This window comes from Vigna unguiculata, chromosome 5 (assembly GCF_004118075.2).
Source record: "Vigna unguiculata cultivar IT97K-499-35 chromosome 5, ASM411807v1, whole genome shotgun sequence".
NCBI lineage: Eukaryota > Viridiplantae > Streptophyta > Magnoliopsida > Fabales > Fabaceae > Vigna > Vigna unguiculata.
In genome coordinates this window covers 40643824-40788002 of record NC_040283.1, presented here as the reverse complement: position 1 = coordinate 40788002, position 144179 = coordinate 40643824, and the positions used below count along the sequence as shown (strand labels likewise).

The 144179-nt window shown below is 30.0% G+C and overlaps 14 protein-coding genes and 4 non-coding genes across 21 annotated transcripts; 12 read left to right on the top strand and 6 right to left on the bottom strand.

The window, feature by feature from the left end:
• Positions 1-9133: 9133 nt before the first annotated feature.
• TRNAV-UAC lies at positions 9134-9206 on the top strand. The gene has a single exon. It is a non-coding gene; the product is annotated as a tRNA-Val (tRNA).
• A 309-nt stretch (positions 9207-9515) lies between these two features.
• Positions 9516-9588, top strand: TRNAV-UAC. The gene has a single exon. It is a non-coding gene; the product is annotated as a tRNA-Val (tRNA).
• Positions 9589-10324: 736 nt separating this feature from the next.
• LOC114185193 lies at positions 10325-13448 on the top strand. Its single transcript, XM_028072772.1, has 4 exons — positions 10325-12102; positions 12248-12502; positions 12669-12788; positions 12882-13448. The coding sequence occupies exons 1-4, from the start codon at positions 11032-11034 to the stop codon at positions 12930-12932; spliced, it is 1497 nt and encodes a 498-aa protein (XP_027928573.1). The 5' UTR covers positions 10325-11031; the 3' UTR covers positions 12933-13448.
• Positions 13449-19421: 5973 nt separating this feature from the next.
• On the top strand, positions 19422-22146 carry LOC114185514 (pentatricopeptide repeat-containing protein At2g20710, mitochondrial). Its single transcript, XM_028073273.1, has 2 exons — positions 19422-19887; positions 20628-22146. The coding sequence occupies exons 1-2, from the start codon at positions 19627-19629 to the stop codon at positions 21852-21854; spliced, it is 1488 nt and encodes a 495-aa protein (XP_027929074.1). The 5' UTR covers positions 19422-19626; the 3' UTR covers positions 21855-22146.
• Positions 22147-28246: 6100 nt separating this feature from the next.
• On the bottom strand, positions 28247-30777 carry LOC114185679 (E3 ubiquitin-protein ligase RMA1H1-like). Its single transcript, XM_028073547.1, has 2 exons — positions 30690-30777; positions 28247-29250 (listed from the first exon to the last, which is right to left on the bottom strand). The coding sequence occupies exon 2, from the start codon at positions 29204-29206 to the stop codon at positions 28436-28438; it is 771 nt and encodes a 256-aa protein (XP_027929348.1). The 5' UTR covers positions 29207-29250; positions 30690-30777; the 3' UTR covers positions 28247-28435.
• A 5630-nt stretch (positions 30778-36407) lies between these two features.
• Positions 36408-40279, top strand: LOC114186287. The gene is made up of 8 exons (XM_028074345.1): positions 36408-36742; positions 36816-36956; positions 37315-37407; positions 37500-37626; positions 38023-38132; positions 38700-38780; positions 39507-39589; positions 39673-40279. Exons 1-8 carry the CDS (start codon positions 36416-36418, stop codon positions 39887-39889), a joined length of 1179 nt encoding a protein of 392 aa, XP_027930146.1. The 5' UTR covers positions 36408-36415; the 3' UTR covers positions 39890-40279.
• A 3364-nt stretch (positions 40280-43643) lies between these two features.
• On the bottom strand, positions 43644-44464 carry LOC114183916. 2 transcript variants are annotated; one of them, XM_028071097.1, is made up of 2 exons: positions 44254-44441; positions 43644-44128 (listed from the first exon to the last, which is right to left on the bottom strand). In XM_028071097.1, exons 1-2 carry the CDS (start codon positions 44332-44334, stop codon positions 44006-44008), a joined length of 204 nt encoding a protein of 67 aa, XP_027926898.1. In that variant the 5' UTR covers positions 44335-44441; the 3' UTR covers positions 43644-44005. The 2 variants fall into 2 exon arrangements, 1 of the variants encoding a protein (XP_027926898.1); XR_003604525.1 differs by having other exon boundaries at positions 44013-44128; positions 44209-44464.
• An 8169-nt stretch (positions 44465-52633) lies between these two features.
• Positions 52634-53005, bottom strand: LOC114184718 (non-specific lipid-transfer protein 13-like). Its single transcript, XM_028072028.1, has one exon. It carries the CDS (start codon positions 53003-53005, stop codon positions 52634-52636), a length of 372 nt encoding a protein of 123 aa, XP_027927829.1.
• Positions 53006-64137: 11132 nt separating this feature from the next.
• LOC114186219 (ataxin-2-like) lies at positions 64138-66891 on the top strand. The gene is made up of 3 exons (XM_028074258.1): positions 64138-64393; positions 64912-65199; positions 65547-66891. Exons 1-3 carry the CDS (start codon positions 64256-64258, stop codon positions 66678-66680), a joined length of 1560 nt encoding a protein of 519 aa, XP_027930059.1. The 5' UTR covers positions 64138-64255; the 3' UTR covers positions 66681-66891.
• A 1015-nt stretch (positions 66892-67906) lies between these two features.
• Positions 67907-73313, top strand: LOC114184717 (callose synthase 12-like). The gene is made up of 2 exons (XM_028072027.1): positions 67907-68978; positions 69098-73313. The coding sequence occupies exons 1-2, from the start codon at positions 67933-67935 to the stop codon at positions 73311-73313; spliced, it is 5262 nt and encodes a 1753-aa protein (XP_027927828.1). The 5' UTR covers positions 67907-67932.
• On the top strand, positions 70957-71037 carry LOC114186373. The gene has a single exon (XR_003605033.1). It is a non-coding gene; the product is annotated as a small nucleolar RNA J33 (small nucleolar RNA).
• A 1230-nt stretch (positions 73314-74543) lies between the features above and the next one.
• Positions 74544-75503, bottom strand: LOC114184068. Its single transcript, XM_028071304.1, has one exon. The coding sequence runs from the start codon at positions 75251-75253 to the stop codon at positions 74717-74719; it is 537 nt and encodes a 178-aa protein (XP_027927105.1). The 5' UTR covers positions 75254-75503; the 3' UTR covers positions 74544-74716.
• An 11266-nt stretch (positions 75504-86769) lies between these two features.
• Positions 86770-89338, top strand: LOC114186120 (pectinesterase-like). Of its 2 annotated transcripts, none has more exons than XM_028074149.1 (3): positions 86770-86843; positions 87206-88257; positions 88390-89338. In XM_028074149.1, exons 2-3 carry the CDS (start codon positions 87222-87224, stop codon positions 89124-89126), a joined length of 1773 nt encoding a protein of 590 aa, XP_027929950.1. In that variant the 5' UTR covers positions 86770-86843; positions 87206-87221; the 3' UTR covers positions 89127-89338. The 2 variants fall into 2 exon arrangements, with proteins under 2 accessions (XP_027929950.1, XP_027929949.1); XM_028074148.1 differs by having other exon boundaries at positions 86772-86864.
• A 1378-nt stretch (positions 89339-90716) lies between these two features.
• On the top strand, positions 90717-96102 carry LOC114185117 (probable serine/threonine-protein kinase At1g54610). Its single transcript, XM_028072644.1, has 8 exons — positions 90717-91733; positions 92279-92563; positions 92988-93305; positions 93470-93697; positions 93966-94063; positions 94399-94513; positions 94792-95259; positions 95697-96102. Exons 1-8 carry the CDS (start codon positions 91314-91316, stop codon positions 95865-95867), a joined length of 2103 nt encoding a protein of 700 aa, XP_027928445.1. The 5' UTR covers positions 90717-91313; the 3' UTR covers positions 95868-96102.
• Positions 96103-98933: 2831 nt separating this feature from the next.
• On the bottom strand, positions 98934-101702 carry LOC114184168 (probable L-type lectin-domain containing receptor kinase VII.2). 2 transcript variants are annotated; one of them, XM_028071432.1, is made up of 2 exons: positions 100409-101702; positions 98934-100327 (listed from the first exon to the last, which is right to left on the bottom strand). In XM_028071432.1, exons 1-2 carry the CDS (start codon positions 101259-101261, stop codon positions 99138-99140), a joined length of 2043 nt encoding a protein of 680 aa, XP_027927233.1. In that variant the 5' UTR covers positions 101262-101702; the 3' UTR covers positions 98934-99137. The 2 variants fall into 2 exon arrangements, with proteins under 2 accessions (XP_027927233.1, XP_027927232.1); XM_028071431.1 differs by having other exon boundaries at positions 98934-101701.
• Positions 101703-102125: 423 nt separating this feature from the next.
• Positions 102126-104775, bottom strand: LOC114185606 (probable L-type lectin-domain containing receptor kinase VII.2). The gene has a single exon (XM_028073440.1). The coding sequence runs from the start codon at positions 104392-104394 to the stop codon at positions 102319-102321; it is 2076 nt and encodes a 691-aa protein (XP_027929241.1). The 5' UTR covers positions 104395-104775; the 3' UTR covers positions 102126-102318.
• A 5076-nt stretch (positions 104776-109851) lies between these two features.
• On the top strand, positions 109852-109922 carry TRNAG-GCC. The gene has a single exon. It is a non-coding gene; the product is annotated as a tRNA-Gly (tRNA).
• A 12001-nt stretch (positions 109923-121923) lies between these two features.
• Positions 121924-124801, top strand: LOC114185837. Its single transcript, XM_028073770.1, has 3 exons — positions 121924-122221; positions 123097-123328; positions 124182-124801. Exons 1-3 carry the CDS (start codon positions 122027-122029, stop codon positions 124586-124588), a joined length of 834 nt encoding a protein of 277 aa, XP_027929571.1. The 5' UTR covers positions 121924-122026; the 3' UTR covers positions 124589-124801.
• Positions 124802-144179: the final 19378 nt, after the last annotated feature.

The window sequence follows — 144179 nt, the reverse complement described above, 5'->3', positions numbered from 1 at the left end:
CCCAATTTCAACTGCACTATCATCACCACTTTGCACATCCACATCTGCAGCTACATTTGCCTCATGCACAACATCACCCACATTTGCATCATTCACAGCAGAAGCCACATTTCCATCATCCACAGCAGCAGCCACATTTGCCTCATGCACAGCAGCAGCAGCCACATTTCCATCATCCACAGCAGCAGCCACATTTGCCTCATGCACAGCAGCAACAGCCACATTTACATCTTCCACAGCAGCAACATTTGACTCAGCCTGTCCGTCAGCATCAACAGCAGCTCCACCATGCCCACCATTATCATTAACACCAGCAACAACTTCATCCTGACCACCATTATCATCAACAACAATAGCTTCAATAAACTCAATTGGCTCAGCAGTACTAACAACATGTTCTACATAAATCTGGACCTCTTCTTTTCTGTTTTCAGCATAGCCAGACAATTCTAATGCATCTTTATCTGTTACCAAAGGCCTCAAATCTCTGTCCATCCTACCTCTTTTAGGCTTCCACCACAATTTCACCATTCCGTCATATTTAAATTCATCATTTAAGATGGACAGTGCCTCGAAATATGACCACCTATCAGCATCCAGACCATGGACCACATGTTCTTCCCCTCCCTTGTATCTCAGACACCTTCCTTTAAAGGCCTCGAATTTCCCCATGTGGTAAAACGCAATCGAAAAACCCATCTCTGAAAAATGAAAGAAATAGAAACCCTAAATGCACGAAAATAAACACAAATCGCAACCAACACAAACCATAGCTAAATCAGAATACAACAACGTACATGAATCAAATAAAACCAAAGAAAATGCATCGCTCAAATGAATAAACCCATACCTTCAACTTCGTCTTCACCACGAGATACGACACGAAATGCCCTTCGACAACAAGCTTTCCCACTTCGACTCAAGAACCACGCGAAACCCCCTTTCTCTGCAACCTAGAACCAATTTCTCTCCAGCGCTTTCAAGATTCTTCTCCCTCACGGTGGTCGTCGCGACTGAAGTATGCAACAACGGTGGTCAGAAACATTTGCCTTTCTGTTCGTGTTTTACTTAGGTAAAGTGCTGCTCGAGTTTTTACTTAGGTAAAGTACTGCTCGTGTTTTACTTAGGTCAGAAACATTTGCCTTTCGCGTTTACTTCACTCATTCAAGTTAAACGGTGCGTTTGATATTTCAGAGATTTTTAAAAAATAAAAAATTAATGACACGTGCCAACATTTTATGTGAAGACGTGTCAACATCTCACATGCTGAGGTGGAACGCCGTTTGTCACTCACCATTTTTTGTAACGCCGTCCTAACGGAAGGACCAATAACACTCATTTCAAAACTATGAGGACCATACGGTAAGAAAGTTTCGGTGAAGGACCATTTGCAATTTTTGGTGAAACTTCAGGGACCAAAAACGTATTTTTCCCAAAAATCTATCGAAGTTCTGATTTACTCTTTTTGTTGCAAGTTTCACACAGTTTGTGGAGTTTTTGGTTGCATCAACTACTAGAAAAGAATTATTTGACACCTATAAATATTTTACAAGATGAAATGTTTAAATAAAAGTGAATATTTGTATATCTAAAGAAAATTTAAAAAGGGTTAAATATGTTTTTGGTCCTTCAAGTTTCAGCGAAATTTGGAATTAGTCCCTCATCAAAACTTTTGACCAATTTAGTCCTTCATCTTTCAAAATGCGTGAATTTAGTCCTTTTAACCAAATTTTGGTAAGTTTATTTGACGTTTCAATCGTATTTCATGATAGTATTTAAATTATTTACATTGTTTGACACATTTTTGCTTCAATGTTAACTTAAATACTATCATGAAATGCGCTTGAAACATCAGATAAACTTAACAAAATTTGGTTAAAAGGACTAAATTCACACATTTTGAAAGATGAAGGACTAAATTGGTATAAAGTTTTGATGAGGGACTAATTCCAAAATTCACTGAAACTTGAGGGACCAAAAACATATTTAACCCATTTAAAAATATAGGATAGCGAATAAATGGGTGTAAACAAAATGTTTCGATTACCATAATTAAAGGAAACTTGAAAGAATTTATTGATTAAGATGAGACACCTTCCTTTCACATCATCATGCCTTTCCAATAATATCAATAGTTTGGGAATTCTCGGTGTACTTGGTGAGCATGGCCAAGTGAGCGAAACTCAAGAGTTTTGAAGCACTCAAATCGATCCACACTCAAAGCAGTTTTAGTTATCACAGCGGTTAACGGTACTATATTTTAAAATTGAACTATTAAATAGTTCAATAAATTTAGTTTAATGTAATTGAAAATTTAGAAAAATAAACAATAAATAAAAATATTAAAAAAAATTCAAATGCGTCTTAGAAACAATTTGATAGACTATTGAATAAAATTGCACAAAGAAAAATAAATGTATAATTAAGGGTATAATAAGATGAAAATGAAAAATACTTTAGCGATTAAAGAAAACTTTTCAAATATCAACCTAATCACGATGGTTGAGAGATAACAATAATTATTTTAGCGACATAAAGAACTCTTTAAAAGAAACAAAAATTAATAATAATAGAATAAAAATGATATTTTTTTATTACCTAGTAAATGATATATATATATATATATATATATATATATATATATATATATATATATATATATATATATGTGTGTGTGTGTATATATATATATCCTCATCCCTATTCACATACCCAATTGAAAAGATCAGATATATATCATATTCATTCTCAGTCAGTGTAGGGATTCTCCGTCATAGAGAAGACGGGTTCAAGCAATACTTATGAATGAGTTTAATTTCAGCTATACTGAAGCATATACATTTTGAATATGATTATAAATATTAATGGGTGATTTGATAACGGTCCGATGGTAAGTGAAAAAATAGATCTAACAAAGAATAAACTTTGTTAGGATAAAGTTTAACTCGTAACTTCTATACCATATTAAAAAGTAAATTTTAAATGTAATCCAATATCATAAAATTGACTTGTAAGATTGACGAGATATAAATGTAAAACCTTTTAAATTACAATAGTATAAAGAGGCACTAGAGGTGTTTGTGTTTTTAAAATTCAAAAACAAACTAGTAATGATAATTTTTACGTTGAATATTTGGCACGAAGAGAAATTTGTCTAATTTAAATGTGATTTTCACATTTAAATAAACAAATGATTTTTCTCGTTCCACATGGTTAGGTAAGAAAAATAAATTTCCCAGCATCATCAGAAGTCTTCCGTTCACACAGAGACAGACTTTAAGAATAAAATATGTAATTAAAACGGGAGTATAAGTGACAAAAAGAATAGATATGATATGATTAAAATATGTTAAAGGTTCAAATAAAAGATAGAAAAAACCCTACATTCAGAATCTCTTTATCAAATACATATATTAATCTACTGCTTTGTTCTGTATCAACTGTATAATCTATTTAAAGTTTTTAATACAATTTTTTGGATCCAATTGTTATGTAAGATTTAAAAAAATTATATATTATTTTCTAATAAAACAATATAACAGGACTCTTAATTCAAAAGAACCAGTTTTACGCTTTAGACCTATTTCACTCTTAATAAATGGCAAAAATAAGAGCTAGTTATACCTATATATAAGAATTGGTGATGATTAATATTATTCATGAAACTATCTTGTTTTGATCCAATTTCATCTCTAACTTTAGGAACGGATAAGAAGCAAAACAAGAGGCACCTTGATAAGGCTTTTACTTTCTGTAGTTCCATAATCTCTTTGTGTATGCTATAAATTTTCAAAATGACTATTTTACCTTATGAAAAAGTGACTACTAATTGGAAAATTTTCAGAACAGATTTTCTACATTTTTCAGAATAAAATTTTTGGAACAAAATTTTCAAAAAAGGATCTACATATTTTTAGAATAAAATTTTCGAAATATATGAAATGTATTCTGAAATTTTTTTCAAAATAAGATTCTCGGAACAAAATTTTCAGAATGTATACTTGGAATATCTTTATATAAAATAAGTTTTTTTATATTTCATTTTCTCTTCTTTCTTTGAAGCGTTCCCTCTTATTTATCTGCAGCGGCTGTGGTGTCTAAAATATTTTCCTATTATGGAGCTGCATTTAGTAATTATAGGGGTGCATGGAATAATATCTCCTCCGTAAACCATGTACCAATCTTTAGGTCGCAGAGTTGATAGGGCTGCTTTTAGTTCCGTATATAATTAACATGTATGTACGAGAGATTCTCCCTTCTTCCCCAATTGTTTCTCTTCCCCAATTGTTTCTCTTGTACCCCCAAATGTCATAATTTATTATCATTATAACCTCATCTAAGTCGGTTATTGTAGGTAATTAAAAAAAGTTATTGGTGTAACCTGACCGGATATTACTAATTTAAATAAATTAAAGTAAAATAATATTAAGTATAAATTTTTAGGTTTTACAACTGCGACATGTGTTTTTAACGGAAACAATGCACCTCCAAACTTCTTCTTCAGTTCTGAATAGTTCATACCCCTTACACCTCCAAATTTTTTCCGTTTTGTTCTGTGCTCTGGGCTCTCCATAGAAAATAAAAACCCTTTTGCTTTGAAACATTTTGCTGCTGACTGTGGTCCTGTTATTAAGCTTGTGGTCCCTCTTCTAACTACTTATGGTCCCTCTTCCAACCTCTCAGCCTGTGGTCCCTCTTCCAACCTCTCAGCCTTTGTTCCCTCTTCCAACCTCTCAGCCTCTGTTCCCTCTTCCAACATCGTGGTCCCCTATCATTTTTTTGTTTGACGCAACCAGGTTAGTGTTTGCATTTTTATTTCATTGCACCTTATTTTGAATGATTGATAAATGTTGTTGGTTGACTGTTATTTGTTGCTAAGGTAACATAAATGGGATTGCATGCTTATGAAATAATCATCAAATTATTGGTTGTCGACATCCGATATTTTTATTATATAACCGGATGTCGACGTTCGTTGAAAACACCACGTCATAATATAAATTGGATGTGGACATTCGTTCATTTTGCGTGTTGATTGTGGACATCCGATATATAATTTAGTCATTGATTTTATAAACATGATAATGTTAATTTTTACCATTATCCAAGCTATATTTCATTAGCAAAATCATCTCTTCCAAAACTTTTAACCTACTTAATTCTCAATTTTACCTTACTTTTGTAAATAAATACATTTTGGGCTACATTGATCTAAATATACCATTAATCCCCATTTTTGTGTCTTTTTTGTAGATTGGAAGCTTTGCTCCAAAAGTCCAGACAAACGAGTGACCCAGAATAGCAAGGAGAAGAGCAAAAATGTCAACAGGCGATACTGATGCTCATCGCCTAGCGACACCTGGACACCGCCGGGCGGTAGCTGGATGTTGTGCCCACTATTTTCTCGCTAGCGCCGGGCGGTGAGAGGCTTCCGCTAGGCGCCAGTTTTCGCTGATGTGACAAGTTGGCTCTTTTTCTTCTGTTTTCGCGAGGGAAAACGAATCTTGGACATTTTGGAGCTCGAGCAACGCGATTTGGAGCACTTGGAGGGCTGCTAAGGCTAGTGGGAACTACCCTCTCTTCCTCTTCCATTTCCATTTCGTAAGTTTGAGCTCTCCATGACAATGGAGAGCTAAACCCATTTTTGTTGGGGTTAGATGTAGCCACTGAACTTTCATGTATTTTCGAATGGTTTGAATATATATATATATATATATATATATATATATATATATATATATATATATATATATATATATATATGCTTCTTCCATTGATTGCTAGTATCTTTGTTTATGCATTTAAAGCTTGCTTTGTTTTAACCATTCATTGCATGATATTTGGGTCATTAGGTATTGGAAAATATCTCTTGAAACCTAGAATTGGAACAAGATACCTAATGGAACTTGTATCTAGGAATAGAACTTGACCCATTAGTTGTCTTAAACCCTAATTTGTAAAGCGGGTTTGTTTATTTAGGGATTCAAGGAATTGACTCTAAATAAAGAAACATAGGCTCGTTTAACTAAGGGATTAGAGTTTGAGTAGACTTGTGGGTTGACATTAGTAATTAATGGAGAAGAGTTTTATTGCTTAATATACATGAGAGTGAAGTAGGTGAAGTCTAACTCCAACAATATCAATCCATTGCATTTCTAGTCTTTACCATTTTCTAGAGTCTTCAAATATCCAAGTTCAATTTTACTTGTTTATGAAATATTTACTTTCTTGCATACAAAAACCCAAATTATGAATTTATTCATTAGTTTAAATTAGTCACTAATTACACAATTATTTAGTATACACGAGTCTTTTGGGAAACGATATCCCGGTCTTACCGGTTACTACTTGCGCGACTTGGTACACTTGCCAAGGTCTTAACAAAACACCGAATTAGGACATCCATTGTTGGTTGTTATAAACTGGATGTGGACTTTCGTTGTGCATTCTACAAACGGATGTCAGATGTTCTGCACTCCTTTTTGTTTTAATTTTTAATAGATGTTTATTAATTTTTATTTTGTGAAAGATCAATTTGTATTTAACATTTTATTTATATTTTTTTCTAATTTTTGTTTATTTTAAAGATAATGATTTATTAATTATTTTCTTTATTTAGTTTAATTATTTAATAAATGTGTTAAAGAAAAAACAAATTTAAAAACTTACCAGATATAGACATCCGTCCGTGTTTTGCTTGAACCGGATATGGACATCCGGTGTGTACCACAAACGGATGTGAACAACAATTTCTTTAATTTTTTTTTTGATACAGTGATTTGACAAACCAAGGTAATTTTTTTTACTTATTAAGATAAAGATTTAATAATTATTATATTTATTTATTTTAATTAATTATTAGGTATGTAAAAAAAATAATTTAAGAAAAGTAGTTAAATACTAAACGGATGTAGACATCCAATATAGTGTGGAAACGAATCTCAACTTTCTAAGTCGATGTCCACATCCGCAACCAAACATATATATATATATATATAAAATTTTCATTTAAATAACTTTTTGTCTTTGATTATTGATCCAAATTATTCAGTATATATTATTTTAGATATATAAATATTTATTTAGTAATTTATTTGTTTATTTTTTTACGTATGTAATTATATCTAACTAATTTTTTGTTTATGTTAGTATTATTAAATTTTGTAATAGAAAAACACCAGATGTGAACATCCGGTATAATTTAGAAACAAATCTCAATTTTGTAAGCTGAATGTCAACATCCGTAAGCAATTTTTGTTTAATTTTTCATTTAAATAATTTTTTGCCTTGATTATTGATACAGTTTATCCAGTATATATTATTTTAGATATATAAATATTTATTTAATAATTTATTTGTTTATTTTCTTTATATATGTAATTATATCTAACTATTTGTTTTACAATATTATTATTAATTTTTTTAGTAAGAAAACACTAGATGTGGACATTCGGTATAATTTAGAAACAAACTTCAACTTTGTAGGTAGGATGTAAACATCCACAAGCAATTATATTTGTTTTTAATTTTTCATTTAAATATTTTTTGCCTTTCCGGTTTATCTAGTATATATTATTTTAGATATATAAATATTTATTTACATATGTAATTATATGTATCTATTTTTTTACATTATTATATTTAAATTTTGTAATAAGAAAACATCGGATGTGGACATCGGTATAATTTATAAATGAATGTTAAATTTGTGAGTCGGATGTCCACATCCACAAGTTATTATTATTATTTTTAAATTTATCGTTGAAATTATTAGTTTTTATTTCATTTATTATATTTAATATTTTCCTTTTGATTCTTTGTTAATTAATTGTAGGTGATTATAATTGTGGAAGATTATCATTTGGGTTTTCTGGATTCTCAAAAAAATTCTAGTTTGGCGTCAGAATTTTCTTCTTTCATTCATATTATATGCAAAGAAGATTATACCTCTAACTTTACAACCGATGAGGTCTTTCCCACATGTGAAGATTTAATTAAGTGAGTTAGAGGTGTGACTTTTGATCTTGGTCTCGTTGTTATTATTCCAAGATCCAATAAATATAATGGACAACCCAGAAGAAAGACATATGTATTATTAGGCTGTGAAAGAGGTGGAAAGTAGAGGAAATACAAATCTGATGCGGAACCCAATTTATCTGGCACAAGAAAATGTGAGTGTCAATTTAAATTGAGAGGCAAACCCATCCCTAGTGGGAAATGGTGGGTGTTGAACCTAATATGTGGTCAAATATGTTTTTGGTCCATCGGCTTTTAGTAAAAATTGGAATTAGTCCATATTCAAAACTTTAGCCCAATTTAGTCCCCTGACTTTAGAACTGTGTGGATTTAGTCTTTTTAATCAAATTTTGTTAAGTTTATTTCACGTTTTAAATGCATTTCATAATAGTATTTGAGTTGTTTACTCCGTTTGATACATTTTTGTTTCAATGTTAGCTAATAAACTATCATAAAATATATTTGAAACATCAAATAAACTTAATAAAATTTGGTTAGAATAACTAAATCCACGTAGTTCTAAAGTTGGGAGACTAAATTAGGCTAAAATCTTGAGGAAAGACTAATTTCAATTTTCAATAAAAGTTAAAGACCAAAAACATATTTAACCTTTCTTTTTATGAAAAGAAACATGTGGGTTGACTTGGGCTCCTGTTTACTAAATTTGGACCCAAAATACAAAATTAAAAGTGGGTCTTACATTCTTTCCAACAACATAAATTTTTTACTTGGAAAATTGATATTTACCAGAAAACAAATATGGATATGTCTTCCTCATATCCTCCTTTCACTGAGAAATTCTCTCTAATATGCACATCCTTAACATCTAGCATATGAGACAAATTAGGTACATACTTTCTCAATTAGAAAACATGAAAAACTGAGTGAAAATTAGCCAACTGAAAATATTTTAATTTTTCATATAAAAAAACTAACAAAATAAAAATACCTATTATCATGAATATTTAATTAAAACACCAAATTTACAAATGACATAGTCCGTGACCATATTAATTTTTGGTGATGTTATAACTTTTAGTATGCGTTTTAGAAGATTTGGGCAAGGTCTACCTTTAGTTTTAAATCCTAGAATTTCTAGTTAACAAAATTATATAGAGTTGCTGTGGTGTAGTGGTTATCACGTTAGTCTTACACACTAAAGGTCCCCAGTTCGATCCTGGGCAGCAACAAATATTAAACTTTTTGGCTCTCTCAAAAATCAGTTTACTTTCTACAAATTTTAGTTCACTAAAATTAAATGTTTTAGTAACACTTAACTTATAAGTTGCTGTGGTGTAGTGGTTAACACTTTAATCTTGTACATTAAAGGTTCTCCGTTCAATCCTGGTCAGTATCATTTGTTTTATCGTTTTCATTTTATAATAATTGTGGAATTACAAGATGTTAATTTTAAATGGTTTCAAAATTGAATTAAACTCAAATAAAAATAAGAATTAAAATAAATCAAAGTAAAGAAATTAAATGTTACGAGATGTGAAGTTGCTGTGGTGTAGTGGTCATCACGTTAGTTTTACACACTAAAGGTCCCCAGTTCGATCCTGGGCAGTAACATTGTGTTTTAATTTTTCATTTTTATAATAATTAAAAAAGTATAATTTTTTTCCCAGTAATTTAAGTGAATTATTAATTCATATGTTTGAATTGATTTTAATTTCATATATTTGTATACTATTTGTATATTCATTTTCACAATCATACTTTAAGTCACATTTCTCACTGATACAACATCTTTAGTTTCTCTTTTATTTGTTTTCTCTTCTCTTCGATGAACCATAACACAATTCAAATGGATACAAAATTGTTGTTAAGACTGTTATCAGTGCTTCTTCTCATTCCCAATGCTGACCTCACATTTTTTTCCAGAAATGATTTATCAGTTATCAAGCAAATTTCTTTATTTCCCTTTTTGGAATTACGAAATGCATAATTAGGAATTCGTATTTTTAAGAGAACAGAGAAGTAGGGCCCTGAAATTTGTATATTCAGATGATTCATTTCATTTTGATGAGTTGCCAATTTTTTTCCATTGTCGTTCTCTAGTTAGCATCAACCTTTTATTGATGATTTTTTTTTTCGTAAAGCATATTATTAATGTTTGATAACAATATTGAACCAAATCATTATTAAAATAATTAAATTAATAATTGAAGAAAAAAAAAGAATATCTGTTCAAAATTCGAATCTACCCATAACACTTCCCTTTCGCTACGCTACCACCCCGTCCAAAATAGAGAACGTTGTAGCAATAATGAGTTAATTAATTAAAAATCATTCATTAAAATCATTCACTTTCTGTGAAAATTGAAGGGACTCTCAAATTTCTGTTAATATTGGTTTCGTGTCTGAGTTTGTATAAGGCTTTTCATCTTCCTTCTTCTTCCCTCTCCTTTTTCCCTCACTTTCTCTATCTCTTTCTCTCCAAGCACCTTCCAATTCTTCGTGTTCTGCTATACATGGAGATGTCAATGGAGGATTCGTGCTCGTACGAGATTCTCTCCGTGGTTCTCGATGCTTTCCTCCGACGCAGACGATCTCCAAGATTACCGAACAGTTCTATACCGATTGCGCCTCGAATATCTCCTTTAAGGGCGTCGTGTTAAGGTCCCTTTTACCGCTCTCCAAATTTGTCAATCGCTTTTCGTTTTTCGCTGTTTGAACTTGGAATTCCAACACTAGGATATCGTTGACTCATGCTTTGTTTTCCATTCGTGAAATCATTTGTTCTTAGTTACTTAGAGTGGTTCATTATCTCTGTGCGAACTTTGGATATGGGAGAATTTTCCGTCAGTTAGTATCGGATAATTCTCCGTTATGCTATTTTAGGGTTTGGCACGGAGTCTGTGGTGTCTCCGAGACCTTGAGATCTGGGATATGGTTAGGAGTTTCGTGGTTTTATGATTTTGGAGAGGTTCCTGTTGTCTTTGTGTGTTAATTGGCTATTGGAGATTATCTGGTGTTGAATTTTACGTTTACTGTTTGTTTGGGAAAATTTTAATGGCTGGGAAGTTGGAATTGGGGCCTCCGAAGTCTGATGTTTCCAATCCGAAGGAACTGGCTGCGAGAAAGATACTGAAAATTGTTAGATCTCAAGGGCATCCGTATGTTGAGTTGCGTGAGAATGGGAAAAAATTCATTTATTTCTGCACTCTGTGTCTTGCACCGTGTTATAGTGACGATGTTCTGTTTGATCACTTGAAAGGTAATCTTCATAAGGAGAGATTGTCTGCTGCTAAGGTTACCCTGCTAGGACCGAAACCATGGCCTTTTAACGATGGTCTTGTTTTCTTTGATACTTCTATTGAAAGTGATAGAGACTTGGAAGTTGCAGATAGTTACCGAAACAGGTTGTTGAAATTTAATAACAACGACAATAGTCTTGCAATTGTTAAGTTTGGGGAAGGGGTTCAGCCAAGTGCTGAACCATGTTCGACTGATGGCGTGCAAGATGATGAGTGTGGACTAGTGATTCCTCATTTGCTGATTGGAGATGAAATATTTGATGTAAAAGTCAGCGAAGTGGGCTTGGGGAAGATTGCTGCAAGATTTCTTGAGAAGTGCAGCGCGTTGAGTGGAATTAAAAGAATATGGTGTGAATGGTTAGGAAAAAAAAGTAATAATCAACAAGATGGTGTTGAGGTTCTAGAGCATGATTTTGCAATTGTAAATTTTGCTTACAATTATGATCTTGGTCGGTCTGGTTTGCTTGATGATGTCAAGTCATTACTTCCGTCTGCTTCTGGTGGCCGAAAGGGAAAGACATCATTGTCTGACTCTGATGATATTAGTGATTCTTTAAGCAATCAGTATGATTCGTCTGCGGAAGAGTCTTCTGATTCAAACAATTCCACTACTCGATTAACGCTAGATCAATTCAACAATCATCATCTTTGTACAAGGTTCATTTCAAGCAAGGCTGTTAGGAAAGAATTGAGACGGAAGCAGCGACTGGCAGCAGAGAAAGTATGCAACATCTGTCAACAAAAAATGCTTCCCGGTAAAGATGTAGCTGCACTTTTGAATTTGAAGACTAGAAGGGTAGCGTGCAGTAGTCGGAATAAAACTGGGGTAAAGACATTTTATTAGTGTTCTGATTTTATATAGTTTTGCTATATTGGTTTGTTTGATAATAATGAGCTTGAGATATTTAAACTTCATTATATGCATATTTCATTTACTAAATTAGACAATTTACATTGGCATATATCTGCAGGCATTTCACGTGTTCCATACATCCTGCCTTATACACTGGATAATCTTGTGTGAATTTGAAATAATCACAAATCATTTAGTTCGTCCAAATGTTAGACGAATAGTGAAGAGAAAGATTGCGTCAGATGGTGAGAAAATTGGAAAAGAAAAAGATATAGAAAAGCATATAAGAACTGTATTCTGCCCAGAGTGCCAAGGTACTGGTATGGTCATTGATGGAGATGGGGTTGAACAGCCAGAATTTTCTTTGTCTCAGGTTTGTTTATTATATGATAATTCTTGCTTAATTCTCCAGCTTACCAAATACTTAAATTCTATCTTGTTTTTAGCACCATTGTTTCTGTTCTTGGTAAAATACTTGTCATGTGTTCAGAAAACAAATTTACTTGGAATTTATCGGATATTGCTTAATCTTCTTGCAGATGTTCAAATTCAAAATAAAAGCATGTGATGCACGCAGAGAATGGATCAAGAGCCCCGAAGTTTTGCAGAATTGCTCAACTGGGTTTCACTTCCCTTCACAATCAGAAGAGATATTCGAGGTCTTTAATATTTCTGCATTTATTTTAATTAAATATTATATGTTCAATTGTGTATCATCTGTAGTAAATTTATTGTGAACGCTTTGGTTTCAGGAAAAAGTGGAACCCATAAATATGCTGCATTTTTATCGTGCTGATGTTTAGAGTGGGACATAACCGAGCAAATGTTTCGTTTACATCTGATTATATTTTCAAGAATTGTGTGTAACTTTTTAGGTAAATGTTCGTTGATAGACTTGGTTATATAACCTCGTAGATAGTGACCAGATTAAACATTGTGTATACCTGTTGCTAATGAGTTTGTGTAAGTGTACATTGTTGGCAATGTACATGTGTAAAGGGATTGCAAGCTCACCTCGTGGTAGAGTGCCACCGTGCCACCCTTGTTAGCTCACCTTTTATTTCTGTGTTCTTTTGTGACTAATATCGGTGAACACTGATTGCAAGCAACTATGTACCAATAGAAATCCTGCTTTATTACAATACATTATCATTAATTTACTAAGGCTTTACGCTGAATCTTGTAATTCCAAGGATGACTTGTAACTATTCGGTATATGCGGTTACTTCCTTGTTACCTGTTCCAACATTATGTGTCGGGAACGAGAGGCCAAAGTTAAATCTTTCGGTTTGAACATTAAAGATAGAATTTGTATTTCAGAAGGCAGCTATGCATATTTTGTACTACAAGTTAATTTTATTAAACGTTATTTTCATCTGTCTTTGGGGTGTATGTTACTTGAAAAATAGAGATTGGAATGGAAAAGTGAGTAAATGGAGTGTTGGCTGGTTTTAAGCGATTTTTTTGTAAGTGTTCTATTTCGATTAAAGGATTATTGTAGTTGACCCGATTTATTTGTACTAGTTATTTACATGTCTCATGAATATATAATGTCAAAAGGTTGTGCTAAGAAAATTGTTATAGATGTTGAACTATAGTGGTATATATGATTTCAATATTTCAAAACAGAAATTGAAAAGAGGATTACTATCTATTTATCTATTTATAAATTCTATAGGTCCGCAAAAAGACTCATTAAACCCTTTATAATATCTTGGCACGTGTTATTAGTTGTGTTATTTATTGTTTTTTAGCTTGCTTTGGTAGTTAAAAAGTTTGTTCTTGAAACTTCTTGATACAAGTACTCCATAATTTTGAAAAGCAACCTCATTCTGTCAATCTTTTTTCTGCGTTGCATTGAAGATCAATCTATCATAAACTTAAGTTTTCTTCGTTTTGTACTTGTTCATGTCACGATAAAAACTCCATTTTCTCCTCCATGTTTTACTTCCCAACGCCTATTATGATAGGAGTTTTTTCCTACTTGAAGATTCTCCTCGTTGTGTTTTTTGCTTTACTTTGTTTATCAGTAGAGTTTCTAAGGGGATGATTACTGAGTACTTTTACTTTCAGTTGACACAATAGCGTAGTACGTATATACTTGTTTCTTAAGATGTCCATGGAGCAAGATATTATTAACATTTAATTGTTGTAATGGCCAATCAATGTTGATTGTAAGAGATAACAGTACCCTAATACTACTCACTAGTTTTTTTTTTTCCTTATGGTAAAGGATCAGAGTCCAAGTTGCATTTTTGTATAATGCCTCTCTATTCTTCATTCATAGCTTGGGTTTTTAAGAGCCTCTCCAATGCAAAAACAAAGTGAAATAAAATTACAAAATCTATCATGGTATACTCCAATCATACAAATGGCGAACCGGGTGTACATTGATAATTAATGCAACAATCTTGACTATTAAACATTCCACAGCTGCAACTTTACATGCCGGCAAGTACAAGAAAACATTAGCTGCACTCAATCTCAGTTCACAAAGCCGGCGGGCACAGTTTACTTCATGGGACTTTGTTCCATACTTCCCATATACATATACATACATATACGTGTATATAAGTAATTTTCGGAACTTGCCAAAAAATCATAGCCACAGTTACACCAAAGAATGACACGTTATTACATGCACCAGATCAAAATGTTGCTATGTTTGGTAACGTTTGTGTTTATAGTTGCTTGGATCATGGAAACTTCATTGGCAGAAGGAAGGGGAGATTATCCTTTGAATGATATTGGAAGATCCAGAAGGTGAGTAGATATTGGAGGAGACATGAAAACACTTGGAACCCTTGCAGGGTTGCTTCCAAAAGGTCTTGTGCCACCTTCTGCACCAAGTCCTGACATAAACTGATCCATGCCACTCTCCATTTGTCTGCCATTTACATCCATAATCTTGTGAAAAACATATCATGCTATCAACAAATTATTCTTTAAATTGTTCACATTTGATTTTCTATTCATTCCTTAATACTCATATAATGTATAAACTTTGTCTGCACTCTTTGTTTCTTTGAGTTGTGATATGTATACAGTAACTTATACAGTTCTGTGTTTATCTCTCTCCATGTATCACATCATTTAATATACTATATATTTCTTTTCTTTCTTTTTCTCTATAAATTATGATTTTGTTTACAAATTACTGTGATAATTTGAAATATATATCAGCAACAAGTTCATGATACCGTGAACAAATGAGTGCCATTATCGAGCATGATACCAACAAGGTCCATCACAGAGTTTCTTAAGCAAACTAGCAGGAGCTTGTTCTTCTGGCTCTCGAGAAAACTTTGTTGAAAAAGACAAATAAAACCTATGATCAGTCCTTTTTTTTTTTTTTTAATTTAAGATAACATTAACATGTTTTCATCTATGATACACGTGTATCAGATACAACACGTATCCAATACATTAATACATTTATTTTCAAAATAATAGGATACAATACATGATATAATATTGAAGAGTAAAAAGTGATTTTTTAAACAATAATAAATATATGATCGTTATTGTGTGAAATAAAACTATATGTGTTAAAATTGTTAACATAAAAAATATAAATTATTGTTATCATAAAATTATTATTATAGGAAAATTCTTAAATAATAACCAATTTAGTAACCAAAAATATGTTAGAGACCGATTTTTTAATTGAAGACCAATTTAGAAACTAATTATTTTGGTACTCAGAACTTGTTGCTAATGTTAGTAAATAATTTAGAAACCACTTATTTTGATCGTCAAAATCTTGGTAGGTAATGTTACTGGTCAATTTATAAATCAATTCATAATAGAAACTATTTTAATTATCAATTTATATACCAATTATAATTTTTTAAAATTATTTTAGTTGCTAATAATTTTAAGTTTTTAAATTAGTATCTAAATTGGTCACTATATAGTGACTAATTATTTTTTGTTACTAAATACTTGTAGTATATTACATCTTTATAAATTAAATATTTTATCGATAAGTATCAATTAAGTATTCTAAAATATCGGATACGTAATCCAAGTTAAAGTATCGACACATCATGTCTTTATTACTCATATCCTTTTATTTTATTTTTTACTCAACACATTTATTATGAAAGTACAAGTGAAAAATAATTTATATGTATTTAGTACGTGTAGCGACTAGTACAAAATATTCAAACATAATTCGAAATTCTTATAAGTTTTATTAAAAGATCAGAGATTAGTTATATAAAAATAAAGTCTTATAATTCAACTACTATTTTTATTTGTATTTAATAGTGTCAATCATAACTTTTGCATTAAATAATTACTTTTGTGGTTGCTCTTATTTTTATATTAGACTCGTTAAATCTATATAATAAGTTATTTATTATAAAAAAATAAGAGTTCAACTCTTATTCATTATTACCTATTTAGGTTTTTATTTTTATTTTTTCATTACTTACTCATAATTTTTATATTTTTCATTTTCTTAACCAAATCCACAATTTGATCTACAAAATTTAGAAGATTCACTTCATTAAGTATTCGTTAGAGTCACTCAAATTCTAATAAATATATTATGAAGTATGAATAAGAAAAATATTACCATATAAAAATTTATTTAGAGTAATTATAATATATCAACTTTATAAAACTAAAAACTAAAAAAAAAAAAAACAGTACTTAGCCTTCAAATAAAGAAAAAACTTAAGGGGGCTTCTCCATGCACCCCCAAAGATTCTTTAGTACTCCCAAAAATGACATAATTGACCCTAATTAATTTTTTATCTATCTCGGTGGTTTGAGATAATTAAACCGAATTTACGGCTGGCTGATATTTACGGTGCTGCACCCCCAATTCATGTATTTCTCATTCCTTCTTTCTTTTTCTTCTTCCTCCGTTTTCTTTCTTCTCCCGTTCTCATTATTATTGACAGAGCAGTGGTTCCTGTTTTCTCTCTTTCATTTTCATTTGAATGTGTGCTTTTGCAGTGGTAGTGGTCCCTGGTTTTGTTCTGTGTGAACTGGTCATTTTCTGGGTTTTTCACTGAAACGGATGTTGAAATCCGTTTTAGAGAAGTGTGAAACGGATTTCAACATCCGTTTCTGTTTATATAGCTTTTTTATCAAACTGATGTTGAAATCCATTTCACAGAAGTGTGAAATGGGTTTCGAAATCCGTTTCATTATCCGTTTTATTAATGAAATGGATTTCGAAACCCGTTTCACACTTCTCTGAAACGGATTTCAACATCCGTTTGGTAAAAATATCGTTGAACGGAGCTCGCTCGCCGGAGGACTTGGTGCAGTTGGTGAAGGTGAGGGTGGAGGAGAGGAATCTCTCGGAGCTGCTCCTTGACGAAACGGGTCTTTGTTCATGGTCTTTTTTTTCTTCTAGTTGTTCCTCCGACGAAGATTCTTGCTCCGGGAAGAATTGGAAGCTTGGAGGGTACTCTGGGAGGGTGGGGAGAAGGTTTGAGGCAATGGTGTGCTACCGGTGGAGCTCTCTGGTGGCGGTGATGATTCAAGCTCTGGTTCATCGTGTGAGTTACGTGTGGGTTGTAGAGGTAGATGGAACCTTGATGGGCATTGTTTCTTTCCAAGCAATGTTGAAGGTTTTCAGAGAGCACCTTAAATCCATGTGCTAACAGTTACTACATTCATAGATGATGATTATGCAAATAATCACTGCTATATTTCTTCAGCTAATTTGTTGTTACAAATATAAAGCAAGAATGAAACATAAATTAGGTAGCAGGGATCTGTGTTTATCCAGAGACAGATTAACACAAGAGAGATGTTACTTGTATAATATTTGTACAACAATTTATATTGCTATAAGAGAGAGAAAGGGAGAAAATAGAGAGAGACCCCAGATTTAATCTATCGTGAGAGAGAGGGGGAGAATGCTATTTGTATAAACTATTAACTAATCACATCTCAATCAATTTTGCCATTGATTACCTACTTCTCTCTCTTTTTACTTTTGTTTTTAAATTATTGAAATGGATTTTTTTTTTTAATTATGAAAATTCCTAGATATATACGAATTGATTTTCATTTCAGTTTTAAAAAAAATACTAAATTTAATTGCTCTGTACTATTTTAGTTTTGTTATGATAATATATGAATGACTATTACTAATACTATAATGTTTATTATGACAACATGAAGTTAATACTGTCTTCGTTGGAGTGAGTTTTACTACGAAAACTTATGAAAAAACAATCTTTAATTCAGATAAATCCTTACATCTAAAAATGACATAAATGCTCCATCTCGTTTGGCCTCACGAAATCCCAACACTAACATCCAAGGTCAGCCATCGTGCCTACCCCAGTTCGCTAGAGTCATCAGCGGCGACACCAGTCACCACCGGAAAACACAGTCAGCGTTTTTGCCGCACCTCTTCCTTCTTTTAGATTTTCAAACCGTGAAAACAGGGCACTGCAACCTCACCTCGCAAAGACCGGAGCTGCGATTGTCACCGACACGAGTTTCTACCTTCTTCCAGGTCCACCATGGTTGCGCTTCTCACAGCCGACCAGGGTGTATCCGGTGACGTCAATCGGAGCTAGAACTGTTGTTAATAGTGTGTATAATACACCTCAGAAGAAAACACACACTTATTAAAAATAAAAAGTTCAAAAAAACATCGAAACATGATTCAAGATTTTTTTGAAACGGATTTCGACTTTCATTTCAAGAAAAAATGAAAAAAAAAAAGCTAAAACGGATCTTAAGATCCGTTTCTAATTTTGTGAAACGGATTTGTTACATCCGTTTCGTGAAAAAACACATAAAAAAAATAAAACGGATGTTAAGATCCGTTTCTGAAAACTGTGAGACGATCTGGAAAACCGTTTCATAAGAAAAAAAATAAAATCAAGATTACACCATGAGTACAACAGCATTACCATTCAGATCATCAATCACCATCATCATTCACATAAATCAATACAAAAAATTAAGAAAACTTAATTGGATGTGTGGATGGTGGATTAAGTGTGAACGAGAAGCCTGTAAATGCGGAAGGGCCTCTCCGAAGCTCTTGGTGGTGCTGCATGCTGTGCTCTGCGGCTGCGTCAAAGAAGAATGAAGAGGAGGCAAAGAAGAGTGAATGAGAGGAAGCGTAAATTTTAAATGTTCCCTGCTTCTAGGTCAACGAGATTCTTTTTGAGGTACAGGCTGCAGCAAATTCGTTGGGGTACAGTGCGGTTAAAACATTTTTTACTGTTTTTTTTTCCTTCTTCCTTTATTTTTTATAATGGACAAAACAAAAATGAAAATAAAGAAAGTTTTGGAGGTACAGGAGAGGGTTGGGGTTCAGGAGAACCCAACAACTTAAATTAAACATTTTTCAACCCGAAACTGGGCCTAGAACCCATTTCCTCGAAGGATTGCCAAACCCAAAAATGAAGAAAGAAATCTCTGTTATGCCCTCTCTCTGTGAGTGTACTGAGAAAGCTAGGTAGCAGTGCGTGAAGAGAGTTGAGTTAAGATCGACGAGAGGGAAGAAACATGATGCTAATACGGTCAAGATGCAAACTTGTGAAAAATTTTAGCATTTCTGTTTCTGGGTCTCTTGGAATATGCATGCACTCGACGAAAAGCGTGTTGGAGAGTCTTGAAAATCGTGTGTTCAAGGTTGGGGACCCTAGGATTCCAGTGGTTCCTATTCTGAACCAATGGGTCGAAGAAGGCAGAGAAGTCACCTACTCTCAGTTCCATGATATCGTTCGTCGCCTCTCTCAATTTCGTCGCTTCACACATGCCCTTCAGGTAATTTCACAATCAACATTTTCATGAAAAAAAAAAATCATGTACTTTTAAATGCATAATATTCATGGATCAGTGGAGTGTTTAACTTATGTTTGGATTGAGGAAATGGTGGAGTGGAATAGAAGATACCTGTTTTTGAGGTTTTGTTTGGTTGATTGTTTGAATGAAATGTATTGGAACCTGTTAAAATGCATTCTACTCAATCCCACTTTTACTCCCTTAATGAAATTATTATTTACTTCTTGTATTTAAATTGTTCACTTGATTCGTATACTTGTGGTCATTTTTGTTTTAGTCCTATTAAGTTTAAGTTCCTATCCTAGTCTTGCATACAAGGTTAAGTTTTGCTAGTGATAAATCGCTACAAAGTTTACATTTTTGGGTATAGGAACTGAAACCTAAATGAGAACAACTACAAAGACCAAATGATTAGTTTAATCTAGTTTTATTTCTCCAAACAATGAAATGGTGATTTTATTCTATTCCATATTCACTTACTATTAGATACACAGACATAACCTAAGTCTTTCTGGTTTTTGGTGATATAGAGAAGCTAATTGAGAGGTAGAATTCTATTCCAAGTTCTGTTGAATTCTATTCCTAGTTGCGTGGATACTCGTGTGCTTATTTCTTCTTCAATATATTGTGCTGTATCGTATTTGACCCCTTTAAAATCAAGGAAACATGGTTCTAGTTACATAGTTTTTTAATTAGAGTGACTGAAATATGTTTTTTGGTAGGTGATGGAATGGATGTGTAATGAAAGGAACTATGACTTGTCTCCAGGAGGCATTGCAATACAGATCGACCTAATTTCAAAAGTCCATGGTCTTGAACAAGCTGATAGATATTTTAGAAGTATCCCTGATGCTAAAATTGGGTTTAAGATATATGCTGCACTTTTAAGATGCTATGTGGAGCATAAATCTCTGGAGGAAGCAGAGGCTGTCATGAAGAAAATTAAGAAGTTTCCTCCTCTGGATATAACTGAGTGTTATAATCTGATGCTGAAACTATATGGTCAAATGGGTAAGTATGAAAAATTGGATAGGTTGGTGCGAGAAATGAAAGAGAAAGATCTCTGTAATGCTCGAACATATATGTTTCAGTTAAATGCATATGTGGCCGCCACAGACATAGAGGGGATGGAGAAGTTACTTATGCAAATGGAAGCTGATCCCTTTGCAACTGTGGACTGGTATACATACTGTAATGCAGCAAATGCTTATAGGAAAGTACATAATATTGAGAAGGTCACGGCCATGTTAAAGAAATCAGAGCATTTAGCCAAAGGCAAGAATAGGAGACTTGCTTATGAATCTATTCAAACTATTTATGCTGTTATTGGGAACAAGGATGAGGTTTATAGGCTTTGGAATGTTTGCAAAAGTCTTAAAAATTCCTGCAACAACTCAAGTTACATATGTATGTTGAGCTCTTTAGTAAAGTTGGATGACATTGAGGGGGCAGAGAAGATTTTGGAAGAATGGGAATCTCAATATGCAAATTTTGATTCCAGAATTCCAAATTTAATGATCAGTGCTTATTGTAAATGGGGTCAGTTTGATAAGGCTGAGGCCTATATCAAAAGGCTTTTGGATGGTGGGAAGCCATTAGATGGAAGATCGTGGGACCGACTGGCGTGTGGCTATCGTGCAGATAATGATATGGAGAAAGCAGTTCAGGCAATGAAGAAAGCTGTCTCGGCAAATTTAGCAGGAAGGAAACCAGATCATGTCACTCTAGTTGCTTGTGTTAAATACCTGAAAGAAAAAGGAGACTTGGATTTGGCCCTTGAGATTCTTAAGTCATGCATAGAGAAAAAGCATATCTCAGTCACTTCCTATGATGGATTGGTAAGTTATGTTCATAATGTAAACCCAGATACAGAACCCCTTGATCTTATTAAAGGAGATTATCAAAAGTATACAAGTGAAAGCACTCAAGTTCTTGATGGGGAAAACTGATTGTTGAATCTAAATGGTAAGCAGACCTTCATTATCTGTGTTTTGTAAAGATATCCTTGATTTCTTTCCTCTGTTTTTAGAGGTTCGGTTGCTACTACCATCATCATCATCATCATCATGTTTCAGTGATGAAATTAGCTCATGATTTCTTTGCTGTCATACTCATTACCATTTAACCTATTTAGATTGTAGCTGCATAGGAGGATTACCATCTTCATTTTGACTTACACTTTGACCATATGCCTTGAGAATTTTCTCATTGAAGTATAAAAGTGTGTTTCCTTCGACTTCATATCTTGAACAAGTCTAGTTCGACTTTACAATTTAAGAATTTTTAAGACATCATGTCTTGAGTATCGCTCTATATCATAAACATCCAAAAAAAGGATGAAGATTGCTACATTAGAAGAAAAAAACTTGAATGAATCTTCTTAAATTACACGTAAAGTTTTATGTTGAATTACATCAAGAGTTTAAACGCTTCCTACAAATACTAAGAGTTGTACACTTAAACTATATAAGGAGTCTAAAAGCTTGTGGCTATCACAAAACAATGTGCTCAAATTTGTCTTTTGTACTCTTCTTTGTTTAGAATTAAAGATAGTACTCCAATCAACATGAAATAAACAATTTGTATTGATTTTTTTCATAGTTTAGCAATAAAGAGTTTGTGCCACTTAATCCTTTTAGCAATAGCCAATTTACATCAATCACTTATTGGTTAAGCACTAAAAATGGTGCACTTTCTAATCAGTTAGGCAATACAAGGTTTGGATTGTGTATTAAGCACTAGTCTTTGTATCTCAACCTCTACATTAGCCTTTAATTTGTGCATTAACTATTGTGCAATAATCTCTATTAAAAGAGTCTAATAAATCTCTTATTAAGTATTAATCACTATGTTTCGATCTTTACAAACAAGCATTAAACATTATGTTTCAATCTTTACAAACAAGCATTAAACATTATGTTTCAATCCTTATAACCAAGCATTAAATATTGTGTTTCATTCTTTATAAATAAACATTAAACAATGTGTTTCAATATTTATAAAAAAGCCACAGAAAATTATGTTTTAATCTTTATAAAACAAGCATTAAATATCCTGTTCTAATATTTATCAATAAACATTAAACATCATGCTTCATCATTTAGAAACAAACACTAAACAATTTACACAAAGTTGTGATTAAAATTATTCGGTCTATATACTCAAGTTCATAAAATCTTATAAAATGACAAAAATTGTTCATCCTTAAAAAAAGTGATCAATTGTTCAAATTTTAAACTTGAGAATTTAAACACCTATAAATATCTTAAAAATATTCACATATTAATTATCAACCAAAATTAATTAATAATCTTGCGAATGATCTTTAAATAAACCAATTATTATAATTCAATTGTTATCCTATGTCACTAACAATTTTTTTATTCATGATTTATAATATAATATGAATAATAATAAATGGAATTATTATTTAATTTTTATTATATTAATGACAATTCTTCTTAAATCTATGTAATAACATTTCTATCAAATGAAATATGATCTCATATTTACATATAGTTACTCAGTTACAATTATTTTTATTATTTAATCTTCTATTTATTTGAGAATAAAGAAAATATATATTGGAAGTGCAAAGGATATATATGATTTGATTAGGATACGCTTTACTTTAAAATAAGAACAAAGTGTGTCCTCAATTCATATAAAATTGTTTGAATTTAATAAGTAGTTTGATGTCTCTTTCACTATATATTTGCAATAAATATTTAAACAGTTTTACTTCATATAAAAGACACGTGGTCTGTACAAAAAAATGGAAAAATAAATCGTTTTAAATTTTTAAATATTGTCTGTGGTACCAAGTTTCTTTAAAGACAAAATTGAAGTTATGCATACCAAACCGACCAAGTAATTAATATATGGGAGACTTTTTATTAGATTTTACTATATTAAATGACAATCAATTAACTGCATTTTTTGTTAAGAATAAAAAATTATTGAATAAATAATAGGAGAGAAGAGTGAATAAATATAGGTTGAGAATTGTGAAAATAAGACTTTTAATTCAATTAAAACTGTTTCAATTATTTAAAGATAAATATGTTTTCTTTACTTATTCCTCGCGTATAACTTTATCATAAATCAATTTAAGTTGAAACGGGATGACGTGGTATTTAAACGCTAGTTTGTGAAAAAACTGAAAAGATGTGAATCTACATATTCTATTTATCTTTTCTTTTATTTACATACAATTGTACATTCATATAATATATAAAATTAAATTTTAAAGAGTTCTTTAATAATTCATGGTTCTCTTATCAATGAATTTATTTTATTTACTTGATTTTTCAATTTAAATAAAATCGATTAACAATTATTAAAGACTAATAGATATCATTCATAATACTGTACCTCATAACTAATATTTATGAGCATTTATGGAAGACATCTATGGAATACTTTTTACAAATTTTATATATAAATGCCCACAGGTACTTATTTTATTTGTCATTCCTTATTATTATATTAATAAAGTTGTCTGAAGTAATAAGAAAGTTCAATTTCTTCACATGCATATTATTGCAAAAATATTTCCCATTGTCTACGTTCAAACAAATTGGATATTAAACATCAAACTCTTAATCACTTGCTTATAAGACCTTAGAAGTGACAAGGTAGACTCTGTGTGATAAAGCAACCCAAATAAATAAAAAACAAAAAACATTGTAATTTTGAAATAGAAAATGAAAGCAATTTAGTTGGATTGATCTATCAAACCTCTCATCAAATGCAAACACCTTCTCCATGTAGCTCCCCAGATGGTGATTGGTAAGTAATTAATCACCATCAATAATCTTCAGTGTAAACAAAAGTTTGAAAATGATGCTGCAATTACATACCCTTCTAAAAGGGTAACCTATTATAGAACCAGTTTGCGTGAAAAATCTGTCTGCACTCTGATCTGAAATTGGAATCAGTCTTTTTGATGCTTACAAGTTATTCATCAACCACTTTAAGAGATTAGCCCTCTGAGTCACTTTCATTCAACAAAACTAGTAGAAAAGAACAATCTTTTCTGATAATCTTCTGTTTCAGGATCAAAACTGAGAAGGCAATGGCTTTGCGTCTGGGGTTGGGAACATTCTGTTTTTAGCTTCACTCAAGAGATATTTCTGATGCTGATTCAGAACTTTTGGCATTTTCCATACATGTTTGTTCTTAATGATTAAATTTTGTTGACAAATGCATCTTTGCTTAGGAAATGCATCAATAATGGATCTGATAGAAATTATTTATGTTATAAACTGATTAGAAACGTGTTTTGGAAATGAGTTTAGTATAGTACATTTTGTCTCGATAAAACAGTAAAACTGTTTTGAATTATAGTAATAAATGTTGTTTCTGAAAATGTGGATCAATTCCACTCACTAGAAAAGTGGGAAATATCTCAAAACCAATTCTGGTGTTTGCAAAATTGCTGCCGAGGATCAAGAAAACTTGCTAATTATAGCGTACTGATGGTTGAAAATAAAAGAAATATACGAAAAGATGACTCTGTATTATTTATCGTATAGAAATTGTTACAAGAAGTGGATTATATTGTATTATATAATACACAAAGTTAATCCTAAAGTTACCTGTAAATGAACCTAAAACAGGGGTCTATGCTAAATGTTAACATAAGTCCATGTTCTAGGTTCATTTATATGTGACTTGTGACTTTTAGGATTAACTTTGTGTATATATATAACACCCCTTGTAATATAATCCGATACAATCATCTTCTTATATATTTCTTTGAACAATCCATGATTAAGAAATAATTCTTGCAGTAATTCTTCTTTCCTAAACTTTAGGTTAATTTTTATGATTGAGAAGAGATTCTTGTAATAGTTCATCTTTCCTACTTGATCGCAATTTTATTTTCTTTAAGGCGTTTTTGGAGGTTTTGCAACATGTTTTTTATGTCATTTTAAGGTATTTGCAATCCTCTAATATTGGGTTTCTATCCTATTTTGTTCGTTGCTTCCGCTGTGTGGTTCGCATTTCTATTTTTGTATTTTGTTATGGTGACTTGTAAGGATGATTCTCTTCTGTTTATCAGATGGGAAAAATTATTCCTGTTGGAGTTATGTTATGAAAAAATTTATTCATGAAAAATCAATGTGGGATTATATTTCATGTGTTAAGGCAAAACTGATTGACACCAAAGTCAATGATTATGCTACTATAGTAGAGATGTAGTAGAGATATAGGAAGTTGATGACGCTAAATTATCACTTGGTCAATAATTCTATCATACACTCATCGAAATTGGCAAAATATGATAGCATAAGGAGGTATGAGATCACTTATCTTAATTAAATACACAGTCTAATTTTGTCAAATAGTGTCAACTTGAGACAGATATTCGTGCACTAAAGCAAGATGACATAAGTATTCAAGACTTTTATTCTGTCATGACAACCCTATAGGATCAACTTGCCTTGACTAAGCTTGCAAAATTGAGTGCTTTTGTATCGTATATTACTCTTAAGGAATCACAACGTTTGGTTCAATTTCTTATGGCCTTGCGAAGTGATTTTGAAAGTTAATGTGATTCAGTTTGGCTTTGCATCCCTCTACCTTTTATTAATGATATTGTTAATGAATTATTAACGAAGGAAATTAGACTTGCTTTCCAGCCACAGGCCAACATAATCTTGCAATCTTAAGGTACATCATCACCAAATATATCTTTTTACAAATGGATCACTGACTTAGGTGTCACTAATCATATCTCACATCATTTGCCTTCTTTTGTTCGTTATCACCTAACTCATCCAAGTCAATTATAACAGTTAATAGTGGTTCAATTCTATTATCTGGTATTGATACCATTGTGACACCATCATAGGGTTGTCATAAAAAATAAAAGTCTTGAATGTTCATGTCATATTGTTTCAATGCACGAATATTTATCTCAAATTTATATTGTTTGGCAAAATTAGACTATGTATACAATTGAGATAAATGATCTCATACCTCATTTGCAGTATCATATTTTGTCAATTGGGTATCATCGAGTGTGTGACATAATTATTGAACCTAGTGATAATTTTAGAGTTGTCAACTTCTCATATCTCTAAAGTGGTAGCATAATTATCGGCTATGGTCTTAATTGATTTTGTCTTAACACCTGAAACTGAAACATAACCTCGCATGGACTTTCCACGAAGAAAGTTTTTCATAATATAACTCTAATAGGAATAATGTCTACCATCCAATTACACACTAACATGACGGAAGATAATCAGATTTACGAGTTGTCATAACAAATCGAAAACAAAATAGAAATGCAAATCACACAGTGAAAGCAACATAAAAAACATAATACAAATCCAAAATTAAATAATTGCAAATACCTTCAAATGACATAATGAAGATGGTGCGAAACCTAAAAAAAATACCTTAAGACAGAAAACGAAATCACGATCTGATGAAATGAAATCTGCAGAAAACTAACGAAATTTGGTAAAACATAGTAAAACTTGCAAAAGAGACTTAAGGTTTAGGAAAGAAAAATTATTACAATAATTCCTTCCCAATCCCAAATCATTTGAAACTCTTAATATCATGTAAAAAATAAAGAAATATGTGAAAAACAAGATTGTGTATTATTTGTTGTATAAAAATAGTTACAAAAAATATATTATATAATACACAAAACTAACCTAAAATCACAATTAAATGGACCTAAAACATGATTTATGTTAACACTGATATAATATAACCCCATTTTGAAGGCCGAAAACAAGAGTTTGCTTGCCCCCAACTTTACTTCATCGATTTCCATCCCCCAATTCCCTTACCCCTTTTTATCTCTCATTTGTAAATAAAACATAATTAAATAGATTATCCAAAGCCAACATAAACATTACCTAGAGTTCCTTTTTCAAAAAAAAAAAAAAATATTAACTCCTTTGAAAAAAAGCCATGACTACAAAACCAAGTTTAGGTATTACTTTTATTCCATTTTTCATAGAAATTTGAATGAAAATTATCCAATTCCTGCCTTCATTCAGAAGCAAAGCCACCCTACACGCTACACGGAATCCTAGAAAAGCATGCAAGCCAAATTATATAACTTACATCTTCTGCTATATACACAGAACCTCTGAACAATGAATGCATAAAGAATCCGGAAATGTAAGATAGTTTAGCTTACAAAAAACTGAAAGTCCAAATTGAGCACAAATGCAAACTTACGCAAACATCTATTTCAGGGATTATAAAAATAACGTATGATCTACCCATCAAATTGTTTACCACACATATTTCGGGGCTTATAATATGACAATAGTTTAACCTTGTTCTTTTTCTACCACTATAGAAAACATTGAACACAAATGCTAATACGATAAACATTTATTCATTAAGTCCACAATTAAGCTATGTACCAAAACGGGCCTGTTACAAACATCTAAACATCAAACAACTCTAAAATATATGATGCTTCTAGCAGAATCCGCATAGTGCTTGTATTCTATACAGGGATGTGTAGCAGAAAAAAAATATGGAATAGCAATCAGAATAAGAGAAGACACAAAACTAGGCAACAAAGGAGGAAAAATGTGATTCTATTGAGTGACCTATCAACTTGCATTAAGTGCCTTCGGACCCTTGGATTACTGTTCCCTGAAGGATCATATGAATTTGGGTATGTGTAGATGTTAGTCAACTGGTTTCCAAAGACCCTTGCATATATCATCTCTCCAAAGATTCCGTATGTTGGATCAAATGCATTGGCTAGTGAACCACCAGCGTTGAACATTGGTGAAGGGTAACTGCCAGGAATTGAGTTGAACTGTTGAGGATGATTGGGATAATGGCGGTGATGATAAACATGTCGGGAAAAAGTTTCAGAATCCCGTGATCTTGATGAGTTGGTCAGCCATGAAGGACCAAGGGGTCTTCTTGGTATCACAATCCCTACTTGGTGACCTTTTCCTTTGGAAGGTAGTGTGCTTTGGTCACGGCCATATAGTGGAACAAGTGATGACTCTGAGATTTCTGATTTGCACACTGGACATTGTTGCTTCTCTTCATTTTCGGAGGAGCCACTTTGGAAGTTAAGCCATTTGTAAATGCAGGGCCAGCAATAGAGATGACCACAGAGAGTAACCACTGGATCTTGCACACAGTCCAGACAGATGTTGCACTCAAAGCCACTGGAGGCTTTTTTATCTGAATCTGCAATATCATCATCACCACCACATTTCCATGTCTTCAGAGATGATTTATCTTCAAAGGAATCCAACTGGGGCACAACGTCCTCAAAATACTGGTTTAAGGCCATGTCTCCTTTGTCTTGTGCTAATGTTCTGTGCAGTGCGCCTGAATCTGAAGAAAAAAGTGCAAGAACAGTAAGTGTCTGCCAATAGGTAATCCACAATCCATCAATGCTAAAAGGTCTAGAAATAGGTACACAAATTAATATGGAAAAAACTGCTAGAAATTAGGAGTTTTAAATGAAAACAAAAATGCATCCAGAACAAGTCATTCATTCTTTACTTGAAAGCTTTGTACAAGGCCAGTGAACAATCAATTCAGATTTTGATTTGGCGTCTTGAATTCTCTAGAACCTCTCTGGAAATTTTCCCAAAGTGATTAAGATAGAACACCAAGTTTTGGTAGGAAAGCGAGTAGGAAAGCGAGTAGGTTAACATCAGCTCACCTACCAAATTTTTCAGTTGTTTCAACACAAGTATCATGTGATTCAATTTGTTCAATCACCAAATTTGTCAGCTATGGAGAGAGCTACCAGACAAAAATGTTTAATTTTCTTATGAGCAATTAGTGTTAGAAATAACCCCGTAATTGTGATGTCCCTTTTAAAGAAAAAAGAACTAATATTCCGTGTAAACACTAAACTACTTAAGGGATTGCAGTCACTAATTAACATTAATTGCGAGAACAAGAAGAAAAAAACATCAAAAACAAAAAGAGGATTGTTTCAGACTCACTACCCACCTACATGCTTATAGAAATAATCATAAATCTAATCTAAATAAGAAAGCTACAAATACAAAACTCTATCAGAATTATTTATTCAATGTAATGCACCCACTACCCCTTCCAAAAGTACATTCAGAAGAAAAGGTACAAAACGTATGCTTTCCAAAGAACTCGCCTTATTCAATGTAAATAGCAGTAGCAAAGTCAATGAATAGTCATAATAACGCCCCAAGCGTTAAATTAAGGAGGCGTTTCTATATAGAAAAGGTTCTTCTAATTAAGAAGCAACAAACCCTCCAAGCAGAAAAATATGACAAATCTCAGTGTTTCCCAGTATAAAAAAAAAAGGCAGGAAAACAACTTATACTATCAATAATGGCGATTAAATCTACGCTGTAATCCTAACTCAATCTCCATGCGACCGAGGTGAAAACCAAAATTGCTGAGTTGAAATTTATCAATATCAATTAAACAGATGAAAATTGACAGTAACCTTTAAGGCAAAAAGAAGAAGATTCCAGATTACATTATTTTTGACTAAGGGCGGAAAACTGAATACTAGGTTTCAGCTTTGAACATAAACCTCTGCAGAGAAAGTTCATTCCGACGATGCCACCCAAATAAAAAAACCATTGTTGGAAACTATGAAGAACTCCAAAGCAGAGGGTCGAGTAAAAAACAAATTTTTTCCCGGTACTTTCGGAAAAGAGAGATTTTTTGTTGCAGATTTGAAAACCCAGATGAAAGCAAGAGGCTAAGGAAACAAGTAAAGCATAGGAGGCAATTGCAAGAAGAGTGATAGAAAAGGGTGTGTGAATACTTACAGATAAGAGAATAAAGGAAGAGAAGGTGTTGAGTATTGAAGGGGTGAAAGAAGGAATTGTGAGATGTGAATGAGTGCAAGAAGGAATGAATACAGAGAAAGGAAAAGAGTGGTGATTTGTTTTATAGGCAGAGAAGTCAGAGGAAGAGAAAGTTCAACAGAGTAGCTTCCATCAAGCTTCTACCATTACTGCCAAATAAATATTTTTTTATTGAAAGTTAAAAAAATAAAAAATAAAGTAAAATTTGGCCAACGGATCGGGCTCCTCTCTCCGCGGCTTGCCCACCGGATACTAAACTTCTTTACTGCCTATTTATTTTTTCTATCTTTCAAAAAACGTTAAAGATATTAAATTATATATTACATTTACTTTTTCATTAACTTTTACTAAATCATAATCAAATATACCATATTTATGTTCATAGAATTACTATATATCTTTTTAGCATAACTATTCGATGATTTTTAATTTAATAATTGATCGTTCAACTAAAAGTTATATATTTCTTTTTCTTTTTTGTGTGTGATCAAATCAACACTCGCTTTCGCTTATTTGTTTAGTTAATTCTTGTCCTTATCTGTGTTTTAAGAAATTGGTAATTACAATATGCGGGGAAATGTCAAACTACATATACTCTCAGTTAATAATTTAGTGTCTTTTAAGAGTGTTATTAGATCATTCAAATATTGCTTACACGGGTTAAAAGAAGAAAGTGTGAAAATTAATATATTGAAAAATGTAAAAATACGAAAAGACAAAATCTTAGTTTAATTTTCGACGTGATTGAAAATGTATTTGTAAGGAAAATATACATATAATTAATTATTTTGAAAACATAATAATTATATTCAACATACATATTTTATTATTATTATTATTTAAGTGTATGTAATTTATTATTATTTTTTAATATTTGCACTATTAATACGTATTTGTATAAGTTTTTCTGTTACAACAATATGAATAATTTAAATAAATGATTGAATATTGTTAATAAATATTTCTATATTATAAAGTATAAATAATTAAAAAAATACTAAAACAATACACAAAAAAGAATACAATTAAATAAATATTAAATATATGTTTTTACATTGTAATAAAATACATAATTAAAATAAAATATTTGAATAATAATTAAAACAAGATTAAATAATTAAAAACTTGATATGTTAAGTGGTTAATGCTAAAAATTTGATCGTATTTTTTTTTAATTTAAAAGTGATTTTAACTTTAATTTATGTATTAAAAATTATTTTCATGTGAAATTAAGTTTAGAGTTTTATTTAAATTTTTTTTAAATACATAAAAAATATATTTTATTACATCATCACATGAAAAATTAATATTTTTTATATTCTTTCTCTCCAATTAAATAACCTCTAAAATAAAATTTATAACAATTATTAGTTATAAAATCAATTATTCAAATTTGTAATAGAATCAAAGATATTGTTCATAAAGGCTAAAATTATGTTAGTGTTAACTTAATCATAAACATAGAAAATTTTAATCCGGTGATATGATTATTATATTCATATTCTTCTTTTTCTTTCTTTAATTGAAATACTACACACCTTTATTTTTAATCAACTCTAATTGTTATATAAAGAAAGTGAATTACTCAATAAGAGCATTTTTATGGTATCAGAGCATTTTTATGTTATCCATTCTTCAATTATCCATTTCTCGCTCTGATATCACGTGAATTCAGAACAATCAAATTAACATCACTGTAAAAAGAAAAATTATGGACTTTAATAGAATTGCAGCATGTCAACATTACGATATGCTATGCAATATATATATATATATATATATATATATATATATATATATATATATATATATATATATATATATATATATATAATGTTATTATTATATTTGTACATATTAACACTTTTAAAAAATTAAAACTACAATATCGTGATTTATTAACAATCAACTGTTTTTATAATATAGTAAAAACATATCCTTGAAACAAAATATGATAATCTTAATAACTTCAAATTATATCATTGAGAAAATAGAAAAATTTTGTAATAAAATAAATAAGAAAGTTCTTTTAAGTCAAAAAAAAACTAAGAGCAATAGTAATCTAAAAAGATGATATTGAAATATTTTATTATTAAAATTTAAATTATAAATAAAAAAATTTTATTAATTAAGTTTCATTTTATAAGAACCACGTAGTTTATCTCAAACTTTTTCGGTTGGCAAGGTCAAATTTTGTATCTAATTCGTTTTTCAAACGTAATAAGTTTATTTTTCTCTCTCTTTAAAGTGTATTAGCCTTTTTAAATGTGTGTATAGTGGGCGTATGTGGTTAAATGTATTATTTAAAAGCTCTAGATGAATCTCTATTCAATTAGGATTGTTAGGGTATGATCAGATCATTTATCTGAGCTTTCCTTATGCATATGTTGTCTTATTTGTGATCAGGGGTACCTAAAGGCAGAAAAGTGGTTTGTGCTTGCTCATAATCAGGTAAGAGAAGTTAGATATTTAAAATTGATGGTATTATTGAATGATATTGTTGTTGAATTTCCTAATTGAGTGTAGTTGAATTTGATGTATGATGCAATTTTGCATGTTTGATAGTGTGAATTGTTGAAATGGTTGAATTAATGTTTTTGTTAAAATTGATACATATATTTGGGATTTGATGAGGACTTTGTTTCAAAAATATGTAAATTTGGCACAATTGATTTCAATTGGCATATTTTGAACTTGTATAATTTGGTTTAACTTGTTAAAGGAAAGAAAAGTATTTGTTGTGCCAATTGAATCAACTTCACATATCTCATATAAATATGAATTATGGAGACTCGTTAGGCAAATGTTACACTCACTGAGCAAGAAGCAAGATTCACAAAGTTAGTGAGGTAGGAGAGGATCACTCGTTGAGCGAGAATATTTTTGTGAAAAGTTAGAGAAATAAGAGTGTGCCCTCACTGAATTTTTAAACATTTTATTCCAATACCCATTGGTTTGGCGAGCCTTTTTGTTGCTTAGCGAGAAAGGGGTTGCTAATAAGATGTTTCATTGGTTTTGAGAAAAGGGGGTTTTATAAATGAAATGTTTATTTGATTTTAAGAAAGATGGATTGATTGAAAATGTTTTATAATGATTTCAAATGTTGGTTAATTATTGAAAGAAATTTAATGTGTGAAATGATTGAGATGGGAAATGCTTTAAATGTAAATATGATGAGGTATACAATGTGTAAGATGTGAAGTGATGGAAGTGAAATGGTTTTCAAGGGAGAAAGTATTTCGCTCTTGTGTAAGGTGTATTGAATAGAAACTCGATAGGAGATTATCTAGACTTTATTCACATGGAGGAATACATTCAGGTAGTGAGAGTCGATGGAGATTTCTATGACCGAAAATTGATTTGAAAGAAAACCCTTTTGTCGTGTTATAATGAACTTATCATGTCATGTAAGAGGACTAGGTAGAGTCCTAATATCATAAGCCAACATCTATCCAGAGCCTCATAGCAAATATATAATTTGAGTTTAATTCAATACATGAAATCCTCCAAGGGTAGTAGTTATAGTTGGTGTAGATATCGTGAATATTTAGTAGAATTATTTGTGAGTGATTGTTTATTTAAGTCCTTTGTCTGTTTGTAAATCTTTTCCTTTTCAAATATATTAGCTTACCCTAATTTGTAATTATATATTTTTTCTGTTATGATTATTTATTTGCATCGGAACATGAGATTATATAGATTAGGATCCTCAATAATGAATTAGCTTAGAGGGATGGTATAGAATATTATAATATTGTTTTGCTTAATTACTAAATTTTGGAATAGTTTAAATTAGTAAAGTGGTTCTATTGGGGGGTTAAAAGTTTAGTTAGTGGAAAAAAAGTGAAGCATAAAATTATTTAAATTAAAGGAAAGAAAAAAAAATTGAAGTGAAGAGAAATATATTTATTTATAATTAATATGTTTTTTAATATTACTATTTTAATTATTTATGTTATTCTCTTAATAAAAAGTAAACATCAATAATATAAATTATATAAAATAAAGTTAAATAATTAATTAAGTTTTTAATAAAATCATAAATATTTATAAAATATTATGATATAATAATTATGTCTTCGAATAGAATTAATTATACAATTTTTTCCCACGAATCCATTTATATTTACATCAAAGGTTTTCCATGTTTATTAATTTTTCTTTGTTTTCTCGTATTCCTTTTATTTCTTCACTCGTTACTTTCTTTATCTTAGCGTAAACCAGGCTTTAACCAAAAAAACAAAAAAGAAGTTAAGGTCAATATTAAATTAAGAAAAAGATTTATTTTACTTGTATTATACGGCATAAAAACTTTACTCTACTTTTGCATTATTTAGCATAAGTACTTTAACGTTTTCAGTATATTTATTATTTATTATTATCTACAACATATTGAAGTGATAACTTACTTTATTATTTTATGTTAATTCTGGTAACTTCTGTAGTAATATTAGTGTATAGTGGCGTTTGTGTATATATATTTTAAATATAAATGATAATTTATTAATAAGTAATAATAATTTAATATTATTAAATTAATATATAAAATAAATTTATATTTATTAAAAATAAAGTAAAATAAATAAAAAATTAATTGTTAATAAATAAAAAAATGATAAACAGTTTTATAAAAAATAGGTAAAAATAAATATTAATTTTAAAAAATTTAATAAATAATTATATTATAAAGAATAAAATTGATATTTTAAAATATAAATAATTATCTTATATATTATTATATAGACGTACATTTATTTTAATATTTGAGTTTGCTATGGGAATGGTAGCTGAGAAAAGAGAATTATGATCAAAATTTTGTTTCCCATAAAAGAATTATATTTCTTTTATAATATTTGAAGTAATAAGTTGAGAAATCAGCGTAACAGTGCTGAGAACAAGGATGAAATTGAATTTTAATGTGAACATCGTCGAATTGAAATGGAACGTGAGTAGAATCATGAGAGAGCAATGGAAAACATAACTAGAAGTGTTAATCGCATATTAAAATCAGAAATTCTAAAACGTAAACAATGCAGAGAGGAATTACTAAGATTAACTCAACTATAAAAACGGAACTATTGAGTAACCGTTCTTCTGAAATGTGAAAAACTAAAAACAAGTGCAGAATTGAAATTCACTAATCAATGATTATACACAGGGCAACCGTTCTGAAAACACACCATAAATAATAACAAAGATTTAAATAGAAGTATATAAAAAATTTAACATGGTTTGGTCCTAAACAAGTTATTATTACTTAATATGTTTCCAACAAAATGCAAAAAATAATATTTACAGACTAAAAGGTGTAAAATAAAATTTATGCTAACTAATCCAAAATTCTAATATTTCATTTTTAATGACTTTTCTTGTTAACCCTTTTTCTCACTAATAATCATGTACATAAATTTATTAAATGTGAAATTAAATAATAATGTTGTGACCACTGTTTACAACAACATAGAAGAAAAAGAAAACACTCATTTTCAAAAAGGATATGTTTATGAAAAAATTTCATTACAAAATAAAATTAGTTTCTTCTTTTACATAATTTAATTTATATTAAAAAAACTATGTTGATTTTATTATTGTTTTAATTTATACAAAGGAGATTTTATTGAATGAAAGAATAGTAAGCATTAAACTTTGATATGGGCCACACTCTTGGGCTACTTGGGATAGTGCAGATGAAACAATTCCTACACATAGGAATGGACAAAAACTTGGTGTCAACGCTTCTTCCGACAAAGCCCCTTTTCCTATGCCATTGTTCTGTCTCATTTCCTTTCCCTATGCCATTCAGACGCCATTGCAGTAACCTTCGTGGTCATTCATCACTCTCTCACACAAATATGGCCCAAGAAGAAGGGGTGGTGTCTTTGCAGGAATGGCAGGGTTGGGGCACCACCTCCCCACTCCCCACCATGGTGGCCCAAATTGTCGGCGATTTGAAGGGGCTTGAACAAGACTTGGATGCCCACATGAGTTTTGGCGGCAATGGTGGAAAGTTAAAGGTAAGGGCACCCATCATCGTGTTTACGTGCTCTAAAGTTTCGGTTTTTATTAATTGGGTTTTCGGATGCTTAGGGGAATTTTAGAATACAAGAAGATAAGAAACACCGTGCCACGTATCAGGCTTTGGCTGATTCGGAGAAGAAGCTTCAGTTTTATTCAGCCAGACAGATAGCTTGTCGCATTCTCGGTAGCAGGGGTTACCTTTGTCAGAAGGTTTGTTCTTTCTTAAATGGAATATAGAAAAATATCAAACAGTTCTGAAATTGAAATTTGATTTCATAATAGTACCTGTCATTAGCTCGATATGGTTATGGTTGACGATAGTAAGTCATAAAATTGAAGGAGTGAAAATGATACTAAGCTATACATATCAGAGATCAGAATCACAATGATCTTAAGGAATCTATATGTCATTTTTCCAATTTCAAGAACTACCATGATAGTGCCACACAATTAGTCACTAAAATGGAGATTCATTCTTCTTAAAATGACTTAAGTTTTAGGAAGATGCATTTGCTGGGTGATGGTGAACATGTTTATGCTTTTAATCTTCGGTTTTCAAATTTTGTAGTGCTGGCTTCCCATGGAGGACTGTATGTGTTCAGAAGTTACATCCTGCTCGCTACACCCGGGAATAAGATTTTGGCTGTATATGCATCCCAAGGTTTAGGTGTAACTTGTGATTACTTGGAAGTTCTTCATTTTGGGTTTTATCTGTTTCTCATGATGCATACACATTTTGGCCATCAAATGTAGGATTTCTTGAGACAGAACAACACTGGAAAGATTTTGTGGCAGGTGTTTGGGGTTGATGCAGCATCTTTGTGCCTTTTTGGCATTGCTGAACACGAAGAAATTATGTGGAATTCCTTAAAAGTGGCAGGTCTTTAAGTTTATGTAAATTGACAGTGAATGTAGTTGTTGTTATTGATATAGTCAGATCTTGCTTCATACTCTAGGATCTATGTTTGTTTCTACAATTTCTGCTGTATATATTTTTCTTAGAGTTTAATATCACTGACTATCACTGCTTAAAAAGTAATCAAGGAAATATAATACTCTATACCAGATTTGGTCAGGGACAAATGGTTGTATTTCTTTATTTCAAATAGGATCTTCTTATTGTAGTAATTTTTAACTGGTTTGCCTGGTACCAGTAATTTAGATACTGGTTCATGATTTAAGTTAATACTGTTGTTATGCTCCGTGTCTTTTAATATTTGAACCTGCTGCTCATTTTGTACTCAGTTGCTTTGGCTGTGTATTGTCCTTATTTCAGGAAAAAGTAAGGTGTGGTGCCTTTATCCCAACAAAAGTGCAGTTCTAAAGTCAGTTAAAAATGCGTTTGATCAGGAACCAGTTACAAGTGATGAAGTTGCACCTTCAGAGGTTTTATTTTAAGCATTATAATGATTGCTATATCTTGTTGATTACCAAATAATGCTAGTGACTTTGTCTATACTGAAGAGTTAGGCATTCGAATATAAAGCAATATGCACTTTTTTATTCTGGTCCATTGCTTTCCTTCTTTTGTGTATGCAATCTTAATATTTTTGATAGTGGTAAAGTTCACCAATGTTAATGGAAACAAAAAGGTATTTTTGTTGAATATCCTCCTACTTTGGATTAGTAGAGCCCAAATGCATTGCAAGAATGGCCTACAATTGAAGTTTTTTGAGAGCCTGACCAATTCATGATTTGAAGTTTTAAGCTCTGAAGTATATCTCTAGGGTGTGGGTTAAGTTACACATTTTAAATGGATTATTGGCACTGAAAATGACAACTTATAAATTACAAGTGACCTTTCACTCTAAATAGAATATCTTTTTTATTTTCTGCTAATCAATGCCACATGTAAAATAAATATGACAATGTTGCTTGTAGCATTTTAATATAGATTTCGCTGTTTTCTGTTCAGTGCAATCAGGTAATAATTTTCTTTTGAGTGTGAAACAGTTGAAAGTAGAAACAATCCATCATTTTATTTTGATTGATGGGACGTGGAGCAATTCAGCAGCAATGTTTAGGCGCCTTCAGGTACTTCTGGATGGCTTTCTTCCTTTTCTTAAGTTGTATATCTTCATAATTTGATTCTAGAAGTAAATTAAGTATTCAACATGTTCCTCTGGTACAAGTTCGTTCAAGTCGTTGAATCATGAGGTGGAAGGAAACAGAAAATTTCAACTTAATCAAAAACATTGCTGACACAGGCTACCACTTTTTATGATCAGATACTGTTCCTTTTTGCTGAGCAAAATACAGCAATTGTGGCATTAGAATTTCTTATGCCAGGAAAAGATCACCTCTAGAGCAAATGCCCTTTTATTTTTTATATATGATTAGGACAGAGATATAGGCTATGTGATACTTTGTTTTATTTTGCTTTTTCCCCTTAGGATGAGAATGTACATGTGGCAAACTGCAAAGCAATGGGTCATAACATGGAATTTTACTGAAGGATGAGTTTCTCTCATAGATTCAATATACCGATGCTGTCTATTAACCGATTTTTATCTGAGATGAAACCTTAAAGATAAAAACATCAATGAGGTGCCAATGCATCAGAGTTAATATATTTTTTTATGGGTAGACAACGAGGTGGAACAATCAAGAAGAATAGGCTTTGGTATTTTATGATGACTCAATTGGATTATAAAAAACAAGTTTTTAAAGTCAATGGAATGAATTAAGTTTGTGTTGAAGCAACATTTACAATTTTTCTATGCTAGTTTGTAACTTTGCTTGAAATTTTGTTTCCAACAGGATAAAGCAAAGTTAGTTTGGGGGGATGAGGACCTTCCATGTATATCCCTAAATCCTGGTGCTTCTGCTATGCATAAACTTAGGTGAGTAAGAAAATGACATTAAGACCAGACAACTATGTTGTGTTTAATGTAACTTATGTTCATCCCTTGTTTTTCAAGTGCAGACCACAGCCATCTTGGGATCGTACATGCACAGCGGCAGCTGCTGCTGGCTTGCTCTCAGAGATGCAACTTCTTCCACAGTTTAGATCCATTGAATTGGATAAACAAGCAGAAGCAATAGAGCATGCTTTAACAATCTTACTAGAAGCCCTTACGAAGAGACGGGTTCGCATGGGAAGGTCCATAACAAGAAAAGTGAGGCAAACCAACATCCGATAGAGACATCTAACCAAGATTGTTCTGACAACATATACACAGTAAGCCTGTTGCAATTTTTGGAAATGAGAAAATTCTCAACTCTGTACATATAGGCTCAATGGGAAATTATGGCTTTTAGTTATGTAGTCAAGAATTTCTAACTTCTTCACATTGACGTCTGAGAAAGGTTTCAAGTCTTAAATTTCAGTTTGAATTGATTCCATTTAAAACATTTGGATGGAAGTGTACCCTTTTTTGGGTGACAAGATAGAAATGTAGTTGTCCATGGTTTGAATCTATCATTGCCTTAAGACTATTGTTGGATAGGATGGAGGGGAATGCATCATAACGGTGTTATCTTTCCCCCAACTGTTATTTTTCTTTGTATTTTAAAGAAAAAGAGCTTAATCATTCTCTTTGGTACTTCATGTGGGTCTCTTTCATTGATTAATAATAATGTAAAGACTTAATTAGTAATTTAGTGTCAATATTTAAACTTTTGTTTTGTTTTGGTTCCTATATATTCTTTTTTAGTTTGATCGAGTTCTTAGTTCTTACAAAAGATTCACTTGAGTTCTTATTGTTGGTAAAATATATTCAATGTGACAATTTTTACTAAATTGGTATTAATGCTGCTTAGAAATTTGATGTATCAAAATCTGGGTTTGACACCTACGTTTCAAAATCTGGTGTTCCATGTCAAATCAGATTGGTTCTAAAGTAGAAAATAGTTCAAATTTTAATAGGTTGTAAATCTAGATTTTGATACGTCTCAGACCTATATTTTGACGTATGACACTTAGTTAAAGTCAGTTTAACTAAAAACGTTACATTAAATCTTTTTATAAGAAATAAGAATTCAATTGATTAAAAGTTAAATATAAGAACCAAACGAATTAAAAGTCCTGGAACAAGTTACTAATTAAATGTAATGTAAAATATGCACAGAATCCAACTGATTCCTAAGAACAGTCAATTATTGAATACCAATTCTGTTAAGGACTAGAGAATGAGGTTCTTCTCAAATTGTGAGTAAAGAAATGAGTCAAAGTATTGAAACAAGAATCAGCATATACTTTGGTTTGATTTTGAACAGCTTAGGAGCAACGCATGCCTATATTATTAGAGGGGGGGTCCATAGGTTTGGTTCTCACGCCACTCAGATTAGAACACACAATGAAATTTCTGTTTTTATTTTAAGTTTTAACACAACTTTTTAAATGTTTGACCAGCCTAAAAGTGTACTCAAACATATTTTATGCAATGGTAAATAGTAGTAGCATGATACGAACAGTAATAATGCACCAGGAATTTAGAGAAGATTTAACAAATACAATAGTATGAGATTAAGACAACCTTTTTAAGGTAATGATGATGATGATGTGAAGTGGATTGATCCAAAAGATGCTGATGCACACACAAGATTCCAAATGTGAAAATTGAAAAAAGTGGGGTTTGCACTAAAAACATTGTTGTGTAAAATATCCATCTCGGTTTGATGTTTATCATCTTTCAATTAACTTGAATGTCAAAACACAATATTAAACTTCCTCCCATTCGATAGGGATGGACGAAAAAGTCGGAGGTACAAATCATTCAATCATAGACTAAGCTCGGAAAATATATAAATAAACAAACGATTGACCAAAGAACATGAAATAGTTGTAAAAAATAACAAAGGTACTGATGGTTAGTGCTTTGTGCTTATCACCGTTAAATTGGGTTTCCAGTTTCAAACTTTTCGGTTCTGACGGTCAGAGATTGTGTACTGTAAACGAAATTTACTAAATAAAATTAAAACTTACTTGTACGTTTAAACCTAATTTAAGGCTGAGAGATGTTGTCCATAGGTTGAAGCATCCAAATTGTATCAATATATCACTGAAATCATTATCTTGCCGACATTAAAATATAAATATTGATAATTGATTTCTAAATTTCCTAAACTAATCATTCGTTCCTGAAGGGACACTTACTGTTTCTAATTGATATAGGGTTTTTGCCTTTATGAAAAAAGTTCTAATACTTAGGTTTCACATTTTAACATTAAAACATTATAACCTTTCTTTCTTTAAAAAAAAAAACTAGAACAGTAAAAAGAAAATAGTTCAGAAAGAAAAAGAATATTGCACAAAATACTGAAACGTGTAATTGTATAATTGTAGCTAGGCAAGTGATTTTATATTATTATTATTATTTATTATTGTTCTTATTCATAATTATTTATTAATTGTTTGCAAAAACTATTTTTCTATAAAAGTCAACGAAAACGTTAATTTTCTTCAATCTTAGTCTTATTTTAGTGTATCTAGTTAGTAAAATATGGAGAAATAAGTAAATGAGAAAATTAATATAATTAAAATGCTTTTTTGTTGCACTAAAATTGAGAATGTCAATAAAATAATGGCAATGAAACTAAAGGAACTTTCATTTTCAAGGTGGTAACTATTCGAAATGGGAAATTTCCAGTGGACAGTATTGTTTGTTTTTCAGAACATTAATGGGTTTGGTTTTGATAAATTGATTTTGGAGCATTTAATATGGTCCCTAATTTAATTTGAACCACATATTTATATTGGATGCTATATTTTTTCTCATGGAATGTATGAAATTGATTTTTCACCTAAAAGATAAAAAGTACCATGAACTTTGGTGAAGCTGGATAATTCGGCACAGCTACCTTTGGTTTAACAAATTATTGGTCCACCCATTCATTACATCATCACCAAGATATGTTTCTAGTGGGGGATTTTAAATAAATGGTTCGAAATTTAAAATTTTATTTATAACTATATAAAAATTTGAGGGACCACATATAATAAAATAAAAATAATATTTTTATTTAAATATAAATTTTAATATAAATTTTATTGATTTTAAATTAAAATGTGTTGCAATGAATGAATGATTATTAAAGGTGTAGGTTGAGATGGAAAATCCTCTTGAAAGTTGAAAATATCAATTGTGGACAACTTCACGCATCTTTGTACCCATGTTTGTGGAGATATCATCTGAATCCACAACACACACAAACACTACATTCGATAAGGTCAAGTTGTGCACTTGGTCTAAGCCCTAGGTAGTGACAACTGCTGTATACTCTTCTTCAACAATTCAAACCTTCCTTTTTGATAGTGGAGAATTCGTCTTTTCAAAGTTGCGTTGGAATTAATCAACAAAGTGCCCTTGCAACAATGCCCTCCAACAATTATTATATATTTCAAAACACCCCAATTATACATTTATTATATAGATGCCACCTTCGTATTAAGCTTTCACACCAATGAGTGCTCCTTCAATTCAACCACATACTCATCATAATAATTTGTTACGACAACATGATACAAAATATCAGAGATTCAGAAGAAACTGGGCATTGGTTTTCATTATGAGTGTCACAGTCACCAATTTTGACAGACAATTTTAGCTGCTTGCGCTACACCAGGGGTGACCAAATAGTAAAATACCATAAATTGTTGTGTCTTCTTCCTCCACAAGTTGCAACATGTTTATTTTTTTGTTTCTCAAAGAATATTCCATACAACCACACCAGAGATAACACCACGCACCCATCACATCAAACCCAACACTACACTCCACAAAATTTACAAAATTTCAAATCACACGGTTCTCAATATGTTTAACATGATAAAACGATAATTTGTACACATTCAATTAACCACACACCACAAATTGAACCACACACCACCTTCGCCACCCATATTCCATTATTGATTTCCTTCATCAAAAGAAATGAAGCTAAACAAAAAGAAAGGAAAAAGGAAAAATGCACAACCAATTGTATTTCTTCTCTGATAATAATGGAGAAACCCATAGTACAAATAACATATATTGTTCGGTACAAACACGGGTCATTGACAATTTGACTTTCGATTGGCTTACAAGGGGTCACCCATTATTGATGTTAAAAATTGGGAATAAACAAAAACCTAAAAGCTTTAACTTTTTAATTTCCCAGAAAGGAAATCCAGAAAATAGTTCCCGTAACATTACAAAACTTTTCTCTCTAATGCTCCTAAAGGAGGAAAAAAAAAAGAAGTTAAAATTTTTCTCACATATGACGAACGAGGAAGAATCGAGGCCCAATTGGAGGAGAAATCGAAAACCTATATATCCTCATCTGTGGGCAGTTACGAGGGTTTCAATGAAACGCAAGCCATCAAATCTGGGTGCAAATTTCTCGTTCGAAGAAGAAGATGAATTCTGCGAGGAAGCGTTCTCGCGGGTTCTCCTATCATCCTGCAAGAAAAAGAAAAATAAAAAATCAGCTTCAGACACCAAACGCAGAAAAGTGCTTCTTTTCACAAAATAATAATAACTTAATCTTATGTTGGGCATTGAAAACGGCGAAACGTTTTAGGAACCTGATGGGAGGAGGAGGACAGGGAGGCGGCGGTGGCGGACGCGGCGGCGACAGAGGCGGCGAGGATGCCGGACTTCTTCATGACGAGTGTGGGTGAAGGAAGGGGAAGAATCTAGATGGAAATTTAGGGAAAATGTGGAATGCAGAAAGATAGAGAAAAAATTGTTTTTTGGTATTTTTGGAGAGATTTGACGGCATATATATAGGGAAAGTCTCTGAGATGCTTGTGGTGGTAATCAATCACACTGAATTATTATTATTATTATTATTATTATTATTATTATTTCTATTTATTATTTATAATTATTATGCGGCAAATATACCTTGTTTTGGTTTCTTTCTCCAAACTTACGTATTTGCCCTTTCTTCTTCCTGCATCTTGTGTTTCTATCTCGTTTCGTGCAGTAGTTGCAACTTTTCAACGTGGAAAACCGTGTTTCACATTTTTTTTTCTTGGAGAACTTGTCCACTTTTTGTAACTTTATTTTTTCTGGTTGTTTGTTCAAATCACTTTTTAATATTTTGAGAACACTTACCTAATTCATGCTTTTTTTTAATAAAATAATTGAAGTTTTATAGACGTGATTTTTTCAAGGTAGTTTTTATTTGTGTTGTTTAAATATGTGTCTTCTGTGTATCATGTACGTCATGTATGAATCGCGTTAACCTCGTCTTTAATTGTAATTAATTTTATGCTTTCATTTATATGCATAACGAATTTATTAAATAGTTTTAAAACATGTGCTGAATAAAAACTACTTGAAAAATATGTAGTAGGACTGAGCATAACATTTTGTATACATTTTCAAAGTCTAAAATTTAGAAATCGGTTGAAATTAGATCTAAGTTTTAAAACAATGAGAATAGTAGCAAGTAATGTTAGCGATAAAAATTATAAATATAATAAAGAAATCAAAATATCAACATGTAGTTTTAAAACAACAACTTTTTAAAACAATAAGATTTTAAGTTTTGAAAACAATTAAAGTAGTAAGAAGTATATGAATGTTAGTAGTAAAAATTATAAATATAATAAAGAAATAGAAAAGAGGAAAAACAAAAGAGAAATATTTGACGGTTTTATACAAAATATTTTAAAATAGCGGTTACTTTTAACAAATAAGTTAGAGTAGTCAAAATGAGTTAAAATCTCCTAGTGAAGTCTATTACGAGTTTGAGCTAGATTGGGTTAAAAACTATTAGTATATAGTTAACTGTTACTCTTAAAACAACTGTCATTCTGTTAGACTTAGTTAATATATAACCATTAATATGTTAGTGTTGTGTTGTTGTGTATAAGGAAAAGGGTCTTGTTAATCAATGTCATAAGGACACCAGATAAGTGTAATATTAAATTAAATCTGACTTAATCACTATTAATGTAAATTTATTTTATTTAAAAGACAAAATACTCATAATTGTTGTACATGTGTGTTTCATATTTTATTTAATGTTCATAAATAAAAGTTAAAAAAAATTAAATAATAAAATAACTATGTTTTAGTATTGTTAAAAATTAAATATAATTAAACATAAGGAAATTTAAATTAACAAAATAACCAGCAAAAAAAATGTTAAACATCTAAAAAATTTATATAAAAAAAACTATATAAAATGTTTTAGCAGAGACCTTAAAAATTCCAAAGTCATTATTCTATATCAGTACGATGTCTAAAACTTTAAAAGGATATTTTTGTCTTTATAAAATTTGTTATATGCATTTATACTATATTAATTAATGTATTTAATTATTTCAACTTTTAATGTAAAATTGAAGATACCAATGCAAATTAATTATCTTTAACTAGTGCCCTTAAGACACTAGTTAACATTCTCCTGGAAAATTAATTAAGTTATAACAACTAAATTTCGACAACTTTCTCTTACATCATTAGTTGTCATCTTTTAAGTGACTTTCTATTTTTTTATTTTATCATTTTCTTATATTTCAAACTCACTTAAAGTATGAAGTATGTCAACTCAGATTGTAAGAAAAAGTTGTCAAAATTTAGTTATAATATCATTATCCTTGTGTATAAATACATGTTATTACTATGTTGTAATCAATCAAGTAACAACTATTCAATATACTCAGTTCAGTTTTCTTTTGTTAAAAGTGCCTTTTCTTTCAGTTTTCCTCTCTTCTGTTAAAAACAATTGCAAATTACGATATGAGCCAAAATGGATCCAGACCACTAATGAATCCATGATGAGTCAGATTGACTCACCAACCCTTGCATAAATTCTAAATATTAAATAATATTAAAAAAACCCTAATGATTTTTTGTGGAACTTTTAAATGATTGATTTTGTTAGGACTTTTATCGAGTTTTTTAAATTATATTAAAGTAAGGTGATGGATTTTGTTGGACTTTTTATTTTCCGTTGAATCAAAGTTCATTGATATCTCTTTACATATACATATATATATATATATATATGTGTGTGTGTGTGTGTGTGTGTGTGTGTGTGTGTGTGTGTGTGTGTGTGTGTGTGTGTGTGTGTGTGTGTGTGTGTGTGTGTGTGTGTGTGTGTGTGTGTGTGTGTGTGTGTGTGTGTGTGTGTGTGTGTGTGGTGTGTGTGTGTGTGTGTGTGTGTGTGTGTGTGGGTGGGTGTGTGTGTGGGTGGGTGTGTGTGTGGGTGTGTGTGTGGGTGTGTGTGTGTGTGTGTGTGTGTGTGTGCGTGTGGGTGGGTGGGTGTGTGTGTGTGCGTGCATATAAGAAATGTCATAACACCGATAATAATTTCAAAGATCAATACAATCATTTTAAAAAATATTTTCGAAAATAACATCATATGCATGCTTCATAATATCCCAAATTGACGATGATTTAAAGAACATATACTTCTGATAGTTATACTTAAGAAATCGAATATGTATCAATCCAAGTGGTTTTGTCATAAGCAAACTCTCAAGCCAAACGTAGTAGATAAGCTTTGTTTTCCAACTGAATATTAGTAACCTTCAAACCACAATTTACCTTAGAACCACACAAGATAAACCTTCAAACCACAATTCATCTTAGAACCACACAAGATAAACCATCTGACAGTGAGTATAATTGTTTTTGTGTATCCCTTGTTTAAACAAAATTTCAAATCCATTATTCCATCTCAAGAATGAGCTCAATAAGTCATTTATAAAGTTAGAAGTTATAGGACAATAAGTCAAGAATCATCCAATTCACTAGTTAAATTCTCTCCATCATACTAAGCATTGTTCTTTTCCAATAAGGAAGTTTATTACAAATCTTATCAAAAGGTTAAAAAGATTGTCCCTTAAGAGCCCTCACAAAAATTTGCACACCCAAATAAGTAAAAATAAGATATATTTGATTCCAAGAGAAAAGCCTCTTGAGACATCTAACAAAAGAAGAAGCATAAACATCGTAAAAATTAGGGATGGCAATTAGGGCCTGGCCCGCAGGCCCGCAGAAAAAACACGGGGCGGGCCAGGATAGTGAGCCCGCAGGCCCGCGCGTACTCGGCCCGTATAGGTCCGCGGCCTGCGCAGGCCGACCCGCAAGCCCGCATAAAATTTTTTTAAAAAAAAACTTGCACTTGTGTATATTAATTACTTCTTTTATGGACTCTTGCATTAACATTTCAAATTCTTGTATAACTGGAAAAGACAAGTATTATGTAATTTTTGATGTGCTAAAATTTAAAGAATACATTGTGTATGTCATAGTATGAATATGATGAAAATGTTGAATTATCAATGTATCATCAATTTATCATCTAATTCCTCAAAGTCTTTACTTAATTTTGTGAACTTCTTAAAGTTTCCCAATTTTTAAACATTTAAAGTTTTATAATAAAAAAAAAATTTTAAAAATTAAAAAAAAAGCGGGCCGGTCCGCGGGACCGCGGGCCAACGTATATGCGGGGCGGGCCAGAGTATGCGGCCCGCATAAAATGTACGGGGCGGGGCGGACCGGTCCGCAGTGTGCGAGCCTTATGCGGGACGGGCCTAAACGGGGCGGGCCGGCCTGCATTGCCAACCCTAGTAAAAATGACTTTTAACACGAATCACTAGTGACTAGAGAAGTGTCATATACTCATGTGAAAAAGATGTCAAACGTTGCAAGATTCTAGTATCTCCTCTAAAAAACAAGAGATAACCAACTCAAAACCTTCTCTACAAAACCAAAAAGAAAAAAATGAGAGAGAGGTTTTGTCTTGCAAAATATATTTAATAAATACATATTTAATATATTTTACGAGTAATTACACTTATAAAACTTAAAAAAATGATAACTTTTTTTTATTTGTAAAATATGAGTCTTAATTTTCTTTGTTTAGCTTGACTTTTATATTATCGAAAGAATTTAAAGGAGGGGTGATAAATCCTTAGTATTATATAAATCAAATATATAAGCACCATAAAAAATTCATAAATAATAACAAATTTTAATAATCGAAAATATGTTTTGAGACCCGTTTAATTATTTTTAATGACTAAAAATATTTATTATTTTAAATGATTAGTTAATTCAATGCAATATAATTCAAATAAATTAAAGTGATTTCTTTTAATGATAGCATCATACTATATAACTGATCCAAACTTATTTAACCTTATATATTAAATATATATATATATATTTTAAGTTTAATCTAATAAAAAATATTATAAAAAATAATTATTATTTATCAATTTAGTTATTTAGTTATTTTTAATTTATTTTAGTTTTGATATTTAATTTATAAATATAGTTTTTTAGTTTTACTTATAATAATTATATAATCCATTTTTTAAATATTTTAAAATATCTAACAAGAATTACAAAAATTAATGAAAAAGTACATTTTGAAACTTTTGATTAAGTTAATTAATTCGATCAAGGGTGAATTGATATAATAAAAGAATACAAAAGTTTGTCAAAATACATTTAAGTGAAGACAATTACTTTGATTTTTTTTTTGAAATTTTATCAAATCACACTAAAATTTGAAAAATTTTCAAATTCTAACCCAACCTTTTCTTTGGTATTGCGCATACTTCTTTTCAAGCTAGTTATAAAAAGGGAAGGGTAATTTGGTAAAAGAAATATAAATGTTTAGTGGTGTTGCAGCACCGAAAGATGACGTTGATATTTTCTGATGATGTTAATTGAAATGAATGTTGGTTGAGCGATTTTTAGAAATGAATGAATCAACAGTGGACACGTTGGTGATACTGTTGAAGCCAACGGAGCATCACCGTTGGCTCAATTAGTGATACTTTATTTCTTTGTTTTTCTTTCTGTGGCTTAGGATTGTTCAGTGGTAGATATTTTTTAATATTCATTAATAAAATAATTATTTTTATTTCTTATTTTTTTTACATTTCTCACACTAATGAAAAATCAGACATTTCTGCATTTATAAATTTTAACAAAATAATATTAATAAGGCTTAAATAGTCATTTGGTCCTAGTTTTGGTTGATTTTTTTCACTTTGATCCTACTTTTGAAATTGTTTTCAATTTGGTCATACTTTTCGTTATATTTTTTCAATCAACTCCTTTTTCGTTAACTTCGTCTAAATCGTTAATGAATGTAAACAGTAATCGCCACATGTCATTTTGTAATTTTTTTTAATTTTTTTATTTAAAAAAATGTACACTTGTCAAGCCCATATCATGCCACGTGTCATTTTTGTGATTTTTTAATTTCTTTTTTAAATTTAATTTTTTTTAATTTAAAAAAAATCCACGTGTCAAGCTAATATCATACCACATGTCAGAGTTAGTTTTTTATATTCAATTTGGTCCCAGTATTCTTTAATTGTTTTCAATTTGGTCCTAATTTTTTTTTTAAATTTAACATTTTTGCTTCTCTCCAAATTGAGACAAAATTTAATTTGTATATATTAAAATGTATATTTTTGTTAAATATTTTAATTTAGAATTAGAGTTAGTTTAAAATTAAAACGAAAAAAAGCAATAACACCATTAATTTAAAATTTTAAGAGGTTAAAAATATTTAATTTTAAACCAACTCTAATTTTAAATTAAAAATATTAATAAAAATATGTATTTTAATAAGAATATTCATATAACATTTATATACAAATTATATTTTGTCTTTGGAGAGGAACAAAAATACTAAATTAAAAAAAAACTATGACCAAAATGAAAATAAATAACGAATATTATGACCAAATTGAATAAAAAAATATGATTCTGACACGTGGCATGAACATGATATTAGCTTGACACATGAATTTTTTTTAATTAAAAAAATTAAATTAAAAACAATTAAAAAATCAAAATAAAAAATAAAAAATGACACGTGGCATAATATGAGCTTGACACGTGTACATTTTTTTAAATTAAAAAATTAAAAAAATTAAAAAAAATGAAAATTAAAATTAAAAAAATCACAAAATGACACGCGACAGTTATTGTTCACATTCGTTAACGATTTAGACGGAGTTAACGAAAATGAGTTGATTGAAAAAATATAACGAAAAGTAGGACCAAATTGAAAACAATTTCAAAAGTAGGACCAAAGTGAAAAAAGTCGACCAAAACTAGGACCAAATGATTATTTAAGCCTATTAATAATAATGTTTATATAATTAGGTAATGGATTAAATATGTTTTTGTTGATAATATTACTTAATATCTTTTTTATTAGTTTTTAGAAAATATTTCAGTTTTAGAGATATGTGTCAGTTTTAGAAATTTGTTATTATTTTAGATTAGGAGTGAGATATTCTAAATATTTTATACTTGATATTTGTTATATTTTGCTCTATATATAGAGTATATCAATAAAATACAAAAAACATGTTCCTCCGTATAACATATCACATATATCTCTCATATATCTCATATCTCTCATATCTTCAAAAGCCCTAAAAATCCCAACAGTTTTTTATTCTTTAATTTTCAATGAATTTTGGAATTAATCAGTTTCAAAATTTTGGATCAATTTAATCATTTATCTTTCAAAATACGTGGATTTAGTTTTTTTAATCAAATTTTGTTAGTTTTTTTTTTTATGTTTCGTACACATTTCAAGATTGTATTTGAGTTGTTTATAATGTTTGACACATTTTTGCTTTAATGTTAAGTCAAATATTATTATGAAACACGTTTGAAATGTCAAATAAAGTTAACAAAATTTGATTAAAAATACTAAATTCACGTATTTCGAAGATAAATGACTAAATTGGTCTAAAATTCACTTAAAGTTAAGGACCAAAAACATATTTAACCCATAAGTAATTATATAATCATTATTTGTAATATTTTGATAGTTTATGTTATATTTTTGTTTTTGGAAAATAAATAGTAAAAGTCCATTATTTCTATATTGTTAAAAATTTTAAAATATATTTAAGAATAAAATAAAATTATATATATATATATAAAGATGATATTTTATATATTTAGGTAGATGTGGTTTGTCATTTTTCTTCTTTATTTTTTCCTTTATGTGGGTGTGTTTAGAGAGAAACACATTTTGATAATAGATATATTAAAAAAAATAAATTTGTTAAGAATGTTTTTTTTTTAATAGTAACATATTAACTTTTAGTTTCAAGTATAATTATTAAAATGTCTAACTTAATATGCGAGATTCAATCTATTTTAAGTGAATATCTATATTTATATCTATATATATATATATATATATATATATATTAATTTAAAAACATGGTAATTATTTCATAATGAATATGAGAGATTTTATAAAATAAATATTTTTCTTGATAGTATTATATTTTCACTTTTTTTACAAGACTCCACTTTCACTTTGCTTAGAGATTAGTTCAACCTTAATATTAGTCAAATTTTATCACCAGCACATTGTCGTGTTGTCGTGCTATTTATCACTAAGTGCAAGTCAATGGTTATAAAAATCTGTTTTTACATAAGCCAATAATTGAATGGATAAGTACAAAACTCTAATTTGTTTCCAAAATATGGATAAACTTTTTTATTTATATATTTTGAGAGGATTAAATCAATCCTTTTCTTTGTGCTCTCAAGAATTAGTTTGCTTTATTATCCTTAGGCACAGTTGTACTTAACAAACATCTTTATCTTTCTCGAAATACATAACAAGACAACTATAACAACATTATCATTCATTCAACTTAACTTTATATTCTAGTATTTTAATAGCCCCTTATAATATCTCCCAACACCATTGATTAATATGTTTATTGACTCCAACATGTGTCTCTTATTTATTTGTCCATAGCCTCCTTGATTATTCTATTGCAGAACATGGCATATCCTAACTCACCCTGCCAAAAAGGGAATATCCACCCATCAGTGAATAGAACAACATAATAGGACACTACCCTCTTCAATTGAGACAACATAATAATAAGATTCAACAGAGAAAACAAAAATCGAATAGTTTTGGTTTGAGCTTGCTCACTTGGAACAATCCATGCTGTCAGAAATGGGAAAACTGAGAGTGATGTAGCACATACGAGGAAGATCTTGGATCCTGGAGGGCACTAACGGTGGTTGCATTCCCTTAACCATGATCTCAATGCACCAACAAATGGCCTTGGGACCAACCCCATAATTGGCTAATGTGTTAAGCAGCATCATGTGTTCGCAGCATTTTGCTGAGGGCATGCTGATTTTTGGATCCCCCACAAGGAATTCTAAGCAATTGGGGAAGTATTCAAATATTGGGTCACAAACAGAGAATGGAGGTGTCATAATTTCTTCTCCCGCACTCATGTGTGATGCAGAAACCAGAGATAGTGCCAGTACTAGGATACCAACCATACCCATTATGAAGAATGAGTAAATGCTTCCAGTTTTTTTATTAATTTATAATAACCAGACCTGCTTTTTTAGCTGCTGTTATATCACTGAATTTCAGCAAAACACTATTTTACTGAATTATATTTAATGATGGATCCTATGGTTTTTGATTTTGGAAGTACATTTATCACACTGAAATCAAACATGACACATTCGTGTTCCTTAAAATTTTAAAAACGGTTGAATTCTACTCATGTAAAGTGTATTTTGTTCCAAAGTGCAGATTGGTAGATTCTGTTAGCCACGACAACATTATTTGGATCACACTGCAGAGCTGCAGACAACATTCTCACCCAAGTTGACGAATTGGTTCACATTCATTCACTAACACAATTTTTTTTTTTACGTACAACACTTTTTCCTTTTCTGTCTTTGGTCAAACGTAAAAACTGTAGTTATAAATTTACGTCTGACCGAAAAACAAACATAAATTTATGTTTGACACAAGAATGGACGTGAAGTTACGTGCGATGAACTCTAATCAAACGTAAAATTTGTCAAAAAATTATGCGTCAAAATTTACGTATGATATTGTGTATGTAAATTTACGCTTGGTCAGACATAAATTTATACATCTGTTAATGTAAAGTGAGAGGTAAATTTGATAGTTTTTTTTAATATTTGTTTTGTTTTAACATAAAACCAACACCTGAAATTCAGAAAAGGTCCAAAACAAATTTTATCTTTTAACTTACGAAATTAATAGTACAAATGAATCAAAAGAGAAACAAACCTCTCAAAAATGATCGCTCGATCCTCCATTGGTGCAGTAGCGAAAACCACAAAATCATTTTTTCACACAGTCGCAATGATGTAGAGAAGAAGGTTAGGAATTTAAATTTTAACATTTACGTATGACGCGCTATAATTCGACGTTACGTATGATGACACAAATCAAATGTAAATTTACGTTTAACAAATCAAACATAAATTTATATACAACATGTATAATCAGACGTAAAAATCAAGATTTACATAACTTATTTACAATAATTTGCTATAGGTATTTTTTATGTTTGATTCATCAGAATAGACATAAAATCACATGTATATTTTGTGTCAATGATTACTAAAAGTTTCTGCTTAGAGTGAATAATTAAAGGCTCAGAATTTAACAAAACAAAGATTATTTGGATCTTGACCTGACCAATATTTATATATATATATATATATATATATATATATATATATATATATATATATATATATTCTTTTTCTTTTTTTTTCAGCATCAGCCATTTGTATAAAGGGTGTTGTTGTGGTCATACAATCATGTGACAGTAACCTCTTAACAACTGCATTATGGGTTGTACATTATAGCGATCTGAATATGCTTTTGATGGTCGGTGCATTACATGCGATGCTTCGAGATTAATTTCTCACCACATAAATAAATATATTTGTGTTAAAAAATTAATAATTTATTTATTTATTTATTATACTTGAACTAAGAAGGGTCATTGCACTGGTGAAGTTGGTAAGGAATGTAGTGTTATTTATGATTATGATGAGATGGTGAAGTGGTTCACGTCAGATAAACTAATCGGATAACTTGATACCCAACAAATTAATTTGGTATTACGATAATCAAGTTAATTGAACTAGAATATACTTTTCTTTTAACAAATTACATTACATACGGAATGCAATATGCCAAAGAATATCAGGTAGTGAAATTATTTATAAATACAGACGATAACATTATCCAATTAATTTGTTGGTGTTACAACTATAGCCTAATTAATCTTCTACACCATTTAGCGCGTAAGCATGGGATTAACATTAAAATTTAATTATTGATGAGACACAGAGAGAGAGATAACGTCGGAGGTGACTAGTTTAGAAGGACCTAGACAATGTAAAATACATTATTCATTGTTTAGGTGAAAATAAAGATAAATTTGTTTCAGATAAAAATTGGTCCAGGAGAAAAAAAAAATAGACTCACATGAATTCAATTTTCGTTGTAAATGTCAAATTAAACATTTTTTTTATTTTATTTTGAAGTTTTTGTTGATGGTAAGAATAAAATAGTTTCGTATTCTTGAGATATTTGAGTTTCTTAAAAATTGAATACCGAACAAATACTTTCAGGTTTTTAGTACTTTTTTTTCAAGATTCTTACCGTTTGAACTTTTTGTTAGCGTGTTCACATGACCGTGATATTGAATAGTCAACATTACATTTGTTGCAAATATTTTATCTATTTTTAGGATTTGTTGAAATTCGCAATGTTTGATGTTGAGATAAACGACAACGTTATTGTCAACGTTATTTAGGGTAAAAGGTGTAAGGTTTAATAACTCAAATGTTATTAAGAAAGTATTTGGTACCCCCTTTAAAAAAAAAATTAAGTGTCTTAATTTTTTTAAAATTGTCTCAAAGGTCCTTTCAGAAAAAATAAAATATTGTTAACAGTATTTCACCTGTTAACTTTAATTTTTTTAATTTTCTTTAAAAAAAATTTTGTTGTCATATGTCACGTTCTTATGATGTGTCAACCCCTATTTTTTTTTTAAATTATTTTTTTTTATAATTTTTTGTTGTCCCACACTTGATAGGAGAATTGTCTTGATTTTAATTTAGTTCTCATATATATATATATATATATATATATATATATATATATATATATATTTATATTTGATTCAATTTAGTTTCACTTTTGTGTCTTTAGTTCAATTTTGTCTCAATTTTTTTTAATAATTGAAATATATTTTTATAATCCATTTTTTATAAGATTAAAACTAATTAAGTTAATTATTTTTGCAAAATTAAGTACTGATATTTATATTAAAATTTAGTGGTAAAATAAATGATTAACAACATATGAGTTAATAATATGCAATAATGTAACATGTTAAAAAGTCATTTTTAATAAAAAAAATATTAGTATAACATTTATACAAATAATAAATTTGGTCTGAAATTGGAGAGAGACATTGCTTTATTTTTTTAAAAAAAATTGGGTGCCTATATTGCGGCTTTTTTGTATTTTGGGGTCTATTTGAACTGAAATTTGTAAAATTGGATTTGTTGGCCCTATCAAGATCTTTGTAAAATTGGATTTGTTGAAATCATTTATTTGGTGGAGGACAACATTATAGGTGAAGCCGTCCTCCAGCATGTCGGTTTCTATTTTTTTTTTCAAAAAGTGAAACCGTGCTATGGGAGGCCGATTTCTATTCACGTCAAAAGTGAAGTCGTCCTCACACATGACGACTTCACTTTTCATTTTTTTTTTATATTTTTTTTTAACGTTGCATAATGGTGGTGGGAATGGAAACAATGGTTTGAGTTCAGTGGAAGCAACAACAACTACTGGTGCACCCGCATGCACTGTATTGCAGTTTCAGGATCTTGTGGGCCTAATGAATATGAACCCTACACGTATTTGCTTTTGTATCCAGAAAGTAGTGTTGCAGCTTGTAACATATTGTATCCTTCTTACTACGTTCCATCGTCACCCTACACGGGTGTTGACCAAGATTGGCATCACTTTCAACCACTGCCGTTGGTTTCCTTTGAGATCTTCAATGATGAAAAGTAAAGAGAATGTTACACTATGGATATTATTAGGTTAAAATACCTCTTTGGTCCACGCTTTTGTTCAAAAATCTCAAATAGGTCATAAGATTTTTTTTAGTCTCAACTAGGTCCATATTTTTGAAAATGTGTAACAATTAAGCCCATTTCGTTAGTATGGTGTTAACGGTGTTAAAGACTCTTCATTTTTTTGAATTTTTGAATTTTTTTTTAATATTTTTTTATTTTTTTAAAATTATTCATGTCACGTGTCACGTCAATATTGTGTCACATATCAAGTCAGTAAGGTGACACATGTCAAGTCATTGTTTGAATCTCAATTTGGTCCATATATTTGTTATTTTAATTATATTTCATTCCATTTTTAAAAATTTTTCAATTTCATCCTTTCCAAATTGAGATCGAATTTAACTTTTATATAAATTTTATAATGATATTTTTATTAAATATTTTAATAATATTAAGTTTATTTTATATTTTGTTTTAAAATTTTAAAATATTTATTTTAACTTGTTACAAAATTGTTTTAAATAATTTATATACAAATGTTAGAGTTGGTTTAAAAATAAAATTTTTATAAATTTAAATATAAAATTTTAAAACAATTTTGTAAAAAGTTAAAATTAATATATTTAAAAAATTTTAAAAAAATGGACTAAAATGTAATAAAAGTAACAAATATATGGACCAAATTGAGATTCAGACAATGATTTGACACGTGTCACCTTACTGACTTGACACGTGGCACAATATTGACGTGACACATGGCATGAAAAATTTTCAAAAAAAAAATTAAAAAAAATGAGAAACTGACACGTGACACATTCTTAACACCGTTAACACCATACTAACGGAATGAACCTAATTGTTACACATTTTAAAAAATATGGACCTAACTGAGACTAAAAAAAATCTTAGGACCAATTTGAGATTTTTGAACAAAAACGTGAACCAGAGAAGTATTTTAACCATATTATTATCTTATTTCCCGGATAGTTTGCGATCCTACTGCAGTTACAAAGTTTACACTTTCTTTAATAAGAAAATAAGAAGAAAAAGTTGTAATTTTGTTTTTCCTTTATTACTCTTTTTAATGCACATTATTTCTTTTTAATGCACGATATTTGTTTGTTGAAATGCATAGAAATCCATTATTTAGAAACGAGATAATATGAAATAAGGAATGGAACAAGTCATTTTACCTCTGGAATGTTTTGAACAAGTAATCCAGTACGTGTGGGTGCACCAGTAGTTGTTGCTGCTTCCACTGAACTCAAACCACTATTTCCATTCCCATCGCCACTCTGCAACTTTATAAAAAGTCAAAAGTGAAGTCGTCATGTATGATGACAACTTCACTTTTGACGTGAATACGAACTGGCCTCCCACAACACGGTTTCACTTTTTGAAAAAAAAAAAAAGAAACCGACATGGTGGAGGACGACTTCACCTATTGACCCAATTTTGCAAAAAAAAAAATTAATGGACTCAATTTTACAAATTTCAATCTAAATGGACCTTGAAATACAAAAAAGCCCTATATTGCTCTATTAGTATAACATTTTTTTACCAATAAATCTTAATATAAATATCAGAGTACTTAATCTTGTAAAAATATTTATACTTAATTATTTTTACTCTTATAAAAAAATGGATTAAAAAATATATTTCAATTATTAAAAAAAGTTGGGACAAAATTGAACCAAGGACGCAAAAGTGGGAACTAAATTGAATCAAAGATGGAGATTAAATTGAGATCCAGACAATTTTCGTGCCACATGTCACTAAGGACTTGACATGTGACAACAAAAAAATTTGAAAAAAAATTTTAAATTAAAAAAAAAAATAAAAAAACTAAGGTTGACACGTGTCGTACCATAGACTTGACACATGACAACAAAAATATTTTGCAAAAAAAATAAAATAAAAAATAAAAAAATCAGAGGTTGACACGTGGCACGTCGGTAATAGTGTTAATAATTTTTTTCTTAAAAGGATCTAATTGAGACAATTTTCAACAGTTGGAACGCGATTGACATTTTTTTAAAGGCGGATACCAAATTAACACTTCCCTATCAAATTGAATATCGTCCGAATAATTAAACCTAGATGTAAATGAAAATAATTTTAAGTGAAAGGAAATTGTTGGTGAAAAAGAAAGGGTACTTAGAAGAAAAAACATTTTTTGCTAAAAAAAACGTATTTAGTATCTGTCAAAAACTTAAAAGAAATAGTTATTAGCCGTCACTTTTGTGTCGCATGTATACCACGCTAGACTTATGGATGTTTATTTGTTAGAATTGATTTTTGAAGGCCAATTCTAATTAACATAGACTTAGTCAATGCTAAGTTATTATTAATTTTTTGGTATAATTAATCGCAACATACTCACTTCCGTCTCAATGTGTCTAATTAGTATATGCTTTTAACTTTGTGTCTACTTAATACCCAAATTAGTTAATTTGCATCAATATAGTCCATCCCCTTAAGTTTTCAGAAATGCCATTAACAATGCACTAATGTGGCATTGCAAAACGAATAGTGTCAACAAAAATAATTGCACAATGGCAATTTTGGTTTAACGTGCCATATCTCTCTTTTAAAGTTTATTTTAAATGATTTCCCCCATTTGAAAGCCCTAATTTCCAATGTCATATTCTTCTTCTTCTTCATCTTGAGCTGAATTTTGTTGTTGAAAAACATCTTTGGTTTGATTTTTGTTAACAACGGACTGGGAATGGAGATTTCAAAGGCTGCAATTACTTCAAATGGTGCAATGAAGATAATGGGGATGAAAGAGATGCAACCATTGCTAAACAAAGAAAAAGGATACGTAATCTAGAGAAAGAGTTGATTGATTATGAGAAGTGTCTGATGTACTTATTTAGGATAATTAGTTAATTATTTTGTTGGGTTTGATTATCATCATCCTCTTGTGTGTTCAAACAAAAACCCTAAACCCCATGATCCCAACAACAAATCATGCAATCAACAACCACAAATACTGGTTTGCACTTGCGATCCAATTTCGAAGCCAATTTAATGTCAAATGCAACTTCAATTTTGTCCAAATCGCGCGAACTCCCCCAAATTCAGCAAACCCTCTTCCCCCCTCTTCACTAACGTATGGAGAGAAATGGGAACAAATGTGTGACTCTTTTTTTTTTGTCTTATGCTGCACTGTTCCACATCACACACAACTCTCGTGCCACATCACAATATTTTTCCTCACTGACCAGGTCCACATAGTTAGATGTTATCTTATTTAACGACGTCAACAAAAAGGGACTACATTAATGCAAATTAACAAATTTGGGTACTAAGTAGACACAAAGTTAAAAACGAGTACCATTTAGACACATTAGAACAAAAGTGGGTATGTTGCGACTAATTATACCTAATTTTTTTATCAAAGCAGTTCGGCGTATGCTTGGTTGGTGCTAAAGTGTCTTGATTTTAATTTTTTTTGTTGTCTTAGCCAATACTAATAATAGTAACTTATAATATAAAAGAAAAAGAAACAAATAATTATAATAGATTAAGAAGAGTAATATAAATGAAGAAGATGAATGTGAACGAAAGAAGAAATATGAATAAAAGAAAGATGAAAAGAATGTGACAAAGGAGATGAGAAAAAAAATGTAGATAAAAGAGATGTTAGGATGGAAAAGATGAGGGTGAATGAAAAAGATGAATGTGAGTTAAAGAAATAAGTGTGGATGAAAGATATAAGTGTGAATGATTTATGAATGTCAACGAAAAAGATGACTATGATGAGATTTATATAAAGAAGAAAAGAATATTATAAATGAAAAGATTTATCATCTTTAAATTTGCTTAACCTTATTTATATTTTATATTTATTTAGTTTTTTTTTATAATTAGCATATGCTTAATAAACTCTAACTTAAATAAATAAAAACATTAGAAATAAATAATGTTAGCTCTCGCCAAGTCGATTAACCTTATTTATGCCTAATAATTATTTTATGCAGCATCTGCAAAGTTAATACTAACTCAAAAGTTTATTTGAAGAAAAAGATCAAAAATAAATTTACACTTTTTTAGCTTTTTTAAACTAATCTTTGTGTCATACTAGAGTCGATTAAGTCAATATTAATAATATTATAATTTGAATGATACTAATATTTGAAAGCTAAATTTATATTTTTTTTTGTATTGATGTGATGTTAGAGGACATCATTGAACATGGTGGAAGACAACTAATCAAAGGAGTTGTGACAAGGTTAATGTTGTTTTGCAAGAATGATCTCAATGAAATTATATGTTGGGTTTGTTCTCATTAAAATAATTGTAGAAAGGGTGATTTTTCAAGGTAATAAAGAGCCTTTATTTTTTCTTGTACTCCTTGTTTGATCGTCTTGCTGCAACAGGAAACACATGTTGTCACTCTATAGAGAAAACAAAAATATTTGTCTTTCATTAGTTTCGGCTTCTTCTATTTTATTTTGAGGTTTCGAAAAAATGAGTTTGACACTAAACAACCCTAAACCCTAAACACATTGGTAGGAAATTGGTTGAGGCTCTGATAAAATATATAGTGGAACGAGTCATTGAATGAACCAATAAAGTGATTTTACTTGTAAATGGTAAATATATTAACGTGGAGACAGCAAAACCAAACTTTAAGGGAAAAAGAAGTCCAAATAACCAAAATGGTTTGTTTGAGTATTCCTTGAAAACGAAAGTTTCACTTTGATTAACCAAAAACCTGAACAAAATGGAGGTGAAGAGAGTCAACTGTGACTATAGCAGAAAGGAAAAATGAGCACCCAAATTGGACAACTTTTTCAAGTTTAAGACATTCTATTTTTTTTTTTAAGTTTTAAAATAGATAATAATAATAATTTACAGACTGAAAATTGATATGATCAAATATAAAATATTTCAAAATAATTTATATACATAGGTTGCTGAGAGATTGTCACTAACGAATGAAACAATGATATTACAGGCTAAAAGACAAGCCGAATGTAAGCCCAAACTTTAGTGTATTGGATTAAAATAGAACACTTTTTCTTTCTGTACCTCATAATTTTTAAAATCACCAGTTTATCTTTCATAAAAGGAACTTTCGCATTATTTATTCAAAATTTTTCTGAAATTTATGGAACGTGAATTCTGGAACGAAATTTCCATAATAGAATTTCTGGAATATGATTTGGGAAAAAAGCTTTTCAAAATGTATGAAATGTGTTTCGGAACAAAATTTTCTGAACAAGCTTTCAGAAACATATGAGATATTTTTTGAAATGAATATTTTCATCTTTTTACTGGTAGAGTATGGGGTGCAATTAATAAAATGAGATGCAAGAAAAAAAAAAGTTAAAATAAAATGAGTTGAAGGAAGAGTAGAGAAACTTTTATCAATTTGTAAGTGGTTAATTTTTTTTTTTTTTTTTATAAGAGAAAGTCTTATATTTTCAGGGGAACGTACTCAATATTTTTAGCTCATAAAATTAAAATAATTCTATTTCTAGTTATTGAAATTTAAGATAAATGGATGTATTCAGGTTATGAATGGGATAAGATGACGGAAAGAAAGAGTAAAACAAAGCACCGTTAACAAACATAGGCTAAATCCAAACCTAGAAAATCCAGTATTGTTTGGTCTTAGTCTGGTATTGGTGAAGTCTCGGGTTCTTATCTAGTAAACAACTTTAAGTATGTTATATTAAGTATAATGATAATGAAAAATAGTTTCTTTCATTTCACAATAATCTATGTACCGAATAATATGTAAAAAAAATTGAAAAATACTAATTTTCTAAGTATCTATTGGGATATCACATAAAACATTTAAAAGGTGAATTAATTAAAAGAATATTATTTTTGAAATGACAGGACCAAAAATGCTATACATTTAACGTTGATAACATTTTCAAAAAAATATGAGAAATAGTTGAAGAAAAAAAGAAATGTTAAAAAACAAAAATGAATATATATATATATATATATATATATATATATATATATATATATATATATATATATATATATATATATATATATATATATGTAAATAAGAAAAGAGTATGATGGAAAAAAAAGAAAAAGAGAGAAAAAAAAAGAAAGAAAGAAAGAGAAAAGCACACATATGATTTCACAGATTTTAAATTAATTATATAGGAGTTTCATACATTCACATCCCACTTTCTTTTACACTCTCATGACATTCTTCACATCTATTATTTTAGTAAATTTTCACATTATTCAGTTAGTAATTTTTCTTTTATTATATATAATGCAAGAAGAAGAAAAAAGAAATAAAAAAATGGGTCCAAATATATTACTAGCATTTTTCTATAAATATCGAAAATGTCATAATTCTCAACTTCAGATAGGTAGAGTAACATGTGTCAATCATACAAGTTGACTAAATCGTAAATCATATTTTGTTAAAAATAAAAAAAAATATACTCATAGAATATACTGAAAATTAAATACTTAATTAGGCAGGAAGATATTCCATCAAAGAAATTAAAAGTAATGAAAAATCTTAATTATTATTCTTTTCAACACATTAGATTTTGAAATGCGAAGATACAATATCATTGACATAATACTTTTACCCAGTCATAATAACAGTTTGATTTAGGAAGTGTTTAGATTTTAATTAACTTAAAAATGATAATAAATTACTTTTTCTTCAGTTTCAGATATGTTGATATTAATTAACCTAAATTTTCCTGACTCAAATTTTAACACGTATATTTTCCTCACATATGTTAACATTTTTTTTTGTGTGGAATGGAATCCATGGTAAGATTCGAGATTATATGGTCTGCCATCTTCGAGAAGGTTCTGTTTTCATCTTCATCAGGAAAAACTGTGGTCTTTACGAATATTTTTCAACAAAAATATTTCTCTTGTAAAAATATATTTTATGATTTTTGATAAAAAAATTTCTCATAATTTTTTAATTTTCGATAAAAGATCTGTCATAATTTTTAATCAATGCCTTTGGAGTAGAAGATAGGTGGCGTGTGAAGACGGCACCACGTGGCATGCTTAATCAATTCTTCTCACAATACTTTGAACCGAGCCACAACCAACACGCATGCAACACGTATACAACACTCTTTAACTTTTTTAATTTAAGAAATATCTTATAATTCAGACACATATAAGATAAGATAATGTCACAAACATTATAAACCAAGCATGATATAAGATAATATGTGTATAATGTATATTTTTATAGGTAACTCTCCATTGTATTTAACATTTAATGAGACGTAAACTTACACAATTCTCTTATGATTCAAAGTTGGTAATTCATATTTTTTTCATGGCAAATTACAATGAAGTGTTTTTTGAACTCAACCATCAATTTTTTTGGATAGTTAACTTGTGCTAATATCATAATTATTCTCTTGATATACGTACGAAGCAGTCAAAAAGATGGTACTCTACATTTCTTAAACTATGAATAATTAATTCCATTAATGTATTAATTTAATAGTGATGTACCACGTTTTTTTAATTCTCATCTCACCTAATCTTTCAAATACAAACGAAACTTCCTTTTTTAGCAGACAAGCAACGTTACACACTCTCTCCATCTCAGCTCCACAGATTCCTATATCTTTCACACAAAGCTTCTTTCTTTCTCTCTCTCAACCTCACCCGCCGCCTTCACCTCCGTTCATGGCGTCTTTACCGTCGGGTCTCGCCAACGGTGCTTCCAAGGGTTTTGATTTTACTTCTGGTGACATCCTATGTTCCTACGAGGACAATAATACCAACAACGGCTCTTCTAACGGCATTTACATCGATACCGCCAAGGTAACACAAACATACCCGTGACGGTTTTCCTTGTTGACTTTGCGTTTTTCGCCCTTTAAAGGAAAATTCCAAATCTGGGTATGCACAAATGGCTATGGTTTTGGGAAAGTTTTCATTTTTGGCACTATGTTGTGACCACGGGTGGGGGACTGTTTTTTTCATTGCTATATCTATTTTTCTTTTGGTTGTTTTTATTTTAGCATGTTAGTGCAATGAAATGAAGTGTTATTTTTGTTGAGTAGACGCATGGATGCATGAGCTGGTTAATTAACACCACGATGAAAATAAATATATACCGACTGGTTCGTCGAGAATAAAATTAAGAATGTGTGTTTCTAATGTGGTTTGAGTTGGGAAAAGTGTTCTGCAGTTTTAGGCATCGATGCGAGAATGACGAGGCTAACTGGTTAGCAGTGAGAATAATGATAGAGGGTAGCTTTGTGCAAATAGTAATATGAAGATCCTATCCATGTGTCCTCAAGTGTATCTCAAATCTCCAAATTTTGCCTTTTTTATAGGATTTTCATGCATCGAGGATGGCAAAAACATCCACAGTTCCTGCTACTGCCTATAGTTCGTCCGAGGGTTCTTTGAGCCAGGATGTGATTGTCACTGTTGAGAAGACTATGAAAACATGTACCGATAACCTTCTGCGGTTTCTTGAGGGAATCAGTTCAAGGCTGTCAAACTTGGAATTATATTGTTACAATCTTGACAAATCAATTGGAGCAATGCGATCTGATTTAAACAGTGATCATGAAGAGGCAGATTCAAAACTCAAATCTCTTGATAAACACCTTCAAGAAGTAAGTTTTAATTTTAATTGATAGAATCTGCAATGTCCTTTAAGTTAGCTTTTATTTCTCCGTTTTTTTAATCTGCTTGATTAATAGATTTGTCTTAGAGTTAGAAACTATCTCTCTGGTGGATGAGTAACTACAATATGTGTTCGCATCCTGTATGGTAAACAGTAAAATGAATCCTATGGTTGGCTGCAGAAACTTTTAGAATAAACCTAAGTCTGTCATGTATTTATTCGCAATATATATATATATATATATATATATATATATATATAAGCGAGAGCAATTTTCATCCTACAAGTTGATTTTGTACGGTTGAATTAGGTTTAAAGTCTGTCTTGTTGATGTAGGTACACAGGTCTGTGCAAATTTTGAGAGACAAGCAAGAGCTGGCAGAGACTCAGAAAGAATTAGCCAAGCTTCAACTCATTCGTAAAGAATCATCTTCCTCAAGCCATACACAGTCTAATGAGGAGAGATCTTCACCTTCTTCCATTGATCCAAGAAGAATTGATAATGCATCTGACACACACAACCTAGAGTTAGCCCTTGCCTTACCTCATCAAGTGCCACCCCCAAATGTGAGTCAAGCGACTCAACAACCTCGTCATTATCTGATGCCGCCTACCCCCTCCAATCCACAAGCTTGGAATCAATATTTGGCGTGTGATCCACACTATCGAATTCCACCATCAACTTCATCGTCTCCGGTAACCCAATCCCCACCCGGGCAACAGTTATCTCAGTATCAGCAGCCACAGCACCAACAATTGCAATGGCCTCAACAGTTACCACCACAGCAGGTGGATGTGCAATCTTCCCAACCACCCTCAATCCAGTCTCAAGTAAGACCCCCTGTCACAAATGTTTATACTCCTTATTCTACCAGCCAAGCTACAAATCATCTTCCGACAGAAACACCACCACTACCACTACGACCACCACCACGGAACAGCATGCCGATGCAACTCTCTTATTCAGGGATTCCACCTCAAGTACCCAGCCATGGTGAGGTTCTACCACATGGATACAGTGGAGGTGGTGGAACAGTTCCCCAACAACCTACGCTCCAACACATGAAGGGCTCTTTTTCAGCACAACCACATGTGTATGGAACTAGCGGGATCTACACCACTCATCCTCCTGCTAGTTCCTTCACGGTGTATGATGGTGAGAATGCAAGATCACATTATCCGTCACAACAACAACCTTCTCATACTGCTCAAGGTGGATATCCTCCAACTAGTGCTTCCCTTCACAACTCTGCACCACATAATTTTATGGTTCAGAATTCTAGCCAGTCACAATTTCTTCGAGTCAATCCCAACAATGAACTGATCGAGAAATTTGTGAGCATAGGATATAGAGGTGATCACGTGATAAGCACGATCCAGAGGATGCAAGAAACTGAGCAGCATATTGATTTTAATTCTGTACTTGACCGGTTGAAGGTGCATAATCCTCAGAGGGGATGGTCAGGGTGAAGTGCCTCTACTGCATATACCGTTTGAACAATGGTGGGATGCTCTGTTCAAACTCTCAAAACATTGCGTGTTTTATCATGCATGTAATACTAAACTTGGATGTAATATAACGTGTTTTAGAAATCAGGATTATTATACAAGATTTATTGTTGATTCCGTGAATGGAATTATACGAATCCATTTGTTCATAAAGAAAATAAATTGTTAGAAATCAACCTGTGAAAGGTAATTCTTGTCTACAGCGACGATTAATCAAAATTGTTTATATTAAAAATTATTAGATTCAACATTAGAATTTAATTACCATGCACATTGCATGCAGTGTTTGTATGTATGTTTGAAGTATGAATTTTGGACCCTATTGTATTGACCAACATGCAAATTTCTTCTCTTTCCATCTCTGGTTTTGTAGCATCCACTACAAATTAATCCATACTTATAATAGATATAAAATTCACATCTCATTCTTTACTTTGTTTTAATGATATTTTCGCTTTATTTCTACCTGACATTCTTGTTCTTTTATCTTTGTCTAAAACAAAATATATATTAAAAAACAAATGTAAACCTAAGTTTGGGTTGCACAGAGATAAAACCCTACAAAGATAATCTCTCGTTAATAATTTATAATATATTTTAGTGATAAGACCAACTTAGATACCAAATTAGACGATAAAAAATATTAATTTTTAAAATAAGTATTATTATAAATAAAAAATTATAATTGATTTTTAAATTAGTTTTAAAAATATAGTTACCAAGATTTAGACTATAAAAAAAATTGGTTACTAAACATTAATGAGACCAAAATTTTTCCTATCAAAGAAATTAATTTTTAAATTAGTTTCTAATTAATTTATTAACTAATTATAATATTTATTTGTAACCATAATTATTTTAATAATATTTTTTATAAATTGATTATTATAATGACTGTGATTTAAATTGGTTATTGTTTAAGAGTTATTTTTAGTAAAAATATATAGAAAAAATAAGAAGCTTAACAATTAATGTGATTCAAAATAAAGAAAACTAACTAATAAAATATATAAAAGCTAGATTATAAATATATTAAGTGTATTAATATGTTAACCAAATTCTATATATTTATTGCGAAAATGTAATAAATAATTTATGAGAGTTTATAACAAACTAACCCGTCTTCTGTCGTTTTGGGCTAACCGTGACACTGGCGTAACAAGCTCAGTGTGTGTGTGGTAAGTTGTTGTAGATCCTCGTTCTTCACCATCACATGCCTTACACTCATCAGCACCACCACCACGACGATACCGACCACCCATACAACATCCTCCCCCTCCACACCCCTACCATCGACCACCCTTCTCTCCGCTTCCCGGAGGTCTGTGCCGCCGTCGCCGCCCTTCGCTCTGTCGGCGACCTTCGCCTCCCCTCGCAATGGCACCCTGATATGGACCTCCTGGACTGGCTTGGCTTCTTCTTTGGCTTCCAAAACGACAACGTCCGAAACCAGCGCGAGAACCTCGTTCTCCACCTCGCCAATGCCCAGATGCGCCTCTCCCCTCCCCAAGAAACCCTCGACGCTACCCTCCTCCGCTCCTTCCGTTCCAAACTCCTCCGTAACTACACCTCCTGGTGCTCCTACCTCCTTGTCAAACCCGCCGTCAACATCTCCTACCGCTCCGACAATAACTCCTCGTCCAACCACCGCCTCGAACTCCTTTACGTCTCCCTCTACCTCCTCATCTGGGGGGAGGCGGCCAACCTCCGCTTCCTCCCCGAATGCCTCTCCTACATCTTTCACCACATGGCCATGGACCTCAACAAATTACTACAAAACCATGATGACGATAACAACTTCCATCAAGCCTCACTTCACCGGGAAAGCTTCCTCGATCGCGTGGTGCAACCGATTTACCGAGTCCTACTCTCCGAGGTTGAGAGTAGTAGGAACGGAACCGTGCCTCACTGTAAGTGGAGAAACTACGATGACATAAACGAGTTTTTCTGGGATAAACGTTGCTTTAAGAAGCTCAAGTGGCCTCTTGATATTGGGAGTGGTTTCTTCGACAAGCGCGTTAGGAAGATCGGGTTTGTGGAACGACGGTCGTTTTGGAACTTGTTTAGGAGTTTCCATAGGCTTTGGGTTATGTTGGTTTTGTTCCTTCAGGCTGCTCTGATTGTTGCATGGGAGGATAAAAGCTATCCTTGGCATGCATTGAGGGATCGTGACTTGCAGGTTCGGGTTTTAACCATCTTCTTCACGTGGAGTGCTCTCAGGTTTTTGCAGTCTTTGCTCGATATAGTGATGCAATGGAGGTAACGTTGGGTCTGAAACATCGTTGGTTTCCTTTGTTTCGTTTCATGCATTCATATATGTATCTATCCCGCGAGCCTTACTTGTAAGTTGTAATATAACGTATATGTTGTCATAGCAGGTTGGTTTCCGTGGAGAAAATTGGACTTGGAATGAAGATGGTGCTAAAAGCCGTGGTTGCCGCCGCATGGTTCATTGTGTTTTTCATTTTTTATCAGAAAATATGGGAACAGAGAAACCGTGATGGAAATTGGTCTGTTGAAGCAAACAAACGGCTGGTGAAATTTCTAGAGGTTGTTTTTGTTTTCATGGTTCCGGAGCTTTTGGCTTTGGTACTTCTTATTCTTCCTTGGGTCAGGAATTTTATTGAGAAGAAGGATTGGAGGGTATTTTTCATGTTGTCGTGGTGGTTTCAAAGTAGGACATTCGTTGGTCGTGGATTGAGTGAAAGTCTTACGGACAACATTGGGTACACCTTGTTCTGGGTTGTGGTTCTGGCCTCGAAGTTTTGTTTCAGCTACTTTTTGCAGATTAGGCCAATGGTTGGTCCATCGAAGATGATTTTGAACCTTAAGGATATCAATTACCTGTGGCATGAGCTTTTTCGAAACGGTATTTGGTTTGCTCTCGGATTACTGTGGCTTCCGGTTATTTTGATTTATCTGATGGATATTCAAATATGGTATTCAATATATTCATCTTTGGTTGGGGCGAATGTGGGGTTGTTTGCACACTTGGGCGAGATTCGAAGCATGAAACAGCTGAAGTTGAGGTTTCAGTTTTTCGCTAGTGCAGTTTTGTTTAATCTAATGCCAGAGGAGCAGTCGTTGAATGCAAGCAGAGCATTGAGTAACAAAGTTAAGGATGTGATTCACAGGATGAAGCTACGGTACGGGTTTGGTCATTCTTATATGAAGCTTGAGTCTAATCAGAGAGAGGCTAATAAGTTTGCATTGTTATGGAATGAGGTAATTATGTGTTTTAGGGAGGAGGACATCATATCTGACAGAGAGGTTGAGCTTCTGGAGCTGCCAAAAAACTCTTGGAACGTAAGGGTTATTCGTTGGCCATGTTTTCTTCTTTGCAATGAGTTATTACTGGCGCTCAGCCAGGCTAAAGAGTTAGTTGATGTTCCTGATAAGAGGCTTTGGAGTAAGATATGCAAGCATGAATTTAGGCGATGTGCTGTCATAGAAACCTACGATTGCATCAAACACTTGCTTCTTCAGATCATCAAACCTAACAGTGAAGAACATTCTATTGTGATGGTTCTGTTTCAAGAAATTGATCACTCTCTCGAGATCGGGAAGTTTACTAAAGTTTTCAAAACCACTGCACTTCTCCAACTCCATATCAAGTTGATAAAGTTTTTGGAGTTATTGAACAAGAAACAAACAGATTCTAGCCAAATGGTTAAGACCCTTCAGGCCCTTTATGAGATTGTTGTCAGAGATTTTTTCAAGGAAAGAAGGAATATTGAACGACTTAGGGAGGACGGTTTGGCTCCACAAAATCCAGATTCTTCTAAAGTTCTACTTTTCGAGAATGCCATTCAGTTGCCTGAGACTGTCAATGAGAATTTCTACAGAGAGATTCGACGCTTGCTTACTATTCTCACATCTAGAGATTCAATGGAAAACGTCCCAGTTAATCTTGAAGCAAGACGAAGGATTACTTTCTTTACTAATTCGCTTTTTATGAAGATGCCCCATGCCCCCCGGGTAGAGAAAATGATGGCTTTCAGTGTTCTAACACCTTACTATAGTGAAGAAGTAGTTTACAGTAAAGAACAGCTAAGAGTTGGGAACGAAGATGGGATATCAACCCTGTATTATTTGCAGACTATATATGATGATGAGTGGAATAATTTTATGGAGAGGATGAGGAGGGAGGGGATGAAGAATGAAAGTGATATATGGACTGATAAACTTGGAGATTTGAGGTCTTGGGCATCCTATAGAGGCCAGACACTATCAAGGACTGTTAGAGGAATGATGTACTACTATAAGGGCCTCAAGCTTTTGGCATTTCTGGATTCTGCATCTGAAGTAGAGATTCAAGAAGGAACACGTGAACTTGTTTCACTGAATCAAGACAACTCAGATGGATCTACCTCCAATAAGTCACTATCTTCCCCTATGAGTTTAAGTAGAGAAAACAGTTCAGCAAGATTGTCATTCAAAGGCCATGACTGTGGGACTGCATTAATGAAATTCACATATGTGATTTCTTGCCAGATATATGGAGCTCAGAAAGAAAGAAAGGACCCCCGTGCAGAAGAAATTTTGTATCTGATGAAAAACAACGAAGCCCTTCGAGTTGCTTATGTTGATGAGGTTCCCTTTGGAAGTGATGAGAAGGAGTATTATTCTGTTCTTGCTAAGTATGATCGAGAATTGGAAAAGGAGGTAGAAATTTACCGTGTGAAGCTGCCAGGTCCCATAAAACTTGGAGAAGGAAAGCCAGAGAATCAAAACCACGCCATAATCTTCACTCGCGGGGATGCAGTTCAGACCATTGATATGAACCAGGATAACTACTTCGAGGAGGCACTTAAAATACGAAATCTCTTGGAAGAATACAGGTACTACTATGGTATCAGGAAACCCACTATCTTGGGAGTGAGAGAACACATTTTCACTGCTTCTGTTTCTTCTCTTGCATGGTTCATGTCAGCTCAAGAAATGAGTTTTGTCACCTTGGGACAAAGGGTTTTGGCAAACCCTCTGAAAGTTCGAATGCATTATGGCCACCCAGATGTGTTTGACAGATTTTGGTTCATAACTAGAGGTGGTATTAGCAAAGCCTCAAGAGTGATCAACATAAGCGAGGACATTTTTGCAGGGTTTAACTGTACACTTCGTGGTGGCAATGTCACACATCATGAGTACATTCAGGTAGGAAAGGGAAGAGATGTTGGTTTGAACCAAGTTTCAATGTTTGAAGCAAAGGTTGCAAGTGGAAATGGGGAACAAGTCCTAAGCAGAGATGTGTATAGGTTGGGTCACAAACTAGATTTCTTTAGGATGTTGTCATTCTTCTACACTACAGTAGGGTTCTTTTTCAACACAATGATGATTGTTCTTACAGTATATGCATTTTTGTGGGGCAGGCTAATGCTTGCTCTCAGTGGTATTGAAGCTGCTATAGTAAAAAGCAATAATAAAGCACTTAGTATAATTTTGAGTCAACAGTTCATAGTACAAATTGGACTTTTCACTGCCCTTCCAATGATTGTGGAGAATTCCCTTGAACAAGGGTTCCTTCAATCTGTATGGGACTTCTTGACCATGCAGCTCCAACTTTCATCAGTTTTCTACACGTTCTCTATGGGCACGCGTAGCCACTTCTTCGGAAGAACCATCCTGCATGGTGGGGCAAAATACCGAGCCACAGGTCGTGGTTTTGTGGTAGAGCACAAGAGTTTTGCCGAAAACTATAGACTGTATGCTCGCAGCCATTTTGTGAAAGCAATTGAACTGGGGCTAATACTAATAGTTTATTCAACACAAAGTACTGTGGCAACTGACACATTTGTTTACATAGCCATGACCTTCTCCAGTTGGTTCTTAGTTGCATCATGGATTATGACACCATTTCTGTTCAATCCTTGTGGCTTTGACTGGCTGAAAACCGTGCGTGATTTTGACGAGTTTATGAACTGGATCTGGCAACGCCAAGGCTTCTTTGCTAAAGCTGAACAGAGCTGGGAAAGGTGGTGGTACGAAGAACAGGATCATCTAAGGCTAACTGGAATTTGGGGAAAGCTTTTTGAGATAATTTTAGATCTACGGTTCTTAATATTCCAATACGGTATTGTGTACCGGCTAGACATAGCTGCGGGAAGTACCAGCATTGGTGTTTACTTTGTATCTTGGATTTATGTATTCTTTGTGTTCGGGATTTATGTGGTGGTGGCTTATTCCCGGAATGAATATGAAGCAAAACAGCACCTGTATTTTCGGTTGGTCCAGTCCTTGGTGATAGTTCTTGCCATACTTTTGATACTTGTGTTGATGAAATTCACTAAATTCAAGTTCATGGACATTTTTACTAGCTTGGTGGCATTCATTCCCACAGGGTGGGGCATGATACTGATTGCACAAGTATTCAGGCCATTTTTGCAGCACAGCATAGTTTGGAATGTTGTTGTTTCCTTGGCTCGTTTATATGATACATTATTTGGGATCATTGTTATGGTCCCTGTGGCTCTGTTCTCATGGTTGCCTGGGTTTCAGCCCATGCAAACTAGGATTCTCTTCAACGAGGCATTTGGCAGGGGCCTTCGTATATTCCAGATTGTTACTGCAAAAAAGTCCTCAGCTAAATCTGTTTAGACCCACTTTTTCTTTTGTTTTTGCGTTATATTGGCCTATATGAGGTTCTTAAATTCATCTCATGTCCATTCTCATTCTAGACAGTAAAAAATTGAAATTTATTCTTATCTCTTTCTTTTTGTTAGATTACAGCATTTTGAGTTGTTGATCTGTCCTTTTATATGGCTTTAGTTTTTCTCCCATCTCTAGTTATTAGAAACATGGGAGGAAGGGAGTGCTATTTTTCTTATAAACCTTTTTTGAAAAATAGTATTTTTTTAACATAAAAAATATAATAGAAACAGTTTTATATTAAACAATGGTGGAGCAGAAGATCACATTTTCTACGCTAAATATGTAGATATTTTTAATTTGGACACATTTTTATACAATTTATTTCTATTTTTTTCTTTCATTCGTCTAAATAAATGAGAAAATGGTCTTTACTTTTTTCTTCACATTTTCATCTCTTTAAACAACACATTGTAAACCAAGTGTTCTTGTATGTTTCCTTGCAATGAGTAATTTGTTAGCATCAACGGTGAAATCAGGGGCTGAGTGATAGAGATAGATATACCTTTATATATCATTGAGTGATTTAGAATTAATTTCACTGTTAATTGTACTTTCCTAAGGACATTACAACTAAATTCCACTAATTCACCTCCAATAGTAACTATTTCTGAATGCTTTATACTTTATCTTATTCAACAAAAATACAAAAGAAACAAGCTTTGTCTTATTGATTTGATTTTTGAATATTGACACACTAGCACTGTCCACTCTCAAACTTTGTAGCTCATTAGTTTCCTTTTTTCAGTATATGATCAAAGCTTCAAATTTTCAGAGTAACAATTTGCTGAACGAAAATAGTTTGCTGACAAACAAACAAGACCAATCTTTGGAAAAATTCGAGACAAAGAATAAGACAGAAAGGTCATTACACCGATCGAGTATAGAAGATTTTTATTAAATATATTTTTATTTTTTAAGTTAACTTAAAATTGAAATTTGTTGTTACACCAAATTATATAATTTAACTTTTAAATATTAAAAATAAATAAATAAAATCTTTTAATTTAATTACGTTAAATATTTTGATGTATCAAAAACTGATTTGAATTGGTTATATCACTGAATACATATTAGTTTAAATATATTACTCAAACATTATTTAACATGTAAAAAAAATTAACACATGTACATACTACATTTAAAATAATTATATTCATTTATTTTTATAATTAAAAATTAAAATAAAGTTTAGGAGGTAATGATATTTAACAATTTAACAATTTCATTAAAGACACTTTACCTAATCTAAATCTGAATTTAATCTAAATCAATGCAAAATAAAGAGATCAATACACTTTACCAACCCAAATCCTAAAAACTAACCTCAGAATCAAAATCAATTATGAAACTTAATCTAAAGCAATTGAGTCAACACCTTTTCCATTTGTTCTCCCAAGAACAAAGTAGCCCAAAACAGCACAAACAGCAGCCACTATATTCCCTTCTTTCAGCAAAACCTTCACCACAAAACTGAAAATCTCCCTCGTAATCTTCCTTCCCTCCACAACCAAAGTCCTCTTAGGCTTACCAAAGAAAGCCAACAACACCACTATGGCGATCCACGTGACCAGAACCGCAGGCACCACCACAGCAAAAGCTGCCACCATTGAAAGAACCCCAAAAACAGCTCCGAGAAGCAGCGAGGCAGAGAGTGCAGGCCACCAACAAGAAGATGATGATGATGATGACTCAGCTTGCAACTTGTACCACGAAATCATGGACTTGAGAATGTTCCAGGAAGATGTGAAGAGCAAGCCATAAACAAGCACAAAAACACATACCCAGGTTCTCCTTTTGCTCATGATTTGAAGCAGAAGTATAACGTAAGAAGAAGAAGAAGAAGATGGTTTGATTGGTGAAGTGGGTTGCTCTTTCACTTTTCCCATGGACTTGTGACAACCTCGGAAAACTAGTACCACCAATGGCCAGTCTGGTTTTGCTTGTCTCTCCTAAGTTTAAAACTTTATTGTACTATTCCATCGATAAGCGCGTTTTGGTTCTTTTCTGGAATCTGGGTACCTCTCTATTGTTGCTACTACGCTATCTCTGGCTTTTGGGACCATGAAAATGAAGTTACTGCTATAAAATTGTACCCTTGTTGGCAATTTAGTGGAGTGCACCTATGTCTTATTATGCTTGGGTGAGCATTTACAACCGTTTAAATTCTTATCCCTTTCTTTCTTACAATCCATTTTATTAATATTTTATTCTTATTTAATATTGCTAAAGAATTATAAAAGAAAAAGTGAGATGTCAACATATTAAACTAAGTTAAAATAAAAATTAAATGATTGATTACAAAATTAATAAGATGGATTGTAAGATAGGATAACAAATTAATTCTTCTGAATAAGTATTGCTCTTTTCTAGTTTGAGTACATCTATTATCTTTGTCACCTTCATGATTTAACCTTTGATAACTTGAAAGTTAGACGAAAGAATTGGAAATTCTCTTACCTTATAAAAATGATGATAAATGAAACTATTTGTTTCTGTAAATATTATTTGAATTGATTATAAATTCTTGTATTAATTGGTTTATATTATTTTTAAATTAAATATATTTTTAGTCTTTTAAATTTTTATGTGAAATTAAAATTTGTGTATATTTGAAATTTTAATATATTTTAGTTTTCACAACTTTAAAAATGAATGAATATAGTTTTCTTAATCTAATTACATTAAAATTTTTTAACGTGTTAAAATATTTTACTTTACATTAACATTTAAAATGTTTGTATACTTTGACACGTTCCACTTCAATATTAATTAGAAAATATATGAGACGTTAAAAATATTCAATTTAATTAAATTAAAATAATTATATTCATTTATCTTTAAAGTTTTAGCAACCAAAATATATCAAATTTTAAAATATAAATCAATCTCAATTTGGCGTGAATATTCATATCTAATTCAAGAAAACACACTTTAATCCTACTTTTATTATTCTTTAAATTATTATATATTTTTTTATGACATTTTGTAGTTTATTTCTAAAGTATATTTGATATATTTTTATATAATTATTTTAATTTTATCAAATTGTTATTTAATTTTTGGTTTAATTACTCGTATAGTACCCAGTTTGGGGCTAGTGTGTCAAATAGGTACCCGCTTTTAAAAAAGTGTCAATTGCATCCCAACTTTCGAAAATTGCTTCAATTAGGCCCTTTTTAGACAGAGTTGACTAACGCCGTTAGTCAACGTGCCACGTGTCAATATGTGGTTTTTTTGATTTTTTTTTAATTTTAAATTTTTAAAAAAAAAAAAAAATGCCACTTGTCAAGTCCCTGTGTGTGACACGTGGCATTGTGAGTGCCACGTGGCATTGTGAGTGTCACGTGGCATTGCAATGACACGTGTCAGTATCGCTATCAGATGTGTGTTGATTTCGATTTAGTCCCCATTTATGTTTTTTCGTTTCAATTTAGTACCTACTTATGTGTATTTGATTCAATTTTGACCTAATATTTTTTAATAATTAAAATATCTTTTTATAAAATTAAAAGTAATTAAGTATAAAAGTTTTACAAAAATTAAGTATTTGATATTTATATTAAAATTTAGTGGTAAAAGTCATTTTATTAAGTCATTTTTAATAAAAAAAAATCAGTATAACAATCATACCAATAGAAATTTTGATTTAAAATTAGTAAGATACAATATTATTCTATTTTAAAAAAAATTAACAAAACATGAGTACTTAATGAAAAAGTAATTAATAAAGTAATATGTTAAAAAGTCGTTTTTAATAAAAATATTAGTATAACATTTATACAAATAATAAATTTGGTATGAAATTGAGAGAAACATTATAAATATTAGTATTTAATTTTGTAAAAATATTTATACTTAATTATTTTTAATCTTATAAAAAATGGATTACAAAAATATTTTAATTATTAAAAAAGAAATTGGGACAAAATTAAATCAACTACACATATTTAGGTACTAGATTGAAACAAAAAGACATATATGGAGACTAAATCGAGATCAACATAATGACATCTGATAGTGACACTGACACGTGGCATTACAATACCACGTGACACTGACGATGCCACGTGTCACACACAGGGACTTTGTAACATCTTTTTTTTTTAATAAACTGTATTATTTATTTTAAATAAAACACTTAGAAAATCTTCTATGTTTACTAATGTTTTGTATTTTATTATGATGTAGTTTAAACATTAAAAATATTATTAAATAGGTGTGTGTAAAAAAAAGATATATATATATATATATATATATGAATTTTCTAAAAGAGATAAAAATATATAGAAAAAAAAATAAATAAAAGGAGAAGTAGGGAAAAGAAGATAAGAAGAAAAGATAAGAAAGAAGAAAAAAAAAGATAAGAAGAGATAAACATTATCTCTTAATGAAGGCAATTATGACTTGAAAAATCAAATAGCACATGCATAAATTATATATATGGATGAGGGAGAGAGCTTACGTGAAAGTGAAAGAGAAAGGAGAAAGAAGGAGAAAGAAAAAGAGAAAGAGAAAGAAAGGAGAGAGAGAGAAAGAAGAGAGAGAAAGAGAAAGAAGAGAGAAGAGAGAGAAAGACAAGAAGAGAGAGAAAGAGAGAAGAAAGAAAGGAGAAAGAAAAAGAAAATAGGAAAATAAAGTTTAGAGCAAAAATTTAAAGGGATCCTAATCCTCTACAAATATTATTAGTGTGCTCTTCAATCAATAAGGTAAGGGGGAGTGAGGTTAAGCTCTTATATATTAATCTTGATAAGCTCATGGGTTTTATATTAATCTTTTATTTATTTTGACTCATATATTATTCTATTAACTTATTTTCATTTATTATCGTCTTATATTTATTTTATTTTATCTTAAATTATACACTGCTCCTGTTTATTATTTATTTTATTTAATCTCTAAATATGTATTGATTCTATTTATTTATTTATTTTATTTATCTCCAGTTACGCACTGGTCTTATTTATTTATTTTATTTTATTTATCTCCAGTTACGCACTGGTCCTATTTATTTATTTTTATTTTATTTATCTCCAGTTACGCACTGGTCCTATTTATTTATTTTATTTTATTTATCTCCAGTTACGCACTGGTCCTATTTATTTATTTTATTTTATTTATCTCCAGTTACGCACTGGTCATATTTATTTATTTTATTTTATTTATCTCCAGTTACGCACTGATCCTGTTTATTTATTTTATTTATCTCCAGTTACGCTGATCCTGTTTATTTAGTTTATTTTATTTATCTCCAGTTACGCACTGGTCCTATTTATTTATTTTATTTAATTTAATTTATCTCCAGTTATGCACTGGTCCTGTTTATTTATTTTATTTAATCTCCAATTACGTACTGCTCCTGTTTAATTTATATTTTTGTTTATTTATAACGTTCTTACCCTTATCTAATTATTTATTTAAAGTTCTTGCTTTGATTCTTATTTTATCATTATTTTTACAATTAAAAATAAATAAATGTGAAGTGAAAGTATATATTATTTATTTAGTGAGCTTGGATAGAAGAAATTTGCATATATATTTTATCGTTGTTTTATATTCTTTGTATATTGTTTATACAATGACATGAATTGATAGTCATCACATTTTATGACCTTTGAAAATACTCAAGAGTGTGTCAGTTAAGTAAGAGTTAAGTCTGGTTTCAATAAGTTGAGATTAAACCAGTGTCAAAGTATTTGTATTTGGGAAGTCACAGTTTGGTACACTGCGGGATGAAAGGCAGGGACCATGGTGGGGTCTAAGGAAGTTTTACCAAGTAGGTGAATATCTGGATAGTTCAGAATAGCGCTCTGGACTAGGATATTCATAGGCCAAACTTGGAACTATCAGATACCTGCTCGGCATCACCAAGGTTAGGTAGTGAGTATATATCTCTTTTGTGAGCCGATGAATGGCTAATATTCTCGAGAAAGAAATAATTATGATTGTACCAATATTTTATGAGAAATACTCAACTACCTAATCACTTCCCAAAGCAACTTTTGATGTTCAGATTGGATCATCAGAAGTGGAATATGGATCCATATGTCTGGTAAAACAAGATCAAGTTTGGTGGTTATAGGTCCAAATCTAGGCCCCCGGTGTCTGCATTGTTTGTTGAGTTTATTAAGATTGATATTTAAGGCTTATAAAGACCTCACTCCTTTCATATTTTTCTTTCATATGTACCTGTTGCATGAGCCATGAGCAGAAGAGGAACCTGCTCAGTGAGAGTTGTTCGGGATATTATTGGTGGATCTTCTGAAGATTGACTCATGGATAATTTCTATTAATATCTTTAGGAGATGTTAAAAATATAGAAAATCTTCTATTCTGATGTAGGACTCTTAATATTTAACAAATATATATTTTTGTAATATTTCATGAACAATTACATAGATGCAAACTACATATATGAATATGAAGTTATGTTATTATTAATATTCTCTCAAGGATAATCGTATGGAAAAAAAAATTTGATTCCATATTTTTTTATCAAATAATAATTATTTAGTATAGTAGTCGGGGTGTCACAGACTTGACACGTGGCATTTTTATTTTTATTTTTTTAAAAATTTTTAAAAAAATTTAAATTTTAAAAAAAAATTAAAAAAACCACAGATTGACATGTGGCACGTTGACTAACGGCGTTAGTCAACTTTGTCTGAAAGAGACCTAATTGAAGCAATTTTCAAAAGTTGTGATGCAATTGACACTTTTTTAAAACCGGGTACCTATTTGACACACTAGTCCTAAACTGGGTACTATACGAGTAATTATACCTTAATTTTTTATTTAATATTTATATAATTATTTTTTTATGTTCATATTGGAAAAAAGAAATATATATTACTTTGATATTTAATATTTAATAATATCTATTTTCTATAAAAATATTTAAGTCATATCTAAAAAAGTTAAGAGACGAATTCAGACATAAATATTAATGTACGCTGTTAGGATGGAATACGATAAAAATTCATTCCCATTGGATGTAAAAATCAAGATGAGAATGGATTTTATAGAGAAATTTGGTACCCACCATATTATCACCCTAATCTTTGCTATTAAAATTGAAAAGTAATATAGTAATTACAAATATTTTTTTTTCTAACTTCACTAATATACTTCTTTTATAATTCTTTTCTCTGAAAATGATTGGTCATAATATATTAATATTTTAATACTCTGAAAAATAGTTTTCAGAGATTTTAAGACATTCAGAAAGTCCTTGGAGAAGTGAATTAAAATTTAACACACTAGAAAAATAATTCTTCAGAAGTCAAATAATAATTTTCGTATCTTTACATGTCGTTCATGATGATAATGTTGTCAGGCGAACATAATTTTCGTATTTTTTACTTTTTGGAGTTTCTTTTGAAAAATGAAATTGAGAAAGTATGTGTATCCACCATAAAAAATATAAGGACTTAAAAGACAATTGATGTTATTTTGAAAATTTTAATTGAATGTGTCAAATTTATCAATCATAAAATGCTTTCAAAATATGTTATAATTTTAACACACTTGAAAAAAAAATACTTTATGGTAAAATTTCAACATATTTTAAAAAATAGTCTTTTTTTAAATGTGAACATAATTATTAATAAATATTAGAACCGATTTTTCAGATTTACTTTGAATATTTTTAAAAAGAATAAATGATAACATTGCAAATTATTAATAAGTATTCAAATTATTTAGTTATTTATTTTTAAACTTATCATATGTTTGTAATTTTTTTAAAATTATTTATGACTTTTATTTAACTTTTCAAAGCTTTTTTTTTTAATTTTTTACTTTTCTTATCTAAATCATTTTCCTCCGATAAAAATTTAATTAAGGATAATTATTTTTTAATACATTTTCTTTATTTTTTTGTCCCATATATCATATTATAAGGTTAATATGTTATACTAGTATATAATGTTTTATTTTGATTTATTTAGCTTTTTATCATTTTTGTTTAGTGAGGTGATGTAATTTAGGGTTCTCAGTCTTTTCTTTTTCAGTTGTTTGTAAAGGAAAATTGTTTGTGTTTTATTGAAATGATTTAAACTTCTAAGTTGAACGTAAAAATGATTTGAGTTAATTTATATAGTTGTTGAATTATATTAATTTTTTTATGCAATTGAGAGTTGATATATCATTGGTTGAAACGGTAAAATTGTGGTCTTAGTTGTATTAATAAATGAAAATTATGGTGAGAATAGGTAAAATGACTTTAATAAAATTGGGAGTATCACGTAGGGATGGCAACGGGGCGGGGACGGGTTTCGCTATCTCATACCCATCCCCGCATAAAAAATTCATCCACATCCCTATACCCAAACCCAACGGGTATCAAACTTTTTTCCCATCTCCATCCCCACCGGGTAACGGGTATAATCTCGTACCCATACCCGTACCCGTGTTCTAACTACTTCAATATTAATTTTTATAAAAGAAAAAAAATTACAGTAAAAAAAACAAAATATTATGAAATATTCAATATTAGGAAGATTTTCTTCGATGCCAAATACCTTAAAATAAATTATAGGTTAAATTATACTTTTAGTCCCTATTTTCGTAGCAAAATTTGAATTTGGTCCCTCAATTAATTTTTATCTCAATCTGGTCCCTATTTTGGGAAATTTGACCCAATCAAGTCTTTTCCGTTAGTGGTGGAGTAACGGTGTTAAATGGGGTGCTACGTGTCAGCTTCTGGATTTTTTGAATTTTTTTTATTTTTTATTTTTGAATTTATTTTTTATTTTTTATTAATTTTTTTAAAATTTTTTAAAAAATTAAAATTTTGCCACGTGTTAATCTGACATCGTGCCACGTGGCAGTGACAGTGCCACGTGTCACTATTTGGGAGGTGTCATTTTCTCATTCTCAATTTGGTCCCTGTATTTTATCTTTTGTCACAATTTAGTCCCAATTTTTGTAAAAATTATGCAATTTCGTCCCCCTCCAAATTGAAACAAAAATTATAAAATGTTATACAAATATTTTTATTAAATTTGATTTTTTTATTCAAATTAATTTTTTTATCATATATTTTCAATAAAACCAAGTTTCTTTAAATTTGTTTCACATTAAATTTTACTTAAAATTGTTTTCAAATTTTAAATTTATTTGTTTTTTATTGTTACATAAACTAGTTAATTTTTCTTAAATTATATAATTGGTATTTTTATACTAACTAAAATATTTGTATAGAAATTATTGAATTTTACACATTTTAAAAATATGCAATTATTTAAAATATAAATTCAAATAAAAAACAATATTAAAGTATAATGTAATAAAATATCAATATAATTTATGAATGTTTTTATTAACATTATTTTCTATTAACAACTTTAAAACAATTTTAAATAAAGTTTAACGTAAAATATAAATTAAAATAAACTTAATCTTGTTAAAAATATTTACTTGAATTATCAATTTTGATAGAAATATTTGTGCATATTTATATAGAAATTAAATTTGGCTTCAATTTGGAGAGGGACAAAATTGCACAATTTTTACAAAAATTGGGACTAAATTGAGACAAAAAATAAAATACAGGGACCAAATTGAGAATGAGAAAATGACACCTCCCAAATAGTGACACGTGGCACTGTCACTGCCACGTGGCACGATGTCAGCTTGACACGTGGCAAAATTTTAATTTTTTAAAAAATTTTAAAAAAATTAATAAAAAATAAAAAAAAATTCAAAAAATTCAAAAAAAAATTCAAAAAATCCAGAAGCTGACACGTGGCACCCCATTTAACACCGTTACTCCACCACTAACGGAAAGGACTTGATTGGGTCAAATTTCCCAAAATAGGGACCAGATTGAGATAAAAATTAATTGAGGGACCAAATTCAAATTTTGCTACAAAAATAGGGACTAAAAGTATAATTTAACATAAATTATAATTGTTTACATTTTATATTAAAATACCAAATAAAATTTCATGTGAACCAAAATATTTATTAAATTTGCAAACTACAACATTGATGAACTTAGTTGATAAAATTAAAAAATATTTCAAAAAAGTATAAAAGGAAAACAAATATTCAAATTAAAATATATTTTAAATGTTTGTTTACTTCAATTTTTTAAATTCTAATGAATCTATTTTTTATACACTAATAAAAGTTATAATATATCACTTGATCAAAATGACACAAAGAACAAATAATAAACATAATAATAAAAGGAAAACAAATATTCAAATTAAAATATATTTTAAATGTTTGTTTACTTCAATTTTTTAAATTATAATGAATCTCTTTTTTATACACTAATAAAAGTTATAATACATCACTTGATCAAAATGACACAAAGAACAAATAATAAACATAATAATAAAATTTTAACATAGATTTTGTATCTTTTGACCTTCAATATATGTTGGATAGTGACAAAAAAATATTCATAGCAATTACATTAAATTTTTATATTGTAGTAAATAAAAGTTATTTATACAATTAAAGTGAAAAAAATTACAGTATGATTAATAGTGAGTTATAAAATAACAAATAATTAGATAGAATATATCGAAATATTATTATACATGATGAAAATAAACAATAAATAAAAATATTAAAAAACTAACAAATGTGTGTTTTAGAAATAATTTGAGAGATTGTCGAAAGAAATCGTACAAAGGAAATCAAATGTATAATTAAGGTATGATAAAATGAAAAATACCTTCGAGAACTAATTATTAAATTATGTTTGAAGTGGTTAAAATTAAATAGAAATATCATTAGTGACCAAAAAATTTGTCATTAAATTACAAATAAATTAGTAATTAAATTGGTCACTAAATCAAGTACCGATTCGATCATTGAATCGGTCACTAATTTAGTCATTGATTCAGACAATAAATCAACTACTACCACCAATGACGAAAAATAGTGACTGATATGGGTTACTGACTAAATCAGTCACCATTTCATGTTTTTCTTGTAGTGAATTATCATATACTATTCCTAAATATCATTATATATATATATATATATATATATATATATATATATATATAATTTTAACCACTTCAAACAGAATTTAAAGTGAAAAAATTATATTATGATTAATAATAAGTTATAAAATAAAAAATAATTAGATAGAATATATCAAAATATTATTCTACATGATGAAAATAAAAACAATAAATAAAAATATTAAAAAACTAACAAATGTGTGTTTTAGAAATAATTTGAGAGACTATCGAAAAAAAACAAATCAAATGTATAACTAAGGTATAATAAGACGAAAAATATCTTAGAGAATTAAGAAAACTTTTCAAATATCAACATATATACTTAATGGTTGAAAAATAACGAAAATTATTTTAATGAAACAAAAGAGTTCTTCAAATTAAACAAAAATTAATAATAATAATAATAAGTAAATAATTTTTTTATATTACCCTAAATTGAGAGTATAAACATTCTCATGTGAAAGGAAAATTTATAATAAATAAAAATATTAAAAAATAATATAAATATTCAAATGTGAGGCATAATTTTTTTTTTAATTAACATACATCATTTTAACATAATTACATAAAGGTTATGATAAGATAAAAAATATATTGGAGATGAGAATGAGTTTCATGACAAATGAAATAATTAAAAGAAATAAAAAATAGAAAAAATATATATATATATATATATATATATATATACATATATATATATATATGTATATATATATATATAGAGGTTACTTGATTAATTGTGAATATTTTAATAATTTAAACGAGAATGGAGATATGACGGGTATATGTACATCCCCATACCCAACTGAAAAAGTCGGGGATTCCCCATACCCATACCCATACTCAGTCAATGCGGGGATTCCCCGTCAAAACGGAGACGAGTTCGGACAATACCCACGGAGACGGGTTTATTTGCCATCTCTAGTATCACGTAGTTTTGTTATTTTGTGTATATCATTTTAGTGTTAGGTAGTTCAGGTAACACCAACACATCCATTTAGTATCTCGAATCCGTTTGTTCCAACGGTAATTACTTGAATGTGAACACAATGTAATAAATGTTAGAGCATTTGAGTAATGAAGAGTCAATGCCAATTCTCTTTCATTAAACTTTCCTAAGAGACTAAAGTGAAGAAGAAGTCCACATTGTTAACTAAGTTTATTTGAATATTATAGACCAAAATTAATTAATTAAAAAATAATTTTTATAGTTTTTTTTCCTTTTCTTTCACATTTTTTCCCTTTTTCTTTTCCTTTCTTCTTTCTCTCTTCCTCTCCTCCTTCGTCTTCACTCTCCACTTCCATTCTCCATCTCATATATTTACTATTTCATAAATTTTATTTAAAATTAAGAAAATCAAAGGGGTTAATTTAGAAAAAAATATACATAAGACTTGTCATCCTCGACTCAAATATGAATTTATTTTGTCGATCAAACTCGACATTGTTAACAAAGTGAATTCAAATATAGACCAAAATTAATTTGAATCTTCTCTCACATGTGTTTCAGGATTTTTTTCCAATTTGAGGAAGCAAATTTGGGTGAGAGAGTGATGGATTGATTCGTGCTAGATGTAAAGATGAGAGTAAGTGGACTGTTCAGTGATGAGCAAAGACAAAACTGTCCCTACTTAGTTTGAAAAAATACAATTGTGGGATATGACTTTGTCTTCTTTGAATAAAAGGCAAAGAAGCCGTAAAACATGTAAGGAAAAATCACATGCAATCTTTACAATTTTATTTTTTATCCCAGCAATTTTAATTTTATTTTAATATAATTTTCGCTACTTAAATTTAAATTTATATCAAATTTGTATGAAAAGGTAAATTGGCAATCTTCTATTTTTATCGATTAAAATGTTTAACCTATTATATCCATCATATCATTTACAAATTCTCACATTTTTCTTTCAGATCCTTTCAACTATCCAAATTTCTCAATATAAACAACACCATAATTTTTTTTTTCTTTATCTTCTCAATCCATTCACTCACTCTTCCTCATGTCTACCCCCTAATCTAAACATTACCTAAGACATGTTCACCCAGTAATAATAATAATATATATATATATATATATATATATATATATATATATATATATATATATATATATATATATATATATATATAATGTAATGTGTTTTATATGTGTTTCTCTTATTTTAGAAAAGACAATTATTTGGCATTTTAACAAAACACTAATTGCACTAATACCAATTATATATACAACTTAGTATCTGTGTTTTCTTATCCCCTCTTATTTTGGAAAAGACAAGTATCTGTGTTTTTTATCCGTTCCTCTTATTTGGTATTTTGACAAAACACGAATGGCATTAGAATGATTAACTTAATTAGGGGTTAAGTACCATTTTTTGGCTATATAATACTTCTCCACTTTGCACCTCAGCACACGGAAGAAAGCACATTCTTCCAAACACTTTGACAAAGAGTAGTTGTTAGCTAAAGATCTCATTTCTCTCCACTTTTCTTCGTAAGGTTCTTGTTTCACATAGTACGTAAATAAATATATACACATTATTTATTATTTATTCAATGCAATATATGATTATTTTATGCCACTGTGACATTATTTCAGAAGAAAAAATCGTTTATTTGTTTGTATCTTTAGAATTTCTGAAATATTGTCCTTATTATTGATGATGACATTATATATGCAAACAGTGATAACACATTGTTGTTAGTTGTTAACGTTAGTTGCATGTCGTGCTAGCGCTAAAAGACGATGATCAAAATAAAACAAGATCATGTTCAGATTTCAAAAACATGTTTATGAGATGTCTTATTTTTATTTTGTGAAATCCACTAACTTTACACTAAACCCACGTATGATAGGAGCTACGTACTTGAAATGTCGGAGAGAAATGAGGATAAAGGAAAGAGGATCATCATCGCTGTTTCAACCTTGTTCTTGGTGGCTATAGTTGGGACTATCATATTTGGTATCAACCTCATTCAGAATGGTTCGAATTCAAATTCAAATGGAAATGGAGATAATAAAGAAATTGTTAGTACCAAAAATGAACATGTTGCTGCCACTGTAAAAGCCGTGGAATCCCTTTGTCACCCCACGAATTACAAGGAAGAATGTGAGGAAAATCTCATAGCAGGTGCGGGAAACAGCACAACTACAAATCCATATGAACTCATCAAACTTGCCTTCAATATAACCATCGAAAAAATCAGTGATAAACTCGCAGAAACGAAGGTCTTGCATGACATTGAGAAGGATCCCAGAGCCAAGATGGCACTGGAAACATGCAAACAACTGATGGATCTTTCGGTTTGGGAGTTAGAAAGGGCATTTAGCGGAATGAGCGAGTTGAACCTGTTCACTGTTGATAAACTCCTGATGAACTTAAAAGTTTGGTTAAGTGGTGCACTTACATACCAAGACACTTGCTTGGATGAGTTTGAGAACACAACGAGCGATGCTGGTAAAAAGATGCAGGATTTATTAACCACGGGCATGCATATGACTAGCAATGGTCTTGGCATCATAACAGCGTTGTATGATACTTTCACAAATTTGACTGCCACAAAAGTACTGGGGCGTCGCCTCTTTCAAGATTCTGAGTCACCCTCGTCGGTTGGTAATCGTGGAGGACTAAATGCAACTCTGTTGTTGAATAGCAAGCCTAATGTGACGGTAGCCAAAGATGGCAGTGGAGATTTCAGAACCATCAATGAGGCACTGCAGAAAGTGCCCAAGAAAAACAAAACGCCATTTGTGATCTACATCAAGGAGGGTATCTACCAAGAGTATGTTGAAGTTACAAAGAAGATGAGTCATGTGGTTTTCATCGGTGATGGTGGGAAAAAGACAAGAATAACAGGCAACAAAAACTACATGGATGGTGTCACCACTTATAGATCTGCCACAGTTGGTATGTCTTCTTTCATATTTCTTTTCAAATTCCATATACATCATATATGGAATTTAATCAAACAAGTATTTTTCAAGGGTAAAAGTATAAAAATTTGACTGATGATGATTATAACCTTATATATCCATGCAGCTATTCAAGGAGATTACTTTGTGGGCATGAACATGGGATTTGAGAACTCTGCTGGACCCGAGAAGCATCAGGCAGTGGCATTGAGAGTTCAAGCAGACAAGTCTGTGTTCTACAACTGTTCAATGGATGGGTATCAAGACACACTTTACGTACACGCCATGCGTCAGTATTACAGGGATTGCACCATTTCCGGTACCATCGACTTTGTGTTCGGAAATGCACTTGTGGTTTTCCAGAATTGCACTTTCATGGTCCGAAAGCCAATGGAACATCAACAATGCATTGTGACAGCACAAGGAAGAAAAGAGAAACAACAACCATCTGGAATAGTGATCCAAGGAGGTTCCATTGTGTCCGACCCTGAGTTTCACCCAGTGAGATTTAATAACAAAGCTTACCTAGCTCGTCCATGGAAGAGTTACTCGAGAACCATTTTCATGGATACCTACATCGATGACTTGATTCAAGGTGAAGGGTATTTGCCATGGCAGGGATTAGATGGCCCTACTGGTATGGATACTTGCTTTTATGCAGAGTATCACAACACTGGCCCTGGTTCAGACAAATCAAAGCGTGTGAATTGGAATGGGATTTTGAACCTGAATTCAAAAGCTGCACGTTTGTTCTCACCTTCCAAGTTCTTCCATGGACTCGATTGGGTTCGTGCTACTGGGGTTCCTTGCTTCCCTGGCGTGCCCCCACACTACAGACACAACAAGACCACATTTATATGGTGATCAAACACATCAATTTCACAACATAACCCTATTCTTTCATTCTTTCTTTTTTGATCATTCTTTTGTTCATTCACTACGCTAGGTTAGTTCACACATTCTTTTGTATATATATACCTGCTCCAGTCGCGTCATTCTCATAGAAATTTATGTTTTAATTTCCATTTTTGTACATTCAGAATGAATGCAGATAAATATAAAGAGAAGATGTAATTAACAAGGTTTATTGTCTCACAACATGGTTGCCACAACCTAGTGCATTTCTACGTGTAATACCTGTTTTTTTTTTTATTTGCATTAAAAGAATTGAGTTTAAATTGAAAATAATTAAGAAAAAACGGAACATTTACGTTTGAGTGGATTTTTTGTTTTGGTTTTTGACCCGTTTTTATTGATTATGAGTTAACCCTTTAAAATTAATTATTAATGTAAAACGTATCAAAACGTATAACGAATTTAATTTATGTCCATCATTGGCGTATATACAATGTTTTACGACAAACATTTAATATAATCTGAGCATTTTACCATGTTACTCTTCTTTAATAAATGCTAATACGGTAAGTTATGTTAGATTTATGTATATTTTTTTTAACTATACATATAAATTAAACTTAGACCTAGGAATGATTTTGTAATTTATATATATTCAACCTGTTTCAATAAATTTTGTGATATAATTAAACTCTCTATCATACGAAAACATTAAATAAATTTTTAATTAAGTTATTTATTTAAATATTTGTTTTATAGTGCTATAAGTATTACATATTAATTCTGTCAAAACAGAATACGACATATTAATTAATTTGTTGATAATTAATTACAGTCTAGAGGAACTAATTAATTAATAATTTAATACTTTTTACATTCATAGAATTCAAATTCAATACTTACTTAAAGAAACTAAACCTCATTTCACTCAGATTAATAATATAATGTTGGTTATTTTATAAATGTGTCCTGGAAATAAAATTAAAATTATTTTAAGAATATAAAGTAAGTAGCTATTATATCATAAATTAAGAATACAAAATTCAGAAAAAAAAATTATACTCAAATATTTTTAATATTTTCTCACTTGCCTAGAGATGCATTATCCCATGAGACTAGCAAAATAAACTCTTCAAACCATTTCACGGATTTGAAAATTACATGAATATTATTTTTTTTAAAATATCTAAAATATTAATTAATTAAATATCTAAAGTTATGTGTAAAGAATTTTCAGGCTAAATAAGTGGAGCGATTACTAAAATATTACTAATTGCATGTTGCATTCTTTGGAGTTTTAATTTAGCTTTTAAAAAGTACGAATAAATCATGAACTTATTTTCTCATGAATAGGGCATGAATAAATTTATATATTTTTCTTGTAGCATTTTTCATCAATGATAATATTGAATAAATAAATTAATAGAAGAAAAACTTGCAGTTATATGAGATTTACAAATAAAATATTAGGTTGTAAAAAATTATTTATTTATTTAAAAATAAAAATAATCCGTCAAAGGGGGAAATTTGTTCCTTGCATAACGTCAATGGCAGACTCTTAGCCCCTGAGAGGAAAGAGAGGGGTCTGTTGACTGAGTTTAGTCGGCAGAAGCCGTCGTGTTAGGGAGATATTAATATTTCATTTCTCTAATTTGTGAAATTATGAATACGCGTTGAACTTTCACTCTTACCCAAATCAAACACTTTCTTTCATATTAAGCTTTTCACCAACCATTCCATTCTTACCCTTAACCCCATTTTAAAGATCCACTCAAGTTTTTATTTTTCTCATTCCCACTATTTTCTTTATTAATCACTCTTATCATTCCTTATATACCAATGTTAGGATCATCACCACCCTCTTTTTTTGAATGTTGACAATTGTTGGCGCAGTGTTACTGGAGGGTTCTGAATTGCGTCTTTGATTGGAATATCTGACTCTGCAATTGGGTCAGTTTGAAAGTTTCAAAAGGGGGCAGAGAAAGCGTGGTTTTTTCCATTTTTTATTTTTAAGGGTTCAGGGACGGGAAATTCCCAGCTTTGTTTTTTTTTTTTTGAAGGACGACAACAAATTGATGCATGAGCATTAGTTGGTGACTTGCATGATGGAGTTGTAGGTGGAAGATTGCGATCGTGGTTCTTGATTGAAGGATAATAATATTATTGTATAGTTGAATAATAGCTTCGTGGTGCAACATGGGGTGCATAGCTTCCAAGAGTGCAGCTGTTGATGACAGCAGGGAGGGTGTGGCAAGGGAATTAACTTCATCTAGCAGAAGGACATCTGAGATAAAGGCTTCTGCATTGGGTTCCAAGAAAAGGGTCGATGGAGTTTGGGGGAAAGATAAGGTTTTAGATGGTGCTGATATGAAAGTTTCACTAATTGGCAAGGAATCTGGTGGTTCGATGCGGTTGTTTGATTATCAGAATGGGAAGAAGAAAAAGGAGAAACCTGAATCGGCTGTTCATGATCATCCTGGTGTTGGAAGGGTTCCCAAGGGTTTAGAAGGAGAGCAAGTCGCAGCAGGTTGGCCAACTTGGCTTTCTTCTGTTGCTGGTGAAGCTATCCAAGGATGGATACCACGGAGGGCAGACACTTTTGAGAGGTTTGGTAAAGTAAGTTTTCACCTTGGCTGCATACTCTGTGATTGCATTATTATTCAACTGTCGTGTAGTTCACCAATTGTTGTTACCATCATGTGAACGCACTTGTCAAAGGTTTCAAAACATTGCATGCTTATGAAATTAATCCTATAATGTTTTTTGTTGACGAGTGTTTCAGAAACCTGTGCTCGTGTTTATGTATGAAGCTTAGATGCGGCTTGTATCTACCTTTTCTTGTATCTTTTTCTAACAGCAAAAGGAAAGAGCGCAACAAGGGACTGGATAGTTTTCATTTTAACTTTTTTTAACAAAAACTAAGTCCTTCGTACAATGGACTCTGTACATTTTATTTTGCTGTGCTTTGTGTAATGGGAATGAGTTCAGGATTATTTTTCATTATTAAAGCTTTTTGTCAAAAGTAGAGGATGAAAAATGTGAGTTAGGGTGATTAAACTTATTTTTGAGGGACAAAGAAATAGTATTCTATTATAAATGGTTAATGTTGTTTTTTGTTCTCACTTATTAAACGACCTGTGGGATGGCATTCAACCATGCAGATTGGCCAAGGAACCTACAGTTCTGTGTATAAGGCACGTGATTTGACTCACCAAAAGATCGTTGCATTGAAGAGGGTACGCTTTGATAATTTTGATGCTGAGAGTGTCAAGTTTATGGCAAGGGAGATTCTTGTTCTGCGTAGGCTTGACCATCCAAATATAATAAAGCTGGAAGGATTGATAACGTCGCAGACATCTCGCAGCTTGTACCTTGTTTTTGAATACATGGAACATGATCTTACAGGACTTGCATCAAGTCCTAGCATTAAGTTTTCCGAACCTCAGGTATTGATGATATATCTTATATTCTTGCAGTCTTCTGTTTTACATGGAGTCATGATTCCTCTAGTTAAGATGTAATAAAACCATTCATGGCCTTCACTTAACAACTCGAGCTTCTGGGATATTTGGTCATTGACATGGTATCAAAGCTTTATGAACAAATTGCTATGAATTTGATCTTTGCTGCCCAGATTCTTCTAAAATGAAAAGTTGAATTTCAGCACATGGAAGAATTGTGCCTGTGCATTATCCGTAATTCAAACATGTTAGAGATGTAATAAAACCATTAATGAGCCTTTGCCTAACAGCTTAAGCTTTTGGGATAATTGGTCATTAACACTTCTGTATACTGATGTCAGAGTTAATAGTGGGAACTATTTATCCTTATGAGTTTTTTGAATTCTAAGTGATTTTTCTTGTGTATCAGATTAAATGCTACATGCAGCAGCTTCTTAGTGGATTGAATCATTGTCATAGTCGAGGTGTCCTCCACCGTGACATAAAGGGCTCAAATCTTCTCATTGACAATAATGGCACCTTAAAGATTGCAGATTTTGGTCTGGCAAATTTTATTGATCCCCATCACAAGGTTCCATTGACCAGCCGTGTTGTAACTCTGTGGTATAGGCCACCAGAACTCTTACTCGGAGCGTCTAATTATGGAGTTGCAGTAGATCTATGGAGCACTGGTTGCATACTGGGGGAATTATATAGTGGCAGGCCTATTTTGCCTGGAAAAACAGAGGTATTAAGAATCTAGTCTTCATCATTTACTCATCATAAATACGTGCACTGTTACTTCACTGATGTGAACAGTTTCAGTTTCTAAAGCAATATTGTCAATTCTCAAATTGATCTTATTACAGTAACAGAGCTAGGTGCCTGAAGTTTAATTTTTGTTCATTGCAGGTTGAGCAATTGCATAGGATTTTTAAACTTTGTGGCTCACCGTCTGAAGACTATTGGCGTAAGCTGCGGTCACCACATTCAACAGTATTCAGGCCTCCCCATCATTATAGGCGTTGTGTTGCTGAAACATTTAAAGAATATCCATCTGCTGCCACAAAGCTCATTGAATCCCTACTTGCTTTAGATCCCACACTTCGAGGAACAGCAGCTACAGCCCTGAAGAGTGAGGTTAGTCTTTTTTGTTTACAATAAGTGAAGCACTCATGCAATGTACTTATACTTGCGTGAGTTTTGAGTACCAATTTCTGAGCTTCATGTGTGTACTTGTGATGATGAAGCCTGCTTGCTGATTCCTGCCTCTGTTACCTTTTGAGTGGAAAAAATTATCGAATTTCTTATGCAATGTTCTTCAATATATTGAAGGAACTCGTTTCCAATCTAAACTTCTATGAGGCCCTTGATTCTCCATTTTGACATTTCACCCCTTCATTGACAGTTCTTTTCAACGGAACCCCTTCCTTGCGATCCATCAAGTTTACCAAAATATCCTCCCTGCAAAGAGATGGACACTAAATTTTGGGAAGAAGCAACAAGGTACTTGCTGTATGATATGCTTTTTACATGAAAAGGATGCTGAGCCAAAGACAATTTGATTTGTTTTCAATACTAATTTCTTCTGATGTGATTTTAACTTCTGCCAAGTAGTGAAATTGATTTTGTGTAAATAGTTGAATTTGACTGTTGAAATCTTTGAAAAAGTGCATATATTTGATTTCTAAAGCTTTGCAGTCATGTAACTGCAAATATATTTTGCATGATTAATTTTGAATTTGCTTTCTGCTCCATTGGATTCATCCATTTATGGTAGATGGGAACCTTGTTACCTGAGACTATTGTAAACAAGTATAAATTTTTGTTTATCATCCTAGGCAAGGAGCTGATGGGAGAAAGGAGAAGAAAAATGGACCAAGAGTTCGGCAAGAGAAAGAACCTCAGACATTTATTTTATCAAAAGACAATGAGGACTGTCGCGTATCAATGCAGGTAATGGAAACAAAATTAAACCCACCGTTTCTCCTTATTCATCTTCATATTTAAAAGTTAGGCACATAGGAGAATACAACAAAAAAATTGTGTATAGAATTTTGTTAGACCTGGTATCAAAAACAAGAAAGATTGAATTTCATCAACTGAACATAAAAGCACTACACTGTTCCAGATCCCTCTAGAAAGCACTACTTTTTTTGTGTTTTGCCTTGTCTAGTGCTCTGCAATCTGTCTCTTTTCTTCATCTCAGTAAATCATAATTTTATTTGATGCAGCAAGGACAACGCCTTCCTAACTCAAGGAGCCGGAACGAATTCTTCAACCCTCACAGAGAACCTGTTTCTGGACATTTGGTTTTTCCACAGAAAGTGTCAGAGGATCATAAATCATCAGTAAATTATTTCTCCGGGCCTCTTTATCAGAGGCCTATGCATTCAGGTCCATTGGTTCCAGGCAATAGCTGGGAAATGGCTGTAAAGGAAGCTGGTGAGCAGCCCTATGTTTCAAACAAAGCCGCCCTACCAAAACTATCTGGAGTGGCATCTAGGACTTCATTATCCGGAGATAAAAAGGAAAACCATGTTTCTTCAAGACCCCGAGAAGCAATTCAAGCACAAAGATCTTTGGAGTCAACTAATGCTGGATCAGAGTCAAGAAGAAGGCATGATAAGAAGCGCCATTCTCAGAGAATTGATCACAGGCAAATCGAAAACGCTAGAGTCTCCACTCAAACATTAATTCAGGTTAGTTTTTAACTGTTGTTACCTTCCAAATGTTTATTACTGTTCTCTCTGAACTCAAATACAAGTGAAAAATGGTTATAGTGGACTGGAATTTAAACAAATTTAAATTTTCTAAATCCTATTTAATGCTTCTGTTTCAAAAAAAGCTTTCATCTTTAAACCTAACCACCATTCTGAATAAATGATAAAAAAGAAACATTTTTATCATCTGAAATCAAGAATATGTAATGAACTTAACTATCATTCTTAATCAATGTTAAATTTTTTAACTTCGGTTGTACTTGATCCACATGAAGGTAATAGCTTTTTCTAGCTAGCAATTAACAATGAAAAAACCTTGCTTTTTGTGTCCCCAGTTTTCCACATTTTTGTAATTTGTATGCATATGTCATTTATCTTGGGTTTTTGCTGGTTCCTGATGGTGGTCCCTATTTCAGGAGGGCCATGGACCCATGGGGAACAATATCTGCCACCTCTCTGGTCCATTACTGGTTTCATCAAACAATGTGGATCAGATGCTCAAAGAGCGTGATCGAAAGATCCAAGAATATTCGAGACGAGCACGAATGAACAAGTCGGGTGAGATAGCTCGTGCAAACCAAAATTAGGATGATTATTAGTCAATTACATATAAATTTTTTTTTCTAGTTATACAACTAGATATATTTTAAATGACAACAAAATTTATATCAAAATTATAGAAAGAGAAGGGAAGGAGTGTGTTCACTGTTCATTACTCTTCCTTTGTAAGTTACAGGGATATAGTGTAAATTGAGGCTTTTATAACAAGAGTTTGATGTTCTTCCATTCACGTTCTTGTATATGCAATCCAAATTTTCAAAATTGTATTACTAAAGCTCCAACATTATTTCATCCAAAAGTGGAAGGAGGACAAGGATGTATAGAGAAAATAGAAAGACAGTGACATAATGTGGGAAGAAAAAGAATATATTGAAAGCTTGATGGGAGAGAAGTTGGGTGTGTGAATGTCGGAACACTGAGTTCAAGGGTTAATTGCATGGCATAGCAGTGCAGAAAATCGTATCTATAGTCAAAATGAATCTGTGAATTGTAGCATTGTCATACGAGAGGAAGTTTTTCTTGAGAAAGTTAACAATAAAGACATATTTGGTTACTTGATGATTTTAAAATTTTTATGATCAATTATCCTTATCTTGCGATTAGATTCAATTATGACAAAACATAATAGTACGAATCATTAAATAATCTTAAATTTACATATTTTAAAAAATGAATGACTAAATTGATCCAAAATTTTGAAATTGACTAATTTTAAAAGTTACTAAAAGTTAAGAGATAAAAATATATTTAATCCAAAAATTAAAAATGAGTTACACCAAAATAAATTAAAAAATTTAACTCGACCTATCCGTTTAGCGGGCTAGCAGGCTGGACCGTCGAGTCCAGTTCACTTTGCGCCCAATACTATTATCAAAACACTAATTGGAATTTAGAACCTTACATCACAAACTGCATTTTGATTCTCACCTTCCAAGTTGAGTTCATTAAAAACGATGAGTTTTTATGCGGGGTAGTCATTAAGAGATTATGTATAAATAATACATTTGACACGATTTCTAATAAAAATCTTAAGATAATAAGTGATCTTTTTATCAAAATAAGTTGCTTTGACCCATTTATTACAAAATTATGTCAGTTTATTAATTAATTATATGGTAGGGTAGTTTACTAACAATTTAACTTCTCTCTATATTTTTTAAATTTTATATAACTTTTAAAGTTTTATATACATTTTAAAAAAAATTAATAATTTGATTAAAAATATTTTAAATAAAATTGTATTAAAATTTAGATATTTTAAAACTTAATGTTTTAAATTTTATTATTGCATTTTATTATAAAAGTCAGAATAATAAAATTTTATTAAAATTTAGATATTTTACAACTTAATATTTTAAATTTTATTATTGCATTTTATTAAAAAATTTAAAATGATAAAATTTTATTAAAATTTAGATATTTTAAACTTTATTATAAAATTTGCAATAATAAAATTTTATTTAAAATATTTTTAATCAAATTATTAAAAATTTATTTTCAAAAAAAGTATACAAAACTTTATAATTATATAAAAGTTAAAGAAAAAGTAAAGAGAAGTCAAATCTGTAGTAAATTGCCCCTACGATGTAGTTAATTAGTAAACTGATCCATTTTTGTAATAAATGGGGAAAACAACCCATTTTTGTAAAAAAAAAAAAGCAATTGGTTCATGAATCTTTTATCTTATATAATGTTTAACTGTGTTATATTTACTTAATATTGTGAGACTTTGACTCACTTGAATTATTCCCAACAGAAACAGACACACCATAAAACAAACAAATTTAAATTTATAGGTTAAGTATGTTTTCAGTCCCTAAACTTTGACACAAAATTAGAATTCGTCTTTGTTTAAAACTTTGATATCTTTTGGTCTATGTCAAAGTTTTTTTGTGTAAAACCTGTTTTCCAAACAGATATGAAAGTGGAAACAAGTCAAATGGTGTAAACAATTCAAATGTTAGTATGAAATGTGTTTGACATGTTAAATTTTTTTAACATGATTGAATTAAAATGAGTATATCCATTAAATTTTAAAGTTTGAATGCTAAAATATATCAAAATTTTGAACATAAACAAATTTCAATCTTACATCAAAAATTCAAGGACTGAAAATATATTTAACCCTAAATTTAATTTTAATATATATATATATATATGTATATATGTATATATATATGTACATGTATATATATATATATATATATATATATATATATATATACACACATGTCGACAAATGTCATTATTGTTACGCCGACCACTAGGTCGTGAGGCTTTCCCAGGCGATGTTTTCTATTTACATTCCCGTTTCTTAGAAAGAGCTGCTAAACGATCGGACCAGACAGGTGCAGGTAGCTTGACCGCCTTATCCGTTATTGAAACACAAGCGGGAGACGTATCGGCCTATATTCCAACCAATGTGATCTCCATTATTGATGGATAAATATGTTTGGAAACATAGCTCTTTTATCGCGGAATTAGACCTGCTATTAACGTCGGTTTATCTGTCAGTCGCATCGGATCTGCCTCTCAGTTGAAAGCTATGAAACAAGTCTGCGGTAGTTTAAAACTTGAATTGGCACAATATCGCGAATACGTATATACATGTACGTATATATATATATATATATATATATTTCTTTGAATAATTTGCAGTGTTGTTCTAACATTATGTTTAATATTTTGGAAATTAAACATCTCTCTTTTCCTTAACCTTTTGCTACTTAACCAATTAATGTATGGAGAAAGAACAATGATTTATGCAATTTATGACCAATCCTAACAATAAAAAAAAAAAAGTTTTATCTCATTAATATTTTTTTTCTTGAAAGCTTATCTCATTAAATTTTGGTAATTAGCTGAGGATATTTCAAAAGTAATTAACTCAACCCACAAAATTTACTGAAAATGAAATCTATATACAAGAACTAAGTAGATATTTACAAGAAAAAGAATTCCCATGAGTCAAACAATGCACAATCAATTTTATTTTCTTTCAAATTGGTTCGTTTCAAGAATTTAATTTCATCGATAATCAAAGGAGGCAATTCAATACTCATTCATCTAATTCACAATTCATGAATACCAGACAATTCTTAGCAGAGTTTAATATAATAAAATCTCATAAAAACAGAGAAATCACACCCTGAAGTAACTGATCTCATGTTTTCTTTCTTTTTGGTGATGCATGCTACATCCAAACAAACAAGCAAGAAAGCTACACCTAGAATATTCTCTATTGGTTACTTTAGTTTTTTGTAACTAAAATCTGTAACAATGAAATAGTAAAAACATCATCTGTTTACTCTGATGATTTCTGACTCTGATCCTGGAAAAGTACTCGAGCCACTCCCAGAAGTCCAAGAACTGAAACTGAACATCTTAATTTCATCAAAAGTTGGGTAACCACTGCAAGGAAAAGCACATTCAGGTTTAGACCACATTGCAGCTGATTTTACTTTTCCAAGCAAACTCATCTCCATGTTTTCTTCATCAGTGTTGTCCATTTCCCCTTCCAACATTTTCACAACCTGCCTCATCGTTGGTCGAATACTAGGGTCAGAATCTGAACACAACAAACCCAAATGAAGCAATCTTTCAGCTTCCTCTGCGCTGTATCCCCATTTAGCCTTCAACCTTTCATCAACAGCACTTTGCAATTGGCCTTGCACCATTAGAGACACCAACCAATCAGTAAGACCTGGTTTATGTTCTTCAATTGATCTTCGCCCGCAAATTACTTCCAGTACCAATATTCCAAAACCAAACACATCAGACATAGTTGACACTGTTCCTGTTCGAATCACTTCAGGAGCAATGTATCCTATTGTCCCAATTACTCTTGTCGTGCTTGCAACTTGTCCATGATGATCATGCATACGAGCCAATCCAAAATCCCCCAGCCTTGCATTCATGTCCTTGTCAAGAAGAACATTGCATGCTTTAATGTCACCATGCAAGACCTTAACTTCCCAACCTTCATGCAGGTACAGAATCCCTGTGGCTACGTTTTTCAGAACTTGAATCCTCTCTTCCCATGTCAGCACCATTCTCTCTTCACACTCAAATATCCTTTTGTCTAAACTTCCCTTGCTCATGAAGTCATAAACTAGAATCAAGTTTCCCCTTTCCTTTTTGCACCAACCTCTCAATCCTACTAAATTTTTGTGCTTCATTCTGCCCAGAATTGAAACCTCAGCCAAAAACTCTCTCATCCCTTCTTCCCTTTCTTGAGGGATTCTCTTCACTGCAACTTCTGCTCCATGCAAAACCCCTTTATACACCTTCCCGTTCCCTCCAACAGCAACCACATTCTCTTCAGAAAACCCTCTTGTTGCTGCATAAATATCATGGAAACCAATCCTATGAGGCCAATACTCCAGTTCCCAGTCCTCAACTTTTTCTAGTGTCTTGCCTCTGCGCAGGATGAAAAAAACTACAAAACCACAGCCAGTGATTAACACACACAAAATAATGGTCACACCTGCAGCCAAAACTCGCCTATCAGAAAACCACCTTTTATGATGTACAAATGAAGGCAAATTTTCTGTCACCAAAGCATCACCTATTGAAAAATTTGAATTACTAAAACTCCAAGCAAGAATCCTAGTACTGTCTACTATCTTCCCTGTTGCTGCAGTGAATCCAACGTATGTTTCATCCATAAGAACCCCTGAAAGGCTTACATTGCTACTGATAAGAGGCACTCTAGGCTTCTTTAGTCCTGCCCGAGTCATGGTAACGTTAAGTTGAGAGTGCATAAATTCAATCCATACCTGATAGTTCTGTCCATTGTTTAGCTCCAACACCTTAAACTTTTTGTCACCTTTTCCTCCCCAATAACCAGCTTCATGTGAAGTTAAAGAGCGAAGCGAGTTTATGTCAACACCGACATGATTATCACTAATATCATGGAACTCTTCTGGATTTTGGACTATATCAAACTCAACTCCAAAAACATGGTTCTGAGGATTGCCTTCGTTGCTACGATTGAAAAGACCGATATACTCTGCTGAAGTGGTACCATTTACACCTCTTGATGATGTGAATAGGAAGACAAAGCCATGGCCAGTGAAAAAGTTTTTGATGGGAGCAATTGAGAAAATGAAGGAGGTTGCAAAGGGGAGTAAAGTGGGGGAGTTGGCTTTTTTGGTAGGTATTTTGTGAGGGTAAAAAGCACGGCCAATGGAAAAGAAACTCGAATTTGTGAGAGTCAGAATGGAGGTTTCTACAGAGGCATCTCCATATAAAATGATGTTTGTGGAGTTGAAGTTTGTGTTATAGACAAATTCGGTGGTGGAAACTGAACACAAAGTGGTTGCAGTGTGAAGAAGAATGACAAGGAGCTTCAATGGAGACATTGGCAAGGGACTGAAAATGGAAGGAAAACTTTGCCCAATTGAACTTGGCTGCTGCATATATATCTGAATCTTTGGCTCTGCAACTGCTTAACCCTTCAAAAGCAAGAGGTAACGGCCAACGCAGGTTATTGTTATTTATTGTCAATTCACACACACATGTCATAGAAATTTTGCATTTATTTCGTCGGAGATGGACCATTAAGGTGATCAAGACGTGTCTGGTTGAAAAATATCTTGCAAGTTTTTTATAAGAAAGTGAATATTTATTGAAGGTTTGTTGAAGCATTGTTATAATATTTTTTATTTTCAACTAATTTTAAATTAAATTCGTGGTAGATACCATCATTATCTCAGCAATACAACAAATAATCACCAATCCCAAACCAGTCTTAGTCTTAGATTTTTGTCCTACACGCATGAGATACCTGGGTATGCTTGGTCTTACATATTTGTCCTGCATACACGAGATACTTGGGTGTGCTTGGTCTTAGAAAATAAAGAGGAAAAAAAGTATGGTTAAAAAAGAAGGAAATTGATTTTTCTTGGGAAATAGGTTCCATTCATTAATCATTTCTTGGGAAATAGATCGTAATTATTTGCTACACACGAGTATCTTCAAAATTTTGTTAATCATGTGTTTCTGTCGTTCAAAAAAAAAAAACACAGTAACATAAAAGTTGCCAAAAGTCATCGTATGCTGTAATCATGTAGAGATGTGCTGGAATGAAATGAAATAACTAATATTTGCAAGGACCACTGTTTCAGATGCAATAAATACTGAAAATGAGACACCACGTTTAAATTAAATTTTTTGTTTCATTCAAGATTTGTCAAAGAAAGAACGTTCAACATAAGTAGTATTCAAAGAACTAGAACACCAAAGAAAGAAATTTGAAAAAAAAAAAATTATGGTAGCAGAGGGAAAAAAAAACACCCCAACTTTATGCAAATCTTAGCTACATCAGTCGTTGAGACTTGAGATCACTATTTTAGCGAAACTCGGACATTTGGAGCAACAAGTGCTCGAACTTTACACATGTTTGTAACTTGATCACAGCAGCATTAGCTCTTTGCAAGTTCAATATTAACATAGTGGTTTAATCAATTGCAGGTCTCACCTTCCTTCTGAGACAAACTCTGACTGTGGCTGTGGGCTGGGACAAGAGACGCTTAAAGATGCTGTAGAATAAAACTTGGTCTGCAAAATTTCATCAAAGGTAGGATAATTTACATAGGAAGAACTTGTAGAACTTTTAGACCATGATGCTGCTGAGTTTATTTTTCCAAGCAGACCCAAATGGATGCACTCTTCATTGCACTCGGTGCATTTTATTCCCTCCAAAGTTTTCACCACTTGCCTCATTGTTGGCCTAGAAACAGGATCATCACCTACACATAACAAACCCAAATGAAGCATCCTCTCAGATTCCTCAGCATTATAGCCACTTTGACCCTTCAAACGCTCATCAATAGCACAATTCAACTCCCCTTTCTCTATAAGGGAAAACACCCAATCAACCAATGGTGGCTGATCTGCTATGATTGGTCTTCTCCCACACACCACTTCTAGAACCAATACTCCAAAGCTGAACACATCACACGCCGCCGTCGGTCGCCCAATTCGAACTAGTTCTGGTGCCATGTACCCCAGAGTCCCTATCACTCTTGTTGTGTCTGCCACATGTTCCTGGCGATGCAGCCTTGCAAGCCCAAAATCCCCCAATCTAGCATTCATGTCCTTGTCAAGTAGTACATTACAAGCTTTGATGTCCCTATGCAAGACCTCAACTTCCCAACCCTCATGCAGGTATAAAATCCCATCAGCTACATTTTGCAAAACTCTAACTCTTTCTTCCCAGCTCAGCAGCATTGCCTCTTCACACTCAAAGATCCTTTTGTCCAAGCTCTCATTCTCCATGTAATCATAAACCAGTATAAGTTTTCCTCCTTTTCTTTTGCTCCAACCTCTGAAACCCACCAAATTCCTGTGCTTCATTCTGCCAAGACTTGAAATCTCTGCCAGAAACTCTCTCATTCCATGCTGTGTCTCGTGATTGATGCTCTTCACCGCAACTACTACTCCCTTCAAAACTCCCTTGTATACTTTCCCACTCGTTCCAATCCCAATCACTTTCTCTTCAGAGAATCCACTTGTTGCATCACAGATCTCCTGATAGCTAATCCTGTGTGGCCAATACTCCAATTCCCAGTCTTCAAAATTTTCCTGCTTCTCTTCCTTTCTGGTTTTGAACAAACTACAGAAAAACACCAAAGCACAGAAACCCCCCATGAAAAATGCCCCGAAAGTTACACCTATGATGAAACCATTTGTTCTAAACAGCAACGTTTTTGGATGCACATACACGGGTAAATGCTTGGTGTTCAAAGCATCACCAATTGAAAAGTTGGTATTGCTAAAACTCCAAGCCAAGATTCTACAATAGTCCACCATTCTCCCTGTTGATCCAGAAAACCCCACATACATTTCATCCAACAAGACCCAAGAAAGGTTAATAGGTTTACTAATCAAAGGCCTGCGAGGCTTCTTTTTCCCTGCTGGTGCCATAGTAACATTAATCACCGAATCCTCAAACTCAATCCAAACCTGATAATTTCTACCATCAGCCAGTTTCAAATCCTCCCATTCCTCGCCCTCTCTCCCACCCCAGAACCCAGCAGGCTCAGAATACTCAGAAATCATCGAATTCAAGTCCACACCCACATGATTATCATTCTCCTCGTTGAACTCCTCGTTCCTAAAATCATCAAACTCAACCGCAAAAACATGGTTGGAGGAGTTACCTGAAGTGGAGCGGTTAAACAGACCCAAGTAGTTCCCCGAGAGTGCTCCATTTACGGCCATCACCGGGGTGAAAACAAAAGCAAAACCATGAGCAACAGGGAAGTTCTCACAAGGGGCAACAGAGAAGATGAAGGAAGTTGCAAAGGGAAGAACGGTGGAAGAGTTCGATGGCTTCGTTTTTATTTTGTGAGGGTAAAAGGCACGTCCTATGGAGAAGAAAGTTTTGTTTGTGAGCGTGAGAACTGAGTTCTGGATGGTGGCATTCCCATAGAGTTTCACGTTAGAGGAGTTGAAGTTTCTGTTGTAGACAAATTCATTTGCGGACACAGAACTCAAAACTTGAAGAACCAAATTAAGGACAAGAAAAAACAAAGTAGGAGAAGACATTGTGGGTGGCAACGAACAAGAGAACTGAAGATAAAGGGAAGAACGAAGAACAAATACGTCTAAGCCTAACTAATGATGCAGTTACACCGAACATTAACAATAGAAGAAGACCTTGTGTTTACTTTGGATGAAGTTTTAGATTTAGTTTCATTGATTCTTGAATTTAGCCGAACATTGGCATTGGTTGGTAGCTGGCGGCGAGACAACAATTCCTGGAAAGTTGAAAGAAACTTAGCAATGGAAAAAATCACAAAATTAAATAAATAAATAATTAAAATAAAATAAAATAAGTAGTGGACACTAGTGATGGTCAAGCATTTGCTAAAAATAAAAAAAGAGAGTGAGATTTAAGGAAGAAGAGATGGGTGAAATAGTTTATTTTTCCGACAAAGATCCAACCACACCGCCCTAAGAAGTCATGGATTTGAAGTGTAATGAGTGGGTTAGTTAAAGGGACTTCATTTTATTTATTTTTTTCTTTTAAAAAATGCACACTCATTTACCTCTTGGTTTGTGTTTGCCTATGGTCGAATTTTTAAATTATTGTTTAATATCTTAATCTCAACTTCTAATTAAAAAATCCAAATAATTTTAAAGTAATATAGATGGACGGTATCCAACTTCGATCTCCTGGTGAATTTTTTATATGAAAAATATAATTAGAAAGAGAGATTCCATTAAAAAAAGTATCTAGCTAACTTTTTTTATAAAAGCGTTTTTCAAAATAATATTTACATATTCACACTTAAGACTCAATGCATCTCATATAGAAGCATGCATCTTTTATATGCAAATGGACATGTTCATATATCAGTGATTAAATATTTAATGTAATTTACACGACCACTTATTTAAATATATATTGTCAATAAATATATTATATTTTTCTGTTTATTTTTTCTTCTCAACTTAACATACTGTGAATGATAATAAATTTTTATTAGGAAACATAGCTTCAACTCATACGTTTTCAACAACACGTGATTATTTAATAATTTGACGAATACTTTGTTTTTCTCTATGTCAACTTGGTAAATGATTAATTTGATTGATGAAAAAATTACATTTGTTCAATTACAAAAATAAGAATATCCAAGTTGAGTGGAAAGTTATTGGGGGAGTTAAAGTCGTATACGTTTCAAATTATTAGACAAACAGAAAGTATAATTGACATATTTATTCTATTAAATATTTATTGAATTTAATTAAAATACATTACAATATTAATATATTATTTTTAGAACAATTATATTTAAAATTTCTTTTATAATTAATAATATATTAATATTAAACTCATTTAGAATTAATAATGTAATTTTTTACACTAATAAAAACATACATTATACAAATAATACATTAAGAACAAACTCGTTTAGAATTTTTTTTTGCACTCATTATGTAATTTTAGAATAATATATTACGTGAATATTTAATAATTTAAAATATACTTATAAGCATTTTTAGAAGAAAAAAAATTCTTTATATAAACTAGCAAGTTTTACAATATAGAAAATGAAAGTAGTATATTTATAAACTAAAATTAATATTTTCATATCTAGGTTAAAAATTAAAACTTAAAAAAAATATTGGACAAAATTTTTATAAATTAGCTTATACATTAAACTATAAGCTCATTTTAGTTACGAAAAAAATCTACCTAATTTTTTGTTCTTTTTTTTTTTTAATGTTTTCAAAGAAATTTGTCCCAAATTATATCCTCAAATAGAATTTTGGCACAGGATTGAAGTCAATATACCTAAAACACGTTTTTTCTTTGGTATAGAAAAGGAACTATAGGTGGAAGAAGAAGAATTTTTTTTCTTTTTTGCCTGTTTTAGTTAAGTCATTCTTTAACTAAAAATTCAAACAGTACAACTATTTTTCTTCCTTGGAAAAAGAACTCACGTGTTTTTTAAATTATGCGAAAAGCCGTTATTAAATATTATATTTGAGAATTGATTTTTAAACCAATAATAATACTGCAAATATAAGAGTAAAAAAATGCTGCAAATATTAATATAGTAATAACTCTTCCGTCTTTATTTTATCTGAATATTAGTACGCATTATTAGAATTAAATATACTTTTAATTTATTTAAATATATAAATATTTGATTTTAGTCTTCTAAATGTGTAAAGAAAAAGAAAAAGAAAAAAGAGAGTCACGCGCATATACTAAATCCTAAATACAAAGAATTTGGTTTATGTTTAATTAAGGTAAGCACGTTTTAAGTGTGAGTTCATAAGCAAACATCATGATAAACTAAAGAAGCAAACATAAAAATATTTAATTAAATATGAAACGTAGCCATTTTAAGCATATAATAAAAACCATTAGGTTAGCAGTGAGGAAAATACAATTTAAATTATAAAATATATCTTATGGTTTGGCTTATTTCATATGATGAGATAAGCTTGGAAGAAACCCTAAAAGCCATGCCTAATAACTTGTATGAATATTGAATATGTAGCTTCGAAGAAAGGTGTTTGGCACCTCTGTCTCTCACTCTTTAGGCTGAATTATCTGAATGTGACAGAAACAAATCATTGATTTGAGATTTGAAATATAATAAAGGAACAAGATTGTAAGAATATTTTTATTTTGAATTTCGCGAAAACTGATTATTGCACTACATGTGGGAATCACATTTTTCTTTGTTATTTTTGTAAAGTTTTTTTGTTGTTTTCTTTTCTTTGAACCGTGGATTCATAATTCTTTCCTTCTACACAATTATTGTGGCAAGTATGCATTTTCCCCTCACCTTCTTTTCGAAAGTAGACGTCACACACAATTTTTTTCTTTTTTTTTCTTTTTTGCTTTTCAGATAAAAAGAAACAAAATCTTTAACCTAGTTGACGAAAATGGCACCATCAAGGTTGACCAGAGTTCCAAAAACAGAATGTTTGGGTCTTTGCTCTGAAACACAATCCAACCGAAAAAGGTAACACCACAAAAATTGCCCCCTATTCATGAATTTCAAATCAACGGATTTTTGTCAAATTTGTAGTGTAAACAAAGTGCGTGAAATTTTAGCTTTAAAAAGAATTTCATTTTGTATTGAATTACTTTTTTATTCTTTCAATTTATTATTCTCACATCTGATTACTTTATTTCAGACAAAAATAAATTCTACTTTTAAATGTACAGTATTTTTTTTATTTACCTCGTTTAATTAATTCTCCTAATAGCTTCAATAACATAGTGTAAATCAACTGATACATAATTATTCTAATTTGACCATATTTTTTAAATTCAATCCTAGAGATACAATGGTGTTATATATATATATATATATATATATATATATATATATATATATATATATATATATATATATATATATATATATTTTGGTGTTATTCTATTAAACAAAGGATTTTTTTAGAATGAAATAAATGGACAAAAAGTAGAATTAGCCATCAAAATATAGTTATTAATGGTCAAGAGATTGAATTTGTCTGGTTAAGCGCCGTTAGGCAAAAACAAATCTCCAAATTAATTAGACATGAATATGAGTAATATCCATTTTTTTAAATCGTGTAGGGAGGAGATTAGGGATGTCAGCATGACAAGTAGGGTACAGGTAATAGAGCCTCCATTCCCTACTCGCTGAATAAATATCCGTCATGTACTTGTATCTATATCCGTGGAAGTATCCACGGTTATCTGTGGATATTTACAAAAGAAAATTTTAATTCTTTAAAAAAATATTTTAATCATAAATACAAATAAAAATACAATGCATAATATTTATAAATTTCAAACAAAGTGCAAATAACTCATTAAAATAGTGTTGAATGATAACTTACAAAGAAATTGAGATTTTTTTAAAACCAATTGATAAAAAATAACTCATTCAATTTCAATGTGTTAATGTTTTAATCATATTTTTTTTAATTTAAATTAAAATATAATGAGTACGAATATCCACGGGTATGGATACCGTGATACCCGTACCCGCTCCGTTAACATGAGGGTATACAAAATACTCATACCCGTTACTCGTTGGTATCTATTTACAATACTCATTTCCTACCTATTGCGGGTTTTATCTGCGAATACCCGCGTGTACAAATTTTTTTTGACATCCCTGGAGGAGATATACAATGGTTCATGCACTCATCCCTCCTTTAAATTACTAAAGCCTATCTATTTTATTTAGATGACATAATATGTTAATGTTTATTTAGTTCTTAATTTTGTATCTTATTTCTAAGATTCACATTTGATCATTTTTACTTTTCTATAATTATTTGACTTCTATTTAGTAGTTATTTAAATAATTATAAATTTATTTTCTTTATATTTGATATTGGAGAAAAAAAATATGTATCATTTTATCATTGAATACTTAATAATATCATATTTTTTATTTTATGCAAACATTTTATTTAATTAATACTTAGAATATTAAATGGACAAATAATGTTTGTCTAAAGAGGGACTCGTCTGAGCTCGTCACCAAGACTAACATTTGACTTTGATAGATCTTTCGAGACAAAATTCACCCACAACACCAATGAAATATAAGTCAAATTCACACATAAAGTATGGATATCACTTTAATTCTAAAACCTTAAAATAATAAGTCTATGACTATTCTTTTATATGTTGTTGATTTTTCACCTATTTAATATGAAATTTAAACTTACATGTAGATTTCCGACTTGAATAATGTGTGTTTCCATTCCCTTAATGAAATGATGATGAAACAAGAAGTTATATCCATTACCTATAAAAATAGAAATGTAAATAAATTTTTACTTCGAGATGGTAAACTCATGGTGCTCCCATTGCGATCTCTATATGCACACTTCTAAACACAAATTTTTATCTTAAAATTCTTAATATTGCTAATCATTTTTAAAATTGATTAATTTATATTAAGTAAATTCTGGAATAACAACTGTTTCAACACCATTTTTTTTTTCTATTTGTCATTATTTGAAATTTCACTTAAAGTATACTTGAAAGGATACATATAGTCTTACGTTATTATTGGTATGTTTTACTTATTTATATATTGAGTGGGTTTGTTCTACCTTAACTTTCTCATTTGCCTTCATAACCTTTTTCGTATTTAGGTCCAACCATAAGAACATTTAAGTATGATAAGCGTGTGACATGATCCATTTTAAAAAAGACAACAATGAGGTAACTTAATTTCTACCCTTAAATATAATATAAAATAAACATGTGGCTATTATTCAACCCCTCCAACTTACTTAGATGGTTGCATTGCACTCATACTTTTAGTTAATTATAAACCAACTCTTCTTAAAAAAGGAGTCTCAGACGTTGAAGTTTGCAAAAAAAAGTAGCACCAGGATCATCAAAAGCCTCAAAAGTCATTCAGCCCACATTCACAATTTTTGAGTCCAAACTAAAATGAACCAAACCTAAGGCCCAAATAAAATTTAGTAATATAAACATACAATACAAAATTTTTAACAAAAGCACCAGTGGTCTAGTGGTAGAATAGTACCCTGCCACGGTACAGACCCGGGTTCGATTCCCGGCTGGTGCATTTTTTCTTTTTATACCTATTTTGAAGCTGAAACATGTTTTTTTTTTTTTTTGTAAGGGTTTGATTAGAGAAAGCTGGTGTTCGATCCACGTTCACGCAGTTTCTTTTTCATTTTTTTCTTACCCCTATTTTGAAGCTGAGACATGTTTATGCCTTTCTTTTTTAAATACGGAGAATATTCATTTGATAAATTAGGGTTTGATTAGAGAAAGCTGGAATCAAATAAATGGTTTATACAAAACTAAAATAGTAGGGGTATATCCCGATACTGATCCTGTCATCACAATTTTCATTATTTTGTATACTTTTAAGGTTCCAATAGGTTTGGCCTTGTATGATAATTAATGGTTCATATATTGCCAATATATCTCAGTGGAAAATGTGACGTAAACATTATTACGATGAAGCATTATCATGCATAAATAAAGTGACCTTATGTGGATGTAGCGTCATCAGATTCAATTATTATAACTTTGCATTCCGTATTTTAAAAGCAAATTGATTTGCATAGGATTATCTTAGTTGAAGATAAAAATGTTAGTGTGCGCATGAGAAAAGTTTTACTTTTTAAACTATTATAAATGTTATATTTTCTTACTAATTTTGTTAAAAGTTCATCATTGGGAATAATGAAAATGTTAAAAATTTAACTATGAAATAAAATTGACATGTGAGATGAAAATCGTATTTCACCTAAATAGTATAATTTAACTTTAGTTTTACTTGACATGAGACATTTTAAAAAATTCAAATTTTTTAAAATTATAATAGCTTCTTAAACACTATAAAAAAACGTTTAAATAATAGTGATAAAAATTTGTTAGTCATTACAATAATCAATTTAGATATCAATTACAAATAAAAAATTATTGGTTACTAAAATAGTCAATATTGTAAATATAAAGTTATAATTGATCACTAGATTGGTTACTAATTAAGTAGAAACTGATGGGATGATAAAAATAACACGTCTTGAAAAATCTCACATTGTCTAGGATAAACTATGGAATGAATGTTAATGACTATATAATGAGTTTTAAGTCCATGATGTTCTTTGCCCAAAGATACTTTGAGCTAATGTTTGACTTTTCTTATACTCTTGTAGTAGGGTGTTGTGAAGTGTAATTAAATATTTGCTTTGGAGAGTGTGTGTATACTTGGGGTTAAAGGGTTGAGAGTGTTTTTGTGTGTTGTAAAACTTTGCACGCGGTGATTTTCTAGTTGTCTTTGGACAACGACCGTAGTTTTTTCTTTGTATTTGGAGTTTCATGTTATATTATTGTGTTCCTTATTTTTATCTTATATATTTGTTGTATTGTATCTATTAATAGGGTAATTCTCGAAGGTAAAGACAATAATGTCTTTAATTGATTATGCGTTTTTCCTAACAAGTGCTATCAAGAGTTATGGTTCGGTAAATTTTTTTTTTTAGTATGCTCTTTGGTTGCAGCTTAGTCTGATCTTCCACATTAGAAAAGATTAATTACTTATTGTTAAAGAATCATCATTGTTTGTTGAAGTTTTAATGAGAAATTTGATGGAAGGATCATTGTCAACGTCGTGCTGGCGTGGTGAATCTACAACTGGGTTCGTGAAGTGCAAGGATGGTGAGTCATTGATTTGTTGTGGAGTTCGTGTTTCGTGTCGAGTGTGCTCCTGGATCTGTAGGGGATGCCGTTGTTGGTACTTGTGTGGTCTAGTGAGTGATGCACAATGAAGATCTTATTTGTGTGAGTCGCAGTTTGCGGTATGTGCATGGAGGTCTTATTTATGTGAGTCGTAGTTTGCGGCATGTGCATGGAGGAAGTGCTCTGTGGTTTACAGATCTTGTTCGTGTGGTGTAGCTTAGGGATTTGGGTTGTTGTGTGTGATGGATTGCAGCATTTGGTAACGTTAGATCTGTGTGGAAACGATGGAGCTCTCGAGATCTCTATGGCGACCTTTTGCAAGGATTGCACAATGCTTTATTGACAATGGGTGTTGTGGCGATACGATGGCGACGTGGTTTCTGGCGAAGGGTGTTGATTTGGTTGTTGCGGTGACTGCATGGAGGGCTGATGGTGGTTGTGCGATGCAAAATGTTCACTATGTTGCAGATCTACTTGAGGAAGAAGAAGATTATGTGACAACTTCTGGTTGGTCATATTTGATACCGGAGGATTGTGACATGTGGTATCTATTGGTTGGTCATATTTGAAATTGGAGGATTGTGTTAGAAGTGAGCTTTAAGCCTAACTCAACCCACAAAACCGGCTTGTAAGGTCAAGTTTGCGCCTCATTTATATATTGTGAATTAGCCATATCTCTAGTTGATGTGAAACTTCTAACACACCTCCTCACGCCGAGGTATATACATCTCGTGTGTGGGACTATATAAATGAATGAGTGGTTCATTAGTAGCCCTATATCGGGTGGAACAGAATGTCCAAAAAAACTTATTAGGATGAGCTCTAACTTGGCTTTGATACCATGTTAGAAGTGGGCTTTAAGCCTAACTCAATTCCACAAATCTGACTTGTAAGGTGAGGTTTACTCCCCATTTATATATTGTGAATTAGTCTTATCTCTAGTCGATGTAGGACTTCCAACAGATTGTGACACGTGGTAATTCTTGGTTGGGTAGACTGTGATTGCTTAGATGAATTTTTCTTGCGATAATTTTATACATGGGTATTGGCTAATATTGATGCAAGGTGCGTGAGATTTATGCATGGCCATTGATTAGCATTGCATCATGGTGTATGATGTTTATGAACAAGCATTGACTAATATTGATGCAAGGTGTGTGGTGATTATATACGGACATTGGTTAGCATTGATGCATGATGCATGGAAGTTCTTCGAATGGTTTAATTCCAAGTGAAAATTCTTGGGATGGTTTAATTTCAAGTGAAAAATACTTGGGATAATTTAATTCCAAGAGAAAATGTTTGGGACGGTTTAACTCCAAGTGAAAATTCTTGGGATGGTTTAATTTTAAGTGGAAATACTTTGGATGATTTCATTCCAAGAGAAAATTCTTGTGATGGTTTAATTCAAAGTGGAAATTCTTAGGATGACTTAAATCCAAGTGAAAATTCTAGGTAATTCCAAGTGAAATCTTTATGGTGGAGTATGATTGCTGGTATAGGCAATGCAGATGTGTTTATTTTAACCAAGGTGAAGAATGTTGGGGAGATGAAAATAATACATCTTGAAAGTCTCACATAGCCTAAGATAAGCTAGGGAGTGGGTGTTAATGACTATATAATAGGCTCTAAGTCCATGATGTTCATTGTCCTAAGTCAAAGACACTTTGAGCTAGTGTTTGACTTTTCTTATATTCTTGTAGTAGGGTGTTATGATGTGTAGTTAAATTCTTACTCGGGATGTGTTTATTTTAACCAAGGTGAAGAATGTTGGACAGATGAAAATAATACATCTTGAAAGTCTCACATCGCTAAGATAAACTAAGGAGTGGGTGTTAGTGACTATATAATAGGCTCTAACTCCATGATGTTCATTGTCCCAAGTCAAAGACACTTTGAGCTAGTGTTTGACTTTTCTTATATTCTTGTAGTAGGGTGTTGTGATGTGTAGTTAAATTCTTACTCGGGAGAGTGTGGGTATACTTGGGATTAAAGGGTTCAGAGTGTTTTTTGTGTGTTGTAAAAATTTGTACATAGTGGTTATTCTCTAGTTATCTTTGGACAACAACCACGATTTTTTTTTTCATATTTGAACTTTCTACGTTATATTCTTGTGTTCCTTATTTTTATCCTATTTCTCAATTAATATGGTGATTCTCGAAGATAAATACGATAATATTCTTAATTGACGTTGCGTTTTTTCCAACATAAATTAATTCTTTTGGTAACTAATGTTTAGTGACCAGTTTTTTTGGTAGGAAAAACTTTGGTAGTTAAATCTTGAAACCAATTTAGAAACAATTACAACTTTTTATTCATAGTAGAGATTATTTTAGTAACTAATATATATATTTTTTTTTGTAAATTGGTATCTAATTTACTATTTAAAAAACGCATATTTCCTCCCAACTTTTTATTTTGAAAATTGTTTTTTAGGAAAAACATGCAAAATTTGTTATGAATAATGGTTTGCAAGAATTTGCTATCAATTTTTTTCCAATATATTTTTCACAAAATGTTTTTTGCAAAAAAATTACAGGATATACTTGCAAATTTTATAATTTTTTAAGAAATAATTATCTATAAAGGAATTATCTAACAATTAAAATTTATAGAAAAAATAATAATTTTTTTTTATAAAATATTATAATTGGTTGAATGTATAGATATATTTGTTCTTTCAATTCTGATTTGAATTATATAGTTATTCTTGAAATTGTGGGAGAATCACAATCTTATTGTGAGTAAAAAGTTAAGTTGTTGGCAGAAATTTATTAATTCAAATACTTTTTTTAATTGACACTATTTTTTCAAATCTTCTTTACATAATCAATTTATATTTTCTAATATAATTCATCCACACTTACCATAATTTATAAACTATTAAAAGTAAAATTTTAAAAAATTCATTGTCATGCACGGGTTTTAGTGCCTGTAATATTGAAATATTTATAATTAAAATTCAACCCCATATATATATATATATATATGTATATATATAATTGCATACTTTTAATAAATTTTTTAAATAATATTTTTTACAACTGTTATAATTATTCTAATTTAGTTATTCACTATTTAAATGAAATTTATACATACTTTTAATAAAAATAATGCAAGGACATTTATGTCATTTTTTACACATTTTGTTGTTGTTAATTACATCAATCATATTTAATATAATTTTCATCTTTGTTTCTGTTTAAATATACTCTTTCTCTTAATTTAAAGAATCCTAAGCTTGACCTATTTTCTGTTATTTTCTTCTGTCTTACCTTACTCGAATTCAGATAAAGCTAATTAAGTTAGTACATTTTATCTTATTTCTAAGGACATAGTTAACATCTCATATTGTGCTCAAATTCTAAAACCTATTTTATTAATTTTGATTTAATTTATGTTTTATTTTGGAAATATCTTAGTTCAATATAGTATTTTTATTTACAAGTGTTATTATAAGATATGAAAGAAAACGACTTGTGAGTACATCCTTTTCCTGTTTCTATAGGTTTTTGTTATACATTTTCAACAGTTTTTTTGTATTCGTTTAATATACGCAATGATGATTTCTCAACTATCACTAATTTTATAATTTTCTAAACGATTTACTGCTATTTAGACATCATTAGATTGGTCAATTTATTAAAGTAACTATTTATTACTTTCTAATGTAAATAATTGTAGTGTGGACAATGAAATCCAGATCTTTATCCTTTTCTATGATTGTTTTTCGAGATTAAATAACTATGTTACGTGAATTCTAAAAATAAATAAATAATAAAAAGTAGTAGTGATTTTTAAAAGATGGTACTTTATTATTTTATTGTTTAAAATATTATATTATAAATATAATTTTTATTAATTGAGTTTTATTTTATAAAAAATATAATTTCTCTATTTTTTTTAAAAAAAATTCGTTTTTCTTCTATCTTTGATCTCATCTTTCATTTGTTTGAAGATCAAATTATGTAAAAAAAATTCTCATAAGATCAAAATTTAAAATAGAATAAATTCACTTTTTGATATTTTTTAGTTATACTTTTTCAAGTTAAATGTTGTTTAATGCATGTGATTTAAAATAGATCAAGGTGAATTTATAATTTATCTTCTAATGTATGGTTCATTTGATTTATTATTGTTTAAATATGAGAATTCCACCAATGAATTATTAATAACTTATAACTCTCAAAGTTATAGATCAGTTTTTCATAGTAGCTTTTTGCTTCAAAATACATTGTAGTTATTTGTTGTTATCCATAAAGGTTTATATTCTTGGATTTCACAAATACAACGTAGAATTTGTGAAGTTGGTGGAGCCTGGCAATTTGTATTTGTCTCCTTAACAGGAAACTTTGGATGAATGGTTTACTTTTCCCAACAAAGTACTGCTTTATTCCAACCTACTTTGCACTTTAACTGTTCTTTTAATCTTTGCTTTCATAATAAAACAAACACAACCTTATCTCTAAATCCCCAACAGGTTTTTCACCAAACACAGTACAAATTTCTGGATTTTGTGTCTTGTACATTCCAGAAAATGGAGATGGGTAATATTATGTTATATATATGAACATGATTGGAATCTTTGACTATGCTTCATTTGATTAGATTTTGAGGGTGTGTTTGGATTAAGAGATGTAAAAATACGTTTTTTTTTTCTTTTAATTTCATGTCAAAAGCACTGAAAAGGTCAATTTTAAAAAAAAATGAATAAGAGATAATGTATAAAATTTCATTTATTCTATTTGAAAAAAAGATAAATAAATAAGTTCATTGAAGAAAATTACCACTTTTATCTTTCACCAAGTCATTTCTTATGTTTAGATTAGGAGCTGAGAAATATTCAAGAGGTAGGTGGTGATGATATAAATCTTTTAAAATATACTTCTCTTTTTAATTTTAACTATTATTAATAAGGTTAAATATGATTTTGGTCCCTTAACTTTCAGTACATTTTGGAATTAGTCCATTTTGAAACTTTGGACCAATTTAGTCATTTATCTTTCGAAATACGTGGATTTAATCATTTTAATCAAATTTTATTAGGTTTATTTGATGTTTCGTACGCATTTCAAAATTATATTTGAGTTGTTTATTATGTTTGACACATTTTTGCTTTAATGTTAAGTCAAATACTATTATGAAATGTGCTTGAAATGTCAAATAAATTTAACAAAATTTGATTAAATAGACTAAATCCATGCATTTCGAAAGATGAAAAACTAAATTGGTCCAAAGTTTTAAAATAGACTAATTCCAAAATTCACTGAAAGTTAAGGGACTAAAAACATATTTAATCCATATTAATATAGTAATAATAACTAAGAATTCTTAGTATACTATTTCGTATACTGTATTTGTTTCAGTTTCCTTTTAGGTTTAGGGTTTATGTTACAGTATTCTTTGCTTCAGCCAATTTTATTTTTTTATTTATTATTACTAACCTCAGTCAATTGCAATGCATAACCCTTTGAGAAGGATAAGAGCTGGTTTTATTTTTTTCTTGTTTACACATTCACTTATCTTGTGGCATAAATTATTATTTATATTAGTGGATATCTGAATCAGACATATATATTAGTAAAAGAGAGCTCTCACGATCAACCTTAGAGTACTGCATACTAGCTTTTCAAATAGTCCAAATCCAGATATGGATCTTCTATACCACGTTTATCAAAGTGAAATAATTTTACCTTAACATAAGTTTTTTTTTTTCTTTTTTCTTTTCTATAGGCTATCTTGAGACTTATAATTAGGGAAGTTAAAAAAATCCATACTTGCGGGTATTCGCGGATAAAATCCGTAATGGGTAAGAAATAGATATTGAAAATGGATATCCACAGGTAACGGGTACAGATATTTTTTATACCCGCATGTTAAAGGGGTGTGTATGGGTGTCATAGTATCCGTATCGTGGATACCTGTACCCACAATATTATAATTTAAATTAAAAAAAAATGATTAAAACATTAATTCATTAATTTTGAATGGGTTATTTTTTATCAATTGATTTAAAAAAATCTCCATTTATTTGTAAATTTTCATTCAAAACTATTTAAATGAGTTATTTGCACTTTATTTGAAATTTATAAATGTTATGCATTGTAGTTTTATTTGAAATTATGATTAGAAGTTGTTGTTAAATATTTTTTTTTGTAAATACTCGCGGGTACCCGTGAATATTCAGAAATATTAAAAAATATGCAGGTACTTACATAACGAATATTCGAACGGATATAGTATGGGTACGGGATGAAGTTTTGTCTAGTGGGTAGGGTACATGGGATCTGTATCCTACCCGCTCCGTTGACATTCTTACTTATAATGCTAAAACTATAATTAAAGTAAAATTAAAGTAAAAAAGTATGGAACTTTTTAAAATACCACCAAAAAACAGTAGTAATTAATACTACTTATCCATGTAATTATACTTAAACAATATACCAAGTTAAGATTGAGTGAAATTAATTTTAATTGCTTTTATAAACTCAACTTAATTATACGTCTTTCCTCGTAAAAAGGAAATTTAAAATATCTTTTCCTAAAAGAATATTTTATGAAAGGCTTTTTATATATTATTTTTATTAATTTTAAGATTTTTTTATGTTTTTTTCCGGGAGGAGTATATATGTTTTATATTTAATTCACTATATTGTAAATGGAATTTTTGAGATACTTTTCATTTACTTAGTAGCATTTATGATTTGATTGGAACATTTATGGACATTTTAGAAAATAATATAAATATGAGTTTTTTATGATATAAATATTTTTAATTTGATTATTACTACAATAATTTCCATATAAATTTTTATTAATATGGAAATAAAATCATCGATTTATATTCAATTTTATTAATGAACTTTATCGATAGAGTTTATAATTTAAATTATTAACAAATATTTTTATAGGTAATGAATCTGTTAATAAAATTTGTCAATAAGATCTCTCGCTAATTTATAATTTGTATTACTAATAAATATTTTTGTCAGTAACTTATCCAACAATCAATTACGTCGGTAAATTTTGGCTTGACGATAAATTTTGCATATTAAGGGAGATGATTACGTTGGTAAATTTTGGCTTGACGATAAATTTTGCATATTAAGAGAGATGAGTGAGAAGAAGGAGTTGAAGAAAAGAATGAGAAGGAAGAGGAAGAGGCATTGAATGATGACAATGAATGTGGTAGTAATAATGGTAATGGTGGATGGGGGAGGAGGAAGAAGAAAAAAAGAAAGAAAAAGAAAAGGAAGAGAAGGAGGAAAGAAAAATAATCCTATCACGACTTTTATCAATATCCTGAATTTAATTATAATTATCAACAAATTTATTGATAAATTTGTAGTTGTCAATAATTACTAACAAATTTTAATATCCATCAATAAAATTTATGTAAATTTATAGTCATCAATAATTTATTGATAAATTCAAATTATTGATAAATTTTTGCTATTATGAACAAATTATATCTATCATTAATATACACAATTTTCTTATAGTGTATATAAATATTTTCTTACATCTTTAATTATCAGCATTTCAAGTATCACAAAGTATTAATTTTATAATAATTATTACATATTTATTTTTGGCAGTATAAAAATATTTATAAATTACACATATTAAATGATAAAAGGGCACTAGAATGTATTGATAATAAAAAATAAGTATATTTCATTATTTATTAATTATGAAACATGGATATAAGTGGATATCAGAAATTTTTCGTAAAATTAAACTAATTCTAACTTTATTTCCCAAACAATAATAGTTTGATTTTGTATAATAGTATTTTATTACTAAAAGATCAATTTAACTATTTACTTTTTAAAATCAGTTAGTTATATGTACTGGTCTAATAATAAGCATACAAAACAATATATAAGAAGCAAATTTTACTGTGTAATCGGTTTTATTTTTCTTCTAACTTTTGTCTATGTTTATAAATGAGTTGAGACACCTCTTATTAATATAACATTTTCTTGCTAATAAAGAAAAAAAAAAAAGAAAACAATAGATAACAAAAATTTTAAATATGAAATTTATTTTGTTGTAATTTTCAAATTATAATAAAATAACACGGGAACTTTTAAGACTATAATATAATGATTAATTTAAATTTTAAATATCTACATTATGAAATAATAATATGATTTCCATGGTTTGTCTTCGGGAGATACAATTCTCTTCTCACACTCTGTATACTAATTATATATTTGTTTTTTGCAGAGGAGAGACAACATTTGAAATTTTATTTATATGAGTATGACACTTTCTCTAGTCAATGTGTAAGTCTTGCTAAATGTCACTTTTATACTACTAATGCTTCTGCTTTCTTTGTTCGACATCTCAAGAGACTTGTCTCTTGCAATCACGAATCTCTTCCTTTTACGTATTTGGGTGTGCTAATTTTTGTGGGGGCTCCTAAAGTACAGTTTTTCAGCCTTTGGTTGATAAGATTCGTAATAAAGGTGTTTCTTGAAAAGGAAGATCGCTTAGTATGACCGACAAAATTCAGCTATTAAATTCGGTAACTATTGGCTTGTTGTCTTATACCTTTCAAGTTTATAAATTACCTATTAAGCTTCTTCTTGAGGTGGAACAATGGATTCGAAAGTTTGTTTGGATTGGGGATACACAGAAACGGGGGCTGCTCACCGTTAAATGGTCTATCTTGTGTCCTTCTAAGGTGAATGAATGGTGGTTTGCATGTTACAAATATTCGGTTAGAGAATAAAGCATATCTATTACGTTTAGCTTAGGAGTTTGTTTATGGCAATATGACTTGGACTGAACTCATGCATATGAGATTTCTTAAGTCTAAGTATTAGAAATAATGTCCTTTAAATCGTCATCAATTTGGCATGATATTAAGCATGTATATGATGTTGTTCTTGAAAATACATTTTGGACACTAGGTAAAAGTGATTGTATTAATCTTTGGAATAATCGTTGGTGTTCTAACATTTGTTTACCTGAATTGGCTAGAATTCCTTATTTTGATAGAGCAAGGTTATACTCTGTTGTTAGTTCAGTCTGGACAAGTACTCATTGGAATTTTCCTTCTTTTATTGACAATTTATATGCGAATTTTCTTTTTTAATGGTTACTGGAGATGAGGATGTGCCTAATTGGAGGATGATAAATCATAGTAGGTTTTAGGATCCAATTACTTTTTATTCTACTATTTCTCAAATTAAGGAGTTAGTGCATATGATATAGAATAACTCTACAAAACACATGAGTAATACTATCTATAATTTTTCTAGTGCTCATATATTTCAATATTCATTCTAGGTATGGTAGAGTGATTTCATTTACAGATGTAATATGAAAAGTTCCATCTGCTAATTGGCTCAAGGTGAATAATGATGGTGCAACTAGGAGTTGCCCTAATTTAACTTCATGTGCTAATATATCTTGAGGAAGTTGAAAGGAATATGTAGGTAGTTTTTCAGTTTTTTTTTATGGGTGTTGACTTCTATTTATGCTGAGTTTATGGGGTCATTTATGTTTTGGAACATGCTTCGAGGGAGGTTTTTCAGATGCTTTGATTAAAGAGTGATTTTTTTAGTTTGTTCTGATTTTTTGGATCAACGAGTTGTTTCTTAGATTCTTTAGAGGGAGATGACGTCGATGCTTGCATTTTTGTAAACATATGCAATTCAAAGTTTCTCATATTTTTCTTTGAGGGAAATCATTGTGTTGAAAAGTTAGTCAATTTAACTTTGATTCATAAAGAATAATACAAGTGGTCTAATGTTCTACCGTGTAACTTTTATCAAGGGTTTGGTGTGGTCTCCTTATGTTTTATATTGCTTAACTTTTTCTTTTTAATAAATTTTCATGTGATGGCAAATATTTATAATTTTTCACTTTAACAAAAATTCTTAAATAATAATTAATTATAATGATAAAAAATAATTAGTCACTATGATGACCAATATAGATACAAATTTATTAAACTAAAAATTATTGACAACTAAAATCATTTAAAAAAAATTATAATTAATAACTAAAATAATTTTTATTATAAATTCGTTCATTAGCACCCAATGTTTTAACTTCTTATCCTTATATTATAATAGTTTTTTAGTGTTTCTATATTAATAATTAGTTTTTATCATTATTTAAGAGTTTTTTTTAGTGTTTCTATCTTAATAATTATACCTCCGATAGCAACTAAAACTTTTAAGAAATATGGAATCAAATTGAACTTTTCAATACAACATAATTAAATAAAATAAAATAAAGGTAATTTAACTTATAAAACTTTATCATCAGTTTCACGATTTTTAGGGGATTGTTTAGGGTTTATCTAATTCAATCCATAGACACATTACTCAGAAGTTTTCAGGAAGAACTCAATGATGGCATATGGTGGGTCCCCATGGCACGTAAATCTTCGGTTATTTTTGTATAAATTGAAGTATCAGTTTCCCTCTCTCTTACACATAAGCCCCTGCGAGAGCAATGTGCACAGCCATGGACTCTGATGAAGAATTCGTAAGCTTTTCCGACACCGTTTTTGGCTTCTGGGAGGATCTCCAGGACCCGCCGGTAAATTCATCCAACTCCGGCAACCTTCTTGGTGACGACGATGAGAATCTTTGTTCTGTGGAAAACGATCACAAAGCATTCTGGGAAAAACAATACCTCCTTCTCCAGGTATAATTTCATTCACAACAGTGCCAATTACTCAATGGATTCTATTTGTCTTTTCCCATTTCTTACTATATCGCGCAACCATAAACTCATGACAATTTGATCCATCAGAATTTAATTATGAAGTCTGAACTCCGATTTTGTCAAAAAGTTTGCATATGTGAAGAATTTTTTTTCATCTTACTTACGATGCTGTACCTTGTTAGCTAAATCCAAACTAAAAAGTCTAAAATACTATGAAAGCATTTCGCGATTACTATATTGGATCACTCATGTTTATGTCCAGTTTTATGAATTTAAAAACTCAAAATGTGATAGGTGTGTGGTGGTATCACTCAAAATAGTATATATATATATATATATATATATATATATATATATATATATATATATATATATATATATATATATATATATATATATATATATATATATATATATATCCTTCGTAATTATCTAACTTAATTCTAATGATTTTGAGTAGAAATATAGTATTTTAATATGCTTAACGATAGATACGTTCTTGAAATGATACAGTACCACCAGAATTATGAGTTAAAGTTCATCTTGATGAAATTTATTGTTTATTAAATTTATTGATCTATCTGTTATTAGATTACTATGAAACTACTCATATATATATATATATATATATATATATATATATATATATATATATATATATATATATATATATTAGTGTGAGGAGGTGGTTGAAAATTTTGCATTCATTATAAATAAATAAGAGGGTAGATACCTATCTTACAAGTCTGTTTTGTAACTTTAAATTAGACTTAAAATCTCTCTTAACATGATAAACTTCTTAACATGATAAACCTATGGAAGTTCCTGACATTCTGTTTTTTCCATTTTCACAGACAAATTTATGCGGGAGTAGCTCGATTGAGACAAGAGTTCGGCAAGCTACAAAGGAAGCTCTAACAGAGTTAAAAATGTGGGATATGCAGTGCCTTTGCCCGAGGGAAGTGAATGTTAAGAGCTGTAGGAATTGTTTGAGGAGGGAAATATGTGATCGTTTGTTGAACCTTGGTTACAACTCTGCTCTTTGCACATCTAAATGGAGAACTTCCTCGGAAATCCAAATATCAGGTATACTATCATGAACAATATTCGGTTAAAATACACTTTTCATCTTAACTTTTTCTCCACTTTTGTCTTTAACATCATCAAAAGTTTCACTACTTTGACTTTTCATAAAGTGTTTATAGCAGACTGTTCTTTCTATTTTTTCCACTAGCACTGAGTTAGTTGATTTTGGCTGTCATTGTACTGTGACAAAGGCTCTCTTATAACGTGTCGACTGTTGATTAACCAAGCAAATGTGGTTAAAGAAACGAAATATTTTTTCAGAAATAATGCTTTTAGGAATATGAATTGTGTCCAGAAATAATTTGTAATGTTTGAAACAAACTTATTTCTGAGACTGAGATTAAACTAATGTGCATATATTATGTTCTTACATATGAATAATTTCAGAAAATGTTTGCCGACACCTGCATCATCAATTATCAATTATGAAAGTGTAAAATTTTCAAGTGAGCCTTATTTTTTACAACTGAGACAAACCAAAGAGATTAAGGAGGAAATTCTAAATTCTAAAAAAATCAAACCAAAACTATGTTGTATCGAATCATTATCATTTCAAACCTTTTACAGCTCCTATATATGAAAACCTGCTTGGTAAATAATTTAGTAATTTCATTTCAGAGAAAGTGAACCTGTGAGTAATTTCTATTGTGACGTATATGTGGGAAAGGATTTAAGAACAACCATATATGTTCTTTACTATATGTCTAATGTGAGTTGTATTATTTAAATTACAAAGATAAGAACATGGTCATAGGTGGGACAGGTCTGAAGGACAGCCATAAGTTTGTATTACATATTAACTGAACTTAAAGATAATCAAGTTGGTTTTTAATATCATTGATAATCTTTTCAGGGGAGCATACTTATCTGGAAGTGAAGGATAACTCAAACACTAAAAGAGAAGTAAAAGTGGTAATTGAATTGAATTTTCGAGCAGAATTTGAGATGGCACGTGCCAGTGAAGAATACAACAAATTAATCAACAGGTTACCTGAGGTATTTGTTGGAAAAACAGAGAGGTTACAGGTCATAATTAATATTATGTGCTCAGCTGCAAAAAAATGCATGAAGGAAAAGAAAATGCACTTAGGACCTTGGAGAAAACTAAGGTACATGCAAGCAAAGTGGCGTGGCATGACAGATAGAAACATAACAGTGCCACTTCCCACTGTTTGCACTTCAAGACCACGAAAATATAAGGCTTCAATGCTCACTTGCGATTTAGTAGAAAATAGGCTTCGCTGTGTTGTACTTTGCTGAGGTTGGGTGATTATTGGTGATGGTGAACAATTTAACCCCATTTGAATAATTTTCGTAACATAGCATATATGGTTATGGCCACGTTTGTTGTGAAAACAAACAGGTTTAACCTGAGGACAGTGAATTTGCAATTGGAAGATTATAATGGAAGCTAAAGAATAATTTTTCCTCTCAAATCATTGATATTGAAAATTTCCCCACTAGTTATGAAGTTTTAATCATCATCGGCGTCAAAACACGAAGTAATAAGGTTGGTTTGATAGTAAAGTTGTAATAAAAAATAAAAAATGTTATGAGTTCAACTCCTTATTCTTAAAAGATATAAGATTAGTTTGATAGATTTGGAAGAAAAAATTCAGAGAAATGATTTCAATTCTCCCTATTAGCAATTAACATTATCGATCAAATAAAACATCATATTTGAAGTTGTTAAAACAGATCTGTCCAATACTCTTAACCACAAAGGGATCTGTGTTGATAAATGAGTTTCTCACTTGTTTAATGTGAATCTTGAAGGAGTCTTTAAGGTTTAAAGCTTAGTTAATCAATCACACAGTTCTGGGTTAATGGACTGTTTTAAGACAATCAAGAAGAATTAAAAGAGATAAGAGGAATCAAAACACACAATTTATACTGGTTCGATTCAAGGCGAATCTACATCCAGTCTTCTCCTAAGTAATACACTTAGGAGGATTCCACTAAACACAAAGGTTCCAAGAATTACAAGCACACCTATGTAATTCTAACCCCAAAACCCAAGAACTTGATTCAACAATCAAGAACTTCCCCTAGGAGCAATGCATCCACACAATTGCACCTAGGTCCACACTTCAACCACTGAAGCTACTGTAATCAAAGATACAGAAAACAAAACAAGAAACGAAAACACCTAAATTGTGCAGATTTGACTTAATGCTCCTTGAGTCAAGCAAGATCCATCATGGTAGAGTCAATCATCAATCATTCTTGGATCTGTGCTTGGGTTATTGCAGAATCTTCTGAAGCTTTTTGTGTCTCTCAGATTGCTCTTTTCCAGATGAAGACTGCGTGATCTATCTCAAAAATTTCAGGCACAAAACAGATTCTAAAACAGCTTTTATACAAAGGTTTTTGCTGTCACTAATTCAATTAGCCATTTATCTAATCGATTATCGTGAGTACATTTTCACTCACTTTGTGCCAGACTTCACAGCTAATTCATTAGTTCAGAAACTAATCATGTGCAGGATTACACAGCAGGCCTGAAATACAATTGATAAAGAGAAGCTAATTGCCTAATGCATATCCTAACTGGACCAAGCTATATTTTATCCTAGATCAGTAGACATCATCAAAACTGTTCTTCATTTATGGATGAAAGGCTCCCCCTTTCAACAGAAGTAAAAAAAAAGAGAAGCTTATGCAGAAAATATTTTATGCAAAAGTCTATGGAGAATATAGGTCTGATAAAAATCGTAGTTACATTATTTTGTTTACATTAAAAGGTTCTTTTAAGTTGTTAAAAATTATGTTCTTCCCTTAATTATAATTACAATGGAGAACATAACAAATAATTTTCATTAAACATGTTAAAGATAAAATTTAGAATTACGGTACATTCATATATATTTTTTCTTTCTGAAAAAAGTAATGTAAAATCTAATGGTTTACATTTGAATTCTTAAATGATATCAAATGTTTAAATATATCAAATCATCGATAGAAGTTGAAAATAGTAATACCAATCGTGCTTTTGAGAAATATTGATCAATCAAAAGGTTTTTGCAATGACACAAAATTGTAAGTTAATCATTTAGGGAAGACTGTCATTTTTACAACTTTAATTACATGGAAAAATATTGGTGACAAAATATTTATCCTAAGAATGGATTTAGTTTCTTTTGATATAGGTTAATTGCCTTTTAAATTTCAAAGAATATTGTTTTCAATATCACTATATTTTGCAACGACAATCAATAAAAGTCAAGACCAGTCTCTTTCTAGAGTTGGATTTTATATGGTTTATCAAGATCTAAAATGCTAGTTTATGTTGAAATATGGAGAGTAGAAAAGAATAAGAGTTATCAATATTATCATTATTATGTTGTTTTGGTTTCTTTGAAATATGCACTTGTTGTCTCAATTTTTAATTTCCTGGTTTGTAATATTTGTGAATACTTTATGTTAAGTGTGGTTTATTTTGTATAATTTGTAATAGCCTTTTCATATTTTTACAAGTTTAAATTATTCTAGTAATTTCTTTATCATTAAAATGAGACTATGGAATGTAATAAGTGATGTATTAAAAGGTTATAGAATTGTAAAAGCACAAATTGTAAATTGTAAATTGCCATTGGCAATACCATGGAGATGATTCCATTTTTTCTGAAAGAAATAATATATTTTAATAATAAAATAAGTGTTAGAAATTTGTAACTTTATCATTATTTAAAAGTTAGATGTAATATGTCATTATATATTTTGTTTTTTGATTTAGTCTTGGATTGTGTGTCACTATTCAAAAGTTAGATGTGACAACATTAAACATTGACTTTTTGATTTAGTATGTAATGTAATATTAGACAATTTTATTCCTTTTTTCGCTTTAGTGTTGGAGTTGTATCATTAAATAATTGTGTTTTTTGGTTCAATTTAGATTGTGCTCAAAAGTTATATGTAATATGTGATTACATAATTTTGTTTTCTGATTCAATCTTGGATTGTGTGTCACTGCTCAGAAGTTAGATGTGACATAACATTAGATAATTTAGTTTTTGGTTTAGTTTTGAATTTTGAAGTGGTCATCTTTTGTCATTAAGTAATTATGTTTTTTTGTTTAGTCTTGGATTGGGTTCAGAAATTAGATGTGACATAGCATTAGACAATTTTAATTTTTGGTTTAGTATGTAATCTAACATTAGACAATTTTGTTTTTTTGGCTTAGTTTTTAATTGTTTAGTGGTCACTTTGTGTGATTAAATAATTCTATTTTTTTTATCATCTTGAATTGTGTGACAATGCCCGGAAGTTAAATGCGATATAATATTAGAAAATTTTGTTTTTCGAGTTAATGTCTGATGTAATATTAGACAATTTTATTTTCGATTTAGTTTTAAATTTTATAGTAATGATTTTGTGTCATTAAATAATTACTTTTTTTAATTTAGTTTTGAATTGTACTCAACAGATAGATTATTTATTTATTTAGTATATGAATATTAAAAGGCTATAGAATTGTAAAAGCACAATTTGTAAATTGTAAATTGTCATTTTCAATACCATAGAGATGATTCCATTTTTTTAAAGAAATAATATATTTTAATAATAAAATTAGTGTCAGAAATTTGTGACTTTATCATTATTCAAAAGTTAGATGTAATCTGTCATTATATAATTTTGTTTTCTGATTCAGTATTGGATTGTGTGTCACTGTTCAGAAGTTAGATGTGACATAACATTAAACAATTTTATATTAGACAATTTTGTTTTTTGTTTTTTTGCTTTAGAGTTGGAGCGATCATTTTGTATCATTAAATAATTGTGTTTTTTTGGTTCAATTTAGAGTGTGCTCAAAAGTTAGACATAATGTGTCATTACATAATTTTGTTTCCTCGTTCAGTCTTAGATTGTGTGTCACTGCTCAGAAGTTAGATGTAACATATCATTAGATAATTTTATTTTTTTGGTTCAGTTTTCAAATTTGAAGTAGTCATCTTTTATCATTAGGTAATTATGTTTTTTTGGTTTAGTCTTGGATTGGGTTCAAAAATTAGATGTGACATAGCATTAGACAATTTTAATTTTTGGTTTAGTATGTAATCTAAATTTCGACAATTTTGTTTTCTTGGCTTAGTTTTGGATTGTTTAGTGGTCACTTTGTGTCATTAAAAATAATTCTTTTTTTTTGTCATATTGAATTGTGTGTCAATGTCCAAAAGTTAGATGCGATATAAAATTGGACAATTTTATTTTTCGAGTTAGTGAGTAATGTAATATTAGAAAATTTTATTTTTCGATTTAGTTTTAAATTTTATAGTGATCATTTTGTGTCATTAAATAATTACATTTTTTAATTTAGTCCTGAATTGTACTCAAAAGATAGATATTTTATTTATTTATTTACTGTATGATGTAATATTAAAAGGCTATAGAATTGTAAAAGCACAATTGCCATTTTCAATACCATGGAGATGACTCCATTTTTTTTTTGAAAAAATGATATATTTTAATAGTAAAATAATTGTCAGAAATTTGTAACTTTATCATTATTCAAAGGTTAGATGTAATATTTCATTATATAATTTTGTTTTCTGATTCAATCTTGGATTGTGTGTCACTGTTCAGAAGTTAGATGTAACATAACATTAAACAATTTGACTTTTTGATTTAGTATGTAATGTAATATTATACACTTTTGTTTGTTTTTTGCTTTAGTGTTGGAGCGATCATTTTGTATCATTAAATAATTGTGTTTTTCGGTTCAATTTAGAGTGTGCTCAAAAGTTAGATATAATGTGTCATTACATAATTTTGTTTCCTCGTTCAGTCTTAGATTGTGTGTTACTGCTCAGAAGTTAGATGTAACACAACATTAGACAATTTTATTTTTTTGGTTTAGTTTTAAAATTTGAAGTGGTCATCTTTTGTCATTAAGTAATTATGTTTTTTTGGTTTAGTCTTGGATTGGGTTCAGAAATGAGATGTGGCATAGCATTAGACAATTTTAATTTTTGGTTTTGTATGTAATCTAAATTTAGGCATTTTCAATACCATGGAGATGATTTCATTTTTTTTAAAGAAATAATATATTTTATTAATAAAATAAGTGTCAGAAATTTGTAACTTTATCATTATTCAAAAGTTAGATGTAACATGTCATTATATAATTTTGTTTTCTGATTCAGTATTAGATTGTGTCATTGTTCAGAAGTTATATGTAACATAACATTAAACAATTTGACTTTTTGATTTAGTATGTAATGTAATATTAGACAATTTTGTTTTTTTTTTTTGCTTTAATGTTGGAGCGATCATTTTGTATCATTAAATAATTGTATTTTTTGGTTCAATTTAGAATGTGCTCAAAAGTTAGATATATTGTGTCATTAATTGTGTGTCACTGCTCAGAAGTTAGATGTAACATAACATTAGACAATTTTAATTTTTTGGTTTAATTTTGAAATTTGAAGTGGTCATCTTTTATTATTAAGTAATTATGTTTTTTAGTTTAGTCTTGGATTGGGTTCAGAAATTATATGTAACATAGCATTAGACAATTTTAAATATTGGTTTAGTATGTAATCTAAATTTACACAATTTTGTTTTTTTGGCTTAGTTTTGGATTGTTTAGTGGGCACTTTGTGTCATTAAAAATAATTCTATTTTTTTGTCACCTGGAATTGTGTGTCAATGCCCTGAAGTTAGATACGATATAACATTGGACAATTTTGTTTTTCGAGTTAGTGGGTAATGTAATATTAGACAATTTTATTTTTTGATTTAGTTTTAAATTTTATAGTGATCATTTTGTGTCATTAAATAATTATGTTTTTTAATTTAGTCTTGAATTGTACTCAAAAGATAGATATTTATTTATTTATTTAGTATATGATGTGATATTAAAAGGCTATAGAATTGTAAAAGCACAAATTGTAAATTGTAAATTGCCATTTTCAATACCGTGGAGATGATTCCATTTTCTTTTTTGAAAACATAATATATTTTAATAATAAAATAAGTGTCAGAAATTTGTAACTTTATCATTATTCAAAGGTTAGATGTAATATTTCATTATATAATTTTGTTTTCTAATTCAGTCTTGGATTGTGTGTCACTATTCAGAAGTTAGATGTAACATAACATTAAACAATTTGACTTTTTGATTTAGTATGTAATGTAATATTAGACAATTTTGTTTGTTTTTTGCTTTAGTGTTGGAGCGATCATTTTATATCATTAAATAATTGTGTTTTTTGGTTCAATTTAGATTGTGCTCAAAAGTTAGATATAATGTATCGTTACATAATTTTGTTTCCTGATTCAGTCTTGGATTGTGTGTCACTGCTTAGAAGTAAGATGTAATATAACATTAGACAATTTTTTTTTGTTTAGTTTTGAATTTTGAATAGGTAATCTTTTGTCATTAAGTAATTATGTTTTTTTTCTTTAGTCTTGGATTTGGTCGGAAATGAGATGTGACATATCATTAGACAATTTTAATTTTTGGTTTAGTTTGTAATCTAACATTAGACAATTTTGTTTTTTTTTTTGCTTAGATTAGGATTGTTTAGTGGTCACTTTGTGGCATTAAAAATAATTCTATTTTTTGTCATCTTGAATTGTGTGTCAATGCTCAGAAGTTAGATGCGATATAACTATAGACAAATTTATTTTTCGTGTTAGTATGTTATGTAATATTAGACAATTTTATTTTTTGATTTAGTTTTAAATTTTATGGTGATCATTTTGTGTCATTAAATAATTACATTTTTTAATTTTGTCTTGAATTGTACTCAAAAGATAGATAATTTTTTTTTCTCTTTAGTATATGATGTAATATTAAAAGGCTATAGAATTGTAAATGCACAATTTGTAAATTGTAAATTGCATTTTCAATACCATGGAGATGATTTCATTTTTTTTAAAGAAATAATATATTTTAATAATAAAGTAAGTGTAAGAAATTTGTAACTTTATCATTATTAAAAACTTAGATGTAACATGTCATTATATAATTTTGTTTTCTGATTCAGTCTTGGATTATGTGTTACTGTTCAAAAGTTAGATGTGACATAACATTAAACAATTTGACTTTTTGATTTAGTATGTAATGTAATATTAGATATATATATTTTTTTTACTTTAGTGTTGGAGCAATCATTTTATATCATTAAATAATTGTGTTTTTTGGTTCAATTTAGATTGTGCTCAAAAGTTAGATATAATGTGTCGTTACATAATTTTGTTTCCTGATTCAGTCTTGTATTGTGTGTCACTACTCAGAAGTTAGATGTGACATAACATTAAACAAATTTATTTTTTTGGTTTAGTTTTGAATTTTGAAGTGGTCATCTTTTGTCATTAAATAATTATGTTTTTTTGGTTTAGTCTTGGATTGGGTTCAAAAATTTGATGTGGTATAGCATTAGACAATTTTAATTTTTGGTTTAGTTTGTAATTTCACATTAGACAATTTTGTTTTTTGGCTTGGTTTTTGGATTGTGTAGTGGTCACTTTGTGTCATTAAATAATTATAAATTTTTGTCATCTTGGATTGTATGTCAATGTTTATAAGTTAGATGTAACGTAACATTAGACAATTTATTTTTTCGAGTTAGTGTGTAATTTTACCTTAGACAATTTTATTTTTCGATTTAGTTTTAAATATTATAATGATTATTTTGTGTTATTAAATAATTACGTTTTTTTATTTAATCTTGAATTGTATTCAAAAGATAGATAATTTATTTATTTATTTAATATATGATGTAATATTATAATTTTTTTCTTAGTTTTAGATTTTGGTCATTTTGTATCATCGAATAATTAAATAATTAAGTATAATACCTGATAAACAATCATTATTCAAATAAAGGAATAATAATATTCTCTTGTCAGAGAATAATTTAAATAACAAAATAATTGATTATATTTTCTTGTAATCAAACTACCTGTATTAACTATACTTTTAAAACAAACAAATGGATTTCAAATCCACTACTTATTTTTAATGAATCAAGACTCGCCGAAATAATTACATTTTAAATATTAATATTTGATTAACTTTCTGTTTCAATTTCTCAATTAATTAAGTTTTAGAGTTTAATTGGATCAACTTTCCAAAAGATATGACAAATCAAGCACAAAAAATAAGCTATTTAATTTAACGATTGTCATCACAAAGTGTGAGATTTAAACATGACCACAGGTAAAACGTAAACACATATTTATTACCTTTTCTAAATACCTTAATTTAAAAGTTAGTCCATAATATGCAAAAAGATATAGAATATTTTCTCAAATCAACAATTTTTAATCTAAATTGAGCTACTTTTATCTTTTAATTCTAATTCACGACATAGTTCCAAACGTACGTTTTATTTAATCGACATCATGAATAACCAAGGCTGCTTCTTTCCTTCCTGCACCCCTTCGAGTACACCATAGCCTTATGAAAATGACCTCACTACCCTTAATGAAAATTTTTAATAAAAGGACCTAAAATAAATCACTTCATCTTCCACTTCTTCTCTGCATGTTCTCTGCACAGCGCTGCCACTCACGCACTTCAACCCTTACACCTCCATTTTCTTCAACGGTGAGATGCTTTTGAAGATAAAATAACTTTTGTTTCCCTGAAATGGTGTTTCCTCCATTAATGGGATTTCCCAGCTAAATCAATGTTTGTTTGTTTTTTTTTTTTTTTCTCATTGTTGCAACTCTTAAACCCCTAATAATTTCATTGTTATTTCTTTGTCACTAAAAAAATCTCCATGTTTTAAAAGATTCATCATCACCAACGACCAAGTTTCTAAATGCATTGTCTTTACCTCCCCAGTGGTCTTGTTGAAGAAGATCTTCCCCAAACATAAGCACCACCAAGCACCTCAGAGGCTGGATGCAAGTGGTGGTGCAACATCTCCGAATCTACAGTGTTATTGTCATCCAGGAGGACACGTCCGCATCAAGAAGCTCATGAACCAGCATATATGTGGACATGGGTGTAAAGAAGATGGTTGAGGCTTGGTTTTTGGTAGGCGTGATAATATGGGCTTGCTCGGTCCCACGAAAATAACGTGGGATTGGTCAGAATAGTTTGTGCCACTGTCCCTAAACTCACATAAAAAAAATTTATATTTGTGTATATTAGTTACTTTTTTTTTCAACTCTTATATTAACGTTTTAAATTTTTGTATGACTGGAAAAGACAAATACTATGTATTTTTTTAATGTGTGCTAAAATTTGAAGAATATGTATGTCAAAATACGAATATGAATATGATTAAAATGTTGAATTATCAATTTATCATCCAATTCTACAAAGTCTTTTCTTAATTTTGTGAACGGGTTAAAGTTTCTCAATTTTTTGAACAATACAATTTTTATCATAAAAAAAAGCGGACTAGCTCATGGACCGTCGGTCTGCACTTATGCGAGACAGACCAGACTTTTCAGCCTGCATTAAAAATGCAGGATGGAACGGGCCATCTCACATTGTGTGGGTTAAATGCGCGACAGGCCTAAACAGACCTAAGCGACCTGTATTGCCATCCCTATTTCTTGAAGTTTCAACCCAATTCGAAAGGTTCTTTTTTATATCTAAAAATATTTTCCGAAACATTAAATTTGAAAAGTATAGAAAAATACATTTTGAAAAGTATTTTTGAATTTAAAAATATTTACTAAAATACGTAATCCGGAATAAAAGGAATATTTTCTTGATTAAATATTTTGAAAAATATTCCGAATCTGAAATAATTTTCTAAATATTCAATCTGAAATGTTTATACTTTCAAAATAGAGTGTTCGACCAGGATGAAATATCTCATTTGGAAAAATTTAGAAAGAAAAGGGGTGCAGAAAGAAAATAACGAATTGCAGGCAGAAGCGCAGCCAATAACCAAAGAACACGAAGCTGCAACCAAGAGAAACAAAAGAAATATAAACTTTTTTTTTTCAATAAAGGAACAAAAGATGTCCACTTAATTAATAACACGTTATTTTTTTAAAATTCAATTCACAAAATACCTCTCTAAACTTTTTAAAATGTTTGAATAATAAATTTTATAACTTTAGAAAATTTAAATATGTTAAATTCAAATTGTATTTAGTTTAAATTTTATATATTTTCTTTAGATAAAATAATTTAAATAATTTAAATTTTATTCTTTTTATTTGGATAGAGTATAACCCTTACATACAATCAAGTATAATGTTTCATTTTAATATGAAATAATATCTAATAATTCAAACACCAATTAATAATGTTTTTTAATTAATATTGGATGAGATTATTATTTTGACTACAATTTACAAGATTTTTCTACATTACGTAGTTTTTTATTGACTTTTATTGAAATTATTTTTAACTTAGTGAATAATAGTACTGAAAAGGAGTTTACATTATCTAATTACAAATAAACATGTATGACAAGTTTATTAATACACACAAAAAATATGGCTACTTACATATTAATGAATTTTAAAATCCAAAGATAATTGTTACCAACAATATATATCTTTACTTACAAACTTTTTTGTATATGGGGTTTGTGGGTAATTAGCTTTTACCTATTGGTTTGAGTTGTTTCCAACGTTCACTTAGTATCATTGCAGCATAAAAGAACTAGATGTATAATTGAACTTATTGTTTGCAATATCCTTTCTTAATTTTTAGTTCCTATAATTTAGTTTTAGAGACACACATCTACACTCACCTTCACGCACGCAAACATAGTTTAAAATATTTACTTCTAGGAATTAAATATTAGTTTTTGTCATTTCAAACAATTTAGAACATTACTTCTATCAGCTAATTAAGTCTTTGCAATTGTAAATTTTTTCAAAACTTTTTCAAGGAATCTACTTTCTTTTTTCATAATTTTTTCAACATCTGAATATTTAGTTTCGATTATTATAATCAACATCTTTTTTTTTTCATGCATTAATACATTATTTATTGATGAAATTCTTAAAATCAACCATAGATTTAATTTTAACACAATAAATATATAGAACAGTTATCCCACTATCATATGGTTGAGTATTTGTGAAAAGAAAAATATAGGACACAATATGAAACATAAAAAGGAAAAATGGATGATTGATCGGAGCATTCTCATGTACGAGTGGCGGATCTTGCCCAATAATATTGGGAGAGCCAAAAAATGTACTCAAAATTTATATTTTTAATTATTATCACTATAAAATAAAAATTAATACATAATTTAATATAACCGTAACTACAAAACAAATCACACATATCTAAAGTATTATTTTTTCAGATTTTTGAACTCATCAATAATTAAATAAAAACTAAAATTTTCAGCTATTTCTTTTAATATAAATATGAAAACCTTTCTAAATAATTAATAGGAAATTTCTCATGTAACTCGTTGAACTTTAAGAAAAGGATCTTCTAATTGAACAATATGATCATTAGTATTATGTTTCAGAATATGTAAAAAATTGAATTAGTCTTGTTTTCATCTTCACATATACCTTTCCTTTTATCACTTTAAAACAATGAATTTATTATCTTATTCTTCATTAATATTTATCACAACCTAATAAAAGATTAAGAGTTCCTAAAAATGATTAAAATCAAAAAATAATTTATTACAATCTAATAAAAAATGAGAATTCCTAAAAAAATTTATGATAATAAAGTCATAAGTCAAAATCGGTTATGAAAAAACACATCATACATTACTTTTACTTCTATATTCATAAAAAATAAATATAAGACTCATATGAGATAAAAGATAATGCTAACTATTAAACAAATATTTCAGGATGAAGTAAGACATGATCAGAATTTCCTTTTTTTCTTCAATAGTAAAAGAGAAAACATGAAATTAAAAGAAAAAAAATAATAAGTTTGTATCCAACATTTTTTTTAAAAGCGAAAAAAAGAAACATGTGAGAATAAGAGATAAATCTAATATGTAAAAAAACTCAAAAAGATAATAAAAAAAAGAAGTATCTTAATAAATATTTTTAATTTTTATTATATTTGATTTTATGTGTTATCATTTATTATTATTAAATGTTATACTTTATAAAAAATTAAAAAAATACCTAATTTAATAATCATATTTTTTAATATAAACTACCTATAATTTAAACATTTTAAAAAATATTAAAATTTTTTAAATTACATATAATATAAAAAAATTAAAAAAATTTGGGAGGGGGGCCATGGCCCCTCCCTGCTCCTCAAAACATCCGCCACTACTCATGGAGTAGGATAATCACAAACTCACATTGTTGGAAAAAGAAAAAAAATCAAAAAGTGTTAATCACTCAAAATACAAAAGTATATCGTATGTTTCCTGAATTTGATTTCATAAAGCTAATTTAATCACTTTTTAGTATTACCATCCAAAACCTTAATATTTGTCCTAAATACAAGTACTAGAAAATATATATACACATGTGATTAAAGACAAAAGTCAACAGTAAAGGGGGCGTGAAGAAAATCGGAGTTGTTAATGAAAAACAACGTTATACAAAATAAAGAGATCACGTGAGAGTTTGAAATCCGTTGCAGAGACTTTCAACGGTTGATTGATATGAATGAAACAAAAGCTGAGATTTGAAATGGTGGTGAAGAACATTTAAGTCATATTAGCTACATATGGTCAAACACTTGCATCCCACGCCCAAGGAAATCAACTTCCAAGTTCTAAAATAAAATTTATAATTATTTAATTTTAGATGATTAATTTTTATCATATCTTTCTTAAGTTAATTTTTTCGGCTAAATGAGTTTATGTCGTTGTTTTACTCATCAGCTTAATATAATAAGTTGATGTAAATTTTTCTTTATATAATATTTAACTTTATTATTTTTACTTGATATTACGATTATCATTGTATAATATTTAACTTTATTATTTTTACTTGATATTACGATTATCATTGTATAATTGAATTGTTGTTTTTATTTATAGGTTTAGAGTATTTATAATTTTGTTATTTTTACTTAATTTGAATTATTCTAATTATATTTATAAAAACTGTAATTTTTTTATTTAAGGATAAATTGCTCTAAAAATATATCATACTAAGGTTTTATTTAGATAAAAAAGTGAATAAAATCAATCTTAAAAGGATTTTGTTATTATACGACTGACTTGATAAATTTGACTAATATCTTTAAGGGTGTGTTGTGAAGAATAATTTGAGTGAGAGGAAGATGATTGATTTAGATTGATTGGAGGGTGAAATTTATGTTGTTTTTTAAAAGATTTGAGAGAGATAGTGAAGTGTAAAAGATTTGATTGATGTGATTAATAAAAAGTTAAATTTCATAAATGAAAATGTAAGGTTCCCTAATTGTCCTTAGTATTAAAAAATTAATATAAAATGATATTTAGATAAGTTATAATTAATTTTTGATATTTTTGTATCAAATAAAATTATTAATATTTATTAATTGAAAAAATTAATATTATAATATATTTGATTTGAAAAATTAAATATTTGAAAAAGGTTAAAAAACATGCATGAAAACGAATTAAGATACAAGTCAAACAAAACTGGTTTCATGAGTGTTATGTCAAAATAGAATAGGTTCCAATTAAAATAAAATTGATTTCATTCGCTCACATATCTGATTTCAAAATAAATTAACTTTCATATTATGTTGTCTCGAAATCATTTATGACCTTCACCAATAATAATGATGGAAAGAAAAGTAGACCTCTAACGATAAAAATAAAAGAGTATGTTATTCTAATAAAATAACAAAATATTTTAGTAAAAAGGTACTATTACTCTTAAATCTCTATTGCAAATTATAATACTGTTATGAGATCAATTTCATAAATCAATACCTTCCACCGCTTTCTATTCAATATAAAATAATATAATAAATTTTTTGAAGCAACACTCACAATTAGGTTTAAACGTACCAGAAAAGAACACGACTTAAAATAAACTAATAAAAAGTGTAGATATTTTCTATTAGAAAAGATTTTGTCTGTTGTGTGTGATGTGATAGAACATGAGACAAAAGTGAAACATGATATTTCAATTCGATGTCATTGATGATGCAACAAGACGACGTGTCAGAAAAAGTCTCCTGGAATATGGTGTGAAACTAATCAGTCAAATCAAGATACCATAGATCCGATCTCTTATCATTTGTCAAAACTTTCGGCTTCGGTGAATCAAAATAACAAATTATTTTCCCCTATTTATCTGAAATTAGCATTCAGGCGCTGAGGGAACCCACAAATCTTTATTCAAAAGTAGAATATTATGACTTAATACTTTTATATTTTAGACCTGTCACTATTCTTATAATTAGATAGTATGTTATATTTATACTTGTTTCTATTTTAGTATTTTTCTTTTCAATTAATTACGCACTTATGCACGATATTTATCAATGTAGAAGACTTTATTGTATACAAGTTGGAATTTGGTTCTCTAAAATGGAAGTCTAATAATGTATTTTACTTTCTTGTTTTACAAGTTAGAAATCGATTTCATGTAAACTGAATTCCGAAATGAAATTTTTTTAAATCATTAACATAATAAAAAATGTATAACATTTATTTAAAAAATAATTGGAATATATTAATTTAAATGCAATAAATATAATCAAATATAATAATCATTTAAAATTAATTTAAAATATTTATCTAAATATAATAAATATTAAAATTAAAATATAAAATATATGTAATAATTGTTTAAAAATTAATTAAAGTATACTTATTTAAATATCATAAATATTAAATTAAAATATAAATAAATGTAATAATCTTTAAAATGAAATAAAATATATTTATTTAAATATATGAAATATTTCAATTAAGCTATAAAAAGGATGTAATTGTTATTTAGTTTTTTATGGATAAACAAATTCATATTTATATTTATTTAACTATAATAAAAAATAGAAAATAAAAGTTACATTACTTTTTTTTTAAAATAATAAAATGTAAAAAATATTAAATTTTGAAATTAAATATAGTAATTAAAATGTAAAAATTTAGCCAACATATATTGAATAGTTGTCGAACTAAATAATATTTGAAAAAAGCTTAGTAAATAATATGTAAAATTATATTTATTAAAAATATTTGAATATTTCGTTAAAAGTATTTGAAGGAAAATGCCTGAAAGACATAAATATAATTAAAACAAAATATATATATATATATATATATATATATATATATATATATATATATAAGAAAGTTGAATGTGGGTATTCTTATATGTTGTGGTAATTGGTGTAGTTATTGTCTTAGTCAGATATTGCATGTTTGGGTCAAAAATTTGACTCATTTTAATCATTACAAAGTAAATATAAATATAACTTTTCAAATATCAGTATTGACCAAACTGCAATGTTAACTGTAGTTTAGTTAACTTTAATTCGACGAAAAGATTAATTAAAAAAAACTAAAAAATATGTAAAATTATTTTTAAACTTTTTATTAAATAAGTACTTGTGTCAGTGTCATTTAGCGAATATTAACTGAAATAATGAGTAAGTTAAATATGGTTTTAATTTTTTAATTTTTAGCAAAAGTTGGAATTAATTTTTTTTTCAAATATTGTATTAATTTATTTTTCATTTTTAGAAATGCGTAAATATAGTCCTTTAATCAGATTTTGTTAAGTGTTTTAGATGTTTTAAACACGTTTCACGATAATGTTTGAGTTGTTTACACTGTTTGACATATTTTTGCGCTTCAATATTAGATGAAAAATGCGTTTGAAACGTTAAATACACTAAATAAAATTTGGTTAAAATAACTAAATTCATTCATTCTAAAAATGGAGGACTGAATTATTTCAAAGTTTAATTTCAATTTTCGATGAAAGTTAAGAGATAAAAGTATATTTAATCTTAAATATTAAAAGTAAAAAAAAAAGTTAGTCTTTATTTAGCTGACACTAATATTATGTTCTTTTAAAATTTATATTTCTTTAATTTAGTGTTGACTAGGTTGGGACTAAGTATAAAAGAAATATGAAAAAAATAAGGTTAACATCGACTTAACATGTAATAGTCTTATTTAATTTTAATATCTTATTTATTATAATTAACATCAATTAAACAAATACTAATAAAAAGAAAAAGATAAGTTTATGTAACTGAATGGACACTAACTTTATTTATTTAAGTTAGTGTTGATATTAAATATAATATAAACTAAAATAAGTAAGATTAGTGCGGAGTTAAAGTATATTAACTCCATTTATTTTTAATATTTATATTTATTTAAATTGGTCTTGATTAAGTCAACATTTTTAATATTTATATTTATTTAAATTGGTCTTGACTAAGTGAACAATAAGTTATATATTTTAATCCGTATGTGTTTTTAATATTATATATGAATTGTTAATTATTTTTAATCTAAAAGTTCAAAGTTAAAGTGACAAATTTCCTCTCTCATAATTTTACTTTTACACTTTCTATATAAATTTTGTAATATTTTTTGTTCATATTTATAAATATTCTGGCACTCATATATTTCATTATTACTTATCTTGTTTACCTACATTAATCTCTTTCATCCAGATATCCCTTTCATCTATATTTTTTTCCATCTACTTCATCAACATTCTTCAACCTATCTCCTTCATTTATACTCATCTTCTTCATTCATCTTCATCTTCTTCACTATATCCATCTGTTTAATCTATTATAATTTATTTATTTACTTTCATTTATATGATTTGAATATGAAGGTACTGTACAATTATTTTAAGTTATTGTCATTAGCATCAATCAAGTCGATGCAAAAAAGTTTACAATAGAAATATTTTACTGCTTTAATTAAAAAAATTAACTTAAAAATTAGTGATAATTTAACATCGATTACATTGATGTTAGTTAGAGTCAACCTTCAAAAAGACAACGCTATCAATTAACATCCATGATTTAACTCACATATGTGCACAACGCAAAATTAACACTAATATTTATATAATTTTGAGTCTTGTTTGTTTGCGTAAGCTTTAGACAAAAAAGGTCGACACTAAATACACTTTTTTTCACACTAACTGGATAATTTTTTATATGATGTTAGTGTCAATTTTAATCTCTTGTAATATTGATTTAAATTAAAAAAAATAATTTTGTTATACTTTATTATTTAAAATATTTTATATATCATTTTTATTTTTTATTATAAATAGATCTATATTAATATGAAGTATTATAATTCATCACAAAAACTAAATAATTATTACATTTTTTCAATTGTAAAAACTATTATATTTAAATAATTATTACTTTTATTTTTATTTATTTTTAATATTTTTTATATTTAAATAAAATTTTTAATTACGGAAACATTTCATTGGAAGGTAGATATACTTACACCTGTTTATATATATATATATATATATATATATATATATATATATATATATATATATATATATATCAGGAAAATAAAATCAGAGTACGCAATTTGACTAATTTAGATCTCTATTATTTATATTATATAGGATTATGAAAATCACTTTGAATCAGAAATAAACTACAGCTAAATTGAGTATTACACTTGTCATTTGTCATTAGATTTACGGTATGATTGGTTATACTCTTCATTGAACTTATATAACACGGATTGATTATATGTTGGGTTAAATGAAGATTAAATTCGATTGAATTGAATTGAATTAAATTAAATTAGGTTGTATCATTTATTATCTAGTCAAGTTTAATCCAATTTAAATTAATTTATTTATATACCGTGTTTAATAAGAATAATATGAGATTTATGTTTGTCTACCACTTGTAACTATGGTAAGTTTAATTAAATCTAAAACTCAACAACTTTATATCTTTTATTGTTTTGTCTCCGTCTTTTTTTTTTTACTTTCACTACTTCTTTTTAGGGATGACAATGCAGGCTGATCTGGCTCGTTTAGGCCAGTTTCATATTTGGTCCGCAAAATACAGATTGGCATTTTCAACGTGAGTTGAAAATTTTGTCCTGTCCTGCATAAATGCGGGTCTGCAAACCAACCTGTGTTTTTTTTTTTTTAAATAATCTTATCATAAAGGTTTTAATGTTCAACAAATTGAGAAACGTTAACCAGTTCCCAATATTAAGCAAAGACTTTGGGAAGTTGATGATAAATTGATAATTCAACATTCATCATATTCATATTTGTACTTTGACATACATGATATGTTATTCAAATTTTATCACATCCAAAAATACATAATACTTGCATTTTTCAGTCACATTAGAATTTAGAATGTTCATGAAGAAGTCCAAAAAGAAAGTAAGTGATATACACAAGTACAATTTTTTCTATGTGAGCTAGTGGATCGGTTCGCATAAGTCGCAAGCCAGTTCACACAAACTGTGGACTTCTGCACGCCGGACTCATACGAGCCAAGACTCAATGTCCTGGCCCACCCTATATTTTCTTAATAGGTATGCGGGTCAACCCACTGGACCAGATCCATATTGTCACCTCTACTTAGTTCCATTGCATCTCATCCTTGACATTAGACAAACAAACTTAAAGACTATTGGAGAAATGTATCTTATTCTTCGTATCAACCTTAATATTTCCGACTCTGCCATTCGTCTCCATCGTTTTCCTCTGCCACATCTAAATTCTTATTCTTATGTTAGACGAACAAAACATAACATTGCAATGTGTCGATCTTCTTTACATCAACCCTATTGTTTTTGCATTTGTTGTTTTCCTTCACCATTCAGCTCCTTTATTTGCCTTTGTAATAACTAAAATTTTACGATGCAATTAATATTTTTGGTATACAATGTATTGGAACTATATTAATTATGAATTGTATACATCTTTTGTTATTATTATCTTAGAATAATGTAAGATGTCAATTTATGACTACGATCAATCTCCTTAAAATCGAATACTAACTATGGACGGTCTTCTTATGATCGAATATTAACTACAACTGATCTTTTTATAAAGATAAATACTAACTATGACAAATCTCCTTAAGATCCAAATAATGACTATGGACCATCCCCTTAAAACTGAATACAACTTAATGTCTCAAATCTTATGTTAATAGTAAGATCCTCTGAAAGTCCTACTCAATTTGTATCATTTATGTTCAATCACCATCAATGTTAGAGATTCTACATAATCAAATTCATTTGAACCATGCTAAGGACTCAAGTAAAAACCTACCACGGCTCCTTCAAAGGGTTAGGTAAATTACAATTAAATAGCTGACAATGCAATTTGCACGTGATAACAAATACAGAACACTAGTTTGATTAAACGTTTGAATAGATATTATATGAAACAAAAGATATTAGGTATTGGAGAAAAATGTGAAGGTGACCCAATGTGAATTTGAAACTTATTAAATTCAACCAAGAAAAAAACACTCTTATTGCACATGTCAAAATGAAAATAATTAATGAACTTTTTCTTTAGATTTGTTGAAAATGAAGGGTCAGAGTTGTGCTGTTATTTCCATTTTCTTACAACGGGAATAGAAAGTAATATTTTCTTTTCTAAATGTTTAAATTGCTTAAGTTGTATGACGTTAAGCTCCTCCTCCTGACTACTACGAGTAAGGACTAAAAATATTAAAATTTACTACCACTCTTTCTATATGTACAATTTTATTTGACTTCAAATTTTGGCATATTTCATTAATAAATTTTATTTTACTAATAATTGATTATATTTTATTTTTATTTTCTGATGTTAGATATTCTGAAAAGACTTCGTGTGTCATGATATTGTGACTTTTATTTAAAGTTCTTAGTGAAATAACCAAAATAAATCATAAAAATAAATAATAATAATAATAATAATAATTATTATTATTATTATAAGATAGAAATATGATAAAAGAAGATCGATCAATGTAAATATTTGTTATAACAAATATGGGATA

Bases quoted from the DNA above. Each gene is read 5' to 3' on its own strand.
- LOC114185514 (XM_028073273.1), top strand. From the start codon at position 19,627: ATGATGCTAATACGGTCAAGATGCAAACTTGTGAAAAATTTTAGCATT. The intron at 19,888-20,627 runs GTAATTTCACAA...GTTTTTTGGTAG, and splicing joins GCTTCACACATGCCCTTCAG to GTGATGGAATGGATGTGTAA.
- LOC114185679 (XM_028073547.1), bottom strand. From the start codon at position 29,206: ATGGCCTTAAACCAGTATTTTGAGGACGTTGTGCCCCAGTTGGATTCC.
- LOC114186120 (XM_028074149.1), top strand. From the start codon at position 87,222: ATGTCGGAGAGAAATGAGGATAAAGGAAAGAGGATCATCATCGCTGTT. The intron at 88,258-88,389 runs GTATGTCTTCTT...ATATCCATGCAG, and splicing joins TTATAGATCTGCCACAGTTG to CTATTCAAGGAGATTACTTT.
- LOC114185606 (XM_028073440.1), bottom strand. From the start codon at position 104,394: ATGTCTTCTCCTACTTTGTTTTTTCTTGTCCTTAATTTGGTTCTTCAA.
- LOC114185117 (XM_028072644.1), top strand. From the start codon at position 91,314: ATGGGGTGCATAGCTTCCAAGAGTGCAGCTGTTGATGACAGCAGGGAG. The intron at 91,734-92,278 runs GTAAGTTTTCAC...TCAACCATGCAG, and splicing joins CTTTTGAGAGGTTTGGTAAA to ATTGGCCAAGGAACCTACAG. The intron at 94,514-94,791 runs GTAATGGAAACA...TATTTGATGCAG, and splicing joins ACTGTCGCGTATCAATGCAG to CAAGGACAACGCCTTCCTAA.
- LOC114184717 (XM_028072027.1), top strand. From the start codon at position 67,933: ATGCCTTACACTCATCAGCACCACCACCACGACGATACCGACCACCCA. The intron at 68,979-69,097 runs GTAACGTTGGGT...TTGTCATAGCAG, and splicing joins GATATAGTGATGCAATGGAG to GTTGGTTTCCGTGGAGAAAA.
- LOC114186287 (XM_028074345.1), top strand. From the start codon at position 36,416: ATGAAACAATTCCTACACATAGGAATGGACAAAAACTTGGTGTCAACG. The intron at 36,743-36,815 runs GTAAGGGCACCC...TCGGATGCTTAG, and splicing joins GCAATGGTGGAAAGTTAAAG to GGGAATTTTAGAATACAAGA. The intron at 37,408-37,499 runs GTTTAGGTGTAA...CATCAAATGTAG, and splicing joins GGCTGTATATGCATCCCAAG to GATTTCTTGAGACAGAACAA.
- LOC114184168 (XM_028071431.1), bottom strand. From the start codon at position 101,261: ATGCAGCAGCCAAGTTCAATTGGGCAAAGTTTTCCTTCCATTTTCAGT.
- LOC114184068 (XM_028071304.1), bottom strand. From the start codon at position 75,253: ATGGGAAAAGTGAAAGAGCAACCCACTTCACCAATCAAACCATCTTCT.
- LOC114184718 (XM_028072028.1), bottom strand. From the start codon at position 53,005: ATGGGTATGGTTGGTATCCTAGTACTGGCACTATCTCTGGTTTCTGCA.
- LOC114185837 (XM_028073770.1), top strand. From the start codon at position 122,027: ATGTGCACAGCCATGGACTCTGATGAAGAATTCGTAAGCTTTTCCGAC. The intron at 122,222-123,096 runs GTATAATTTCAT...CCATTTTCACAG, and splicing joins AACAATACCTCCTTCTCCAG to ACAAATTTATGCGGGAGTAG. The intron at 123,329-124,181 runs GTATACTATCAT...TAATCTTTTCAG, and splicing joins CTCGGAAATCCAAATATCAG to GGGAGCATACTTATCTGGAA.
- LOC114186219 (XM_028074258.1), top strand. From the start codon at position 64,256: ATGGCGTCTTTACCGTCGGGTCTCGCCAACGGTGCTTCCAAGGGTTTT. The intron at 64,394-64,911 runs GTAACACAAACA...CCTTTTTTATAG, and splicing joins TTTACATCGATACCGCCAAG to GATTTTCATGCATCGAGGAT. The intron at 65,200-65,546 runs GTAAGTTTTAAT...TTGTTGATGTAG, and splicing joins TTGATAAACACCTTCAAGAA to GTACACAGGTCTGTGCAAAT.
- LOC114183916 (XM_028071097.1), bottom strand. From the start codon at position 44,334: ATGAAGAAGTCCGGCATCCTCGCCGCCTCTGTCGCCGCCGCGTCCGCC. The intron at 44,129-44,253 runs GTTCCTAAAACG...TTTTTCTTGCAG, and splicing joins TGTCCTCCTCCTCCCATCAG to GATGATAGGAGAACCCGCGA.
- LOC114185193 (XM_028072772.1), top strand. From the start codon at position 11,032: ATGGCTGGGAAGTTGGAATTGGGGCCTCCGAAGTCTGATGTTTCCAAT. The intron at 12,103-12,247 runs GTAAAGACATTT...ATATATCTGCAG, and splicing joins GTAGTCGGAATAAAACTGGG to GCATTTCACGTGTTCCATAC. The intron at 12,503-12,668 runs GTTTGTTTATTA...ATCTTCTTGCAG, and splicing joins CAGAATTTTCTTTGTCTCAG to ATGTTCAAATTCAAAATAAA.